This window comes from Taurulus bubalis, assembly GCF_910589615.1.
Source record: "Taurulus bubalis genome assembly, chromosome: 4".
NCBI lineage: Eukaryota > Metazoa > Chordata > Actinopteri > Perciformes > Cottidae > Taurulus > Taurulus bubalis.
Window position 1 is genome coordinate 25,222,430 of NC_136592.1, and position 123,183 is coordinate 25,345,612.

The 123,183-nt window shown below is 41.1% G+C and overlaps 3 protein-coding genes across 4 annotated transcripts in view; 2 read left to right on the forward strand and 1 right to left on the reverse strand.

Moving 5' to 3' along the window:
• Nucleotides 1-614, reverse strand: part of cln6a (CLN6 transmembrane ER protein a) — a gene marked incomplete at its 5' end in the record, with an annotated part of 8,994 nt that extends 8,380 nt beyond the window's left edge. Inside the window, 3 exons of the mRNA XM_079216799.1 lie at nucleotides 41-139; nucleotides 272-386; nucleotides 601-614. Coding sequence (XP_079072925.1) covers nucleotides 41-139; nucleotides 272-386; nucleotides 601-614 — 228 coding nt within the window. The remainder of the gene's footprint in view (nucleotides 1-40; nucleotides 140-271; nucleotides 387-600) is intronic.
• A 6,235-nt stretch (nucleotides 615-6,849) lies between these two features.
• LOC306735026 (neuronal acetylcholine receptor subunit alpha-7-like) lies at nucleotides 6,850-26,609 on the forward strand. The gene is made up of 10 exons (XM_079216453.1): nucleotides 6,850-6,914; nucleotides 10,157-10,296; nucleotides 10,728-10,772; nucleotides 14,152-14,261; nucleotides 17,570-17,649; nucleotides 20,411-20,578; nucleotides 20,695-20,889; nucleotides 24,391-24,477; nucleotides 24,888-24,997; nucleotides 25,636-26,609. Exons 1-10 carry the CDS (start codon nucleotides 6,860-6,862, stop codon nucleotides 26,116-26,118), a joined length of 1,473 nt encoding a protein of 490 aa, XP_079072579.1. The 5' UTR covers nucleotides 6,850-6,859; the 3' UTR covers nucleotides 26,119-26,609.
• A 1,793-nt stretch (nucleotides 26,610-28,402) lies between these two features.
• Nucleotides 28,403-102,099, forward strand: trip4 (thyroid hormone receptor interactor 4). 2 transcript variants are annotated; one of them, XM_079217021.1, is made up of 13 exons: nucleotides 28,403-28,502; nucleotides 29,393-29,574; nucleotides 29,762-29,892; nucleotides 30,098-30,316; nucleotides 30,419-30,497; nucleotides 30,588-30,693; nucleotides 30,839-31,054; nucleotides 31,144-31,273; nucleotides 31,389-31,582; nucleotides 31,720-31,844; nucleotides 31,989-32,080; nucleotides 55,118-55,220; nucleotides 101,722-102,099. In XM_079217021.1, the coding sequence occupies exons 1-13, from the start codon at nucleotides 28,423-28,425 to the stop codon at nucleotides 101,784-101,786; spliced, it is 1,722 nt and encodes a 573-aa protein (XP_079073147.1). In that variant the 5' UTR covers nucleotides 28,403-28,422; the 3' UTR covers nucleotides 101,787-102,099. The 2 variants fall into 2 exon arrangements, with proteins under 2 accessions (XP_079073147.1, XP_079073148.1); XM_079217022.1 differs by lacking the exon at nucleotides 101,722-102,099 and adding an exon at nucleotides 101,607-101,681.
• Nucleotides 102,100-123,183: the final 21,084 nt, after the last annotated feature.

Consider the following 123,183-nt stretch of genomic DNA (forward strand, 5'->3'; position numbering starts at 1 on the left):
GACATACATCTCCAAAGCGCTTCTGTGTGTTGACACTTACCTTGAGCATGAAGAACGGTGTTATGACGTTGTAGGCCATGTGGAAATAGTCTCCAGCACTGGGCTTGTTCAGGGGAAACCACTCCAGAGGAAGGATTATCTAACACAATATGATACCAAAAAAACATTTGGTGTTCATTGCTCCATGAAATGTGGGGTAACCATCAATTTTTTTTTATCATGTCATTATTTTAAATTGCCTGTAAGCGAAAGGTGCATTGATCTTCCTTACCATGACAATAGGTCTTCCAAAGTCCAGTATCCAGTTCTGCAGAGTCAGACAGAACCACAGGTCACAGTGGAAATGCGGCCCCTTCTGCTGTGGCACATTTTCCTTGCTGTCAACACTACAAAAGCAAAGAGCAGAAAGGAGGTTGAGCGTTTAATAGACATGTTGGGAATACTGCAAGTGAGGTTTACTACCGGTATATAGTATTTACTACTGCAGTAAATTCAGGGTAAAAGATATGGTGGCCTTTGCTGCTTTTTAAGAATCTACTTAATTACCATTATAAATGTTTGGCCAAGTGATCCTTCATATAAAATGCAACAGCACTTTGCCTAGCAATAGTCATCCGCATACAAGATGGTATGTACATATCTAATGGAAAAAAAAAAACCTTTCTGGAAGTATTTGCACATAGGAGTTGAACTTTGAATATTCTAGCTGCTGGAAATACCATCATAAGATTTTACATTTATGTTGAATTACAGTATGTTTTCCCTTCTAACAAATATATGTTTTTTTTAATTTATTTATTCCTGCACTCTAAAATCACCGTCAGATGATGTTTGCATCAGCGGCTGTGGATTTGCTGACCTATTCAATGTACGCTATGTTATGTGCAGCTGTGCAATTTGCAATTTACTGGTGCACGCTGAACGCAGATACTATGGTTCATTACGTTTACCGGGACAACAACAGGATTAGTGTGGCTGAACACGCTGTGAGTTCTTCAGTTTATGCAAAAGTGACCTTTTGCTGCTCGTCGACACCAGCCACATAGATATGGATTACTAATGGAGCTGTCAACTTCTGTGTCGACTGGAAAGCCTCACACCTGTCAGTCACACATTCAATCCAATTATGTTCATACTAAAAGTTTGGTCAAATTACTAATTTGATAACTAGATGCTATACTTTTGTGAATGTGGTTTCCCTTGTTATTGTAGGTTTACTAACTAACCAATTTATGCTCCAATTTCCAGGAATAGCTCATATTTTTCCTGATCTGTAACCAGCATCAATTAAATTTTTGACCGCTGTCATTTTCACAGTTTCACAACTACTTCCAGTTAAAATCTCTTTCTGGAAGTATGTTTTTTGCTCGCTGCATACACATATGACCAGAGGTGTCAAAAGTATTCACATTCATTACTCAAGGAAGTATAGATACTAGGGTTTAAAAATACTTCTGTAAAAGTTGAAGTATCAACTCAAGCTTTTTACTTAAGTAAAAGTACTGGTTTCAAAACTACTTAAAAGCATAAAAGTAATGTAAGGGGAATGTTTTTTTTCCATTAAGGACAAACTCTTAAGCCGCGCCTCAGGGGCCTATAGTGCACTACCCCACCTCCCCACAAAACAATCATTTTTATAAAGGCCATAATGACTATAATGTTTTAAAATGTTATGTTGAAAAATGTGGGATGCACTAGGCTACCCGTTTCAGCTGCATATATGCCCATTTAAAATGATCACATTTTATTACAATGCAAATACATTAAAGTACCATATGTGTACTACTGATCATTAACATGCGTTTCATGGAGCAGAAGACATGATAACTAGTTGCCTATAAGTATTGTAATAGTGCAAAATAGGCAGAGACTCCGACACAAACACTTAAAGCTGTGGTTCTCAAAGTTTTTCTGTAAATAACATAATTGTGTGACTCATCTGTGCTTTTATAAATAACAGAATAAAGAAAAGTAAATCAGATTGCCCCATCAGACAATGTTTTGTGTAAGTTCTATCTGTGCAAAAAATTACTCATATTTAGTTACTACTAAATAGCTCATTGTGGTAAACAATAAGCTTTTAATTTTTTTTGCCAAACAAAACAGAATGAGTGCAGTTATGTGAGCCATCAGGTTGTATCAGTATTAGTGGCTGCAGTGAACTGCTTTCCTCAACACATGTTATAAACGGGGTTGTAGATTTGATACGGACTCTCTCAATTCATGCTCAATATTGAGCTTAGATCTGTTTTTTATTTTGAGAAACGCAACAGCAGGAAAAGACGAGCTCACGGCGTCGCGTCAAATCGCGCACGTATCTGTGCGCGCGCACGTATCTGTGCGCGCGCACGTATCTGTGCGCGCGCACGTATCTGTGCGCGCGCACGTATCTGTGCGCGCGCACGTATCTGTGCGCGCGCACGTATCTGTGCGCGCGCACGTATCTGTGCGCGCGCACGTATCTGTGCGCAACGGGGCGGAGAGGTTTTTTGTGTGTGTGTTTTTGAACGATGACAAGCCGGAATGAAAACAAACCAAAATGAAATAGTAACAAGGCTATTTTTTAAATGTAGGGAGTAGAAAGTACAGATATTTGCGTGAAAATGTAAGGAGTAGAAGTAAAAAGTCGTCTGAAAAATAAATACTCCAGTAAAGTATAGATACCCAAAATTTCTACTTAAGTTAAGTAACGAAGTATTTGTACTTCGTTACTTGACACCTCTGCATATGACCATACTGAGGCCAGGAAAAAAAGACCCAGAAAGGGACTACAGATATTTACAGCTTCTGTGGACCCACAATTTAACACCCCAACTAACTTTTACAGCGTTAATTTGCCAAATAAAAAAAAATAAAGTGATGTGACTTTCAACATCAGTTACAAAAGTTCTTGACCCCCTGTCATCCAGCAGCAGCTGTGTTTATCCAGTCATGTGATTAGGACCAGCAGAAGGAAACGAAAACGGCCAAAGACTGACTGCAGACAAGAGGAAGGTCACCAAAACCTCCTGCATCGTATCTCTGATGTATGCAACCGAGTATTTATGCTGTCAGTCCTTGTTTATAACCTCAAACAGCTACAAGACACGAGATGAGGGAGAAATAACGTTATTAAACACTAATTAGTGACTTATAAAAAGTTAATTTATTAATGTCCCACCGTTTGTGTGGTCTCTGAACCGACTCTGTCTTCATTCCCTAACAAACGGCTAAAAAGGTAACAATAACCTCAGTGTAAAGTGTACCGACCTCCTTTGAGTTGTCGGATCGCTGCCTCGACGTTTTCGCACAGTTCGCATCCTCGCTCCCGTATACAGTTGGTCTAAAAACTAATGGTAGTCCAGTTAACGGCGTTAAACTACAGTAAACATCCCTGTGTCAAACGACTCATGTTCACTTCCCGGTTTCCGCCTTGTTCCCGCCCTTTCCACTCATCCACCAATCAGACTGCAGCAGAGGAGATAGGACCAAGGAAACCCTGAGTAGGGATTTGTAGGCGATTGTGCAGCTTCTGTTTCCACAACCATGACTTCAAAATGTATAATAATAAAACAGGCAGATCAGGCATAATAAGAGAAAACACCTGCGTGAATCAACAGTGAGTGTGTCGGGCCGTTTCCCATTTAATAATGAATTGATTAATATGATTTTTAAACATTTTCATATTATAAATTGGTAGTAATTACCCTTCAATATTTATTTGTATTCCAGTGGTTTATAGCTACATAGTAGCCGTGTAGGCTGGGGTAGACAGCTCATTGTATTACACAGTAAATTTGTCAAAGTGAATTTTACTCAAATTGAGAAATAACATTTACTCTAAATTTGGTCCCAGTTTAAATAGAGTCGAATCTGCTCTTGCCTCTGAGTTAATAATTCAAAGTATTTTTTACTCTATTCAGTGTTCATATTTAATTTCATATGATGCTAATTTACTAGAATTGGATTCAATTCGATATAGAATAGGATTCAATTTGATATAGAATTCTATATAGACTTGGATTCAACTCCCTTCAGCTCTCTTCTGTCCCATAAACCTCAGCTCGTTCCAGTGTGAGAGGTTTCAAGGCGGCGGAAACGGATCTGAAGGAACCGTAGTGGACGTGGTCACACTGTTTTACTCCAATAGATTTTATTCTGAATATTTGCTCCTACTCTACTGGCTACGGTACTTACACCTGTGCTTTTCTTTCTGTGGCATGTCAGAAGGCTCCTCTGTCTGTCTACCAACCCTTGGCCCAAACACATTGCAGTGGAATATTGTTTAATATATATATATATATATATATATATATATATATATATATATATATATATATATATATATATATATATATATATATAGGACTCACACCCTGCAAACTCTTTAGTCAGTATTTTGCCTTCAGGATAAAGACCATGAACATCTCACTTCCTCAAAAGCACTTATCCTGAAGCAATCTGTATCCTAAAATCTTCACTGGCTGTGTAAACAAGCACACGTACTTGTCACTTTACGGACATGAGCCATCTGGTTGCACTATTGTATTCATGGTTACTGCATACTCATTTTTAGCAGTGTGTTTTTGTTGTATGTGCTATGTGAGTGTATGTTTTGTTGTTGAGCGCACCAGAACAAACAGCGGTTAATTCAGTATTAAATTATTGAATCTTGGGCTTTTCAAAAAATGCATTATTTAGGGAAGGTAAAAAAAAAACACAAGAAAAACTTGAAATATGTATTGAACATTTGCGGTGAGGATGTGATTAGTCCAGCGAGACTTTGCCTCCTGTTGTGGGGACCGCTATCAATAATGATTCAACATCTGTTGTGAGCAGCTCAGTTGAAAGCAATTGTATAGAATTATATGTGTTTTCTGAGGAGCTATAAAAGCACCAAAAGCTGGTCTTCCAGTTTCCGCTCATGTGCACAAACAGCCCTTAATTCATGCCAACATGTATGCAGGCTGCATCAATTAATTATTCAGAGAATGGGGACTCAATTTGTACTTGTGAGGTAACAACGTCCCACTTGGCCTCTGTGGCCTGTAAACATTACGCTTCAGCAGATATTTGGTCTCCTACATGAACGTCATGTGGAGATATAACAACAGGACGTAATGTTGACACATACCAATGGTGTTAAAAATGTGTATCTTTAGCAGCTATGATGAAACAATATCACTGTTATTGCCTTGACTCCTAAATCGTACTTGCCTCACGTTGTTTCTTATTTGATTTAAACAGACGCTGGGATGGAGGGTCAGACTGAGTGGAGGTTCAACTGAAGCTCAGAGTCAAATGGGTTCTTATTTCACAATCCCTTGACCTTTCTGACCTCACCTGCCAATAACATGTATGTTTATTTAATAAATCTACTCTGTTGGGTTTTTCCCAAGTCCATTAATTATGGTGTTAACCTAACCATAGGGGTCATGTTGCGTTTGCAGAAACACTATTGGCCGATGTGAGAGATTAAAGCACCAAAAGACCGTATTAAATGTATAAAACTCCATTAACATTAGAAAAAGAGATGAATCCGTAAACATCGGGCTGAGGATGTATGTCATTTGACATGAAGCACAAATACAGGAAGTCGTTTAATCAGCTCTTTTCAACCTGTCAAAATGGCTGAATGTATAGCAGCATTTAATTAGATGCCACGTCTCAAAGCAAACATGTCAGGGAGAAAAGAACATTTATGTTTGTGTTAATCTCCAGGCGCAGCCTGTTGATGCAGATATCAGCTCGTGCACGAGCAGTGGACCCCTAAACTCAGAGTTTTCATAAAATGCATCAAATTAATGTAATTTTACTCTTTTAGTTGTCTAAAGAAAATACACATTTACTTATGTGTATATATGAGCTCCTTTGGGGTCCCTTAATTGAATAATTTTGGGGTTTTTTCCCCTGTGATATTCTTAGGTTATAGTGATGCTTTATTGTATCATAAACTGAGCATTTCACATTATTACCCCACATTATTAGTACTGTAGACCTACTACCGCATGTCCCCAGGCGTCTGATTGGGACAATTCAAACCAAACATAGGCAAATTGAGACCTGTTTTTGACATATTCTTGTTGTGTAATTGTATTGCCATGCTCTTATTCTGGGATTGGTTGTGTGGCCATACTGTGATACATACATACAGGTGCTGTATAGGGTTAGGTGATGCAACCCATGGATCTCCCAATCACCCAGGGGGAATTGCTCCTTGCATCATGTTTTTTTTATTGTTGATATGATTGTTTTGTTTTTTTAAGAACTTTGGTCAAAAATTAGATCCAAGAGTTTGAGCTGCTGAGCTGCAACACACAGTTGTACTTCTGCTCAGTGACCAGCAGGTGGCACCTTGTTTTGCAAAAAGTTCCTGTATTGTGTCTCAGTTTGATGCTGTCCAACTTTTTCAGCCTCCCTGTGCATCACATTTCAAACTATTTGAGCTCTTTTTGAAAAGTATCGGGACAACGACGCAGTGCACAAGCAGATATGGCAGCTTTAGTTCAAACAAAGCATGCCTGTACCAATATTAGACATATAGAGATGAAATCGACATGTTTGAACGCCTTTTCAAACACAGGCTGATCTATGTAGTAAATATACTGTCATCCTCTATCAATAGTCGCATTGCCAATCAGTGGGACAACTAGCCTACTGTCAGGCAGAGTCTTGATGCAGCTACTCATAAGTAGGAGGAGTTATTTAATGCACACACACACACACACACACACACACACACACACACACACACACACACACACACACACACACACACACACACACACACACACACACACACACACACACACACACACACGCCCGATAGCCTCATCCCCGCACCCCATCAGGTTCAGATGAAACTCACACTCGGCTCAACATGGACTCGCTGAATTTTCTGCTCTTTCTCGCAGTCACCGCCTTCACGGTGAAAGGTAGGCAGTCCGCACGCGCTTTAATTGCTTTAATTAACTCCCGAAAACCTGGATCATCTTTATTAGGAGGATGAGCTTCATGTGAGGCTTTTACCTGCTCCGCTGCGGGCGGGTTTGCAAAGGGATCACATCGTACCTGTTGTGCCAAACACAGAGTTTTGGTAACAGTATCGTTATGTAATGCTATTTTGAATCAATAGTACATAATAATCTCACTGGTAGATGTGAATATGAACTGATATAAAGTATAATGTTGTGGGGGAGTTGTCTATTTTTGTTCTTCCTTTTAACCTTTTCATTGCTGCCCTGCTATTATGAATCAAAGTCAAATCGACTAGTCGTTTAGTAGTGTGTATCAAAGTAAACCTGAATGTGGACTAACTGTGTGAAAGTTGATGTGCTGGTGCAGCGATTGGCTAGGTGTCTGTATTATATATCATGGTATTTCAGAAAGGGGGGCTCCACTGAATTTTTTTTTGCCAATTTGTACTCTGTACAATCTAAGTCAACATGACTTAAAGACTAAAAATATTCTAAAAAAACAGATGAGTTCATTGGCTTCGAATGAAAATTAGGAGTAGACACACATGTGTGTTGGGGGGATTATTATGTAAATGTACTGTGATTCATTCAGAGTAACAGGGGGTGTATTGCTGAGCAATTTGTATCTCAATTTTAAGGAATATTAAATATTTAAAAAAATATTTCACCACAGCCAAAATGGGAATTACACTTAAAATCATTTACATAATTGAAGAAAGCAAAAGCTGACATAATTTTTTACTTCTTCACCCGCACAAAGAAAGAGTTTGTCTATACAGTGTAGATGTGGTTTGAGGGATGCTGAACAAAACACACATTATTATTATCGCGTTAAACACGGTGCAAAATCCACACACATGTGAAACCGGTATACCGCCCAGCGCTGAACTTCTTGCAGCTTTTAATGATGCTATGTAAGGTTTCATAATAAACTTCCAGGGAGACTCGCAAGCTGTGTTTTAAAACTAAAATGTGGAACGTAACATGGCATTATTGTTTTCCTGCACTGAGGCAAACAATTAAAAGAGATTTTGATGATAATTTGATTAATTGGCAAAACATTGTCTTTGAAACTTTCATGCCAATAAAGCCCATTGTAATTTTAATTGGAGAGAGACGGAGTTAGATCAACATAAACAGACTGAGAGGCACCGGAAATGTCACACAAGTTCATCATTCAAAGACCTTCACTGTAACAAAAGTATCTTTATTAAAACTAGAGTGAGGGTGTTCTTGTTTTGCCGTATGCACTGCTGCCCAACTCAGGCAGCAGTGCATACTCAAGGACACGCATCACAAGTCAAGAAACCTTCGAGACATGCTGTGTCTCATCAATTTTCCTCTGATCTGCTCTGAATTTTGAATATTTTTGATTGAGGCAGTTAAATTAATGGTAATCACTGACTAAGACTCTTCAGTCTGCACTTTAGAGGCACTAATAGTTTGCAGCTTCCCCGAAAGTGAATTATAAAGAGGCAGGTGGAGAGAAGTGGTGGTGCATACATGCACGTCTAAATGTCTGAACACATGTTTGGGGCACTTCAAGTCCTTGTCCATCTCTCTGACATTATTAAGTCTGTTCAATTTGATTAAGAGGCAGAAAGGCTATGCTTCTCGTTTTTTTATTTATTTATTATTTTATGGCTCCCAGCTCACATTCAGCTTATATTGGCAACATATCAGCAATGTATGTTATGTGGGTTGATAGATAGCCAGTAATGTACTAGGATGTATTACCAACAAAAAAAAGTGTTTCACAATACCACACATTGTTGTCATCTTGCCGATCTTCATGGTGAAATTTGATTATGGGGAGATTTTTTAGGGGGGCAGATCTCCAGGGGATCGAGCTCTGGACAAAGATAAGCTTTCAGCAAATAGTTCTGTCTTTTTTGTGAAAGAACTGGATGCAACAGAGAGCAGGGTAATGGAGAAACGTCTCCAGACAACAAGATGTTTGCCAAATCATCGGGATAATGCGTTTCTCATAGGTTGTTTTGGATAATTGGGCTGTGGTCATTAGCGAAGGGAATACATGCTGCCAAAAATGCTCCATAACTCAAGGAAGGGATACGAGGCATGTGTTACAATGAGGTCTGATTTGACTGTGAGATGAATCCAGTCTAGGTATTTCTATTTGGATCTTCTTTCACCACCCTGGACTTTGTGAGAACATTCTACTCTGAATTTGATTTCACACACAAAAAAGAACTTGCCAAACATTAATTGAAATGCTAAATTATTCCAGATTGAGAGGTTTCTTGAGTCACCTGTGTAAGCAAGATTATAAATGGAAAGAGGTGTGATAATGAGCCAGAAATTCAGGCAGGTATTGAATGATGTGAGAGTGTGGGGAAGGTAGCTTTGGGTCAGTCTCATCCTTGAACCTAAATGAACCTTCAAGTCATTTCAAGCCAATCTAGTGTTGTGGCTTTATTATTGCACAATGTCAGTCAGTCACTTTGGTCCAGAACGGAATATCAATAACTTTTGAAAAGATTGCCACACAATTTTGTCATCCATGTTCCCTTAAAGTGCCAACACCAGATTTATATTATGCTCCAGAGTGTAATATATCTATTATTGGATGGATTACAGTGCGTCGTATTTGGCGATATCTAGTGGTGAGCTTTCAGATCGCAACCAACTCCCACACCGGACCACAGTGTGGTAGCAACCTATCAATCCTAATTTAGCCACGCCCTAATGTATAGCCTGCTTTATCGTCTATTTGACTCTAAATGGGACCATTATTTACTAAATGAACATCATGGTTGTTTGAGGAAGGCTTGAAACTGCCAATTGAGACCATGAACTCATGTTTACAATGTTTACTGAGAAGATAAATCAAGTGAGAAGTAGAGTCACTTTGCAACCAGCCCCCTGCTGGTTTTTAGAAATAATGCAAGTTCATGGCCCTTCGGCATTGGCTTCACTTTTCAGGCATGGAGGTTGCCGCCTGATTGTCCCTCTAGATATGCTAATATCAATATCTCTATAGACAGAAACTGAGCTGAAAGCAGCCATAGACAGTCAAACAAATGTTGTTTGTGCCCCAGGATGTCTGTGTTAATGGAAGTTTGGCAATGTAATTGAAAAGGAATTGGCAATAGATGTGACTAACGGTGTTTGAAGAGCTCACATTCTGTCTGAAGGCATTCTGAAAGAATTTACTGTCTAGGTTTCTCTGTCTTCTGTAGTTTCTCTTCAAGGACCAGACCAGCGCAGACTGTACAAGGACCTGATGATGGACTACAACCCGCTGGTGAGACCGGTCTCCAACGACTCTCAGATTCTCACTGTCCGATTCGGCCTCACCCTCAGGCAGATCATGGATGTGGTACGTAAACAATGACCGTCCTCACATTACTGAGCATGCATATGCACAAGGTGTCGTTATGATAACTCAATATAAAGACTGCGACTGTCTTCTCACTTCATAGCCAAAATCAATTTCCATGTAGAAATATTCACTTTTCCAATATATGTCAAGTCAAAGCTAGCAGCTATTTTCTTAATAAGTTAGTTAGTTCCACTTATAGTTCATCCACATTGATACATTTCTGGATAAACAACATCTTGTTTTGGATGTCTTTAAGTCTTCAATTCAAAGTGTAATAGCAGCCAATGCTTGACATTACATTATGTTTTAGCTAATGTGGACGTTTATATATATATCTCTTCTTTTATGAAACTTAAACTGAGAAAATACCTGTCAAAAAATATCTGAATGATAACATTACTAAATATCACTTCATCATTGTTTAACAGGACGAGAAGAACCAGGTTTTAACAACCAACATTTGGCTGCAACTGGTAAGATCTTTCCCTGTACAAAGTCTGTAAAATAAGATAAAATAAGATAATCCACATTGTTGTTTTTTACACTTCCATTTATACAAACAATATATAGCATGTTATTAAGCTTAAGAGGAGCTTGGAGGTGGATTTTAATTGTCAAACTATACCTCAAACTTAAGTCTCTATCCTGGCATTTGGTTGTGCATCTAATCATAATAAATGTGGAGTTCTTGTCTTACATTCTTGTTTATCACATCTACTCGAACCCAGGTTTTCCCCTTTCACCTTCCATAGGGGCGGTACACCCGTTCCTGCTCCTTGCAGTGAGATAAAGTGTCTGAATATGCATGTTTTTATCGCAGCCTGTCCAATGTGTGACACTGGTTCCTTGCTGCTGCACCGTCAAGCTGTATCGAGGCTGTTTGGTCCGTTTTAAATCACCTTGAGGACTCACAGGAGCAACCTCACTCAATCTCTCACTCCACACCCTCTGCACCGTCGACTTCGGCTCTTCAACACGAGATAGCGCAGGCAGCATTCACAGTATCTACCGTCTGTGAGTGACGATCCAGCCATATGTGTTGGCTTAGCCGACTTGTGCGAACTCTCTGACTTTTAGAGTTTAAAATCTCTAAAAGTCACTTTGAGACATGGAAGATGGTTCTGTATGATTACACACACACTCAGTTGTGCCATAGAGTAATTATTATACAAATACAGGATGGTGTTGGAATGAACAAATAATAAATACTCTGATAATTGTAGCATTTAGAGCACAATGCCATAGTCAGGTGTCTTGTGTTTTGTTTCTAAACGTCATGTTTGCGCTTTGTTCAGGAAAGCTGAGTGATTGTTTTTTTACTCATATCTGTCTGTTAAATATAAGGCTAAAGCCAGCACCGGTTAGCTTAGCTTAGCATAAAAACTAGAAACAGAGGAAAAGCGCTAGCCTGTTTCTGGTTACCTAAAGATCACCAGTTAACACAGAAAACATGTTTCTTCCTGTTTCCAGTCTTTATGCTAAGCTAAGCTAACTGGCGGTTGATTGTAGCTTCCCATTTATGTCATTTATGTTCCCATACCGATAGAAAGAATGTCAAATTGAAAGCAGTTGGAAATATTGAAGTTAGTGATTGTGATCAGTGTTTCTTTTGAAAAGAGCAGCAAGTTGGTGAGGACGACATTCCTCTATGGCAATGCTCTTTATTCTGAATCACTCCCCTACATGTGTTTCACTTGCCTTTATTAGTGACTGACCTTTATATTTCTAATCATGCTGATCAGAGCCATTATTTGAACACCATGATTAATATAGAACATGTATTATGAGTGCACAAATTCTTATGAAAAGCCATTTTATCAAGATGTAAAAATCCAGGCCCACAGCCTGTAGCATCCAGGCTGTGGGCGCTCCTCTGTCTCTGATTGGCTCGTACTTTACCTTTGTTGGTTTGATTGGTTGGGTTTAGGCATGAGGAGTGAGATGGGTGAGGGTAAGAATATCAGGGTTATCCAATCAATTTCGGGGAGGAGAATCCTAATTAGACAATCCTAATAATTATTTTCATATCTATGAAATTGCTTCATGTCTGCATGTATTGGCACAAAATAATGCGAAGATGCATTGAGAAGATGTATCCTTCTGACTTTGGTTACCGCTGGTGCCAACAGCAGGTTGACAGTTAGTTCAAAGGGATATTTCTCAATCGCTTTTTTCTCCGGTGCACATGACAAACTGCCATCAACCCCTGCTGTTCTTTGTGATTCGTGCTAATTAGCAAATGTAAACATGAGGCTGTCGACTCTTCTACAGTCTTGTTTGATGACACAATGTGTATATATAAAGCCTTTTATCACAACGTCTGCATTAATATTACACATATGACAGTGACATTTTCTTTTCTTTTTTTTTGATCAAAGTGCTATGAATGCCTCTTTACTCCACTGATATCTGCCAAAAGGAAAGACACGATTGCTTATTTATCTTCTGTGTCCAACCTTAAAAATGACAGTGAAGCTATAGCAGATTTGTACATCTGACACATTTTAATTATAATACAAGCTGTATACCTCATACTGCAAAAACAACAATGTGGTTCCTTGGAAATCTACAACGCACATTCCTCCCCAGATGTCATGGAAACCTGGCACAGGGATTGAACTTAATTCTTGGAGCATGTCACTGCATGATGATACCCACAGCTGCTGTCACATGCATTTACTTTGCCCGAAACAGAAGCTGTATGTAATTGGAATTCTGTCCTCTGTTTTGTTCAGTGTGTCTATGGCTGACCTATTGAAACAGTTGAATGTGTGTAACACAGGCTGCCTTGTTAGAAACTCTGATATCAATCATCTCATGTGTGCTGATGACCTGGTAGTCCATGTACTGCTGGCCTGCAGCAATGTGTACAGTATAATGAGATGTTTTCTAAAGCGACTCTGGACCTCGGAAGCACTACCACCTTCATCCACAGGGGGCGCCAAAATCAATTCCAAATGAAAGTTCCTCATAGTAACTTTAACTCAAATCAGATGTGTAAGTTACGTAACAAAGGTACTTATTTTACATAACAAACACACTTATTTCAACCCCATAGCTTTTCGAAAGAAACCGTTGTATGAGGAGTCGGACGAGTTGCGTAATATGCTCACGCCCATATGTTGATTCATAAGTTTATTATGTGTTCTGTCAATTCCTCTGTTGTTCGATTGTTGTTGTTTTTCTTTACACATAAAAATATTCAAAATCGTCACAGACTTGTTTTGGGAAACACCTGATGTTCACAGCTAAACTTAGATAAGCAACAATGTAAAGATGTCTTCCACATTTTATTTTACACAAACCATGTAACTAAACCTGATATTCTACCTCCAGAGTCGGAAAGAGAATGAATAAAGGAAGTCAATTTGTGAAAGTTATTTATAATGTGATGAAAAATGTATGATGATGTCTGGAGCACACAGTTATAGTTTTAGGAAAGTGGTAAGAAATACAAAGTCCCGAATCAATTGTGGTAACACTTATAGCTTTCTGCACACCTACAGTATGGAGCTCATCTCCGATTTAACTCCATGAAAAGTAGTACATAAAGGCTCATCGTGGCTCAAAGTTGTTGCTTCAGTTTCCCAGATGTTGTAGTGCCAGTCAGCTGTTTGTGTCCCTCCATGTGAGTCATTTCTAAGACATCGGAATGTTATGTGTTGCTTGGATGAGTCAGTGAACGTCATCATAGAGGCTTTAACCCTGCATCTCGTATGTCCTATTTCTCTTTTATTGCTATGGAGCTTCTTGTGAATCTAAAATAGGCTCACCAAACTTACAGGTTTAAAGGGTGTGTTCAAGATGCCCATGTGAAATGTGAAAAATGCATTATGTTTCTGCATCCCACAGTTCTGGGATGATAATTACCTCCAGTGGGATGCATCAGCCTATCCAGGTGTGACCAATGTAAGATTTCCTGACCATCTTATTTGGAAGCCAGATATTCTGCTGTATAACAGGTAGGCATTGTAACGACAGATCCGCCGGGCGCTGCGCTGTAATTGGATATGCATGATGTCAGACTCAGCATGCATGCATTGTCCTCTGCACAATATAATGGGGGGGGGTTCTCAGAGGGATGTTGCATTTTTGGATTTTGTCTTGCAGAGCTGAAAACGAGATTGCTACAATGGCACCCCGACTGTGATACATTAGACAAAGCAGAAAAGAAAACACACAGGAATTATTTGTTTTGGCTCTGTTATCTCTAGTGTTGAAAATATGTTGACATCAGAAATTAATTGGGCCTCGTGCAAGAACCACATCCCTACGAACAGATTGATTCTCAGATGGCTTGTTAGAGAGAATTTGCATTTACAAAATTATTTGGATTAAGAATTTGGTCTTTTGTACAACAGTAGTGCCAACCAGAGCTATGTGCAGATACCTGGGATTTCTTTTTTCTTTCTTCTTCAACAACAACAAAAAGTATCCTAAAGTCTTCATGAGCGCCTCGTGGGTTTCAGCACCATGTGGTCTGAAATATGACCTTTGGCCACTAACTTCATGTCTTTATTTGGTCCCCTAATTCTACCACCACTGAAGCTCTGTGGTGTGAAGATCTTCTATTTGCTGTTAGGTTCCATGCTTTGTGATAGAAACTCTACAAATGGAGCAAAACAGGAAGCCTTAGATTTAGGAAAGGATCAATTCTCACAAAGGTGGACCGACTCGTGAGCAGGTGGCATTCATGCATTCATCAAGTTGAAACAAGCGATTAATGACAAGCGCGGGCCGTCAAGAGGTTTTGCCGAATCTGATGGAACACTTGTGCGATCTTGTACGAGGAAGATTTGCCTCGAGCTAACGGAACATGAAAGCCATCTGAATTAAATAGATATCTTCAGCCAGATTATGCTGAAATATTCAGCCTCATGCTCTTGTTTCATGAAGTTTGCAAAGTAACAGACCCCATGTTGTCACTGGACTTGTTCAGAACATCCTGCAGAGAGAGAGACCACACAAGCAGAAAATAAAAGATAAACAAGTCCCACTGTTGTACAAAACAAACCGAAACCTCATTATTTTTTGGAACAAAAAACATTTGTGTTTATGTCTGGTACAAGCATGGTCAATGTGCAAGGGAGTGAATATACTTATTGACCTGGTTACGCTTCAAGGTTAGTGGTGCTCTGCAGTTAAAATATATTCAGTGCAGTCTAGACGAGAGCTTTGGTGCAATAAATTATTGAGACAAATTAATGAACTTCTAATAATGGTTGAAAGAGCATTTTATTATATGTCCCAAATGGAAAATGCTGTACAGATCACCGTTAATCAATCTTTGAAAGAAAGATCTGAACAAATCCCATTAGAGGCACTCTACTCTCCCATCGGCTAATGACGGGGAACAGCATTGTACTTCATTTGTCATTGGCCCTGTGAGCAATGCCTTGATTCGGGACTCTTTGAATTAGACTGCTGCAAGTTAATTCCCTCCCCCCTTTCAACTTCAGCTCAACCATGCCTAAACCTCTGGGGAGTTTATAAAGAGGGGATGAATTGTGGGGAGCAGAGGAGAATGAGGGTAACTTCTGAATAACCATCTCCAGGGGAATTGGGACATCCCGTGTGTTGTGTACCTGCTTTCTCTAACTCATTATAGTCCAGGTGATGAAACGATGCTCACTTGGAACTTGTACAGTTTCGGGCCCTGAACAATTTTCAGAAATGGAGCATCATTACACTCTCTGCTTTAACCAAATTTGGTATTTTGCATCAAACTTCCTGTACCGACAATCCCGTGTTTTGATGCTCATGGGTTACAACATCATAAACTGTTTAGATGAATAGTTAATGGTGAATTCAGTCACGTTGTGATCAGGACATCCCGGTATGAACCAAGGCCAGACTTTATTATATCATGTCTCATGCAAGTTGTGTAGAGTTTTAGAAGCTTAATCATTTCGTTCATTGACAACGCTAACAATACAGTGACTATTAAGAGTGGAAGAATATGTCCTATGACCTTAAGAAGTTAGCTTAAAAATAACACAAAGATTGGCTTCAATCTATTATTCCAGAACCTGTTTGTTTGTTAGATTTTGCTGAACCTATTCTTCAGTCTCCTCCACATTTAACACAGATCAGTGCACTTTATTTTTGCAATTAAAATGCCACAAATTCAGAGCCCAAGGATGAAAGGGCTTGTCTATGGAAGAGTTGATCACAATCTCCATCAAGCGCCGGTTTGTTGGAGATGGCATACACGGTGCCATTTCAAGTACTTGTACTCCAAGTAGTGTCCTAATTGTTCAGCTCTACTTGTCAATCTTTTTTTTTATACTACGACAATTCATAACAAAAGTTAGCTCATGACTATATTCACCATGAGCATGCAGTGGCAAACAAATGTCCCATTCCAGTCTGGGTCAAGTCAAATCTGAGATGTGTTTCTAAACACATGACACATGTTGGAAAATCATTGCTAAAAACATCGCGTTAGCATATGCACGTTAACATTCTGAGAGCGGACATGTTGTGTGTACTGTCACTGTACATATGTAATCAACCCTCACCCTCGATTGGCCCTCGCTTCAGAGCCTTCAGTGGACGCTCCCCAAACATTTCAGAGCAGAGAATGATGACTATATTTTCACAACTTTGAAACCTAATTATATAGACTTGGGGATGTCTTTGGGAGAAGGTCGGTGCGATCATAGAGGATAATTGCGAAACTCTCCACAAAGGAAATGACCTCCTCTTAAATGCCTTTGTTAGAGCCATGAAACAGTATTTGGACGTCAATCTCTGGGGCTCTGCTTACTTTTTTTCTCTGGGCAGCTGAACAGATCAGCCTTGTTCCCCCAACAGCATTCCAACAGGAAGGAGGAGTGATGGAGGCCAGGCCGGATTTTTTTTTGTGTTTCATGGCTGTCAAAGGCCCCAAAAAACATTCCAGAGGAGGTCATTCCAGCTGTGAAACTCTTTGCAATTTCCTTTGTGATTACTCCAGTGGCCAACTCCACATCAATCAAGCTCGTCTCGGGTTCTTTACAGAGAAAGGAAGAGCAGCATACCGAGGAGGCAGGGCCGCCATGTGTAGGGGTTGTTATAGGTCAATTCTAGGGGCCTGTGACTGATAGGGGCTCTGAAAAATGAAAAACATAAGAGAAAATTATTGACTTATCATCATTAATAGAGGATTGTTTTTGTTGCATCCTTATTATTTTTGCAAAGGCTGAATTCACTGGATGAATTTGTGAAAAGGTTTTCCACTGAAGCTGTACTTTGGTGAAATACTGATGCAGCTCCATGTTGTCCACAGTGCTGATGAACGATTTGATGCTACTTTCCACACCAACATTCTGGTCAACTCCTCTGGCACCTGTTCCTACATACCTCCAGGTAAGAGTCATGCTCTCATTCAGACAATACTCATATACGCATACATACAAAATAGTTCATAAAACAGGAGACATCTAATTGCAGTATGATGCCAATGGGGTGTCATTATGTTAAAGTCCAATTAAAATGAAATTGAATGTTCTTTGTTCCTGTTTTCTTCTTTGAGGAAAAATATGTATTTGATTTCATCATGAATTGGTGCTATCAAACTGGATTTTGTTAGCAAAGTTTGGCACCTCCAAACTGGATTTATACTTTGAACATACAGTAAATTACCAAAATAAGAAATGAATCTATCTTGTTTTCCATGTCTCTATGATGTTTTCATATTATGTATATATTATATATATTGGCGATATGTAAGCAAAGCCCAGAACCAGTCTGTCCTATTAGAGGCGCAGCCAATTTAAATATCTACACTGCAACATTAGTTTCTGCACTTTATTTAGGGCTCGAACTGTAACTGTGTGCTCCAGATATTGTTTCATTGCTCTCACTGTTGAGATTCCAGTTGTTAGCTTTGAGTTGGCAGTGGTGGGAGCAGTGGGAGGCCACAGCTGAGCCCCCAACAAAAACATCTGGCTCCCCAAAACTTTCATAGTTTGCTTTAAAACTTTGACCCCGTAGCTAATAATTTAAAAGACACCAGATGTCTGGGGGAAAAACAACGATGAGGTATCATTATTTTTATTATGGCTTAGTTATATGCAAATATCATCAAACCACCAGTTAATAGCTGGCAGTCTGTTTATTCATAGATGTGTACAAATTAATTGTATTTCATAAATTAGCTCAAAAAAGGTTTCAGATCCTGCCAAAGGCCCAATTATCAAACAAACGCAATCCTCGTACTGAGGAGCAGGCTCCCCAATAGAATGTTAATCATGTTTAAACAGCACAATAACAGGATTTCCATAAAGGGTTACTGAGAAAAAAAACATCTGCAGCTGTTGTAATGGATGAGAGCTTGGAATCAACTCCTTAAAGCTATCAGCATATTAGTCTTGGCGGAAATCTATCCAAAATGCTGGTTGTTTATGTCTAAGTTATGCAGAGTCCTGCGTCGCAGTACTTTAGAGCCAGGTGTGAGTGTGTGTGTGTGTGTGTGTGTGTGTGTGTGTGTGTGTGTGTGTGTGTGTGTGTGTTCAACATGTGTGCATTCCTTCTAATGTTGTTGCCTTTTTTCAGAGCCAGACTTGCTGCTTCTCCCTCCTTTCTAGTCTTTAGCTATGCTAAGCTAAGCAAACCAACGTCTTCCTGTTTATCCGACAGATATAAGCGTGGTGTTCACCCTCTCACCTAACTCTTAGGTGGGGGAAGCCAATATGTGTATTTGCCCCGAACTGTCTAAGAGTTGTGCGATATTCTCTTTAAAATGTTCTTATCCCAGTAATTTCATGTCAAATGCTCCGAACACGGGGATCCATCACTATGGCACTCAGTGGCGCTTTGTGCCGCGATGCCCTTTCCCTGAACCAGCCCCTTCTGACCCACTGCTGCCAGCCATCAACCCGTATACACCCACATGCACACACGTGCATGAGCAGCCACACATTGCAACAGAAGGCCTTCCTGTCACAGCTGGTGATCGCTGCTCTCCCTGGCAGGCTCTCCCCCCCTTCTTTTTTTCTCTTACCACACAAAGGCGCCGGCCTGCCTCGCCTCGCCTCGCCTCAGCATCTTAATCAATAGGGGCATAAATGGCTCCATCATTGCATTTCTTCTGGATTGATTGCCTCTGTCACAAACAAATTGCCTCTCAACTTTGTTCCAAGTGAACCCTCATTGAATGCCATATTGGCCCAGAACACTCAGTCGCCAATTGAGCTCAGTACAACTGCATTAAACGAGTAACACTGTTCGCAGATGTGACCTCGACAGCCGTTCCAAATCATTTACTAATAACTTGTCTTTGTCACTGAGGTTCATTGCAGTAAATAGCATTCATTCTTCTATTCGCTGCTCCCCGTCTCTGTTCATTCCCTGCTGAGGTGTATCATCTTCATGGCACTAGGAGAGAGGCGAGAGACCTTGTTTACTGCAGATGTCTCATATCTTTCTTTAATGTGGATGCAAATTAGTTTGGTGCCTGCCTCTCCTGAAGGATTTCCGGCCACTTTCTTCTCATTGTCATATAGGATTTTTTACTCTCGTTGGGATGGATGGCACTTGGACTCCATATCTTGTCGGAGTAAAACCCCTTTTGCTGCCTCTCGATCTGTTGAACGATGTTGTTTCTTTCTCCGGTCTCCCTCGGCTTCCTATATTCCAGAGTACCGTAGTTCAATCTCTATTAGAGCTCTGAATAACAAACACTCCATCCGTTTCTGTCTCTCTCTTCAGTAGCCATCTTCAGGTGAAGTATGTATGGTACATCTCAAAGCAAGTCTTTCTTCAATCTTATCGTGTTCCTTTTGTGCCAAAATGCTGTTGCATACACATGTTGCATGCATGTCGACTGAACATGTGACGAAACATCTGTCGACGTCTATTCAACATTGGAATGTTCTTCCGTTGTGACAAAACAATTTACAGTATGATCTGTCTTTGCTATATTGCTCACTTGACAAAACATGTGTCTGTTTCAATTAAACTTTCAACTGTCCCCCTGTCATCGTGTTGCCCTCCCTGTCGTCATGACGTGTCATCCTCGCTGCCGATGAGTTGAATACACATACCGGTAGTTAAAATGTTTTGACACATCTTCAGTTGCTATATGTGCCCACGTGACATCATTTTGGCTCAAATGAAACCCCAACAGGGATCTTCAAGAGCACCTGCCATATCGATGTGCGCTGGTTCCCCTTTGATGTCCAGAGGTGTGAGCTGAAGTTTGGCTCCTGGACATACGGGGGCTGGTCTGTGGACTTGAAGTTGTTGGAGGCTGACATCACAGACTACACCGCCAACGGAGAGTGGGATCTTGTCGGTAAGAGGGAACAGGTGGCCTGTGACGTGCAGGGGAATGATATACAAAATTCAAAATGCTGATAAAGTTTCACTCCATTTTTGCAAGACTATACTGTGTTTTGTCTCGTCTCGCAGAGGTTATCGGACAAAGAAACGAGCACACCTATGAATGCTGCGAAGAGCCGTACTGTGACGTGACCTTCACCCTGGTGATAAGGAGGCGGACCCTCTACTACGGCCTCAACCTCCTCATCCCGTGTGTCCTGATCTCCACTCTGGCGCTGCTCGTCTTCCTCCTGCCTGCCGACTCTGGAGAAAAGATCTCACTGGGTTTGAAACACACACATTGCTGAAAATACTGGACATTTAAAGGGCCAGCTTCGGCAGAAATGAAATGTTATTCATAAATATGATTTAATTTGTGTCTGATATGTTTATATTCATATTTACACCATCAAGCCCTCACAGCCTCTCACACTCAGCCACTTAGCAGGTGAGGTCAGTAAGTCCCTGAAGGTTCAGGGTTTGAGGGTTTAGGGTGGAGATAGAGATTGGGCCCTCCAGTGCTTCTGCAGTGTTATCATGATTTTAGGGAGGCGAACAACGTCACCCAGGTTTTGCACTCAGCAGCTCATGTTAGCTCAGGGGTGTTCAGTTGGTTACAGTCTGCAACCTCACCACAAGATGCCACCTAATCCAACGCACTGTCCGTTTAAAATGTGTATTCAATAGCCTTTTCATTGATTATTGTTTTTATACACATTGAGTGACCAGAAAAAACCCCGAGGCCCTGTAATGCAATCCAAAGCAACTATCCTATAGTAGAATAAATATGAACTTTGTGAAACTTAATGTTTCTGAAATTGTTGTCGACACTTGCTTTTCAAGGGGTTGATTCAACTTGGTGGTCAATTTGACTCTACTTTGTGATTTTGTCGTATTGGATAGCATTATATTTCAAGGTTTGTCTCGTGTTTTTTATACACATAGCGATAGACATCTCTGAATACATGCCCACACATGTGTTATTCAAGTACATGCACCAATTAATGAGAACATTCTGAATACAGTCTGTACACTGTTTTCGAAGCTGCATTCATAAATTGCTTCCTGTCAGGTGGACTGAAGAGTGTTTTTTTCAGATAAAAAATTACAGATGAAAAGAAATGAGATCATAATTAAATCAAATATTTTACAGCCCAAGTGGTTTCGACACTGAGCCAAGTTTTCTATTATTCTCTAAATTTTCTCCATCTGCATTGTGTTTGTCTGCTGGGAATCAGTCATTCTGTGAAAACCAATGTTTTTTTCATTAATCCGCTTCCTCTGTGGCCTTGTGGACTAATCTGATAATCAGCGCTGAGTGACTGATTTAACTGTCAGTGGACCGAGAAAACGGTTTAATCTTATCTCAATTGTCACAGTTGACTTGAATGTTTGAGCCCATTTCATGCATAAATTACACAGGCTTGGTGGAGATAGTATCTGCGGGTTGTTGGTGGTGGTGGTGTGTGTGTGTGTGTGTGTGTACTATATGTGGGAGTGGGGGGTGGGAGGGTTGATTTATGCAGAGTCCTGCATATTGCAGCTGGATTCCTTCATTATCCATACAGTGCTTTAAAGCCAGGTGTGTGTGTGTGTGTGTGTGTGTCCGTGGGTGTGTGTGTGTCCGTGTGTGTGTTCGACTTATGTGCATTCCTTCTGATGTTTTGATAGCTCACAGACAGATAGAGGAAATAAGAATTGCTCAAGCAAAGAATAATATGCTGTTATGTAGAGTTGAATGTTCCTTAAATTTGTTTGTCTTCTATGCTATTGTGTGTGTGTGTGTGTGTGTGTGTGTGTGTGTGTGTGTGTGTGTGTGTGTGTGTGTGTGTTCATGTTAAGTTCATGTGCTCACAGATCTACTGTATATGAAGTCAGTATATCAGCCCCAGCAACACGTTGACATTATTATTTGAGAATGGTGAACACTCATTTAGAAGTGTGCTTTCATGGCAGCATTTATTCCCAGATTTCATTTCAATTAAATTGAGCTGTCATGGGCTGTCATGGACGCACAAATGTATCAAGAGGAATATTATTGTGTGTGGATCTTTACTCTGAGTCCCCTCATTTTGCATCTGCATTTTCATGTCAGTGTTGTGAAGGGTTGTTTATGAGACGGTTCATGAGCATTGCTGTGTTCATTGTATTCATTAATTTAAAGAGTTAGTTCTTTTAAATCACAAAGCAAGAACACATTTTCCCATGTGTGTATTGAGCTATATGTATATCGTATTTAGACATTTTCACCATTGCAACATCTGCCTGCATCACCGTACAATGCAGGAGAATGTAATTAGGTTTGTGTTGCTCAAAGCTTTTTAAAGTAACATACAAAAAAACATTCTCTTAAAATGTAGTGATGTATCCTTCTTCTGGTAGATAGTAGTCCCAAATTATCCAGATGTGGATTATCCAGAATAACTGAAGCAATAGTTCTGTTAAAATAAATGTGTTTTAGTTATTCAGATGTTATTTTTAAATATAAGATCTCACCAATGAAACCAAACTATGTCCATGTCCAAAAACAACTAAACACAAGTAGAAAAATCCTGTGAGGTTTCTTTCTTTATTTTATTTGGATTAACAAAAATCAATTGAGAAAAAAAACACTATGGTAATCCATTTACTAAATCTGATCTAACTTGTTCATGAGTCAGGAACAGGTGGAAAAGGTTTTGTCAGGATCATATTTCTAAGTTACCTTTTTGTGAAAAAACTGTTTGTGAAAGTGTTGTTGTAATACTAATATTGGCTATGAGCTTTAATTTCTCGAAACATACATTTAGGTACATTTATTGGGTGTTAGCTGGTTATGTTCATTGAGACTCACCTGGAAGCAAATGTTCCTGGTAAAAAACAATTTCCCATGTTCTTCATTCATAAACACAGAGAGAGGATTTGTTTTCGATCAGACTGAGAAAATGGACCACCATATATAGAAATATAGAAATATATATATATATATATATATATATGTATATATATATATATATATATATATATATATAAAATAGATCTATATATCTTTAAAATAGAGGATATTTATTCCATTCATAGTCATTTGAAATTAATTCACATGTTCCACAGATATAAGAAAATATAAAGGCAGCTGTTAAGTATTTTTCAGGGGCGTCAAATGTATATCAGCATGCCTGCAGTTAATTAAGATGTGACTCTTAATCCTGCTGAGAAGTTCAGTCCTTCAGTGAGACAGCCAGAGAGCCGGTGGCTTAGCAATGTCAGCTCATTAGGGGAAAACTCTGCTCACAGCTATTTTAAAGATACCTGTGTGTCTATCTGTGCTTGTACCTTCTCGGGTGACATGGCCAGTGACTGTGACACATTATAAGCTTCAAAAGTGCACACACAAAAAACAATTTGGGGGAATTCTCCTTCACATTTGGCGATAGTGCAGCAGCGCATTGTGGAAGGGAAGCATAAAATTGGAAACAAGGCGAAATTAGCATAAGAACACAAGGCAGCACAAATGCATCAGGGTTTATTGAAGAACTTTATGCTAACTAAGGAACAGGTGAGCAACAGAAAAGGACTGAATACAATGCAACTGGAAATACTTGAAATCTGCAAAAATGCACACTTCTTATTTTGCATATTCTTCCTAAATGTTTTTTTAAGGATGGAAAAGTGTGTTTGATTGCATTCATAACATCTAACTTCTGAAGAGAAACATGGGGCCCAGCCAGCAAGTGTCATTTCAATACGTTTCACTCGGCTTAATAGTTTTGTTTTGAAGTGCTTACTGAAATTTGGTGTCCTTCTCAGGCATTACAGTGCTGCTCTCCCTGACTGTCTTCATGCTGCTGGTTGCAGAGATTATGCCCGCCACATCGGACTCGGTGCCATTAATAGGTAAGCGCCAGGCTAAAGTTAAAAGCAGTCGCTACGGGTGTCAACTACTATCAGTGTGAAGACACGGGTGAAAATGTGTGTCGTCGTTTTCCCTCATGTGTTCTCTCACACCACAGGGTAATTAAGTTTAAGCAGCCATCCAATATTTGGATTTTTCTCATAAATAGATCTGAGTCATCCTATTTGAAGCAGTGAAATGAAAAAGGAGCATTTTGCATTTCTCTGAGACACATGAAGTGAGAAGTGGGCTTGAGGCGAGGAGAGAGTTTTGCTCTCTTGTACTGTCTATCTCGCCCTTCTCCTCACACAGCAACCTGTTACTTTATCCTCATGTATTCTCCTCTCAATGTTACCTGCACCTGTTTTATTGTTTCCATTCTTACCGTCTCCTCTATTTCTTCTTCATCCAGCTCAATACTTTGCTACCACCATGGTCATTGTTGGTCTCTCAGTAATTGCTACAGTTCTGGTCTTACAATATCACCACCATGACCCTGATGGAAGCAAGATGCCAAAGTGGGTGAGTGTCGTTTCCTTTTCCACCATTATTTGTGACTGATACTGTGATCCCATTAACACCCATTAACTCCCATTTAGCCACATCCGTCTAGCCCCACCTCAAAACACATTAACTTAATTATGAGACACTGTCATTATGCCGCTTTTTAAAAATGTTTTTATTAGGTTACAGTCCATTTTGCTTCACTTACAGCGGTTCATTAAGATAACGTTGCATTTGCTTGTTTTAGGCGGTTTGTTAACGGGCAGAAATGTACTGAGGTCCTTAAGTGAGTAAAAAAAGTTGGTTATAAATATTCACGAGGATAAATCAGAAGCTGGCTAATGTGTTACTATAAATCTTTCTGGCACAATGAGATCTCCTGATATAATAACATAATGAAAATGTGAGTGGTTACCTGCTATATATCCTCTGCAGTGAAATGGTTGTACTTTTTTTTCTTTTGCTTATACTGTTGATCAAAGATTTTACGGTGTTTATTTCAAAACTGATATTTCCTGGGGCCACGATATAATCAGCTTTTCATTATGATTTGAAAAAAGTAAAAGTGAAATATGCAGCTGATTTGGCTTCTGTGAAAGCAAAACTGATTTTACCTACATGATTAATTTCCTCCATCTTTATTGTTTGACCCAAAGACCCGTGTGATTCTGCTGAACTGGTGCGCCTGGTTCCTGCGCATGAAGCGGCCAGGTGAGGAGCACTTGCACTCGGCGTGTCACAACAAGGCCATGCGGAACAGCATGACCAGCGTGGATCACAGTGCCGGCGCCGCTGCCTCCCAACCCACCAACGGCAACATGCTTTATGTTGACTCCGGTGTCCTCTGTGCGCGGCTGACTGGGCGAGCGGGCGAGGATGAGATGCTCCTCGCCGCAGGTCAGGGGTCCTCAGTGGAACCAGAGATGGCCAAGCTCCTGGAGGAGGTGCGCTATATTGCCAGGCGCTTCCGTGACCAAGACAAGGACAAGTTGATGTGCAACGAGTGGAAATTTGCTGCGTCTGTTATCGACAGGCTTTGTCTCATTGTGTTCTCCCTTGTCACTATCCTCTGCACCATTGGGATCCTCATGTCAGCACCCAACTTTGGAGAGGCCATTTCCAAGGACTTTTCCAATTAAGGACTTCATCGGGAAACAAAAATGAAAGCCTTCACTATATGTCAACTCTATATTATATAGACTATATTTAACCATACAAAGTCCAATTGAGGATTTCAGGCAAATTGTATGTAAGGCATAACTAGTTACATGTATGCCTTACATGCTAGGGAAATCAACCAGTCTTTGCCTTTTTATATTACACAGCCTAATAGCATATTAAAAAAAAACATAAACATTGTATCCTCTCGTGCTGTTTAACAATTACTGAAAGTATTGATCCTTCAAAGCATTGTTTAAATTGTATAATTTTCTAATCTACAGTGGATACAATTGTGGTTTGTCATGTGATGTTGTTTGTGTATTATTGACAATTAACAATATTCTCACTAAGATCTTGTCCTTATACAAAATATTACAGCTACAGTATCTTGTATAGAAATGTGTTTGTTTATCCATCTATGTGATGTTGTAAGTTGCCTTTTTAATAAATACAAATTATATTGTCAGCGGCATAACCATGTTCGTCTCAGTTATTGCTTCTCGCTGATTTTTAATATAACATTTTATTAAAATGCAAGCCTTACTGTGAGGTCAAAATAGTCAGATAATTCAGATGTATGATGTTCTGTTGCTCGAGTGCTTAGGCAGTGGTTACAGAGCATGCAACACAAGCGCATCGTCTGGGTTTTGATTCCAGCTATGAGACCTTTGTTGCATGTCGCACCCCTCTCTCACTCCCCGTTTTCTACACTCTCCTCTGTCGAATAAAGGATGCTAGAAGAATGCCAAAGAAATCATCTTCAAAAAACCTTGACCTTTCCGCTGTGAAATTGAAACAGACAACAGAGGACTGATTAGACAGGTTGTTTGACATCCAGCCAGATAGACTCAAAAACTATACTTTGGGTACAAAAGTACTCCAATGCAGCTCCTGTAATATTATTTAGAGGGAAATGAGATTGCCTACATATAATTTTGCAAGACTGAAGGAAAAATTGCACTGAGCAAGAAAGTTATTCCAACCAGTTACAGAAAATAGCCTTGAGACAAGAAATCCATATTTAAATAAATTAGAGCTCATATCACGTTCCCCATTCAATAAAATACATATTTGCTGTCTTTAAAGTAAATAGAATCTTATGATTGACTCACTCAAGACATCTCTGAAGAACATTTGCTGCTTTTTATGAATTGCCTGTGTGTGTCTGTGTGTGTATGTGTGTATATATATATATATATATATATATATATATATATATATATATATATATATATATATATATATATATATGACAATCATGGTTACTGTCTTTGTATTGCATGCTCTCAGTTTTTTTATTTACCATTGTATATATGATTCTTGCTTTTTTGGATATATATATATATATATATATATATATATATATATATATATATATATATATATATATATATATATATATATATACACAAGTACATACTGTATACAACAAAATACACCTAGAGTACTACTAGTAAAAATAATCATTATGCAGAATGACCTGTAGCTGTGTATTATATTATTGCATTATGATTATTGATACATTAAAGTGTCCATGACAGCTGGCAAATGTGGAGCTATTTTTAATTAATTTATAGACCGTTGAATAGCTTATATCATCATGATATATCCTAATATATTAGTTGATTTATATTTTGTATTAACAAAATGAGTATAATAATCAGAATCTGCAAAGTAACTAAAGCGGTCAAATAAATGTAGTCAAGTAAAAAGTATAATATTTACCTCCAAAATGTAGTGAAGTAGAAGTACAAAGTGTCTGAGAATGGAAATACTCAAGAAAAGAAGAAACCATAGAAGTTTTCACGAGACATTTTGAATTCTGGTGTAGAAAATACCAAATAATTTAGTACTTCAGCAAATAACGTTACTTTCAGGTCCTATCTGAATGCACCTGTATTTCACTGCATTACAAAACTGACACCTAGTGATTGAATTTAACAAGTACACCCTTCACTGATAAAAAGAAAAGAAAATGTGTACAGTTTCAGTCCGACTGAACTTGAGATATACATGATCGTACTTCCCTGACAAATTGTGTTTTATGTGAAGTCAAAGATGCTCTTTAGTTATTTATTAAACTGATATGATTAGAAGTTGTGGAACCTTTAATCCACAACATCCACAGCGTTTTCCCCCCGGATTGGTTTCTCTGCTGCCGCCCACGCAGCCGTTTTCATTGTGTGCGCATTTGTTATGTCTCCGACTGGAAACACGTACATCCAGTTTTGGTTTGTCTCGCTTACTCGCTACGTTTGATTTGGTCTCTTTAGTCGGTGAACATGTCCGAGGCCCTGTTGCAGTGGTGTGTGGACCAGTTACACCACAAGTTCGGGTTGGAGGCGTGTGAAGACATCGTCCAGTGAGTAACGTTTAAGAAAAATAGCGAAAAGAAACATGAATATGACGTCATTTGAAGTGCTGACAGCCAACAAGCTAACGTGTGCAAGTGAGCGAGTTAAAACATATAAAGCTAGCTAGCTCGTGCTGCAATGTCCTGTGTTCACGTTATCCAGTGTGATTAAATAAAATGTCTTCTATGTATCAATGAAGGTTATACGTGTGTTAAATGTACCGCTTTCCTTTAATACAGCTCAATAAGTTTGGCCTTACAGCAGTAAGAGTAACGGGGAGAAAGACAGGTGTGTTAGATGTTTACTAGCTGACAGTCAACCTGATCTTTCATTTCCTCACTCGCCTGTCACTCTGTTAAATCCACTTTTTTCTAAGTGACACATCGTGGGTGATGTAACTTTGTATCTCTGCTGCTTGTGTCGGATCAGATCAGGTTACGTTTGGTAATTTGCTTTGGTCATGAGCTATAAAGTTAGGACACTAGATTAAAAAACATAAACAAACAAAGCAAAGATTTTAAATAAACAGCCTGGCACATGAAAGACAAAATAATAAATATTGAAAAAAATTGAGGACAATAAAACAGATCTTCAATAGTGCTCTGTTGTACTTTCTACACATCAAAAAGAAACACAAACTAAGTCACTCACTAGTAACCATTTTATCAAAAAGAAAGAGAGGAAAATAAATACCTCACAAATTAGGCCTATTTAGGAATCCTTAAAGGTTTTGGGGAAATCCATAAAGCTATAAGTACCCAAAACTAAAACATAAACTGACCATTAAACACTGCTGGAAGCCACACATATAACAATGTGTATAGTAACACATTTAATGTTTTCTACACCCTTTGACAAAAAAAAACGTTATTGAATTAAATGGTATCGTTCTGTCTAGATACATTCTATCCATCGAAAATGCTGAAGAGATCGAGGAGTATGTGGGAGATCTCCTGCAGGGCACAGATGGGCGGAAAGGACAGTTCATCGATGAGTTCCTCAGCAGGTGGAAGAAGACTCAACGTCAGGCCACAGATACCTCAAGTCTTATCCTTCTCAAGGAATCTTTTTCATCACCAGGTAGGCAATGTCTGCCATTGAATGTATTTTGATTAAAATGTTACATAAAGGTACCTCCCAGCCATTAACAACCTGCCATACAACTACAATGTGAGGTACTTGGAAATGTAATTACCAAGATATCAAAATTGATCTCAAATGCGCTGTACACAGTCTTTGTCTAAAGTAATTTGCGCTCCTTTCCCAGAGTCGCAAGACATGACCAAAGACAGCCAGAAGAAGTCCAAACGCAAGGGCCGTAACAAACAGGAGGTGCTGACTGTGAGCCAAACAGAGCCTGAGCCAGAGGCAGTCAAAACCCCCATTGATCAGATGAGGGTGAGTACACATCAGCCCTAAACTTTTGTTCTACTATCACTTACTTTATGACAGTAGTTATCATGGTTTTAGTACAACAATGACACACCCCATTACGTTTATTTTTAAATGATCCATTTCATTTTGACAGTTGTGCTAGTTTGTTTACCTCATTTATTTATTCCTTCTATTCTTGTTCCCTCTCTTAATTGTTCTACTTGCTCAGGCCCAAGAAAACAGCTCTTCTTCTTCAACAAAGAAGAAGAGTAAGTTTGTCAATCTCTATGCTAAAGAGGGACAAGACAAGATGACCATCTTACTCCCGGGTCGACATGCCTGCGAGTGCCTTGCCCAAAAGCACAACCTTATAAACAACTGCATCACCTGTGGTCGCATCGTATGTGAGCAAGAGGGCTCAGGACCTTGCCTCTTCTGTGGAATCCTGGTACGTATGAGTTTTGAGTCCTTGGATTACTTTATTTTCAATCTACTTTGTGGGCTGGCAATCCATAGTATTCTTTACTCACTGAATGTTTTTCTGATTCAGGTCTGCACAAGAGAGGAACAGGAGATCCTGCAGCGAGACTCCAACAAAAGCCAGAAACTACGAAAGAAGCTGATGGGAGGTGAGGGGCAAAACTAGTCCAAATTATAAAACACAAAAATCTATAATTTTGTGGATCGATGGTATGAATTTGTTTCTATTTTGTTGACAGATGGTGGAGAAAGAGATTATCTCCCACACCAAGAGGCCAAGATGAAGGCTGGCTTGGAGAAGGCTTTGCAGCACAAAGAAAAACTGCTGGAATATGACAAGAATAGGTATCATAAAACATACAGTCCAAATAAAAGCTTCACAGTAGTAGATGCTGTGTATGCGATGTTCACACTTGAACAGGACATTTTGATTACTGCAGAAGGTAAGCGTAACACTTACCAATTTCTTTACCGCCCCCTCAAACTCCAGTGTCAGGAGAACGCAGGTTCTGGATGATGAGTCAGACTACTTTGCCACTGAATCCAATCAGTGGTTGTCACCCAACGAGCGAGAAAAGCTGAGGAAACAGGAAGAGGAGCTGAGAGAACTTCGCTATGCCTCTCGCAAGGACAGGAAGATCACGCTGGACTTTGCTGGCAGACAAGTGCTGGACGAAGGAAACAACCTCAACGAGTACTACAACAAGTGAGATAATCAGACTCCACCTGAATCAGGGTTGTAAGGGCAGTGTTGTGTAGTCGTGCTTAACACCATTTAAAACGCTTGCTATTCAGGTTGGATGAGACCCTCATGGCTATGAACAGTGACTCGACATCCAATTCCTCAATGTATTCTAAAAGACAAGGTGGAAGACAGACCCTTGGAGAGCTAGTCAACCCCAACATAATGCAGTCCGCACCAGAGGTAGGTCATTTCTGACAATTACACTGGGAGTAACAATGGTGTCACACTGTGGTACTTTTACACTCTACATTTGTATTCATTATGAAACTAAATTATGATTGAATGCACTTCCCAGTGGGTGGATGTTGGAGGCAGCAAAAGCAACAAGAGAAACCCGAAGCAGGGAACGAGCTCGGCAGAGGACAAGGGAGGAGCGGAACGTCGCAAGTTGCGGCTCCAAGACAAGGACTTGCAGGAGATGTCTGACGGGGGCTGGTGCCTCAGCATGCACCAACCGTGGGCCACACTGCTGGTCAAAGGCATCAAGAGGTCAGGAGCAAACTAAATCCCAAATGAGCTCTAAAAGATAAACCAAATTGCAGTTTTCACCTAAAGGCGGCAGTTTAAAACTCAGGAGTCGGGCCACTAAAAGCAGAGGTAACATTGCGGTTTGTTTGTGTCTGTAGGGTTGAGGGTCGAACTTGGTACACATCCCATCGGGGTCGTCTTTGGATCGCTGCTGCAGCCAAGACGGCCACTCCTCAGGAGATTGCTGAGGTGGAAGCGATGTACCGCCAAGTGTACAAGAAAGGTACACAACCTGTACACAGAAAATCAGGATATTGCGACTAAATACTTGGACGCCTTGCATGCAGCACTTTAATTAAAGTCATGTTGCTGCCACAAAGTCTGTTTTGACTGTGCAAGTGGATCTTTGCTCTTGTTTTATGTGCAGAGCCCAGGTTTCCGCAAGAATACCCCACCGGCTGCCTATTGGGCTGCGTCAACGTGACCGACTGCCTGCCTCAGGAGCAGTTCAGTGAGCAGGTCGGTAAAACATAATTCTTAGTTTAATGCCAGTACTAAAGTTCATTAAAAATCTACGCTAGTACAACTTGATTGAATTGCCGAACAAATCGGAGGTGTGTGTGGTAATTCAGGTCTGAAACTAGGCTGCGTGTAATCGTATGGTGACGTTATGGACAGAAAGACTTGAGTAAACATGTGAAATGATGCCACACCACCGCTGTGATTTGAAGGATTTTATTTTCTTGAGTTCCGTGTCAGTGTTTGGTTAATTTGTGATCCAAGTAAAAACAACACAAATCTGGCAAATATTTGTTATTTGCTTTCGGCTGACTTGAAGACTGTTGGACAGTGTTGCTGTTATTGTTTAGTGTATTTGACCTATTAGAATTCCCATCATCCTCCTTGTTGGCTTTTCTAGTCCTTGGAGGCAATGCTTAATACCCAATTCATTTTCATCATGTAATAGCATTGGAGTTGCAAGAATTGCATGAGATTCTGACACACAGACCTCTTGGAGAGTGCATTGTGATTTTATAGACATCCAGAGGCTTATGTATTCCAAGACGACGCCGTACGAGACAAAAAAAAACACAGCCAAAACACAGTCAATGTTGTCCACAGATAAGAATAAGAGTTTAAATTATTGATAATTAACCGACAGTTTTATGTGTTCGAGGGATGATCATGCATTTTCCTACAGCATTTCCCTTGTATGTTGGAAGTGTTACTGATTAACACTGTATTTGACTGTGTCAACCAATCATTTTGTGTGTAAAGATTGCAATATCTCCTCTTACCAGCAGAGGTCAGACTGTACTTTTTTTACCAGAGCAGTTTACAGTATTCCCCACTGAAGGCAGTATGCACCATAGCAACGATCACTGAAGCACAAACACAAGCCCTCATTATGCCAGTTACCTCCAACCAAAAGGGTTTATATATAGACATTACATTGGCATCAGCCAACTTTGTTTTTGCAGCATACATTCACAGCAAAAGGGCATATTTTATCTTGTAGTATTTTATAATTATACTCACAACATTGTCTAGCTGCAGGAGACATGAGCAAAGAAGGCCCTCGGAATACTACTAAATCAGCAGACTGCACTGCTACTTTCTATACTTTTCATTTTATGTCTTCCATGAACACTTCTAGTGAAACCCACCCTGAAGCAGAGTGTTACGAGGACTGTGGTTTGGCTCTGAATATGTGATGCGGCAAAGCATGGAGGTGCTCTGTTGGCAGTATTGCCAGTGCTGCCGATTTGTACTCATAAACCGTTAACTTGAGATTTTAACACCCAAATTGATTTAATTATTTGCAGTTGTACCAAGTATAAACTGTAAAATGCACCCCACTCCCCATTAAGCCACCATGTGTATACAGAGTCGCTCCCTCATTTGCCATCAATGGAACACATTTAACTTAATTACATTGCCATCCTCTTGCCTGTTTTGCCTCTGGCTTGGGGAGAGACTGTCTGAGGTCCACTAGTTTCTTTTATTTCTCCTCCCCAGTATAGTTCAGTAAATTATATGTTTGGTTAATCATTCCAGTTCCAATACGAATTGGTCAATTGTTATCAGCCATCAATGATATGATAACTAACTGTGCATATCTATTTTTAGCAAAATCGACAAAATCTCTAATCAAAGACACACCCTTATTTGATACGGTGTCAGTCATTTGTCATTATTTTTGACGTTGTACATAAACATCTACATGCTTTACTTGTCCTATCTCACAGAAACCTGCACATATACATATGAAAGAGTCTACAGTAAAACTGTATAAACAGGGAAATGTGTAAAACACTGAACAAACAGGCGCTAACCCTGCAAAGCTACCCTCATACACATGAACACATACACTTATATGCATTCATGAGATGATGAGATACCGAAACACATCACATTTGGAAACCACAGTTTTCTCTTCCAATTTCTTCCAATAAAAAACCATGGAAAGAGCAATGATCCCCTTTAAGGGCGTAGTTGCGTGTCCGTGAATCTCTGCACACATGTTTTAACATATGTGTCTTCCTACATAAAGACGGATGTCTTATTTGTCAGTGTTTGGGTGAAATCAGCTTTACAAATGTCTATTGCTACATGGTTTGCATTCTGACTGCTGGGACCTGTAAATCTAAGGGCTTTCCCCTTTTGTACTCTGTCCTCATTCTCTCCTCCACCACTCATTCCACCCAGGGCTGTAAAATCATGTTTGCAGGCAGTGTGACTGCCCTTTCATCCTGTGAAAGGGTGTGTGTGTGTGTGTGTGTGTGTGTGTGTGTGTGTGTGTGCGTGTGCGTGTGTGTGTGTGCGTGTGTGTGTCCACTTGCACAGAGCAGCCATAAATAACACCCCCACCCAACACAAGGCCCCTCAGAAAAAAGGAAAAGAAAGGCAGGCAGATGTAGAAAATTGTGAAGCAAGCAGAGAAGAACAACGGTGCCAAAGACATAACGTTGGTGCTGAACAGTTGGTTGGTGCTTATTCCAGTCACCATTTTGGAAAATAAAGCAGAGACTGTTTGCTGCTTTGGCATTTTAAGCTTCCTTCCTTTTATGAAGGCAGAGGAGTGCATGTTGTTTGATTGCATAGTAGCACACAGCTGAGCTGCTGGGCTGGGGGAGTGGGTGAGGTGTAGGATTTACTGCCCTGTGCTGGCAGTTGTGGGTGGTTAAAAGGGGGCGGGTGAATGACAGACAGCCATTATTCTTCAAGCTCTTCTAAATCTGCCCCTAGTGATGTATAAAATAATAGAAAATGGAATGTGGGTGGATCAGGAGAGCGTGTGAGAAACACTATGAATGCAATAAATGCGGTAAATGTAAATATTTGAATATCACCGCTCCAGTGTGATAGCAGTCATTCCCCTGTCGGGGCGCTGTTGGACAAAGCAACATCACAAACCTAATACCCTGTTGACAGACATTGGAGAAAGACCACCCCAGGCTGTGCAGGATTTCCATCTGCTTGACTTGGACCAGTTCTTCCCCTCATTAGAAACTGACTGGTGTATTGATCCCCCCCACCCCCCATAATCTCTCACTCCTCCCCAACTCCCCAGCTCCCGTTCTACTGATAATTGGCCAGCCATTATGATCTGTGCTCTGTCTCTCAACCCCAACCCTCCCCCCACCCCCCCAGTGCTCACTCGGCAATGGGTGAAGATGTACGCCTGACCTGCAGACTGCAGAAGGCAGGGGGACGCTGGGGAGAAAGGCACTTGTGTTGCAGATTTTAGCTGGAGGAGGCAGAGCGAGATAATTAAAAAGGATGAGCACAGAGCCTCGGCCAAGCTAAGCAGGTTTATGGGTGGCGGATAGGCTGCAGATGGTTAACTTTACACATACAAATGGCATGCAGCTGTCCAATGTTTTAAAACTGCACATAAAATGAAACACAAGTATGTTTTGAGAACAACATTTATCTGCACGTGCACATACCCGCTCTCAGTCTACAAAATGGTTCACAGCCCAGGCGAAGGCACATCACACCCCACACAGAGCTTGAATCGCGCCATCAACTCACTCCTGTGGTGGCAAAATTGATTGGATCAATCCACACTCTAAATAAGGGTCTGATTTATTCCTCTGTTGCAAAGACCATATCGCCAGCTGCAGAGCCACACGTCTTGGTGAATACTAGTCAGAGGTCTAGTCTTTTGGACAGGCGTGCCGAGAGCGAGACCAGTCGCTGTTCAGAGCGGTATTGATTCTTATGAAATGACTACGAGGGCAAGAAAGCAAAGGGTGTGTGTGTGCGTGTGCGTGTGCGTGTGCACTATCTAATCCAAGGACGCTATGAATTCCCAGATGATGAAATGTTGACACAGTAATGCAATATTGGAAGTTTCCACATTCACAGAGGTTTTTGAACAGCAATGCGGCCCAGTGTTTCCCAGATAAGCATGTTTTATTAACCTCGGCTCTATTGAAGGCTGACATACAGCAGGTCCCCTGGCACTTATGCATATCTGAGAGACGTGCCTTGTACCAGATTGTTTATAGCCATGGTCTCAAACCGGTCTAAGAGTGGCTGGATTCCATTTATCTGTAAAGCGCTCAGATCTGGGTCGAATATCCCCTTAATCGTGTTTAAATACTCAAGATTCTTCCATGTTATTTGCAGTGAAGGCAAAATACTTGTTTTATCCATTCAAGCCTTCTCCTGCATTGTTTGGGCATTAATACGGCATGTATCAACTTTGTCTGCATATATGTAACACAATATCATCTGTATAGTATACGTATGTAATCTTCCGCATACAATATGTGTATGTAACTGCATCATCTGCGTATTATAAGTAGACCCAGGCTTCCAATTGTTTAGCAACCATGTGAGTTGGTTCTTACTGCATTAAGTTAATGCATATTTTCATATCATTTTTGAGTTTTGCAACGTCTTCATGTTCCCTTTTAAGCTTGTTAACCAAACCAGAACTGAGGGACTGTTTTCTTTGCTGGTTGTTTGGCACCTGGAGAGCGTGTTTGCTTACTTTGTACTACTATTTTAAGTAAGTGGACATTCTCTATGAGAGTTTGTTTTTTCGGCTTTCTTAAGATTAAAAAAACTGTCCTTTTAATCTTGGGTACCGGGTGCAGATTCCCGTATATCTGTGTCTGAGATCTTCTCAAATATTCACTTTAAGTTGACGTTTTAGGTTGCTGTCACTTTCCTAAACTGTCAAAGTAGAGAATATCTTTCAACTTCGTGACAGGGCCGAGCAGAGAGTGCAGTTTTTCACCACGAAAGGCTTCAAGGGTTCAATACCTCTTTTTACACCCTCGGTGACTATGATGTCTGTATCTTTAGGCACGAGGTGCCAATTCTTCTGATCATCAGCTAGAACTGAAAAGACGACGTGCCGCTGTTCCTCAAATCTCTCGACGATTTCATACGCTGAGTCCCAGCGTGTGGGCTAATTACGGATCACTTTGTGTTCGGGCAGTTGCTAATTTTGTGGTTTCTTCCTCAGCTGTCGGACCGTCATTGGTGGACTGCTGAAAGCAGATACTGTCGTTCTCCACCTCGACAGCGCTCCAGACACATGATCTATATACTCGGGCCCCAGTTAATGACTCGGTGCATGTTGCGCCCAAAGCAAAGGACCCATGTGGAGTTCTTCTGAAAGGCTTTCTTGTTTGCTGAGGCATTATCAGTGGTAATACCAGCCATATTTGGCATGTCCAGCTTTCATGTTGCGTTTGCTATGGTTGTCTGAACCCAGGTTTCTCAACAGTACGCACAGGGGCCACATTCCATTCATATGTATTCTGCTGCAACCCGGGAACGTTTCTTAGCCTCATTTGAGTTTGCATCATACAGCTGGTAGGGCGGTTGGTGAGTTGGTCTTTTTTTGTATGTTGATTTTCCTCCGCTTCTCTCTGGAACTATAAGAGAAATATCACACTTTTTTTTTTTGGAAAACATTTGCTTTTTTATCTTTAGATTAGGACCTTTTAAAAATAAATAATGATATGAAGTTAAGCAGCGTTTAAGTAAATTTACTTTTGACCAAAGTCAACGTATTTTCCTGTCAACTGAAACGCCTAAATGACCTGACATCAATACCAACGCAAACATTTCACCAGAACGAATGAGACGAGTGACTCATTCACACAGCAGCGCTGGGAGTCGAGTTATTGAGTTATAAGAAGTGAGAAAGCGCAGCTGGTACGGATGTATCTATACTGTGGGAAATGAGTAATGAAACCATTTCAAATATTCAGAATGAATATATTTGTTATTCCATACAGTGTATATCACAGTATCATTTGTTTACAGTATGTAACGTTAATCTTAATACGGTTTCATCTGCATACAGTTTATGAACATAAGTGTCATCTGTTCTGCTAGATACGGGAACATTTAAAACTTTAAATGCAACCAATGAAATGGAGCTTGCAATGTCTTTTCTAATAGAGTATATTTGGCTTCACATATATTTTGATGATGCAATCATTGTCTTGTCAGGATTGGATATGACATTTGAAATAAGAAGTTGCTAATTCAGTTAAATATTTCTTGACCAAGCCAAACTGCACTGATTGGAGCATCGTTTTCATTTAAATCATAAATCAGTGTCACTGTTTCTATTATCTCAGTCATTGCATCATTGCTCAGATGCCTATATTGTACTTTTTTCTTTTTAAGCTCCAGTTAATTCTTCGTTTTTTTTCTTTCCGCTTCTTCGTGAGTTCATATTGAACCCCATTGTTGCAGAATATACTGTACATCCGATACTATACTGCAGCTCCGTAGATGTATGCACACCAGCACATGTCAGATAACAGTAACCATAGGCTTGTGACACATCACATAGCTGCAAGCTTAGCCACTTATCTGTTAAAATAAGTGCTGCTTTCTGTGGAATTCCATCTGTGCAAGCTCTCCCTCTGACCTCCAGAGTGGAGCTCCCAGTCTTGTTAGGCCGGCTGGAAGCCCGGACTGATGCCTGCGTTTCCTTGTGTGGTAATGTGATATTTATATGCTGAAAGCCTTCCTGCGAGCATGCCACACACACACACACACACACACACTCACACTCACACTCTCAGGATATATTGGAGGCAATCCAAAGAAAGGTGAATTGGTCGATGCTATTTATTCTTCCCCGTTTTCCTCTGTAACGTTGCTCAAATCCATAGCAGTGGCTGCTCCCCTCTCTTCTTCCTCTCTTCCCCCTACATCATTCCATCTTCATATTCCCCCCACACACACTTTCTCTCTCACAGTATGTCTTACAAGTCCGGCCTGTGAAATTCGACGTGTTCGTGGAGAAGCCAGATTATGCCCGGTGAACATATGTGCACATTTGCACGCAACTATAGATCGTTCTCTCTGCTATCTCTTTCTGTGCAACCCTCTTTGACACACACACACACACACACACACACACACACACACTCTCGCATTCCTTCTCTTCCTCCCTTTTTTCTTGCTGGGCAGTTTGCCATGACAGAGAGGTCAGACATCATGTGATTCTGCAGTGGTGTGGAGAATGCATTCAGCCCAGAGTCCCCAGGCACCAGATGACAACCAACCAAACCTCAGTCACAGGTTTTCAACAGCATGAAAAATACATAGAACCATCTGCCAGACTTGAAATGGTCTGCTACACTGTTAAGAATTTCACTGCTGTCCTTAAACCACTTCTTTGAACGGCACACAGTTCCTGCGGTTGAGGGAACTGTCAGTGAAGCCCCCGATATTATCTCACTTCCATTTGGTTCTGCTCATTTAATAGGACTTGTTCCTCTCGCTGTACGCTGATCACAGGGACTTGAAACAAAGATAAAGGCAATACAAGTTATTTCAGGCAGCTTCCCTTTGATGGTCTGAAGGACAGCATTGTTGATGAAAATAGGTTAGATTCAAAGAGAGGTAACTGAATACCACACTGTATGGAGCGTTAGACTGAATGCTAAACAGGTTCAAAATCTTTGTTCTTTATCCTGGAAAAAAAAAAGATAAATAATGCTCTTTTAAGTCAGACCTCTTCCACAAATTACTTGTGTTCTTTTCTGAACTGGAAAAAAATATTGCTCAAGTCATAGTCATTACTCCAGGACAGTCCTTTAGAGCATACACATAAACATAAACCTGCAGATGCTCATAATGTCACAGAGTTGACTTACATTATTGAATATTCCAGAAGACGAGCTATGGAAGCTTCAGAGTTAACCAGAAGATCTCATGTCAAGACATTACCAGACATTACATTTCGTTAGCAGGTTTAGTTAGAATGCATTCAAGATTTTTTTTGGCAATTCCCAAATAGGACCTGTTATGCAGCTACAATTGCAGCAACAACATATTTTAAAATACTCATATCAGTATTAGATTGATAAACGTCCAAAGGACTTCATTCTACCATAATGTATTATGGATGCATATGTGTAATGTACCACATATAAAATAAATAGAACAGATCTACAAGAGAAGTACCTCCATCACAATTATTACTTTCATGTTTGTTTACCCGGTTTTTTTTTTTAGCTTCCCTGCTACCATTTGATTCTTGTGATTGCTGGCTCATTTGAATGATGGATATAACATGTACAGAAGAAATGGGGAAGGATAAAGTATGTCTAGCTGTTGCTGTTTTTTAAATAGGTATATTTGCAATTCTTTTATGTCCCAGCAGATGAAACTGGAACATCCTTTTCTTTATTTTTAGCTTATGGAACAGTCGTCTGTTTCACAGTTTGTGCTCTCTTTGAAATAATGGCCTCGGCTGTGTTAAACAATGTTTGCATAAAAAAAAAGGAAAAATGAGACCTCTGCAGATTTTATTGTTGTGATCTATTTAGTGCCTTGCCACAGGCAAACTTCAACCCCCCACAATGAGCTTTAATGAAGCATAGAATCAATATGTTTGACATTTATCTCCCTTCTCCACATCTGGTGTTTGTTGTTGATGCCCCAAGATGGCTCCTCATGAGGCTAGTGCCTGTGCCAGTTCTCTGTTTTTGGAATGAGGAAAAGAATGAAGGTTGCGTGGCGGCAGTCGGTAAGTATACTTCATACGCAGAGTCAGTGTGCGACCGCGTTTCCCTGCCACGGTGTACTCTGGAATTGGAAGAGCTCTCAATTTAATCATCATTCTTAACGCCTGCTCCCATCCAAATGTGAGGACAGACATTACTTCACTCATTACCTCAAGCTGATTTTGAGTGGTTTTGCCAGCATTCCCCAGGCATGCCTAAGCAATTGCTTTATGTCACACAAGCCTCTGTGTGTGTGCGTGCACGTGTGTGTGTGCGCGTGTGTGTTCATTTGAGGAAAGATCTTTATCCAGCCAGGCCCCGACCCAGCAGCAGTATAACCACAAGTATCTCTCCTAGAGAGGGAGAACCGGAGAGACAGAGAGCGAGAGACTCTCTGCCACTGCAGGGTCAGAGATTACAAACTCAATTGTACTCTGCTGGATGACATGTCTGCTCAGCAACTTCCTGCTGGCGACATCAGAGGGAAGGAAAGTATGGAGGAAGAGGGGGAGGTGAGGAAGACATTCCTCGCTTCCAGTGCCATTAATCTTTCTTTCTTTGAGTGCAGCAAAGTAAGAAAAAAGGCCCATCAAGCCAGTGATTTATTCCCACATTTTAATCACTGGAAAAACTAAAGAAAACTTTAAAATGAATAACATAATACAACCCGTGAATAGATTGGAAATTATTCTCTTGAATCTGAATTTCTTGTTACTCTTTCATCTGTATATGCCCTTCTGATATTTCATTTTTAAATTTGATTTATTTGAGATGGGACAATCATGCTCATTAACAGTAATATTGCTGATTACTGATGTTTATCACTGTGTCATTCCAGTTGGCCGATACCATTCACCGTTTGTTTCCTTATTTAAAAAAAGCTTTACAGATTTCCCCAACATAACAGAGTCTGTCAAGTCTTTTCCACATCCGTCTGTTACACAGGTTGTTATCAGGGTTCGAGGTAATTGATTGCATTATGACTTGCTGTGCACTAGTATGATAAGCCACCACATCAAGCCTTCAAAAGTTTGGATCAGCTTTTGGATCATGGAGCAGCTTGAATATATATTTTTTTATGTTCCCAGTTTTTTTTAAGCCTGTTGCAATTATTACATTAGTGTCTGATCGTGATTATTTTAGGCTGAACAGCTTTGTTTTCCATAATCGTTGGATTTTATGACCAAGGGAATTTTAAGAAATTCCGCAAAGAAAATTAATTTGGTGCATTTTCATTCGCTGAGCAAGTAAAGTGTTGACAAGGTTCTGATGTCAGGAAAAAAAAAAAAAAACTTGGCTGTCTAGATCTCACTGCTGTTGGACAGGTTCTTCTGTTGCATCTCATGGGACCATTTTTCTTGTTTTCCGAAGCAAGATGATGACAGAGAGGTGCTGATAACGGCTCTTTATATTTATAGCAGAGTCATTGCAGCAGTGCGTTTGTCAGCTCTGTTCAAAGTTATGGTGGAGATCACTTACAGACACGTGATCCCAGAAGGTTTTCACCTTCACAAGAGAACGAGAGCAGAACCAACATTGAAGTGTTCGCCGCGGTCATTCGACTGGTTCAAAAGAACATTGTGCTTGTTCTACGTCGTTGTGGTGACTTCTATGCCACGTAGCTACTGAAAGTATGCACATTCTGCTTTTTGCGTATTAATGTTTGTAACGGTGTTGTTCCTTAATTTCATGGTCTTCTGTCTCGTCCACCAGATGATGGCACAAGCTCTAGTGCTTGTATGTTACCACAATATATAGAACAAGAACAACTTAAATAAGTGATACAGAAGTAGCTTGGTATATATTGTTGATTTTATTAAATTAAATCAATGGAAATGTACATTATGCTTATTATGCATGAACATTATCCAGTATAACAAACACCAGGTGGCTTTTTATTTGATAAAATATGATAATGGACTTATACTCATACTAAATTTCAGCCTCACCTGATAATAAGTAACCACCAGTGGAATGGAGAAAAATGGAGAAATCCATGCGACTGGCAACATGTTCCTCCGTTCATCTGTTTGGAGAAACGCATTAATGGGATCTTTCAAGAGGTTGAGTCCACAAGCTGCTCGCTAGGTGCTGCCAGCTGTTGTCGTGGGCATCAAGTGTTTTTTTTTTTGAAGATCACTATTGCCTTTTATAAATGGTCTGACTTGTTTTGTTACCGATTTACGAGCAGAGACTTCCAGATTGAATCAAATTCTACAGCCAAAATAAAGTTTTCCCTCTGATGTTTGATCTTGTTATTCAAAGCACCAGATGTGTGTACTGTAAACCACTGTTTCACCTGTTGTATTTATTAGAACGTCACATTGTTCTTGGCTCACCGTCCGTGACAGATGTGTTCACACGGCGTATCTTGAGTTCGGGATCTTTTGTCCGTTAAAACGGTGGCTGGGTGTCACACTCACCGTTCAGCTGAATGTTGTTGTTTGTCTTCAGTGTATGAGCCCCATTAGTCCCACTCAGTAAATGTCTTAATTAGGGGAGTGTGCCTTGCTATGAGTTGCTGTCGATTTTAATGGCAGGAGGAGTGTGATCATTATTTTCAATGAGGCTCCAGTGATACGCGCTGAGGGAAGCCGTTAATTCACAGTCTTCCCCGTGTACGCCAGGTACCTGCTTGTGATTAAGCAGAATAAACATCACATCTGATCCGCTTTTTCTTCCTTTTGTGTCGTGAAGTCTCGATGCCGTGTCTGTGCCTTCAACTCGTTTTGGAGCTGAAGGGCGGTAACATGAAGTTAGAGCTGATTATTTGCTAAGGGCATAATAACATTTTTATAAACAGCTAGAAATACAATGTACTAGGGCTGTGCGGTATACCGGTTTCAGTTTTCCGTACGGTATGAATTTTTCATATACCGTCAGGTCGCCGCTGTTTGGCATGCAACAACGTTTAATGTTCACTGAAGAATGACAATAGTCGTTACGGCCGCGCATGCGCCACTAGTATCAAGGGATTCCCCTGGGTCCTAAATCCCTCCCTATTTAGCTCCCTATGTACCAATCAAAACAGCTGCTGGCCAGTTGCGAGCGAGTGGTGAATAACGATGGCGGTGACGGTCCTTTTCGGCGTCAATAAATACCGTGATATACCGTGAAACCGCCAGAATCTTACAAAATACCGTGATATGAATTATATGATATGATATGAATGGCCATACCACCCAGCCCTACAATGTACTATACACGTACATATGTGTATGCGTATGTGTACGTGTGTGTGTACATTTAACATAATATGCTATTGAGTCATTAAAAAAAATATTGGCATCATTAAAATGGATAACAAGAATCAATAAGGAATTTGCAGTCTTACTCCATTCGCTGCCAGCTGCCACTATTTCATCCCTTTGCTGTATTTAGTCAAATTTCTTGACGCACACAGTGCACGGACTCTTTCGCCATGGTCCACTGGGCAAGCTTCCATCAAATGCTTTGGCAGGCTGTGCGTGTGTGTGAAGTAGAGTATTGATTTGCATGCAACATCATTTTCTTTCCCTCTCAAATTTCTGGCGGTCAGTGTACCAGAATAAGATTCAGCATAATTAGTTGAATAATGCTGGCACTTCACATATCTTTTAACTAAGCGTTGCCTGCGCCGGCCGGGTGTTTAAGACACATCGGCACGTTATCGCAGATGAACTGCGTCCTTGGTCGTGCTGTGGAAGAACACATATTTATTTTCTCTCTGAAGCTTGACCCGTCTCATCAATCACTTTGGGTCCAGACATCACTGTATTACTATTAGAGTAGTCCTCTCCTCGCAAACACCAGTTCAGAAAGCCATGTGAGAGGCTATTTGGTGTTTATAAGATAGATATAGATAGATGTATAATTGATTCATCCCATGGGGGAAATTTGTTTGTGGCAGCAGTAAGCAAAGTTACATAGACGACACAAACGTATTAGACAGTTGGGTAAGACAAAATAATTATATTTAGGCACATATTTGTGCTTTATACAAGGAGAAAAGAATATGTTGTGTTTTAGAACGCATAACTAGTATTCGTGCTTGTGTCGCAACTGACCGCTGTCCAATCGTGTTAGCAATTAAAACATTTCATCTCATGCCGAAGCGGTGTGAATTGAACTGTACTTAAAGAGATACTTGGCATTTGAAGAGTTCAGAGGACGCTTCACTGAATCCCTTTCTGCGTCTGATCAGATTTCACTCAGAGCTGCTTCTTCCTTCTTCTTTTTTTTTCTGCCTCTGTTTGGAATCAAGTACCCGTTTACTTTGATTTTCAAGATGTTAATTGAGGAGCAGTTGTCGTACTTCATTTCCTGAAGGTCTTCATTGTTCGGAGATCATTCAGGACTGTATTAGTGTGAGGAAATATCCATGAAATCCGAAAAATATTTGACAAGTATAAAATTGAAAAGGAAGTGTAAAGAGCTTTTATCCAACACCTTCTGTTGAACAGTTCACTGTGTTCTCCCTTGGAACGTATCAGTCGGATCATCTTATCTATTGTAAGCTGGAGCACTAACCCATGGGCTTAGAGAAACCTAAAACCTGCCTTTGATAATAATCAAGGGACAGCCTTCCTTCTGTGCTCCTTTCTCAAGCCGTCTCGGGAGAAGGAGGGAAGAGACGCTTGTTTCCCACAGAGGCTGAGTGAACACAGATGGGGGGGTTGGGCTGTACCCCAGGATATCAAAGCAAATATTCACCTTAAGAGACAGACATGTTCATAAACTCCCCCGTCCTTCTCCAGTTCCACATTATGAAATCAAATGCCCACCGTGAAGTGGTTTGTTACCCGACTTAAAATACGAGCCTCTCTGCTGACAGCACCGGCGTTAAGGAGAGCTGGATTTGTGGCATCGATAAAAGCAGATTGTGGTGGAAAATAAGTAGTTTTAATGCCTCAGATTCCCTGGAACTTTTTCTTTGAAGTTGAGGTTTGAAAGCAGACATGGTAATTGTCTCGTGTGTGTGTGTGTGTGTGTGTGTGTGTGTGTGTGTGTGTGTGTGTGTGTGTGTGTGTGTGTGTGTGTGTGTGTGTGTGTGTACTAAGTGGAAGGGTTTGACTGTGTGTGATTTTCTATAATTTGCAGTGTGGTTGTCTGATACTTCCACACGAGTATAAAAATAACATCTACTTATTTTTGCTATTTGTAACTTCCGAACCAGTTTATTAAACATCACATCATATTTTCTCACCATCTCTGTGTTTTTGAAATTGTTGCAAAATGACGCCGCCCATTAGAAACCCGTGTTTTTAGATTTTAAGAGTCCAGAACTCGTCAAACAGAAGCTTAACTGTGAGTACAAGAGGAAACCCTGCGCCTTGGAAAGTTCCAGCAGTTCGCTTGTTGAGTCTTAACAAAATACTGTCTGACTGTTGTGAGGCAGGCTTGTTTTCTTCTTGCCTGAGGGCCACTGCAGGAGGTGAAGTCATAAACATGGCTGTGAAAGTGGAACTGAGCTAAGCAAGGAAGTCTGTGTGAATCTCCCTGCAAAAACATATGACTTCACTACACCTGTCAGCACTAGTGCTGGCTAAAGGGCTCATGTGTGGCTTGCTTTTTAACTAGTTTTTTTCTTTTTCTGAATTGGTATGCTTATGAAGCAGCGGAGTAGCGGAATTAATTTAGTACCTCTGTCTCACAAGGAATTTTAATAGTGGAATGGTTGGCTGGTGGCTGGCTTGTAGTCATTTACATGAAGACAATAATTGCTCAATTGCTGACACACAGTTGGTTCTTGAACTAAACACCACGGTACAAATACACCAAGGTATCATAGTTAATATCAGTTATTCCTGTCGAGATTCCTCACTTGGTAGTTAACGTTATTGTCACATTGGAGTGATGGTTTGAAGAAAGAAAAAAAAGACTAATTTATCTCAAAGTACGAACTTACATTGTTTTTTTTTTAGGTACAAGCGACCTATGTAGGCTTGTACTTTGAGAGTAATTATAAACTTACACATGTTTTTAAATTGGGGTTTTACTTTTGTCAGTGCAAAATATGTGACTTGACCTTTTTTAGTTGTACCGAAACAGGGAGCAATTTCTCTGCAGAGGAAATGTGTGTTTTTTTTCTTCTTTTCTTTCTTCCAGTTGAGCTGACTCTGTGGCAGTAATTGGGAAATCGTGGCCCCGGATGCTGAGCTTCTAATAATGAGACATGTCTCTCGTTGGGTTGAGGGTATTAATAATGTACGGAATTCAGGAGCCAGCGTTGGACACTCCTAGATAATTAATGTTCACTCTCCAAACTTGACACCAGTTGATTCTGTAGGTGAAGGAGTGTGCTCAATTTTTAATCATCACCGTGCAACCCAGTCTGTCTGAGCTCTAAAGGAAGAGACAAAGTGGGCTTCACTAGCTGCCTGTTTAGAAGGATAAGATTAGCGCTGCTTTGGGTTCATGGCACCAGTGTGATCCAAAGCCTCTGTCCATACAGGCTGAGGGCACATATGTTTGCACCTTTTGCCTCCAGTTTTAAAGGGGTTGTTAAAGGTGTCTGACAAAACGTCGGCCATGTGGACGTCCCTGCAGCTAAAGATACAAATTGCAATTAATAATAAAAGGTTACTTGTAACATGTAAAAGCAACGGATGTGTATAACTCTTCCCTATATTTTCATGATTCGTTATTCTTCCAGTTATGTTCTTAATTAATCATATCAGACAATTGTGGCCATCATGCTTTACTAAAGCCCAGAGTAACTTCTTAGGATCTCATGTATGGTCCAACCAATAAAATAAAAATTTCCGATATTTGATTTACTATCACATCAGACAAATACAAAGCAGCAAATTCTCCCACATGAGAAGCTCAGACTAAGGAAGGATTGGGCATTGTAAATGGAATTTATGCTTGAAAAACGACTTTAAAATGATCAATCAATTATTAAAATAGTTGTTGATTAAATGTTCGGCTTATCGGCTAATTGATCTAATGTTCTGGCCAGATTTACACGCATGATGTAGTTTTCCTGTTTGCCAGAGATGCTGTTTACTGTTTATTCTCTTTGTTACCATAAAAAAACAGTCGCCTAAATTATTCTATCCACCTGAGCTGCTCTTTGAATATCTATCGAGTTACCTTGACCATTTCTGACTTAGCAATCAGTCTAGAATCTCTGATACACAGATAAACAATGATGAGCACAGTGGTTTTATTAAATATTATGCAAATGAAACTGTGCAAGTTTAAGTAAGGTTGGAAAGATCTGAAACCAAAATGGGCTTTAAACTAAGTGATATTGCATTGATGAATACAGTAAATTACAACATGAGTGCTTGGACTACATGCGCTGGCGTGGCAGGTATGATAAATTCTTCCAATTTAGCTTTTAACGCCACGTCTGCCATCAGCACAACACCATAGAGAGATATTCACTTACGGCTGCTGCTCGTTTTCCCGTTTGAATGGAAAACGCTGTTCTCACTGTTTCATTCATTCTGATCAACCCTTCTTTGCCGCCTTTCATGACGATGAGCCGCTCTTAATGAAACTCAACACTTCCTGCAGATGTTTCAAAGTAAATGTGACGTGAAAAGATTATTTCTCGTGAACTGCTGGAAGGCCTTTGATGTGAAACAGATGGAGGAACGAGTTTGCATTGCAGTGTTAAACAGCAGATGGGAGGAAATCAAGAAATCAAGCCCATCTTTCATAATAGCCATTCCCAAATAAATGAACAATCTGTGCTGTAACAATACGTTTCCTCACCGAGATAGAGACTTAAAATTCGTAAAAAATGTACGGTGCTGGCTTTAAGTATTAAGTCGTCACAACTTTGCCATGAGACGTAACCTGAATGTGAAATGATACATGAGACACATTTGTCTTAACACAGCCATTCAAGACATGTGCATTAACACTGTTACAACTTACACAATGATGGGTTTAAACAAGTAAATATCAATGTATGGGATCAGTAAACAAGACTAATCGACTCTTAATGAGAGGATGTCGGCTGCAGTTCAATTTGTGATGTAGATTGTGTTGTTTTGAAGCCATCAAATCTAAAACATACATGATACATACATACATGGACAATATGCTCGCTGGCCACCTGTGCTGTCTGCGTGCGCTCTCGCCCTGTGCAGCGATGGAAAAACTAATTGTACACTTACAGCGGAGCGTGCAAAAAGGCTGAGAGGCAGCTCCAGTGCCGTATTTCCTGAGGGCAGCTGCATTTGTTTGAGGGCTGATGAATGCCAGAAACCGGCTTGTGTTGTTTGGTGACCACAGTACATTACAGAACGATTGGCGAACGCTTGCCTTTGCATACGGTTCCCAACAACACCCTTTCACCTCCCACATGTAACCCCTAGCTCGGAGACAACCCATCTGTTTCTCCATTCCCAGGGTGAAACCAGCCCTGACAGATCTGGCTAAGCAGTGTTTCTCAAGTGTCCTTTCTGGGAAGACACCGTTGGCTTTGTGCAGTTCCCTATCGATCAGAATCTCTGCCTCTTGTGGTTTCTCCCTCACCTTCTACTCTTATTATCCGTCTTTCCTACCGAATCATACCCCTCATTTTTACTTGCTGGTGCTCCCCCTCTCCTCCTCTTCCTCCCCCTTATTCCACCCTCCTCATTTTTAAAAGCCACATGCTCCCAGCCCGTCTGGCTCAGTTGCACCCTGCCAATGAAGGGCTTTTTATTGGGCTGAGATTGAGTGCAGCCAAGCAGGGCCTGGCTAGAGCTGAGGCTGGGGCCAGGCTCGCCGTCCCCCAACCCCCCACCCGGCCGACTGCACAGCCCACTCCACATGCCTGTTCTGGTCTGGCCCTGTCGCCCAGAAGGAGATTACTTGTCTCTGCTGCCCTTAATTGCCGACAGCAGCTGAAAAGAGCCAGAGAGAGAGAGAGAGAGAGAGAGACTGTATAGAGGAGAGGGAACAGTGTTGGCTTGTCGAGCTGTTACTTGACAAGCTTGGACTCAAAGGTTTGTGTTCCTGCTGTCAAACCCTGGCTCTGTATTAGTTTGGTTTTTATTAAGATGGATGTTGTTTTCATCAAATGTTGGTCGGAACGCGTAGTATTTTGGGACGCACTAAAAATGAAAAAGACAGTATGTGGATGGCAGATGACGTGTTGGAGAAAGGGAAGCTGATGAAAGACTCATGAAGTCAGAACCTCAGCGCGTTACTTTATTAAAAGGATGTGTGGCGAGAGCAATAGGACCACTGTGCCCTCTTACTGCCCTCTATGCCACTGTTATTTTTCTTAGCCAATGGCGTACTTCCAGCAGCCTCTGCCCAGCCACCCCCTTTTCACTTTTTCCAATGAACTTGTTAATTTCATGTTATTACAGTTGGTTTTATGTTGAATCCCCTCTGGCTTGAACCCAGCAAATTAAATCGTGGGCAGTTTATTGAATTGACGGTCTCTGAAGAAGCTGTGAAGCTGTATGAATTTCTTCGCCTCTTTCCTTTTTTTTTTGCTGTTTTAGTATTTTGTCAGGTCTTTCATTCAGCCTGGCTGTCATCGTAACATGTTGAGTATTACTTATTTACAGCACGTTGCCTCCTTTACTCGTCTCAGGACGTAGTAATCAAAGTGTTGCAGCATGTCTAGCCTGTAAATAAAATGACGCGTGGTGTAAATTCTTTGTGCACATAACGCTTTTCTATTCTCTGGCCGGAAGAAGTGATGAAACACAAAATATTTGTCCAGTCTGCAAGCAGAAAATGAATGACTAAATTCAGTTTTATGTTGCTACAATATTTTAAAGAGCTTACACATGTGAAATACTCGTATTCCCGTTCTTGATGGTGAGATGAGATGATTGACGCTACTGACAGCAGACGGTTAGCCTGGCTCTGTCCAAAGGTTTAGGAGACAAAACTGCAAGCTATTGTTTTATGGAAAGAGGTTGTTCTTTGTATTAAAAAAACTAAACAAGATATAACATGTTAGCATAACATAAGCAAGCTTCATAGGCGCTAGGGCTAGCTGTTTCCCCCGTTTCCAGGCTAAGCTAACTGAATGCTGGTGGGAGCTTCAAATTTACCATTCAGACCCTCTTCTTTAATTTCCCTGTGATGTCACCCCCCTCCTCTGAGTGAGCCAACCAGGTGGCTGAATTATGCCCACACAAATTGATTAAAAACTAAAGCGTAAATGCCCTTTTGTTGAAAACACATGACTGATAACTAGATTCATCGTGAGTTGGCGCGCCGGCACGGTTGAGATGCTTTTGTATCTATTTCCTGAAAAACAGTTTGAAAGCCAGCCATGCAGTGGCTGCATTTCTGTGTTGAACACTAGCCAATTGTGTGTGTGCGTCTTTCAAGAGCAAAGAGAAGCGCTTGTCTCACAATTGTCTGACTGACCAAGTGAATTGGCCCGAAGCAACCAACCAGCGACACTCTATTCACACCAAGGCATTTTAATGCACCTGTCACACCATACCCTCAGATCTCCCCCTTGTCAAACACATCGGTCCCTCTACCCAGAATGCCCCAGGGCTGCAACCCAAACCTTGGATGCTCTCTAACGACTCAGATCACCTTCAACTGAATTCAGCGCGCCGGTCATTCTCACCTGTGGTGTTTCGACGCAATTCCACTCAGCATTTTCTTAATTCCCCACCTGCGTTTCTCAAGGAGCTCAACTTTAATTGCATTTGTAAGCAGGTCCACTCCGACTCCATTAGATCCTTCCTGATGAATGTGGAGGGCTGTAGCAAACCTGCTTGTCACACAAGCACAATGTTTCATGCCCTTTTGATTAACATGGAATGGAAACAATTAGGTGGGGGAAGGTAGCGAGGCAAAGCAGCACATTCAACAGCTTTAAATGCTAATTAGCTAATGGCGGGATGAAAGAGGCGTGCGGCGTTTCACGTGAACACCCTCAAACCCCGGCTGCAGCTCGTTTCATCTGAATTTAGCAAGACCACCACCATTTTGTTTCTTTGAGTACTCCGACGTTACAGCCATCTTGTGCACCGTGAGGTTTTATGTAATGATCTCGGATGAGGCTAGAAGGGCCTCATGTTACTTTCCACTTTTTTAATCATCTCTTATTCATTATCTTATATGATTACTACTACCTCCATAGAAACATTCACACGGTATTCAAAAGTTCACCGTATTTTTGTATGTGCTTTTTAGCTTGGGTGCAGGCGAACCACTTAGACACAAACACAAGCCCTTTTCAGACGTGATTTCTTAACATTGCTGTTGAAGTGATGGCTTTTTGCCATTCAGACGGGCTTGTCTTTCACATAAATGTTCCTTTCACATCAGTTTCACCAACTACTCAGAATTCTTCCTGCCTGCGTTCATGAAGTCGAACATGAACAAGCACTGAATGACAGGGAGTTAAGTTGGGGTGTTCTTTATATGCTCACATGCTGCATTAATCATTTTGATGGATATTCATTTTATTCAACATTTACAAGGTTTCAATGTTATTTTATTGTCAATGGTTGCACAACGAAATATCTTTATAGATTGAAACATGAGAAAAGATGGATCTCTGCAACAGCTTAGCTTCTTAGATTTATTAAAGAGACCTTTAAAGGCAGAACAAGACGATCCCTTCTCGTGTTGAACTTGTGTTCAGCCTTTAATCTGACAGCATTCCATTTGGACTTGTGTCGCGTTGAAAGTGACACGAGAAGTAACATTACCGCTGTGACTTTTACGTCAAAGTGACACGGGTGCTTCTTCACACTTAAGACTGACACCTTTAATGTAACGTTAAAAATAATGTGCATGTGTTCAACAAATACTCGATCCAATGGCACTGCTGTTACATTTAGTCTCTGGGCATTTACATGCACACAAGACCCGCATCTGTAATTTTTGTTCCAAATCATTTACTGGTAAATCATAGAAATGTATCCAATTTTGTATAACAAATTTTAAACCTATTCTGCATTCACATGCATCTGTACCTGAATGTGATTTTGGTCTTGGAAGCTTTCTGGTTTCTGTTTGTAGTCGGAGTGGCATTAAGTAATCACGTTTAATGGCTTTGGTTGAACGCAGCTCAATAATTTGTGTGGAAAGCCAAAGAGGAGAACGCATCGGCCCAAATCCAATCTTAGAACTCCCCGGCTATCGTCCAGCTATGATCTAGCTTTTTATTGGTTTTAAATTGGGTTGTAAACTGTCCGCTTGTGAAACAATCAGGAAACAAACAAAAACTAAAAGGAAGTCTTGGTCCGACTATCAGCTGGTTACACTGAAGCCCAGAAATATAGCTCCTCTCCCCCAGTGGCTTATCGCCTTCAGACCGATAGCCGAGGGGTTCTGAGATTGATATAAATCTAACAATGAATGACGTTGAGAAATAGCTCATTAAAAGTAAACGCACACAATGCTAAATCACTCCGGATTAAAGTGCCATTCTAACTGTCTAACATGGACATTTAAAACAAAGACTCAATTAGCCGGCTCACCTTAGCAAGCAATGTGAGAAGAACTGCACCAGTTCACAGGATCGATCCTCACATAGTCGGTCAAATGCATGTGCCCTCTGGCTAGTTGATTTAAAAAAAAAAAAAAAAAAAAAGTTATTCTTCCTTTTTACGTTAATTGGAGTAAATTTCTTCAGTTTGACAATAGTTCCTCAGTGGTTGTTAGCTGAAAAGTGTTGCGTATAGACAATCAGTCTAGCTAATTTGATATTTTTCTCACTGTCAACAAAAAACAAAACCAACTGAGCCCTGTCTGTCTTAGATGTGTGTCAATGAGTGTGAGAAAGAGATTATTTATTGAAAAAAGGCTAAATATCTTTGTACAGAGCAAAGAATAAATTCTTGGACTATTTTCAGATGCGAATGAATAGACTTTTGGTGCACCACTGAATATTTGTGGCACAAGATTCATAACGTTTTGTGTAGGATTGACTTGAAAATGGACCACGACGACAATGTTCATCACCATGAGATAATAAAATCATGAAATAATGTGATGTGTCATCCAGTGCAACGGTGTGTGGCTTCATTTATGTGTTGCTCTTGGGAACAGTTGAGGCCTATGTTGCAAATAAAATGGGCTATATAGACCTGCAACTGATGATTGTTTTCATTGTTTATTAATCTGACAATTGAAAAATTGCCAATGAGAAATTAGTATTGGACCAACAGTTTAAAACACACATACAGTATGTTAAAGTATAACAGAGAAAAGTAACTTGATAAATGGCTCCAAAAATGATTCAAAAATCAGTTTAACACAATGTTGAATATAAACAGAACCTTTGTTTGTTTACAACAAATCTTTTAAAGTTTTCATAGGGTCTGATGACGATAATAAAAATCTATAACATTGCCAGCGTTATCCCACGACGCTACATTCCTGGACCCGTAACCTTCATCTCGTTTAACCCCTATTAAACCTCACATAGTTTTTGGCCGTCGGGGGAATTTTCTATCTTGGAGACGGCGCACTTGACTGGGAGACGTAATTTAATTGGAATCGCTGTGTTGTTTGTTAGGAGGAATCAAGGGGCTCTTTTCAGGTCCTCATCAATGTCTAACAACGTTGAGTGTTTACATATTTTATCACTCACCGCTATATTGCACTCAAGTCGACACGGACTGTAATCTGAAATAAACATCTCTGTCATCTCTCCCCAGTTTGTCAGGCACCCTACAGATGGGTTGCAGACTTTGTTGATTTCCCTTAAAAGCCCCAAATTTGTCACAACCTTCAGTGCTCCTTTTGAGGGAGATAGGGAGAGTGTGAGTAAGAGACCAGGGGGACAGCCGGAGAGGAAAAAGCATGCTGTCACGAAGAGAGCCGCTTCCTGGCCGGCTAGATGCAATCACAGGCACTATCTGATAGCGCCGGAGGAAATTGGATGAGCTGAGAGCCGCTGGCTGCCAGTGATGGGAAAGATGACTCCTTTGTCACTGTGTTCAGTCAATTCCATACTCTCACCTGAGAGACCAATCAATAACACAGGGAGAGAGAGGGAGAGGTATGCCTTGGGCTGCTGTCAATTATGTGCTGTAAAACATCCCCTCCGTCACAGCGCTGAGGTATGGCTTGTCGCGTGGTATGCATAAATATGTCATGGGTATGGTTAAATGTGATGCCCTTCTATGGATTTAGAAGTATGCTTTTCATAAATTTCCAACATGTTGGAAGTCCGCAATTCTTTGTGTAATTACTAGATGAACATGTGAATATTGTACACATGTTTTTTTATCATTTTAATTGTGTGAGTCTTGTCCGTGTGACACCTCCCTGAAAAAATGATTTTTTGGATTTTGGTGTCGGTTGTGATAGATTTTGTCTCTTTTTTTGCTGCTCGCAAGTGGTGTAACGGCTCTCATTAGCAACTGCATCATTAGTTGTGCAATTACAGTGCAGAAAACCCAGAGAGACTCATAACTATCAGTTGCTGTCAGGGCATGTGGTATTACATCAGGCGTGCACGGAGGACATCTCGCGCCTTGATGCCGGTGTATAAACAGACACTCACTGAATGATTCATAATCGTGATAACGCTCAAGAGATTTACCATATTCTGTGCCCAATCTGGCCGTGGTAGTTCTGTGTAAGATGATGCTAAATTGTTCTTCTCTCTCCCTCTCGCTCCCCCCTGCAGTTCCCTGATACCTGCGAGGAATCTGCTTCACCATTTGTCTTCATCTGCACCAACCCCCAGGAGCTGCTGGTAAAATTCCCCATGAAAGGGAAGCACAAGATCTGTAAGTCCTACTTCTTTCATGTAAGGGGAAGTGGAGTGGATGAAATTAGCCTGTGCCAACTGGATTTCTTTTACAACTGTCTTTATTATTATATTATATTAATTTTTATTTTATTTCATCAGCTTTCTCCTCTGCTTTTTGTATGCACACACCTGCAAATAAGTGATAACCCCAGACATCGGGCCTGATTACGATCTGTCCATTAATAGAAACAAAATTAAAACGCACAAATCGTTCTCCCACACACGCGTCGCTCCGATCCTCTCTGAGAGCCATCTGTAAAGACGGGGTTTTGCTGTCAGGTTGCCTGGGGGACGATCCAGGCCTGGATGTGCGGTGCTGTTGCTGTATTGTGTGATTTATAATGGGACTCAAACACATTTTCCCTCCGCTGCCATAGACGCTGCTGCAAAATGATGTACCTGCAAGCTCTTTTGTTAATATTTCAAAACCCCCTGAAGACTTTGAGAGCTTTGTTTATGCAGCTGTGCCTCTTTCAGATCTTTCTAGATTGATAGAGAAGATTTTTATTTAATTTTTTGAGAGAGAGAGAGAGGCTAAAGGTAAAATGTAGCAGGAGCTGTGTCTTAATAACATGGATGTGATGACCGTGTCTACCATTTTAGTGGTTTAGCACAGACATGACCAGTAGAAATTAAATGAAGCGCTTGTTGTGTAAGATTTTAGCCGAATACTATTAATATTGTTAAAGTCTTCCTCTCTGTCTTCATAATTGTTCCTACATTTCATTCTAACTGTGATTAACATGGTGCTGAATAAAAGGCTGAAGCTGGTGAAACATGCTGACACATTGTTACAGGCAGCTTGCTGTCGGAGGCACAGATCGCTGGAGGGAAATCTGGACTTGCATTATTTAGAGCTGCAGTAGCTTGTGGTTTTATGAATCAGCATCTTTCTCTCTATCGGCGGTGAAATAAATATGGCTTCGTTGACCTTGCCGGTTGTTAATCATCAATAGTCTTTATTATTACTTTTTACAGTAACTGCAGCCTGTTTTCTTTTTCAGTTCAGTTGTGACGACTCATATTTTCTGCAACGGTACAAATATTGAACTTTGCGCATTTTGTTTTCTGCAGAAAGATTAAATGTTGCGTCAGAAAAAAGAGAAACACTTGGCTAACCCTTTACTCGTTGCATTTGCTTTGTTGTCCTTGCATTTATAACATACCAGCAGTATCTTTAAGGCGGTTCCCTTTTTATTCTATTTATACCAGTGGCATTTTGCACGTCATAACCTGCAAAGAAATGTAATGCTACTCCTCAGTCTTCCAGCTTTGTTCCCGCTCACACGTCACACGACTGTTTAGTAGTGCCGCCGTCTGACTGCTGTTCTTAATATCCGGACATTAACAACACAAAAGCTCACATAATGTAACACATTCACAAGTTAGAGCGTTAATATACCCTAAAACATGGACACAGACGCCAGCTGATAATTCTGTACATTGGGTGCACTACGACATGTAATTCAAGAACCTGTGAAATTCTTTTGCGTAATGGGGTCCCATCACATAAATGAAATATAAACAAATATGCAATGTTGTTAACCATCATTGTGCATCAAAGTTACTTCCCCACCTTTTTAGTTAAAACGTCATACCTTCCATACCATACCTGTCCTCATGCTGTGCATCATGTGTGCAGTTTTGCGTGCATACGTTGTCGTCATGTCGTGCGCATTGATCACAACACACTCCCAGCTGTCCACATTATCTCTGGTATTTGGAGCGGTTATCCTGACCCACTGGACCCACACAGTCCGGTCTGTCTTATTCTTCTGTCACCAGCTAGCTTTTCTCTATCTCACTCTCTTGCTCTCTCGCCCCGGCTCTTCCACCTCAATTCCCACTGCATCTCACGGGTCAAGGCATTGCCGCTCATTTTACTCAGGGGGGTTTAGCACGAGTATTTTTTTTGCTCCCCCAGCAGCTTACATCGACAAGATCCTCTTGTCACTGGCATCGCCAGCCGCCTCATGCATCATCAGAATGAGCAAGGAAAAAAAGGCTGCAGTCCCTCTGCCTTTTCCGTGCCTTTCAGCCGACTCAGTGCTTTATTACATAATGTGCACAATTGTTGTGTTTTTTTTCCATTATTGTGTTCAACATTAATTTGGTGGATGGTGTAAAAAAAAAATAAAAAAAAACACATGTAGAAATTACATTGTGCGGCTGCTGAGATTGATTCTGTCATTAAGCAAATTCTACAGTCATGTTGTGGAAAAGTGGGAACCTTGATGAATATGAGCTGGTGACGAACTAACTAGCCTTGACGTTACAGAATATCATGTTAAACATGTTAGCGGGGATTTTATTCCTGGGCTTTTATTTATTTATTAACTTCCCCATTAGCTGTTACCTTGGCAACAACTACTCTTCCCTGGGTCAATTTAAGATACTGGTGAAATGCTCAAAACCTAACTGCTACAATCTACATCCATTAATGTCCGTATTACTGAAATTGTATTTATTATTCATCTGTTTGCCATCAGTGCCGAAAAATATTTTTGGCAGTAAGTGCTTTGGTAGAGGTTTGTTTTTAGTTTTCTTCACTCTTTTATTTTACTTTTACTCTCCTGCATATTGCGCTTCATGATTTGCAGCTGCTTGCATTTTGTTTGTGATATGAATGGGAATTGTTTTTGATTTGTCTGACTGGCAAGCCAAACAAATGAGCTGAGAGCTGCATGATGCTGCAGTCTACCTCGCGTGTTTGTTTCTTGTGGGGTCGGCAGTTCTAGGAGACACTCTGCTTTACTGGCGGTGGAGCAATATTGCATATTACAGCGTGGAAGCTGGAACACCCACATATGGATGAACGTTATTGGAAGCACTTGGCAATTATCAAATAAAGTGTCTCTCTCTCTCTCTCTCTCCCTACACACAGACAGTTTTACAGTTGGCTTCGTACTGTAGATGATATGTTAGGCGATGCTCGACGCAGGTTGATCAGTAATTACCCTGTGGAGGAGTCTGTGACATTTAAAATGGCATGCAGCCAAGGCTCACTCCCTGTAATAAGGGATATGCATTATAGTTTATGGCCACATCCTGTGAACATTTGTATCGATGTGTGTGTGCGCGCGCTTCTGTGTGAGCTGAAGGTCAGTGTGCATGCGTTGAAAGCTATTTGGCTCTCTGACACGGATCCGCATTTCCCTTTTTCTCCTCCTTATAGCCGGCCTTCGCTCGCCATAGGTGTTTAATAGCCTGACATCCTGCGTATGATGTGGCTGTGTGCACACAGCGAGTGTGGACACAGCCACGTAGTAAAAGTGAAACGCAAATCATATATCACTAAAAACGCTTTCTCCGTTCAGTGTTCGTAATATCTAATGCAAAATGCCAACCCAAACTTGCTCTCCACCCAAAAACAACATTGCATTTTTTATTTTCAACCAATAGTTTTACGATTCTAGTACAAGGGCCAAGATGACTGAACCTTTTCAGCTGATCTCAAAGACACAAAGCGCATACAATTATGTAAACTATAATTACCCTCCTCAGGCCATAACTGATTCTCAACCAACATTAGTTTGCCATGGTTACAGTGGGATGTTCATTATCTTGAGTCAAATCTCTTGGCCTCATCCTGAACCTCAAGCCAGTTGGAGGCATCACAATTAGCAGCCAAACATGTTTGATTTTAATGACTGGAGTCTGAACAAGATCCAATAGTCTGCCGGAGATCAGAGCTCGGACGACATTGTAATTAATTCAATGCGTGACGGCAACTCCTTTTGGCGAGGTGGAGAGTTTCATACATAAGCCATGCCTGTTCTATCTCCTTTTGTTATTTTAAAGTGAGTTTATTTCAGCTTAACTTTCACTTCTGCCAAGCATTTTAGAGAACTCTTAATCACCGTCCATCTCCACTTAAATTGGTCTCCATCACGCTTCGACTGTCGCTGCCGAGCCTGAAGCTGCTCTCTCTGCTGTTCCGCAGAGCAAAGCATTAGGTAACCTGAGAATTATGTTTGACCTTCCTCCTATGATGCCTCCAAAGAATTAAAATCCTATTGCTCCCAAGCATGAAGGGTGGATACCCAGAGTAATGTTCCGTGAGTGAATCAGATGGCTTTAAGCCTTGTTTAAAGAGTGCTCGACCAGCAAGAAAGAAAGAAAAGAAAAACTACAAATCTCTTGTACAAGTACTCTCCCTATTCAAGCACTGAATTAGTCAATGAAGAGCAATGGTTCAAGTATTCAAAATGTGGTTGATAGGCTCAAGGCATCTGATGTCTTTTGTTCTATCTTGGGATAATTTAGCAGGCTTCAAAGTAATACCAGTAGATACGGATGAAAATGTTATCGCAATTTTTTTATTTTTTATTTTTTTTTAAATAAGAAGAAATTCTGCCAATGTAGTGTGCATTTGTTCTATAAAGATTCATCCATTATAGAAACAAAACGGAATGTCCTTTAACAGCTTTTAAAGCAGAAAAGGTCATTCGGAGCTCTTCACTCCACTCGCTGCCGAGCGTATAACTCTTGTGATATTACATGTGAATTCAGTGAGTGCTTTGTGAGTACTGGCTTATCTTTTTTCTATAAAGATTAGTCACTCTGATGGCTCTGCAGCAGATACAAAAGAGCTCCTTTTTTTGCCGAGGTTTGATCCAACTACAGGGAAGAAAGTCATGGGTATAATTACTAAGATGAGAAATTCCACTCCAGCTTCAGGTCATGATGAGATCTTTTTATCTCTACTAGCGTAAGTCATTGACATACAGATAATCTCAGAATCACCAGAGACCACAGTCATTTCAAAAGGACCTCAAGGTCGACAAAGTCTTCACGCCCAGGGCGCCAACATCGTTTTCTTCCATTTCTTCTGATTATATGTTCTCTTGTACAGCAGAATATAGTTATGTTTAAAACGGTTATCAACAGCAAACACTTTTGGGAATATTCCTACACTTTAACAGTTCTACAAGTATACAAATATAATGCTGTGTGTAGTCGTTGATCATGGAAGTAAATGTGTACTCTTGATGTGTTGGATAGTTTCCTTTACTATTACAGATAGACAGCCTGAACAGGCAACTCTGTATTGTTTATATATGTTATCATTTCAACAATATAAGGAGGTTCTCCAAATGAAGGTGAGTTGTTTCTTTTTGTGAGTTGGATGTTGCTGTCACGGGCAAAAACAAATTGCTTAAAGTGCGCGGTGTTCGTAGTATATTGTAGAGCTCAGTGAAAACAATGGAATGGGTAATTATAGACCAATTGCTCCAATTTACCTCCGTCAAACGAGGGCACATTATCTATTTCTCTTCTCTCCTTCGTTATCTCTTTTATTTTGGAAGAAACCACAACAAAATTAAGCCATAATTGCTCATGTCTCGCGAGCCGAGTCGGTTTACAATCTGGTCTGTGTTTATTATCGGGACACGGTTGTGGACGTGAAATGTTGTCGCCGTCTCTAATAGCCATCAATGGCCTTGAAGTGATGACGCTCAAGACTTCCCGGTTGATTTAGTGATCCCGGTGGTTACTGGTGGTCACAGCGAGTGCAGTTATCCACTGGTGTATCTGCTTACATAGCAGCCGAACTAACTAAAACCAAATGTTGTTTTAATAAGGAAGTCGGTCAATAATTGGCCTTTTTCCCCCCCAACCATGATGTTATTCCCAACACACTAGCAGATGGCCTTGATGCCACCAACATTACGTTTACTTTAACAGCTTCACAATAAAAGCCTCGTCTTTCACAAGTTGAACGCTTTTATTGTGAAGCAACAGCAGTAGGTAGAAAATGTCAGGTTTGCATGAGCAGTGATTTACTGCGGCTCTGACACATCATTTAAAAATAATTAATACAATAATGCGAGATCACATGCACGCCTCACGTCCCTCGTGCATGCGAAGACAACTTGGACTTGGAATGGCGGACTCCGACTCTAACAATTTAAAAATGCCTTATAGAGCGGTAATTAGAGATTGGCTGCTATAAATTATAAAAAAAATATTAAAAAGGGTCTGATTTATTAACTACTATTCTACGGCTGTAATTTAGTAAAAATATAATTAACTTGACTCCTCACGCTCATGATTAGTGCACGGCAATGGGGCTGTGATTTCCAGCATTTGTATGTAACACTAACCCACGCAAACGCATGTAATACAGCAACAACACTCGTAGCTACTGCATCATAATTTGTCTCCATGTGTTCTGGTAAAAATAAATTTAGGCCACTAAATTCCTGTACAATACATATTCACCACCCTTATGGGAATTGCTTGAAGCAAAAATAATCTATATTTAGTTATTCCTGCATATGAGCCAAGGGACTAGTGAGAATATCACATATAACTGGTTGTCTGTATTAGTTTGTTATGCATTTAACATCACATTGCCTTTCCAGCTCTCTTTTCAATATCATTTGCATCTTCAACGCATACATTATGGAGCTGTTACAATATGTATGGATTGTATCCCTCAGGTGGCACCACATATGGAAATAAAACAATATATTCATAGTGGAAATATTGCAGTTGAATTTTGCTCCACTAACCATCGGCTGCACTGTTACCTTGTGATTACCTCTTTGTTTTATGTGTGAAATCGCAGCACCATAGGATTGCAAATAGAGAGAGCCAATTACCTAACAAACGTCCACCTTCTCTCCTGAGGTGGTCATGTATTTTTTTTTCCTCCCCTGCACTCTTCCTCTGTCATCCACTGCTGGGAGAAAGAAAGAGGTTAGAGCGGCGGAAGTCCTTTTTTGATTATTTATTCATGACTTTCCATTTAATATTCATGCCTTTTTTTTCCAGGACTATCTGGGTGCAGAGGAGAATTTTCTGCCTCGGAGGCGGCTGGGGCCAAAAATCAGGTTTCAGCTCCAATGAGCTCAGTGGATGAAGGGAAGAGAGAGGCAAAGAGAGGGAGAGAGAGAGAGAGCGAGAGAGAGGGAACAAGAGAGCGGGGTTTCATGTGTTCTCTAGTAAATGAGAGGCAGGCCTTGAAGGTGACAGGCTGTGTTTATTACTGATCTGTCAGCCGGTTAATGGGGAGAGGAGAGGAGAAGAGAGGAGAGAGCTGAGCTGTCGAGACCAGAGCACACAGGCATGGGAGCAAGAGCGGAGCCCCAAGCAATAAACTTTGCCATACTAGATGTGCTTGTCCTTACAGATTCACTGACAACACTCCTGCATGCTGAATTGCATTCACTGGAAACTAAATTAGTCTGTAACAAAGAGTATTGTGCCGTATATGAATGAAAATTGTATGTATTTACTTTCAAAACAAAGGATGCACCGTCGCCTTTTTTTGACTGCTGTACTTTGTAAAGCCCAAGTTATACATTCAGCCTGCGTCTGTGCTGACCTACAATGTATGGCTATGACAGAATAACGTGCGAGCGTAAACCGCACATGCAGACGGCTGAAACACGCTTCTCCGGGCTGCACGTGGGAGAAATGTGCACATAGGGGCATTGTGAGCGGTTTTCTTGTCATTTTCTTTTTACACTCGTACATACGATCAGCCCGCTTGGCGCTATGGGCGTTGTCGGGATCTGGGAGGCGTGCACATTCTTGGTGAGCCTTTTGCGACCTGCAGTTACGCAGAACACCCGTCGGTCTATGTTTAGGTGCACAGGGACGTTCGCGTACATCTTCTGAAATGTATCAATTCAATTCAATTAAAAATCATGTCTATTTTTGGACTAAATCCGGTCATCAACATGTCAAAACAACAGTCCCCCACTTTCACCTCAACGACAGCTTTAGTAGAAAACAACTTGCACAGAATAATCACAGAAAAGGCTTTTATAAGAGAATTAATGGTTCCCTTTGTCATGGAGGTTGTGGTGTTATCAGGCCATCTTAACAGCGTAACAGATTACAATAAAAGAGTATTAGGTTTTCTTTGTGCAGATAAGACTCCAGGTGCATATCTAAGATTTTGTTCAAGGATCTGTTAATGTTGCAAGATGCACTAAATTGAACATATTTTACTTAATTCATTTACTTGAATAAGACAAATCTGGCATAAGTACTGTATCCTGTGATTATCTTTGTGCATTGCAGATGTAGATCAGAGGCAGATTTTGTTTATATCATTGAAATAACACTGTTTTATTTTAGTACCGTGTAGCTCTGACAGAGACATGCTTGGCCCGAGAGCTCTGTGCAGTATTTGATTGCACTTGAGCCCAGAGGTTTTATCGGCTGCCCTCGGTAATGAAACCTCTTGGCTTCCCGTCTCAGCAAATGGTGAAAAGACTGTGTAAAGATATTGCTCTTTGTTGTAGCAATAGATTTGTCTTTTCTTATCTCAGCGAAGCATTGTTGCCTTTATCAGTCACCATTACAAAATCCATATCAATCAGCATTTGACATGCCAGTGCTTTTCTTCAGTGTCACGTTTACCGCATGTGTGGCAATGCTTTCCGCAGATTCTGTTGAGTTGTTATTTAAAGTAATGCAATTATCGTGCGTTACAGAGCTTCATATGTACGTGTCTCCGTGCTGCTCTGGTCTGAACAGATATCTGTCTGTGTGTGTTGAATGCATTCAGTGATACTGTAGATGTGTGAGGAGCTTACTGGGTCCTTTGTTAGGGATATAGATGTTACTGCATTGTTGCACAAGCCAGTTTTTCTGATGATGCCTGTGAGGGTTGTACTCCTGAGGTTAAAATTGATTTAGTCTTCAGGAATATACCATGGATGAAAGTGTAGCAAGGAGAGTAATGCCTGTTTCATGCAGTCTGCGGAGTGGATTTAAAATAAACATGGGCTTTGGAACCAAATTATTTCCACGGAACAACTGATCTTTTTTTTCTTTTTTTTTTTTACTGTAAGGAGAAAATAAACCTCAACCCCTTTATTCTCGTGCAGGTTTGTGCCCATCATAAGTAGCTGTTTTCATTCTTACCTCAGGCTTATAAAGTGCACAGCATTCATTCTCCGTCCATCCGGATCCGGGGTTTGAATGCTGCTCATCTCCTGTCAAAGCAGCGAACGCATCGCAGTTTTTATTTCACACACTCGCATTATGTGGGTCAGTGTTCAGGAAGTGAGACTCACAAGACGCCACTTCCACTGGCTTCACTCCATCTCCGTGCCTCTGGGTGTAAATAAGTAGCCCACCAACACAGATTACAAATGTGTAAATACAGAAAAACAGATTTTACACATCTGTGTCCGTCCCTTTTGTGACTGAACCCATATGTTGGTTAGTGTTCTGTTTTCACTCCCAGGTTTTCTTTTGTTTTCCCGGTTTTGTCCATCTTTTCTCCCTCTCTGGCTTTGTCTCCGTCCTGAGCCTGTCGGAGTAATCAATCTGGATCGGCCCTGAGAAGGGGGATGCAGTCAGATGTGCTTTGCAATGTGATCGATGTTCTTGATTTGTGAGAGATTACTCGTGTGTGCGTGTGCGTGTGTGTGCGTGTGGGTGTGTGTGTGTGTGTGTGCGTGTGTGTGTGTGTGCGTGTGTGTGTGTGTGTGGCTGAATGGGGGAGGTCTGCTAGCGAGCATGGTTGCAGTTGCCGTGCTCCCTTGCCTTTGTTAATTTGTCAGGTTAAGAATTGAGGATCAATAGGTGGATTATTTGCAAAGTTCAAGAAGCTGATGGAGGTTCGGATGTTGAACTAGACACGGCCAATGAGTCACTTAATGTGGTTAAAAAGACTCACTGGAGGTTTTACTGGTTTTTTTTTGGCCCAAATACAAAGTGAATTTCACACTAAAGTCTGAAATGTAACATAAAAGTGAGTTCCTTGTGTAACTCTATGGAATGGGAATTTATTGCATCAATACTTTTACAAAAAATCGTATAAGTAATTTTTGTTGTTGTTTGTGAGTGACACCTAACATTTTAAAAACTAAACGTATGTAATTTATATCAAGTTATTACAGACTGTGTGACCTCAGTGTTCCTGACATTTCTATATTCATGGTTGCTTATCAGCCAACATGTGCAGAAATAATAATTAGAAGTGAAACAATTAGTCAATTAATCGATTAGACGATCCACAGAAAAGGAATCAACAACTATCATTTTTCAAGCAAAATAACTGAAGATTCGGTTGTGGGAACTTTTTAAATATGAGGAATGAGGTCCAAGTTGGCAGTACATTTGAGATGTCTTTGTTTTGAACTGTTGGACAAACAAAACAAGACATCTGAAGATGTCACCTTGAACTTAAGGAAAATGTAAAAGAAATTCAATTTTTTTTGACATTTTACAGAGTAAATGATTCGTCAGTTAAAGTAATAATCTCGTAGAGATCAAAGTGCAGGCGCACGGCACATAATCTGTTTGTGTACACAAAGAGGGAGTTTGCCCTGAAGTTAGCCACATCTACGGCCCAGGCTCACTTAAGATGATGGAGCAGGCTCTAATTTCTTGTATTTATTTATTTTTAGATTTTAGTCGTCATTCAAGAATGTATTTGTGTTTACTAATATTGCCCATATTTCAAAATGAAAACAGTGGGGTGGACAAAATGATCGCAGCATTATATGGATTTTGGTAATTCAGTTGTCCAGTGTATATGCATTTACTGTGTGTGTGTGTGTGTGTGTGTGTGTGTGTGTGTGTGTGTGTGTGTGTGTGTGTGTGTGTGTGTGTGTGTGCGCGTGTGTGTGTTCGTTCGTATGTGTTATTTATTGGCTTTTTTTTCGCCAATAAATAATTAACCCAAGGACCGTTGGTTGGACAGAGAGAGGGGTGCGGCATGCAACAAAGGTCCCACAGTATATGGCATGCGCTGTAACCACTTGGCTACCAGGGCGCTCCAATACATCATATTTGTAATCAATAAACTATATATGTTTTTAGAGATTTCACATACAATACACGTATACAACATGCTTCAGTGTGCTCTGCAGCAGTTTATAGCTGTGAAAAGTAATTTAGTTGAAAATGATGTACACGTTGGGCACGCTTTAGAAAAATAAGACGTTGGCTACTAGTGGGAAGAGTGACCTGTGAAAAGCATAAACATTGACACGCTGCTGCCACAAGGCCATCAACGTTTCTTTCAAAAGACGACCTCACCAATGTCATCACCTGGCTGCACTTGGCAAGACTCCTCGGTGGAGGCTGTCGGCTCTCCGTCAGCTGTAGGTGTTTTCACTTTGCCTGTTTTCAAAAGAACATTTGATTCTCGTAGTTTTCCTCTCCCTCTGAAGGGAAGCAGACAGATGTAATAGCCATTAGCCTCGGGGAGAGACAGCACAGATGTGTCAACAAGGCTTGACTTTTACAGTCCAAGTGAAGTCTGAGCAAACATTGGCTGTGTAGAACCCTGTGTGGTTGAGCAGTGATCCAGGGACACGGTCGCACGGCGTTGCCCCGGGACTCCAAACAGACCGTGACTCTAGTTCTCATTACAAGAGTGGGTCAGACCACCCCAATACGGAAAATAAATAATGCAGGGGGAAAAACCTGAGTGCTGCCACCTCACTGACAACATCCACACAACCCTTTTCTACATGAATAAGTGGTCCAGCATTTTATATGCTCCCACTGTTAGCTGTATTTCTTACATGCTTGGTATGCCGGTGGTTTGGAAGAAAATATGACGTCAGTTGGGGCTGCAACGTTTATTTTAATAATCGGTTCGTATGCTGACTATTTCGTTCAATTGGTCTATAAAATGTCAAAACAATATTCTCATCACAATTTTCTAAAGCCTAGTTGAAGGTCTCAAATTGCTGGTTTGTGTCAGACCTCAAGCCCTAATATCACGTGACTAGTATTGTTTAGGGTCCTCTAATAATTTGTAATAATTGTGGAGGTCGTCTGTGAGCTTAATCCCGTGCGAATCTTCCATGTCCGTAATTTGTCAAGTAAAATGTCCCGTGCAAATTACTGTATTTTGCCAAACATAGGGATTTTAACATTTATTTTTACAATCACTTGAAATGTTGAAGGCACTATCTCTATGATTTGGTGTCGTATTTTTTTGGTTTTCGCCACTCATTCTTTTTCCCTGCCTTTTACGTGGTCCAGAATTCTGGTGGCTGCATTGGCAATTATAAATTAAAAACATTTTTACAGCATTTTGTGTGAAAATTCAGGAGGCTCATCTCGCTACACAGCATGGAGAGACCCATTCTCACCGGAGCAAGAGGTCTTTGTGAGTATTATACCCATACATGAATAGGCCTATATGAGAAGATGATATTTATAATGAAATACTTTTGATAGAAGCGGATATTACGTAGGGCCTTTCCATCATACCTGGGGGATAATGCCAGTAAATATGAGTAAAATACAGACCACTAAGACGCTGCACAAAACAGAAGTGGGGGGTTCTTTCTAAATAACATGAGGTCCCCTGGTAATAAAAGTCCTGTGGGAATAGGGCTTAAAATATACATTTTAATGTCAAATAAGACAAAGAAAGGAGCAAATATCCACAACTGGAGCCAGTGAATTATTGGCATTTTTGCCAAATTACAATCACTTGTTTTAAGCTCAGTCTCTGTCTGCCACTTGACTTGCTAAGCATCTACCTCTTCTAATCTGAACCCAGCCATTCTTCCCTTTCCTTATATTCCCGTGGCTTCCAAAAAAGAAACTCAAAAAATCCAATTATTTATCTTAATTTGATCTCAATTTCCTGTTGCAATGGAAAGTCCAGGATGAAAGAGTTGAAATTCTAATTAAGCTGTAACGGTGGCAGCAAGTTGATATTTTTTTCGTCTCAGTGCATTTCTCCCTCGTCAGCCCTCTTCCCTCGCTGTATGTTCAGCTTGATCTCTTCAAATTTATTTCCTACTTTGTAACCAGAGGCAAGAGCCCTTGACTTGCTGCCCCCACAGCCGCAGCCAAGGCAGCCATTTAAGTTGTGATTAAAAATTAATGGTTGAGTGAGGATCATCGGGAGAGGGAGCAGGGGAGGAGGAGGGCAGCGAAAAGAAAGAGACAATGCCTGAGCAAGAGGGATAGGCTGTGGAGAAGGGGAGCAGGCCCAAGCAGCAGCAGCTGCTCCCTGATAGAGGGTTGGAAGGTCTTCTTAACAACTCTGCTGTGTTTAACTGCGCCGCTCACACCCCACCATGAATATTGCATTGCCGCTCTACCGGGCTCCTTGTGTTACCCTACTGCGTGTTGAGCAGAGCTGCATTCGCGGCGTCCAAGTTTGAGCCGGCCCCCGCCGGGGGAGGGGGAGGCGTTCACATTAAAGCACTCGCCACACAAACCAGACCAGCATACACACCACATAATTGCCAAACTGATTCAGAGAGGACCCCAGTTTCACTGCATGTCACAAGCAATTAAGTTCAGCCACACCAAAAAAAAATCGCCAGCATTTCCAACCATTGTTACTTTTTTATTTTTCATACTATGTTTTGAAATGATTTCCAGTTACTGAGCAGAGAAGAGGACCGGGGTGGTTTTCATTAACGCACACATGCACGGGCCGTAGAGTTGTTGTAAATGGTTGCGTTTTAATACGTTTTAGCTTTCTGAAGAAGGTCAGTGGAATAAAGGGCAATCAGTTTGAGTCTGGCCGAGCCGACATCAAGCCGACTCTGCGGCCATTTCTTTTAAAAAGCGGAGCAGAAAGACCATGAGACCACACAAGGTCCTGACCTTGACTTCACCAGATGATGAGTAGTGGCACTTACATCCCGGCCTGCCCTTTTCTTCCTTCTGGCCTCTTTCTCTGTACTGTTTCATTACAGCATTTCTCAGAGTCCATTACCCACTGATACGTGCACTCATTCAGTTCTGCCAGCATTGTTCCCCATGTAGTAAAGCTCTTTTGGGATTGCAACTCAAAGTGCTCTGATTGGAATAGCCAGCTATTTAAAAACAGAAAATAAGGGAGAATGGTTTGTTTTTATTCCCAAACAAGGTCAGATTTTTGTAGATTTGGCCATCGTTCTTATCCATTATGGTGATAATTTAGTCGCCAATTAGGGCTGGGCAATAATTCAATATGATAATCCATCTTTCAACGGATTCATATCCTGACGAAATCATATCATGATAGCAAGACACACAATTATGTTGTTTAAATTGATAATAGCACACAAGCATATGAACCAGTGGTGGGCCGTCAGGGCCAGCAAGGCCTTCTCTGCTGGCCTAACATAACCAGAAATCATGATCATAATTATGATAAAGGTTAATTTAATTTTTTATTTACTTTCTCTAAATATAAGTATTCATATTCTCTTCATGTCATATTATGCTCCTTCCAGTGCTGTTGTTTTTAGGTTAGAGTTTTTATCCAATCAGAATTCAGCTATCTTATGTTGCCAGGCTGTATGAAATCTGCCCGGGCCTTCAGAATCAACATTGCGGGCGTCTGTGCACTGTAAGTGAACGGGCAAATACAGTTGATAGATAGTTGCGATAGCCAATCAGATCACGAGTTGTGTCAGTAAGGCCTTCTAGCTGGCCTCACGTTGAACATGACATTTACGCGTCCTGTGATTGGATACTTACTAGTTTGAGCCACGTCAGTGCTATGCAGATCAGCAGAGCCACACCCGGGATTGTTAACGGTTAAAAACCTTTTTTAACCCACAATGGCCGAAGGAGAGCTACGCGTTGATTTGGTTGCTGATATACTGGCAAGGCCATTTTCAAGAAGAACTTTTCAAGAGAAGCTAGATCTCGTGAGAGGAGGACGGCCGACCCCTGAGCTAGCTAACCTGTCCCAGCCGGCCATTTCCAGGCAAGCAATTACGAGCGGTACCCCTGGCTTACGGCTTCTGATGGACGCTGCAAATTGTTCTGCTGGGAATGCCTTTTGTTTGCAAAGGACAAATTTAGTGTGTGGAGCTACACTGGATTTGCAAACTTAAATTGTTTAACCAAGGCAGCAACGAGACACCAAAGCACGGCTGGACACTTGCAAGCTACGGTGCTTTTAAAAACTTTCGAGGACACCAGAGTGGACTCACAGCTCAACGAACAGGTGCGCAGGGAAAGAGAGCTGCACAACGAAATGGTGAAGAAAAACAGGGAGATATTGAAAAGACTGATTGATTGTGTCGTGTTCCTGGGTAAACAAGAGCTTTCATTTAGGGGACACGATGAAAGCAGTCACTCCTCAAACAGAGGTAACTACATGGAACTTCTTTCTTTTATGGCTGAGCATGACACAGACTTGCATTACCACCTGTCCACCAACAGAGTGTTTACTGGAGCATCTGGCAAAATACAAAATGACCTAATTTATGCTATTGCTGAAGTGATGGGAGAAGAGATCAAAACAGAGATAAAAAATGCACCGTTCGTTGCTGTAATGGTGGATGAGACAACAGATGTTGGTAATGCTGCACAGCTCGCACTTGTCCTGCGCTATGTAACGACATCAGGTGTCAAGGAGCGTTTTATCAAATATGAGGATGTAACTAGTGGCAAGCGAGCTGATGACATTGCTGACATTGACATTCACGTTTAATGTTTTTATAATTTATTTCGTTCATATCAAATCCATAATAACGAACTAAAATGACAAATATACTGAAAATGGAACAAAAAAATCTTGCCCTTCTGCAATGTATGTGAATCATCTGGCGCATTGGCGCAGCTGTGTGGTTGTACTGCCGTCTCGTTCGTGTTTTTCTGATATTAAACTGCGATTTTGCAATTTATTGCACAATCTTGTTAAAGCTTGTATATTCTTTGTGGACTCGTTTGATAAAACTTTTTGGAAAGATAATTTTAAAGACCCTTTTATTTTTAAGTTTTGACAGTAGCATACCAGATATGTTTTAATTGCTGATGCGGGTTTGTTGATTTTAAAATGCGCCGGAAAATAGCCCATTTTGTACACAATTGAGGTGATGCAATGCCCAGTAGTGCTTAAGTGTGTTTCTAACTACTCTCTCCAGTCCTGGTGTTATAAATGATGGCATAATGAAAGGTATTTATTGACTAAGTAGGACATCACTGAAGGCCTAAGTGTGAAATGCACCGCCCGCCACTGATATGAACACATTTCCCAGAAAATCTGAATTGATAAATAGTCTCCTTATGGGAATAGCCCAGTGTAGTTACATCTAACTATTGTCTTAATTAAATTACTCTGTATTTGTGTGCATGCATGGTTACATAGTCAGTGTATGTCTGGAAATTATAATTAATTTTTCTCCTCTATAATTTATCTTGAAATGGTTATATTCGTTTTGCACTAAAGTTCTTAATTACATGCAAAAATTCTCGTTTTTGGCCATATTGCCCCTATCGTTACTTAATTAGGATTCAATTAGCTCAAAGACTGTGAAGCGTGATGCAACAGCCAGACTCCCTAGAATCTGTTCTAAAGCTCACTTATTTAAAATATTGTATCTAGTTTTTTGAATCTGTGGATACAACAAAGTTTGAAAACCGCCAGGCTAGCTGTTTCCCTCTGCTTCCAGTGTTTATGCTAAGCTAAGCTAGTAGATTCCCGGCTTGAGGTCCATAGTTAATTAATACACAGACATGTGAATCTGAACATACAACTTTCTGCAAAAATGTAAAATTAGTCTTTTAACAACCACGAAATGTTCTGTGCTCACAAGATGCCGTAGTGTGGTAAGAACCGTTTGGGTTTTTCTTCATTTTCCTTTTCAAATAAAAGTTGTCTTATTGCCCTGTTCACTCTATTTCAAAGCTGTCTGTGTAATCAAGTTAATAGAGATTGCCCTGTCTTTAAAAGTACCTGACAACAGGCAAGCCTGAAAAGTGCAGTTTACAGTAGTTAAATATCCTTCGCTATTAAACAAAATACTTCTTTAAGTAATGATGCTGAGCAGCACTTTGAGTACAGAAAAGGAATGACATGACTGAACAGGAAGGTTTATAAAGTGGCCAACAAAACCACATCTTAATGACCGTTTTCCAGTGAAAAGCTTTCAAAACACATTAAACTTGTCAACAATTCGGCTTGATATAAGAACTGGTAATTAATCAAATGGTTTCTGGTCTGACTGTTGCTCACCAGAGAACTTTGACTGCCATAACTTCCTAAATGATACATAATATAGGAATTCCTCATGTGTTTTGGGAAAATATAGATGTTTTCATATTCATTCGTTTTTTCCGTCAACAGTAACGTTTTAGCTTTAAGGAGAACCAACTGTTCAATACCTTATGTACACATTACAATCGAATAGAAAACACAGAGGGCATTGTACAGAAATCTCCTGATGAGGAAGGTATGGAACCAATAGAAATGGATGCTGTCTAAGAATGTCAGGTTTAAGGTATAATCAGATTTGTAATGTGGCTTTGACACCTCCTCCTCATCACCCACCTCCTTGTTGCGACACTCTGTTCCTTCCATTCTTTCCACGCCTCTTACATAATTTGTTAATTCTGTCCTATTTCCTCTGCTGCTGCTGCCATCCCTGTTCTTGCTTTAGGTCTTATTTGCAATGCTAATGAGGCGAGGCAGCGCGTAATGGTTTGTAGGGGGAAAGAAGCTGCCTGTAAAGATGGAGATATGGTAATATGCCCACTGTGGCATAGGGACAATTCTCTTGGAGAGTGGCTACATCATTGCACATTGCGGTGTCATTGTGTAAATGTTGTGAGATCTCATGAGCAGAAAATAAATCAACATAACTAGAACCATGTGGCTTCTGTTTAAAATAGTCACAATTTAAAGAAAAAAAACAGTATTTACTCTCCAGGTTTCTTAAAAAAAGTTAAAAATAGAAATATTATGGAGTTATTGTCAAATGCACCATTAATGATTTCTTAATTATAGAAATCGGTTGAGGATTTCTCACTCAAAATCAAGATTGGCTGATAATTTATTCAGGAAGATATATTGTGTATTCCGAACAAAAATAAGATATGTGCTGTCAGCGTATCTCTGGTCAAACATATTGGAGAGAAATGCTCTGGTAGTACCAGGTTTGATCAGTCCATAATTTAATTTGGGAGCTCTGTGTTTCCATTTGACATTTTCTAGGATTTTCTTTTTTTAAATGGGAGCTTTTAGCTTTAAGCGTGCCCTCAACTGTCCTTCTGCCATCATTGTAGAAACCCGGATGACTCTTGATTAAGGCAACAAGTAAAAAAACATTACTTGATTCCAAGCCTTGTCCCCATCAGGCAGCTTTCAGTTCGCAGCTCCATACTTATCTGTCTACCGCCCATGTGATTTAAATTTCAGTCACGCCAATAGCGAGTAAATGGATTATTGAGCAACTGTAAGCGGCTCGCTCGACAGAGCTGCCTGTGTGTGCTCGCTGAACAGACACAGAACATCCAGCTATAGCAATACACTGCACATTCCATGTGTAGAAGGGGTATTTCTTTTATTGTTTTACAGATGTATTTTTTTTTCTCCCTGGGAAGCCTTTCAAACCGCTTTGTTTACAGTTGGTTTGATGCCAGCCTCGTCTCTTTGAACATTAAATACATGCATACATATGGGCTTAACTATACTCTTTGAACCATTGTTCCTACTTAGAATTGTGATTTGCCGATGAAATCTTGCCAACTTGGTAAATATTTTCCATCCCTCTTGTATTAACCTCCTACAAATAGCTGATTAGACACGAACCACTGGGAAAAATGTATAAGCACACTTAATGAATCACTGAAGCGCCACACTAAACCTACACCCACAATATAATAATAAGTATCCGTTTAACTTGGGCTCTTCAGCATCGTTTTCAGAATGATATCGCATGACTATACGTCCACTGGGCATCCGGGTGTAAACAGGAAGTAGATTGTTTGCTTATTTTCAGAAAATACGACGAGTATTATAGTACTCTTCAATAATAAAAGGTCGGGCTCGATACTTAAGTACCTCCTCGATAATCTTCCTCTATATAATTAAACGGCCACATTTAGTGGGGGGAAAACAAAATATTGGAGTTGCTCTTAAACTCCGGAGGTAATGGTAAATGGACCTGTACTTGTATAGCGCTTAATCTTGTGCTTTAACGGTGCATGACATCATTCACCCATTCATCCACTGGTGGGAGGAGCCATCTGCCCATCAGGACTAACTAACATTCACACACATTCACACACCGTAGGAACAGCTATGGGAGTAATTTTGGGGTTAAGTGTCTTGCCCAAGGACACATGGACTAGCAGAGCCGGGGATCGAACCGCTGATCCTCTGATTGCCCCAGTCGAGGAGTGTGAGCTATGCGTTTCAAAAATAAAATGTAGTCTTGTGGATGTAGCCCAACTTTTGGTAAAATTTAAAAATATACATTCATGCTTTCTTAAAAAAACTTTCTCAGATAAGAATTTAAAAGAGGCTTTCACAAGCTACTATACTTTAGATAAGAAATGCCGTAGTTGTGATCGGTGTCTAATCTTCACTAATAACTCTGGTCCGTGCTTGTCTTTCCCAAATATTGTATCTTTACTTCAACAATGCATCAAATGATCTGACCGTGGGACACTGAGGTGAATGGGCTGAAAGCAACACCAATCTTAACTGGGATCATCGCTCTTTTTCGGCAAATGTACGGTGTCGAAACAATTTGAGATAAATATGATTGATTTACTTTGATAAAAATGGAATCCATACAATTCAAACTATGTAGGAACTGTAAGGTAAGAGAAATGAGAGGTTTTGTGTGCTACATTTCAGATAATGCAGATGTTTTGTCGCAAACATGTAATATTATATCAACAGGATACAGTGGAAGGTTTATGTGTACGATGGCTCATACTTCCTTACTTGCATTTTCTCCTGTATGACTAAAGTTCTATATAAAGTGCTGGTTATCACTTATTGGTGAATCTTTCAAAAATATGAATTTATTTTTGTTCTGGCAGTATTGGCTAGGTATATCCTTATATATGCTTTTAATCTAGTTTTCAGGAAATTCAAACAATGAAGTCAAAAGCTTTCCAAACTAGTAAATAGAGGATTTTATTTAGTAGTCCTAAATATGAAGATGTGAAAAGCAATTTGGCATCCCCATACAATGATCTTCATGAATTAGGTCTCAATTTAGGTAAGTTAGAGTAAATGAATTAAGTCTTCAGACATAATAGATGTCCACCATTTATCTTGGTTTAGAATGTGATGTATTCTACATTTTCTGCCCTCCATTAAACTGGAAAATACGTTTTCTCAAGTGTCCAATTAAAGAAATGGAAGAGTACCGTGATCAGATCATCTCTGAAGACCTTATTGCGCTCAGCCGGCAGACCATCCCTGGTGTTTAGTTATTTTTTAATGTATTCAGAGCAATGTCTAGATTGTCTTTGTTACTTCTTAATATCTATTTTGATTTTGAGCAATTGATTTGTATCAATTAGTGGAGAGACAGTCTGACACGCTCCCTCTCGGCAGACTGGAAAGTCTTTGTTCGTTGTCCAGGGCTGAAAGGGAAAGATGGAGGGCATGGGTTACTTGATGAACTAGAACATGCATATCTTTGTTTTAGCAGCGAGTAGATTGTGTTTGTGTACGTGCATGACTTGTGTGCATGAGAGGGATTATGCTTATCCTTTCGTTAAAAAGTAAAAATCAGAATCAGCTTTATTGGCCATGTGTGTTTACACATGCATGGAATTTGACAACCGAGACAAAAAAGACAACAGAGTAGTGAAATATGTATTTTTAAACATATTGATTCATCTGGCATATGATTATACTTGACTACAAGCCTCTTTTGGACTCGCTCAGCTTGATCTAAATCAGTTTGGCTGTTTCCTGTGGTGTGTCCGCAACACACCATTCATTACCCTTCCAATGTATGGAGTGAAAGCAGCGGCACTTTAGCTTTATCTTTATCTGTCAGACACATGTTTGTTTTTTTCAACATAATGGTATGGAATTCTATGTTTTGGTGATTTGTAGGTGCTCACATACATGAAGAGCTCAAAGTGTTGTGTAGAGTCTTCCAGCCTGTGGCTGTCACCATTGTGCACCATGGATAGTGTGTCCCTGAGCTCTTTACAGAAGCCTGCTGCTCCTAAATGCTTAGGATGGGTTCAATGAAGAGGTCAGGCTTCATATATGTGCCTGTATGTATACGGCCATTGAAATAGTGTTTCAGTGTTCATGAACGCTACGAGGTCTTAAGTGCCGAGGTGGCCCCCCGTGTGTCATGTGCCGCACCGTCTGAGTAAACAACACACAAACCTGTCAGATGTGAAATGTAGATTACGAGAGTATGCTTTACTACGTACGTGTAGTTGCCGGATAAATGATGAAGAATGCCCAACACTGTGTGCAGAGAACATTTCTTTTTCATTCTCATGGTCCAAGACATAATTCCTCTTGGGCGATGCTCAAGAATGTTACGAGGCATGAAGAAACGGCTCTAGGAAGTGTAGAAGGCAGCAAAGTGTATGGACGCAACGAGTCTCCAAAGAAAATCACTTTCTGTCTTCTGAACCCGACATGTTTCACACCCATGGATGTTAATAACTGTCTTAAATTGGATTGCAACAGGTCAATGCTGGGAATTCATTTATTTACTGCGAAAAAAATTCCACTTGGTTATTTATTGGACAGCGTGTTTGCCCTTAATTAAGTATGTGCTGCTTTGGCATTTATACATGTCTTTTCTTTCTGTTCTTGCAACATTTTTCCCACGGTAGAATTACAAGAAAATGAATGCCGTATATTCCCTGTGCATTGTGTTTTCTTAACTAGAGCTGCAACAATTCGTTGATTGATTGATCAGCTGATCTAGAGCTGGTTCCAGAGGCTCAAATGTAAGAATGAACTACTTTGCTTGGTCTTACTTTACAGTTAATTGAATACTTTTTGGGAGTTTTGGACTGTTGGTTGGACAAAATAAGACATTAGATGATTTCGCATTGGGCGCTCATCAGTTTTCTGATGCTTTATAGACCAAATGATAAACAAGTGATCAATAATAAGTCTGGTAATCATTATTTATTATTGTCTTTCGATTTTTTCCTTCATTTTTCAAGACTGATTTAGAATATGTACAAAACATTGCTCCTGTTGAGATATATTTTGTATTCAGTGTTGTATTTAAATCAGGTTTAAAAAAAACATTCATGTTGTATTCATGTTTTCTCTGCCTGTTTTGTTTCCCGGGAGCATGACACCACAATTATATCCAAAACACGGCCAAAAGCACATGAGACGATTGTTGCAAAGGTCAAAGGCAGTTTGGCTCGGCCGGGATTCCAACCACAACCGGTCCAAAACAGCTGATCAGACTCCGAAAATCTGTCTGACCCTCAGGTCAGTTTCATTAAGCAGGCTTACAGAGTTAGCCAGCTGTCAAACATATTCTCAATTTTTTGAAACGCCAAGCAAGAGAAAAACACCAGCAGTGATAACTCCAGCATGATAAAGACAGCATTCATCCAGCTCTTTCTAGCAGCCACTGGCCACTTATTATTACTCCTTTTTTTTCTCTCTCTCTCTCTTCGGCGCCGATTTAATTGGGAAATCTGTGTGCTGAATAGCAAACCACTTGAAAAGGATTTCCTGCTCCCCTGGGCTTCGCTACTGGAGCTTCGGCAAACACACACAGAAAATTAAAAGATAGGATACCGTCTATTCCAGTCTTTACATCAATGTTTCTAATATGATGAAAGATCTTGCACTCGCACACTGAAATACAATTAAACAAAGCTATATGCTTGAACTTTTATCAACGGTTAGTCTCTAATTTATATTAAATACTTAATCTGCAGACTGTTTTCTGGATTAATAGTTTGTTATTTAAAGCATTAGAAGACATACAAAAATGCCCATCACAATATCCTAGAGCCGACTGGACTTCATCAAATCTTTTTTTTTTGTCCACAAACACAAAGGTATTCCACTATTGGCATTGGGCGATTAATCAATTAAAAAAAATAGTTGCCAAATAATTTCTATCGACCAAGTAATGGCTTCGTCAGCCAATCGCTGCAGCACTAATGCACGCTTTCGGCGTTTAGTTAGTCACTGTACATACTTCTATTTCACTGTATATACTTTATATACACTGTATATACTTTGCATTTTTGCATTTTCTTTATTACTTAATTTTCTTAAATGTAATACCCTCTACTATTTTATTGTATTGTATATATTGAGTATTTTTCATACCTATGTAACTTTGCTTGCTGCTGCCACAAACAAATTTCCCCCTGGGGATGGATGAATAAAGTATCTATCTGTCTTTATATCTATCTATCTTTCTATCTCACATGTACGATGGTTGGTTGGAATCTGTAGCAAACCGATAATCTATTCTATACAATGCTCAATGATGGTGAAGACGAATAAACCCCCCAGGAAACCGTAAAGATGGAGTGTGTGACACTTGAGTTGACGGAGGCAGTGTGGTCTCTTAAGCTCAAACAAGAACAGTGACTTCCTCCTCTCGCTTCAGCTCGCTCTGCAGATATTTACTGTGTGAGCTCTTAAGTCTCTCTCCCTCCCTCTCGCCCTCACAGCCTCACATAACCCTCTTCACACTTTGCCTGAGAACACCTGAGCTCCCAGGAAAGGACACACACGTACCTATCTATCTGTATAGATAGGTATACACACGCGCACACACTCACACAAAAAGACACATACACACATATCAACTCCAGCTGAGCCCCCCCCCTGCTTACAGTGGTGTTAGGACTGCTTCTTTCTCCCTCAGCTTTGGAAATATCCAGATTACTGATGGCTGGGAATGGATACACCCCAACAACACCACGAGACCTCACAACCGAAAGGAAATCGGTCCATGTAATGTTTGTCAACTCGACTTTTATCTCTGTTTTCTTTCAGTGAGTGAGGAGAAAGCTTTTCATTTGCACAAATGTTTTTGCTGTTGGTTGGACTCCCGTAAAACACAGTCTTCATATTAGTGTTGCTTTTCTCTTTATTGTGGAGTATTTTTTTTGGCCGCTAGCATCCAGCCAAACCTGAAATACATTCTAATTATAATCATTCATCTTAATTAAAGTCTTGGATCTTGTTTTTAAACCAAGAGTGTGTCATCTGCTGTTGACTGTGAGCCAAGAAATGAAGAGGAAACCAGCCAATTTAGATGAAGGAATAGACCTCAGTTTAGAGACTAAAAAGAGAATTACCATAGCAAACATGAAAAAGATTGCCTCTCAAACCATTTTCCTGCTCAGACGGGACTCACATCAAACAGCTGCGCTGTCTGAAAAGGTCAAAATCAGCTAGAATCACTTTGCATCTGTGAAATCTTCCACCTTCATCTCGTGGCCTAATTATTTCAAAACAAATGTGAAACAATGGCACGTTCACCACACAGTGGTAGGAAATTACTACACAGTTTTACAACTCTGGAGAAATGACAGTGAGGCCAAGACCTGAACAGTCGCAGAAGGACATTCAATTTTATGATGCCTGAAGGGATACTAAGGTTTACGCAAGAAACTAAATGAATAGAGTCTCACGGGGAAGCATAGAATATAATATGAACACACAAATACAAACCAAACAAGAGCTTTGAGACAATAGGGAAGCAGATTGCACAGAGCACAACATTGAAACTGTCTAATATTCAAATACCTGTGTGACAATACCGGTTTAATCTTGCTAGTCCGGTCGCATCACACCCACAAAGTCTCCTGTCTGCACTCCACCTCTTCCTGCAACCCCCCTCTCCCTCAAACATGCCTTCATCCTCCTGCTAATTACCAAGTGTTCTGCCTTCTTCCTCCAGCAGCTTGTTAAGCTCTCCAGGAGCATAGTTGACCCACTTTACAAGCAGATCTGTAGGCCAGAACCCTGCTGATGCTCCTTTCTCTCTTTCCAGCGAACTCCACTTAATACACTCATTACATTACGTTACAGATGGAGTCGCATAGAAAAAGCAACAGTGACTGTTGCTGTAATGTTTTTTTGCAACAGAGAGCAGATCCTCTTGGGAAGAGACAAAATACAGGCGTGAACAGTAGCAAGAGGTTTAGTGTTTTGTACAATAGATTGATTATAACATGAGCTGGTGCATGTTTTATTTGTATATGTATGTATGGAAGTTAAATATTCCATAATAGAGTGGCAATTTGAACATTTGATTAGTAAAATCTGTGTCATAAATCATAGCTAGTCTTGCTTTGGTTTACGATTTCGCTTGACTGAAGGTCCTGGTGCGTCGTAACTTGTTTAATGTCAGCGGCTTTCTAAACACAAAAGGAAGCTATTGGTAAAGCTCCATTGCATACAGTACTTAGTGTAAAACCCCAATATCAGTATTTAAGCTCACAATGGCATTGATGGACGGACTTATGTCTGTCATGCAAGTATGCTACTCTATGTTAGCATTTATATCAACGTATGACTGCCGCTGATGGAAACTTGGTCTAGGTTTGAGAAGTAAAGGGATGTCCAATAGTTGTTGGTGATACAAATGTTTTTTAGTACGACAGCATTCTAAGGCCGTGGGGAAAAGAAAAATAATTACGGAACTGGGGGAGGGGGAGTAATGTTCAGAGAAAAAACTCAGAGGGAGTGAAATTGTATGTTTACAAGAAAAACTTGAATATTCCCTCAAATTGGTCACAAATGTAGCCAGCGTCTGAATATTGTTGTGCCTAAAGTCGTGATCTTATGGATAGGATCCATAAGTGGCCTATGAGTGATGCATACACGTGTTTTCTTTCATGTGGTTCCTTAAAAAAAAAAAAAAGTACGCCCCTCCCTCTCCTGTAATTTAGTTATGTTTTAACTGCAATGACCCTAATTTGCTGTCGCTAATGTGGGTTAAAAGAAAATCTTTATTATCAAATCAATTTTCAAATTTTCCGTCCAGTCTAGCGGAAATCATTCTGTGCCACACATGAACTTGAATGATATTTACTTAGGCATTCAAGTGAGCCAAATCACCGATGTGACATTTTTATGATTGCAGCCACACCTCTCATCCTAAACACAGTTGTGGCCTCATTGACGTCTCTTGAGGCTGCACTTAAATATCAAATTGCATCCCTTTGTCTCCGTCTTTGTCCCGATCGCCATCAGCAGCAGCTGTTAAAGCAATCTTCATTTTGCTTCTACTATTACACATGTATCATATAGTACTCCACTGAATACAATAATGTCACGGCATCTCAAAAGAAAAGAAAATACTATGTTTTTGTGAACCACATGGAGCCCTTCTGAATTTGGGCTAATCGCTCGTATCCCCGTCTCTTAACTACATGAATATTTACACATTAAAGCAAACAGAGACAACAGTACATCCTATTAGCACTGTGAAGTAAATATCAGTGCCCCCGTCATGCTCGGCTCAGACGCAGACGCGATTGGAATATGCGGCTCCAATTATGAGCCTGTTTGTGCATCCAGCTCATCACTGCTGATGCTGCCTGAAGCCTCGTCCCGACGCCTTCGCTCCTCTGAAGGTTGCACCGGCGTCCAAGCCGTCGCACCGTAGCCGCCATTAACACAGCTCCCTGAAAAGCATGGAGTCATTCTGAGAATTTCCATCATTAGCCGTTCCTCCTCTGTGCCTCCCCACCCCCACTCTTTAAAAAAAAAAAAAAAAAATCAATAGCATCTGCTGCCACACAGCTAAGCCTGCTTCATTGCTGATGGAGACAAACAGCGGGTGAGCTAAATTGATTAAGTATCCAGCTATTTTTGGAGATTGATGATTTGTATGTTTGTCCACATTGATGAAACGGTGAAGTTGAAGCCGAGCATTGGATGCTTTCATGTTCTGATGGTTTGCACAAAGAAACAAAGACATCATCTGCTCTCAACTTTGTGATAAATAGAAAAACAACAAGAACAACAAACGGGAGCATGTCACCCATGTCTGCCACAGCTTCTTTCTTTTTTTTGTAATAATGATGAAAGGGCTTCAGCGCGCTTTGGGGCGTCTGCGCGGCGAACATTTGTCACATGCCTCCAGTGGTTGTGTGTAATTAACGTGCGACAAAGATCGCTTCGGAGCTCGCAAACAATGCATAGGAGAGAGCTGATTACATGTTGTGGCATATTTGCAGTAATTATCAACCCCGCCCACCTCCACAGCCACCCACGAAATGTTAGCCTCTTTAAGTATTATCATAACACACGTGACAGCAAAACGGTTAATCAGGAAAGGGCTTTACTTCCCCTTCACCCTACCCCACACACACACACACACACACACACACACACACACACACACACACACACACACACACACACACACACACACACACACACACACTTCCCCCAGCTGCCTTGGTTTATTTGCCCTGCATCTGTTTAAAGTGTTTCTTTGCCTTGAACAACAGAGGGTTACCATGGTGGAGGAGGTGTCACCCGACCACCATCGGTTTCAACGAATGGCCGCCACATTATTCATGATGTATCAATAACGATCGTGCACGTGTGGTGCACAAGCTTCTTCGTCAAGCTGCACACCTTTATTTCCTGTACACGGGTACATTTATTTTTTTGGGGGGGGATGAATTAATTCTGTGTGCCGATTGTCTGCCTGCGCGCATGAGAATAATGTAGCTCAATTTCCATTTTTATGAACAATCCAGTTACCTCTGTCAGGGAGACTGATGGAGAGCGGTCTCCTGGATCAATGTCATTGTGCCTCTGGCATGCCAAGGAGCTTGTCCACTACTGCCAACCCCCCCCCCCGCGCCCCCACCCCCCCCCACACACACACACACACACTGCCCTACATACTCACACACACACACACATCCTCTGTAACAAGTACATACACTTAAACTGTGTCACACGTGCACCGTTTCTCACAGATTCACATTCTCCCCCCTCACCATTTCTCAACCATCCGTTGACAGGATGTATTCTGACAGTTGACAGGCCCATCAGCATTGTTCCTCCTCTCACTCCACAGACAACCGGCCTGCAGAGACCCAAACGTAACCTTGAGCTAACTTAACCTTGAGCTGAAGGAGCTACTTATCCAGACCCGAGGGGTTCCTCAGATAGTTTGCTGGTCATGTTTTGGCGCTCGAGACCCTAAAAAAAAAAAAGTAGAACAAACCCGCCACCAAAGCATTTGTTGGCAGAGAATGTGACGAGCAGGATTGGTCACTTTTAAAGCCGCAGCTGTTATTATTATTTTTTCGTCATGACCGCTTCGCTCGGCCACACGGAAACACACACCATTTGGCACAGGCTTTTAGCCAAAGTAGTAAGAATGATGTGCAGTGGGGGTGGAAGCAGTAACCCTGGCAGTGTTTGTGCTGCTCTCTCCCCATTGAGCTGTTCGGCGCCACATGGAGCACACAGATAGATAAATCCTCAAGCAGGGTAAGATTAATCAAAAAGGATGGTGGCTATTAGACAATGTCAGGCAAATAAAATGTGTTCCACGGATTCTTGTTGATGTCAGTGTAAGAACACAACTTGCCAAATTAAACCCCCTCTGGGCTTTCATGATAAACAGCATGAAGATAGTCTGGCAAAGTGCAACGTCTTTGGATTTGACTGTCAAACGGAAGAATCCATCCCCGCCATGTGCTTCTCTAAGACATGTGAAGTAGAGGTTTTGTTCTATCTATCTACGTATCTATCTATATATCTAAAAGCTCAATGCTTTTTTGTTGTTTTCCTTACTAAATTTAAGCTGCATGAAGGCAGCATCAGTAACACCTGAGAATGAAATGTAATGTAAAGTCCATGATGTCTCACAAAATTGTCTTCTAAAACAGCCTTGTTAAAATACCATGTACGATTCACTAAACATTTTCTCATTTTATATATATGTGTATATATATTACATTACATATATTTATATATTAAGCCTCGGTACTGTACATTTGTGCATAATCCCAAAAAGAAATTATCAATGTTTAACAAATTATTTAGCAAGCTACATTTACATATATGTTGCTTCTTTAGAAGTGCTGCACAATCAATACTGAGAATCTATTTGTGTTGTTCTCTCTGTTTGTCGGTGTTGTTCTCGGTCAGATAAATCACAATCAGTCAGAAAAGAGATCGGAGATCCATAAACGTTCCAGTGTTCCATCCCTCCGTCGCTATTGTACTGTGAACAGAGGGAGTTTCCGAATGTTCAGCCAAGCCACTGATCACTAGTATGTTGTTTCTACAGATACTAGTATGTCTTCGGCTCACTAATTAACAGGTTATTGTTTGTCTAATCTGTATGAATACCTGAGACGTAACTACGATAATTTGTGGTTTTACAGGGTGTTGCATGCTGGGACACTTTCTCTTTGTCTCTGTGATTTCCTGGAGTTGTGTGTTCATGGTGAGGCTGTATGGAAACGTGTTGTGACTCAAATAGTACACGATAATATAAAGATATAACATGATGAACAGGAGGCTCAGGCTGGTCGGCCGAGTTGGACCCTTGGACAACGCTATGCTAACCGTCCCCCCCTTTAGTCTTTATTCTAAGCTGAGCTACCTTGCTGCTGGCTTAAGCGATATATATATTCACAACCACGGCTTTTCAAGCTTCTCATTTAACTCTCGCCAAGCGAGCAATTTATTTATCTCTCTGAATGTCAAAACTCTGGTGACTTGGTTATTATTGTGTACTGTTTCGACAGAGTGCCAAGCCCCAAACATGTAGCTTTACCCAACGTTGGAATATTTATGTTCTTTGTCTTTTATTTTAAAATGGGGGGAAATCCCCACTGCACATTGCTGCACATGCATTCCTAAATTAGATTTGATTTCATATTTACACCGAATATTCAAAGTTACAGTCGGTGCTTGGTTTTCCTGAGGAGATTGTCTTTTTGCCTCTTATTTCCGCACATTACTCTGAAAACAAGAGAATGTTGTCGCACTTGAACTAAATTGGTTTTCGGTTTACCTCCCACCACTAGGATGTAGTCTGGGTTTCAGATGGCTCGGTGCCCAGTGTTTGTGCAAATGTGAGGGTATCTGCTGAGTCCAAAAGGAACGTTATAAAGTATTAACGAATCAAACTACTACATGCGCGAAGGTATACATTTGGATAATCTGCACATAAGTGTTGTTTTCTTTCTTAATATCTCCTGCACACTATATATATATATATATATATATATATATATATATATATATATATATATATATATATATATATATTCAACATGGGGTCCTTTCCTCAGAGGTATTGTACTTGAGCTAACTGTTAAACAACACTACTGTACATCACTATGCAGAAGCAAAGCAATGCACAAAGCTTCTCATCTCCTGACCTTAAGTCGTGTGTGTGTGTGTGAGTGTGAGAGAGCGAGGTTCTGTGAGTGCGTTCCTTCCACCGTGTATCGGTGTATGCGAGGAGAGAGTGCCTGCAGGGGTGTCAGCGGAGGTTTAAGATATTCAGCTTGCTGTCAGCACCGACACATTTCTCCCTCTGCACCGCTGCACAGATATGCAAATCCAGCTTCCTCAGAATGCAGAGCGCCAGATCAGCTTCAATTTATTCCATTCTGCTCTCTCCCTCTTTCTGCACTCCCTCTCTGTTCTTCCTCCCCCCGCCCCTCTCCTTCCATCTCCACTGTCTCCATTCTGTCTTTGGTTTTTCTGTTTGGTCTTAGCTGCTCTGTTCATGGCATATGCCCCCAGTGAGGAATTGTGTGGAGGTGAGAGGATTTCTACTGAGTCTAGGCTTAGTGCGAAGAAGCGCTTCATTCTATCAATCTAGTACAAGGTACAAGAGGTGCAAGATTGCCTGTGTGCGTGTGTGCGCGTGTGTGTTTTTATTCTTGGCGTTGTCGAGGATTGTTTGTATTGTGCACACGCAACAATGTACCTCTCCCTTCCCTCTTGTTAATTACCAGCGATAGAACAGCGACGGCCTACATTGCGAGTGGTGAAACACAATTAGTCGGTTGCCAAGCTGCTCTCAAAAAGGCTATCTCACCAACACACAGTGCCATCAGTAATCTAGTCTCAGCATAATCTAAATGCCAATGTCTATCCTCTGTGATCCATCCCCAGCCCACACTACATTTACATTCTAATTAGATGTGGCCACGGACGCTTTATAAGGACCCTTTTTAATAACACGGCTGTGCTCACCTTTTCAGAGTCCCATCGCGGCTGTAAAAAAAAGGGCTGCACTTTATATTTTGTCCCTTTGACATTGTGGCTACTGAGGATTTAAGTAGCTTTCTAAAGCCCTCGGCTCCCGAGTGTGTGTTGCCTGACAAGAGATTTTCTTGTCTCTCGAGGATGAATTGCAAATGGAATTGAAAGAAATGGAGATGTGGTGTCAAAGCAAGGATAAAACACCAAAATTATACACATCACACCATAATGTGATCAAAATTACGCATTAAAGGATGTGTCATTGTTGTCCTAGTAGGATTGTTTTTAACGTGTTGAATAAATAAGTGTTTAGATATCTTTTTTTTGTCTGACCAACAGCGCAAATCCAAAGATATTCTAATAAATAATAAAAAAGTAAGAGATCCTACAAATATTCTAATTTGAAATGTTTAAAAAAAAGAAAAAAATAATTAAAATAGATTCATATTTAATTATTCAACTAATGTTTTCAGATTCATTTGTAAAAATAAATTCAGAAAAACCCTAAACCGTAAATCCTGTCTGTCCTGGTTTCACTCTGTTGGATAAACATTGTTATCTGGCTGTAATTAGCAGTCTTTTAGATTTTTTATAATTCTGTTACCTACCTTTTCTAATTTGCTGAGATTTGACAGTTGTTTGAACAACATGACGTCACCAGGCTTTCACGGCGTTTGGAGTACCTGGAACAACACGTTGTTTCAACAAGAAGATGTTCTAGAAGCTGATGCGAAAGCAATACAACATCTTCTGGTCATTCATTCATTCATTCTCACTCTTGTGAGTGCGTCCTTGAGGCTGGTGAGAAGTCTTGATTAGGATACTAGAAATCCTCATCACCACCGTTTCCGTTGCTGGCTGACAATAGCAGGTTTTGCCAGCTGAGAAGATTAAGGGGAGGTCACATCTATGGTCTGCTCATTTTCCATAACAAGTCTTGTTCTCTCTTTTCTGTGGACTTGAAATTAAGCCATCAGCACATTGCAAAATCTGGGGAATCAATGTTAATGACGGATTATCTGGTGATAGCGATGTGCTTTCCTGCGCTGTGACAAGAGTGTGTGAATGAAGCGTTAAGCTGTTTAATTTTACAATTAGCAATATATGAGTATGCTAGAAATTAGCAATATACAGTATATGTGTATGCTAGCAATTAGAAATATGAGTATGCTAGCAATGAGCACTATATATGAGTAATCTAGCAATGAGCACTAAATATATATGTATGCTAACAATTGGCACTATATATATATATATGTGTGTGTATGCTAGAAAGTATCATTTTATTAGTTGGTCAATTCTGAACACAGAGCTTTTATTTAACTGTGAATACTATGTTTTAATTAATTGTATATGCTACTCATTAATCAATATCTGCATTGGTTCTTTGCTTTCCTAGTTATTTTCAAATTACAAAACGTGTAGCTCTCTAAAGAAGTGCACTGCGCAAAGTCTCAATTAAAGAAATAAACATTCACACTCGCCCCTTAGCTTTGCGTGTGTGTGCGCGTGTGCGTGTGTGTGTCAGATTTCAGTCAGGTTTCTCATTATGTTCAAGTTGGTCAGAACTGCCGTTTTGAGAGTCTAATACGGCTTCTGAATTCTTCTGTGTGGTCTAATGAGCTTTGAGCCCTCATGGATAATACATGACGGAGTGTCGTGATATAGGGAAAATGGAAATTCAAAACAGAGTTATCTTCACTGAATCCATTTCTGGGGACATCTCTGAGTTTATTATTGCGCATGGCCACTTACAAAAATGACCTCTTTTAGCCAATAGTGCATTCTTGGTTAAACTCACTTTACAACTAGATGGAGAAATGTACATCAAATACAAAAATATAGCTTTTATGATACTTCAGAAATATTGCTTTCTGCAGTCTGTGCAAACTGAAGTGCCGTAAGCTTTGTCTGTGTTGCACTGACACTACACTAACTGTGACAATCTCTAGCAGAGCATAAAGAAAGCCAGAATAGTGCATGGTGGGAATACGCTGTAGTTGGATCCAGCAATTGAATTAGCAATTAAATCTTTTAAAGCAACATCCCAGAGTCTTCATATTCACTGGGATCTCGGTCAAGACAAAGGAAAACACAGAAGGTTCTGGCCCAGGATCTGACAATATATTCGTACTTGAAACGAGAAGTGTTACAGCACCAATCAATGTATTTCATTGTAATCTGCAGCGCTCATGTTGTCTCCGTCCCCTCGTCTTTCCTGTTTGGCTATGAATGAAAATCAGAACCGGGTGACCATGACAACTCAATGAACTTGAAAGGAACCAAAAATAAAAACACATATTGTATAATTCGAACCACATACAGCATGTATGCAATTCGCTCCAAAAGGCAACATGATGTGAATAAAAAAAATCTGAATTGCCCTGTCGTTAAACGTGGAGCTTTATTAGCAAACTGTCTGTGGCTGATTAGAGGAAATGTGTTACAATATGTGAAGTATTTCCCATGATGCTTTGCAAAGACTGCTGAGCTCCAGTCCTCTCAATAAGGGAACTGTTCTGCAGCACCAGCTTATTGTCAAGGAGAAGTGATTGATAAGCTGCGAGGCACTGGTCCTATTTTCTCAAATCACTCGAGGCTGCAGGGGAAACCTGCTCTCTCTGTTCGAGATCATCAGCTCGGGCAACTCCCAGTAAGCAATGCGCCTTCCTGCTCAGCCATTACAGGTTTCCCCAGTCATTGTGCTTGTAAATCCAGAGTCAGTGTTTCTTTAAAACTGGTGATGTTTAACTAACAGCACTCTTCAAAAGAAAGGGTCAGGCATCAACGGAGCTATGACAGAGTAGGACATGTAACACATGGCTTCCAGAAGGACGATCCATCTGCACTTTAATTTATATTCAACGGGAACTGATTTATGAGCAAACTCCCAAAAACATAAAAAGAAACATTTCCTTTTCTGCGCCACAATTTTTTAGTCGTTTGGTGTGTCCATTACCTCCTGCCAAAAGAGGCTTGAATACAAAAATTACATGATTTTCAATAATAAGCTGTAATAACAGATGTTAGTTCTGCAAGATTCCCTCGCAGTCAACATTTTGTGCCAGAAAATGAAGGAAAGCGCGCTCACCAGACCATGAAGCCGGACTCGGCTTCAACTTTTAGTTTATTTGCAATGCAACATCACCCAAAGCGTCTGTAGCCTTTACAGGTTAAACAAATAAACACACAATTATGTAACCGTAGACTTTGTAGCTTTTGATGAACAGCGGCCACGAGTGGTCATGACGGGATAATGTTTTTAATTTAGTGGTAAACAGTGTAACAAGAGCTTAAAGTGAGTAAACTGCCAGTGTTTCCCCTACTGTAATAATAGGGGGGCGCCCACCTGAAAAAAACCGCCGCACCCCTGTAATTTTATTGTCACGCCAGATATCAGAAGTAATTTAAGGTTCTCTTTCCTATAGAACAGGTCTACATCTTGTTCTGTTATTAAACAAACTAAACGGCCGTATGTTATTGATCGTATCGAGCTTGTAGATACATGGTCGCATGTCTACTTCTCTGCTTAGTGTCGCGCACAGCGGAGTTCCGCCCCCGCTGCACACAGGAGAGAGAGAGAGAGAGAGAGAGAGAGAGAGAGAGAGAGAGAGAGAGAGAGAGAGAGAGAGAGAGAGAGAGAGAGAGAGAGAGAGAGAGAGAGAGAGAGAGAGAGAGAGAGAGAGAGAGAGAGAGAAATGTCGCGTGCTTTTCACAACGGGATTTGCTGCTTTAAGCTATCACTATTTTAAGCTATCAGCGCCAGCAACACCAGATGCGACTTTTAAAAGTGCAGCCGCTTAAAAAAACGCTTTGGCAAAAACGCGCCGGGCAAAACAGCCCGGTGCTCCTGTGGAGCGGGCCTGCGTGCGCAACCGCAGTGACACGGCTCGTTCGTTAGAGGCTGTTTGTTAGAGCTGCGCCTCGCCTGGAATCCAGAGAGAGCAGGCGGCCGCAGCAGGAGGCGTTGTCAATAAACTTTTTGATTAACTTTATTTAAATTTTTCTAACACAGTGATAGCACTTTTCATATTTTTTGTCTGATGGAGCGATCTGGTTTACTTGAAAGGGATTGCAATGCTCTTTATTCTATTGTTTATAAAAGCACAGATGGAGTCACTAGTACTGTGAGGTATTACTTTGTCGTACTGTGAGGTACCACTATGTAGTATGTCTGTCCGTGTCCCCCCCTCCATCCTGAAGCTGTAAACCTAGGGGAAACACTGACTGCCATTGTTGTTCACCAACATCAGCCACCCAAAGCGACCGGTCCCACCAGAGCCAAAATGTCTGTAACCCCCAAGTGAGCTGGATTGAACGAGGATGTGTTGTATTGCTTACGAGTTCAAGTTTTCATTTGCATAGAATAAAAGTGACGTTTGTCAGCAATCCACATTTAGTCTGTGAGCAACTTTCTCTTCGCAATAGCAATACTTGTGTCTTCAATGTTCTTCAACGCGGACAGAGCTTGAAACATTTGAATAATGTATTTTTACAGCTTTAGCGTCGAGGTTCGCGGGACCTCGGGGCATAAACGGTCCATGAACGTAAAAACGGCTCCAACCTGTTTACTCCGTGTTTCCAGAGGGCTGAATAGATGCAATCAACCTTCAGTTTGCACTCGCCAGGTTATCTGATTGGCTGTCGACAGTCAACGACTCCTAAAGGTTTTAGTCGTGTCCAAGGTTCTTTGGCTGACGGACTCTAAATCATTCACATATCAGCTGAGCTTTCCTTCTTGTTCAGCTGGTCAGGGAAATTAGGCCGCTACTGGGAGGTTGTTCATCACGTATATGTTTGCCGTGTGAATGTCGGATAGGGGGAAGGAAAGACGATGGATGGAGCCAAGTGACTCCAGATGGGAGCCATGACATCAGGGTTGAGGGGAGATTCGTTACGTTCAGCATTGAGTTTGTTATTGGGGCCCGGTAATATAACGTGACCATAAAGTTTTAAAATGATAGCACTGTCAACAGAAAGCTAGGGTGCTGATCATGAAGTCCTCGAACATGTTAGAACCTCCAGCGTCTAGCTCACACCGCACATTTGGATTGATTTCCACCAACAAGCTTCTTTCCAACAAAATAATCACAACCTGTGTGTTGTTTTGCTCTGCAGTGTAGGAACCGATCCATTGAACAACACATTTATACACTGAACTCTTTGCTTCTGCCTCAATTTGCCTTTTAGTTTGGCTCATATTTTCGTGGGACATTTGGAAGTCGGTTAGAAACAATCAAAGTCTTATGTGAACGATCAATGGGCGGTTGAGGTTTGTGCCTCACCGAGAAGCCCTTAAACATTGAATTTGTTCAGATTTTAACAGCTTTTTAGGGTGTTTAAACCGCTAACGCTCTCAATATAAGCTTCACTTTATACCCTGCAAGGCCCATGTATGCATACAGCTGGAGGTGGTCTTTGTAAGGTTCTGAAACTGACAATCTGACATTCACGCTCGCTCTCTGCTGAGCAAGCCAAGCACGATTGAAAAGAAAATGGGCAGACCTCCAAACACTTAACTTTTGTTTCTTCTTTTTTCTTCCCCAAATTCCTCACATTGCTACGAGTTCCTCAGTGCTTGTACGGTGATCGAGTCCTTGTGCTTTCAGAGAAGAGGCTGGAGAAGTGAGAATGAAATTAGATTCCGATTCCAAAAAAAGATATACCCTTCACCTTCGCCCCGCGCTTTTGAATGCGAGTTGCACAGCTGGAACTAAACACACACGAGGGAATACAGCAACCTTTGTGCTGCCTGTACATGCAAATTCTTTGTGTTTTTAGTATTCTGGTTGTTGAAGTCTTGTACCAGAAGTTCCCCCGTACAATAACAACCAGCTTCACACGTAACCTACAAATTTAGCAGCTTTAAAAAAAGAACGTACGTATGTTAGCCACCTGACATGATGGCAGTCCAAACTCTTTGATATGCCAATGATGCAGTTTGACTGTAGTTGACTAAGAATAAAGGCTCAAGCAATGATCTGGTAACACTTTATGTCCTCTCATTTAGCATTTGAAAGCAGTATACATCATTAATAATTGGGTTAAAACGCTGTAATGTATTTAACTATAGTCTGTTTCTACACCAGCCTCCATTTATGGGTGTGCACAGGAGGAGTTATAGTCGTTGAAACATGAGTAAAAGACTACATTATGTTTTTATACTGCTTCTGAATGTTTAATAGGGGGTCAATAAACTTCATAGCAAATTGTAATGTAATTGTAGTCCTTTTTTTAAAATCTGTTAAATCAGGTAATCCTCATTTGGAGGTGTTGGCAGATTATAATGCAGAATGTTGCACATGCGTAGTGCATTACACAAAGTACAGTTGACAGAGAAATTGCTAATAATGATAAAATAATGAATTGATTCTAAGATCACATGCTTACTCAAAGTGTTTATACTTATTCTCTCTCTCTCTCTCTCTCTCTCTCTCTATATATATATATAGATATATATATATATATATATATATATATATATACATATACATACATACACATACACATACATATAAAACCAACAAACACCTAAATGCATTCAGAAAAGAAAAAAGCTAAGTGAAAGCAGGTGAGCTGTAAGGAAAGCTGGAAAGCTGTAGTTTGCAGGAGGAGCACTTTGGGAGCACTGATATAAACCAGCTATCACCATGTCCTCACTGCTGGACATCCACCCACCAACCAGCTCCACCTTTGCTGTCTCCGACTTGTCAGACACTGGTTCTCTAGCGAGTTGTGACGAACTGTCATGTGCGTGACTAAACCGGCTCAACACTGCGCTGCTGGTTGGAGAAATCACTCAGCCATTACAGCCCCTCAGTGTCTGTGAAAACAGCTTCAGGCAGGGAGGGTTTGGACCAAGACACGGGGAGAGACTGTTTTCTCTGCAGTGGGAAGCACGGTTCATGCTTCTCCCTCACCCCTCGCAAACAGCATGCCAACGCAAGTCTCAAACAGCACCTTCTCTATCCACTTGTAAATTCACCAGCTCGGCAGCGCAGGAAGGGAATGTAAATTAGGTGTGACTAACAGCGAGATGGGAATCCATGCCGTTCTCTCTCTCCCCTCCCCCACCGCCTCTCTCGCAGTTCTCCCCTGGCTACCGAGGGTTTTGTACACATTCGCTTTCCTGCGGTGCTTAAGGCTGTCGGCTTGGTTTCTCGTACAGAATGACTTCAGCTGGAGGTGTACTAAGCTGAGGCCAGATAAGGAAAGAAAGATGGGAGCGTAGTGTTGCTGAGCTCAAGTCAGAATGAAGCTTTTTTAAAAAACCTATTTGATTTTTTTTTTTATGAACTGGGAGCCCTTTCGCTTCATCTTAAAAAACCATTGGACCAGTCATGCTTGCTGATATATGGGAAATACAACTGCCACATGTGATTTCTCACAAGCATTTTAGCTGTATTGACTGCTGCAAGCTTTGTAGACGTAGCTCCATGGAATTATGTGTACCTGTTAGAGGATAAGGGTGGTGATATGTTCTTTTCATTTCAAATAAATGCCGCGAAAAGACCAAAGTGAACAATAACAGCGAGTACAGCCAAAGCCTGATACCGATTATTCCTCTGTGCCATAAAGCTCCATGTCCCAAACTATTAAAAACACATCAATGAGCCACACATTGTATTCATTACTGCGAACATAGGCTTGTTTCAGTCCCACGTACACCAACCTAGTGCACCTAATGTATATAAATCCAGATAATCCCCAAGAAATGCCCTATTTCTTATGACTCCACACACAAAACACTACAGGAACTAGTAGAATGAATTATCCGTAAAACTATTGGTTGGATTGCAATTAAATCTTGTACATACATTCGTAGTGCACAGTATGAATCCTAAAGATTTTGCTCAGTGCCTGACTTTTGCTTTTAGCGCCACCAGCTGGTCATCATTTTCACTTATCCATTGAAATAACACGATGTTTCCCACTTTGGTGATCACCTGACTTCCTGCAAAACTTATAAAGTTCCCGTCGACTTTCGGCTGTACTTTGTGTTTACTGCTGATCAGCGATTGTTGTCATACTTGATGGTGAACATTAAACCTAAAAATCTGCATGTTAGCATTGTCGTTGGCCTTGTTTAAAAAGTGAAACTTTACAGTTGTGAGCAGTTTTTAAAGATGTCTTTTGTTGTGAATAAAGGGACTTGGGGTCGAGTGTGGTGGCCATTTTTGGGAAGTTAGAAAGTGCAAAGAAAGGGGAAAGTGTGTGGTCAGTACGTGGGACTTGTTCGACAAAAAAAATAGACCAGCATTATCTATCAGATCCCCAAAATAGGTGTGTGAACTAGGGCTGCAACAACGAATCGATAAAAATCGATTAGCAAAAGTGTTGGCAACGAATTTCATTATCGATTCGTTGTGTTGCGCGATTATTACGGCAGTCATAAAGTCGCGGAGAAAAAAAAAAGAGCGGAGCAGAGCAACTGGCCGCCAGCGTGTCTGAGATTGAAGTGAGAGACTGAGAAACGCTGAAGTCGTGATCTTTGCAAAAATAGAACATCTTGGAGGTGACATATCGAGTCTTGGCCAATCAGCGTTAAGATGTCTACAGCGGCTTCATTTCCCTCAAACTTGTTGTTAATGGAAGCTAGTCAGCTTGCTATCACGTTAGCTAACATGTTTGTGTTGTGTATTGTCGTTAAAGTTCCGTTATGTTCCGTTACAGTTCAGTCTTGCTTGTAAAAAACCGTAACGTGATGAAACATGCCGTCACCCCCCGGTCTGGTTCAGTTCACGCTGTCACTCGTTAACGTTAAACCGGCACACCGGAGGATCTGGCTGCAGGTTTTTTTTTACTCAAAGTAGACTGAATCAAATCACGTAGTTGGGCTTAGCCAACAACGTCATTCCGTGGTCGTAAGAGACCCAGAATTAAAGAGTTTAAGGAAGAGGACGCTATATGCAGCGCAGCTTGATGCAGAGCTGAGAGGAGGTGGAGCTGGGCCTGGAGGTTGAGGTCCAAACAGACGTGAGAGGAGCAGTACAGCTTCCCTCTGTCCCAGTGTTTCATACATATTGATAAAGCAGGGCATGCTAAAGCAGCCTCTGCTCCAAGGAGATCAATTACAGTAAAAAAAAAAGGGCTCACATTTGGCAGATGTAAAGCATACATGTGTATGTTTTTAGTGTTAGTCCATTTTAATTTAATTGTTTTAATTAACAGCTCAGGGATGTTCAAGGAGCTTTGCACTCTGAATTTGCACTGTCACTTCTGTTTTTGAATAAAGGGTTGGAAATTAATGCTTTTTTGCTTTTTTATCCGATTCATCGATTAATCGAAAAAATAATCAACCGATTAATCGATTATTAAAATAATCGTTAGTTGCAGCCCTAGTGTGAACTGAAGATTTGTCAGTCCACATGAGCTTTTCTTTAAACTTCAGATGTGAAGGAAAAAAAATAATCCTCCGGTGGAATATATGCCTTCCCGTCTGTTCCTCTACGCCGATGTTTGAATTCAAACCGTTAAATCCTGCCATTTAGTTTCTTTTGCACTCAAAACTTCTTTTTACTCTCCAGGTGGCATAATTGTGATAGATGCAGCATTGGGAGCGCAGTGGAGATCAATGTAACACATACCGTTGACGGTGTTACATTCAGTCACGGAGCTGCTGGTGCTCCACTTTTAACTTCTCCCTCCCCCCCTTTTCTGTGTCATCATTTGAAGGCATGAAGTAATTACCTGATGTCAAAGTGTGTCAGCGGAGAGTGTATCAACATGTGGGTAAAGTGTATATGCAGAGCTCTGCTTGGTTTATTATCCAGGTGCTTTGGGACCGCCGTGTAATAAAAGGATAGAATACAGAATTCAGCCTTTTTATTCTTCAGCGCGTAGGCAGTCGCTCTCACTGAAAGAGAAACAGCAACCGGACAATTATTCTTGTGATTATTACTGCAAGGAAGCTGATGGGCTTGCATGTTATTGATGTCAGGGAGGATGTCAATGGACCTCTATTTCAGACTAATAAATACTCTTTGCACTACTGCCCCTGGCTTTTCAAGGGATTACGCGAGTGCGCTCTCCGTCAGCGACGAGCTGTGTTCTCCTGCGATGTGCAATGGGAATAATATGCATCCAGTCGTATGAATATGTAGGCTGAGTATCCGAGTGCAGTGTGTACACATGTGTGTGTGTGTGTGTGTGTGTGTGTGTGTGTGTGTGTGTGTTTTTTACAGCCTTGATGATGGAGCGCCAGCCCTCTGCAGACAACCTGTGCTTATTTTATGGCCTCCTCCCCAGCTGCAGCATGTGGGCAATAAACCTTTCTCCTGCAATCTCCAAACAGTGCAGCAATCAATGGGAAATTATCTCAGCCAATCGATGGGCCAGCCTTTCTGCTTCTCTCTCTCTCTTTCTCGCTCTCTTCCTCGCTACCCTCTCCTGCCTGTCCTATCTGTATCCCTTTCTCCCACCTCCCTCTCTCTATATTCTCATCCCTTCTGTCTCATTTCTGCTGTCTCCCTGTTTTTTCCACCCACTCCTTCACTCCCCTCCCCCACTCGTACTTGCCTCCCCTCCAGTTCTCTCGGCTCCGCAGCACCTACACTGAAATGCGACAGCTCAGCAGCTCCGGAGCCATTAACAAAAGTCTCCTTCACCCGAGGAATATGGGTACATTGCCGGATTGACTTTCCGGGGCGAATATAATGAGTCTGACTTGTTCATACAACCTCTGACAGACGTGACAACAGGGGGCCACTTACTGCACTCTGTTGTTGTTATTGTTCTTTGCTTGTTCGTGGCCAGTTGTTACAAAAACCTCGTTATTTGTCCAAGTTTCACTCAAGGATGTATTTTAATAAGTTGAGGAAATTGCCTAAGGGACACTTACTCCTCACACGGTTTCCCGGCATTAGAGAGAAACACTTCAGTGGAACATTCAGTCGAAGCGGAGTTAATACTCGGAGGTTGCCATGGTGATGGAGCTGACACGACAATTAACTGTTACTCTGGCTTCATTCGCACAGCGAAACGCCAAGGAAGTGGACGAACTCCAAGGTATTAACCCTTCTTTTTTATAAACAGAGATCAGAATGAGGAAAGCGCCGATACGGAACACGAATGAACACACGTTGTCGTTCTCGATACACTTAGACAGACATGAGAGCTCAGAACAAGGACAACAACACAAGGGTCAAACGTAAGCATTTAACTACGATTGAAAACACATGGAAAATGAGAGAGTCCTGGAAAATCTTACGTTGCTCTGGAAAATGATTTCAACATTCAACTTTTTGTTCTTTTCGCTGTGAGTGAACAACTGGGCGAGCAGCTCCCCCAAAAACGGATGACTTTGCTATCTGAAGGGCTCAGTAATGTTGTGGAACCCCCCCCCCCAGGTTATGTCACATGGTAGCACATGCAAGCAGGGTGACATTACAAACCGGGTCATGGCGTTAAATTGGTTCGCATGTTTGGTTCAGTTGAAACTGGAATGCTCGCTATAGCCTACATCTTCAGTTGGGTTGGAAATTTTATTATGTGACCAATGTGTCATCATTTCCATGCATATAGAGGTGACTTCATGGGTAAGTTATAGCCACGGAGAGGAACATATGAGTGTATGATCCCTGCTTTTCATACAACTTAAATATGCCCTGGAAAAGTTCTGGAGAGTGATCCCCAGAAAAGAGTAGAATCACTGAAAACAGCAATGGCACAATTTAAAACCATTACATATTGTTGTTCCCATCAGCTCTATGGAGCTTTATACCGTTTTTCTGCATGTGGTTTTTAGTTTAGTTTTTGGGCCCAACTGTTTTTGGTTCTCTCTCCCCGCACCCACGGCACACTTTGAGCTCCAGCAGTCAGCTGTTTCCAGTGAAAAGGCTCTAAAAAGCCAACTGTAAGCCACCTGCCCAACACTTAATAGCAAACAGACACATTTAGAAAATAGCTGGTGAACACAGTGGAGCATTTAGCGGCCGAGAAGCCAAATATTTCCCTCAGGAGTTGTAGACAAAGTAAAACAGTGAATATTGAACGTGCATGTGCCAGGTGGCGTTGACGTTGAATAATTGCTAATGTCGCTCCTTGTCCACTGGAGGTGTAAATAGGCAACTATTTAACAACTTAGTAAGGTGATAATATATCAGTTTGCAGCTCGTTGCGTTGCTTCCAGGTGGCACAAAAATGAGTAAATGGATCCTTCCTTGGTAAATGTATTTCTTAATGCATATTTCAGATGTATTTTATATATGGTTGTATTACTTATTGCGACTCTTGCAGCCAGCCGGCAGCATGATTAAGGTCGAATTCAAGCCACCAAATCAAGCATTGCGTCAAGCATTGCAAAGATTTCATCATTTGTTTAGTGTAGCTGTTTATTTAGTTGTGTGGCTTAGAATGTCTTTGCTCCTGTTTATCTTAGTTTAGCGAGGCACCGGCTGGCCTGGAGATCCTTAATTATAGGAGTTGTATAGAATGTCAATAAATCTGATCTATGACTTTAATACGCTTCACTTGGAAAATGTAACACTTTTTTTTGTTTTGTTTTCTTCGTGCGTCCTTCACTGTCCTTGAATCTGACGCATATTTCATTATGCTCTGATGCACATCGGGCTAACTGTGCTGACATCGGCTAAATGAGTAACTCATTTAACAACACAGTGCAGCTGATAAATACTCCTTCTGCGAGAGCTCATTTTAACTTATATAATCAGCTTGTTTTCATATATATATATATATATACACATACACATACATACACATACATACACACACACATACTCAAACATTTCACAGAAATGTCATGAGGGTGGAAAACTGCCAGAAGCAATTTTCCACAATATTGACTCAAGCTCTCACTGGAACAACACCCAAAAAGAATTAAGAATTATGCATTTCTGTTACGGTGGATTTATCGTTCAGGCAATCTTGGATAACCGCTTGGCAGCGTTCACCCAAAAGAAAATTCCAGAGGTGTTTCCACGCCTAAGCAGCGCTAGCTCCTGGCAGAACAGACAGACACTGACAGCCATTCAGACAGACTTGGAAATGGTGAGCAAACAGCACTTCTCCTAAACACCTTGTTTATGCTGCTACTACCCACAGAGTTCAGCCATAACGTGACAACATGAAAAGAAAGCACAAGTGACAACCACCACCCCTGCCTGTCACACTTTTATCACCTCCCCCCCACACACACACACACACACACACACACACACACACACACACACACACACACACACCCTGCCTCAGCCATGGGGAAAATAGCCAGCTAATGCTGTGGTTTGACAAGCAGGAGGCTTGTGACGGGCTTATTCTCTGCCGTGCAGTTATGGACGGGGTCAACGCCGGTTGTCAAAGCCGGTTGTCAAAGCCCAGCTGAGGTTGTTCTGCACTAAAAAAGACAAAGCGGGAGCCCCGAGTTTCTGAGTATGAGCACTATTGGAAGAAGTTGATATGTTGATTGATGTTGTGAGGGCTGTTTTGGGGAGGAGAGGTGTCGGTTACAGTCCGTTAAGGAGGTCAGCTCCAGTCAGCGGCTGAAGGGGTTTTGTTTACACACCGTAGCTACAAGCCTTTATATAAATAGCAACTTGACCAAATCCCTCTTCAAGTTCTCAGCTGTTTTCATCTTCGCAAAGCTTCTCATCTGAGCCCCACATGAATCCGTGGGCAATAAATTATAACCATGGAGATTTTCACAACAATGGAGGCTACTGTTCTGTGGCTCTGAAATGGCGGTCTGCTAATCGGCAAGTCTGTGCAGGACAGGTGCTGTTAACTGGCTCGGCTACAAAATCCAAACAAAAGAGATAGATGTAGGAATCCTTGACTGTTACATTCTTGGCAAAGCACGAAACATGCACAGACATTAACATTCCTTGGACGCATTAATTTGGTACAAAGAAAAACGATTGTGTAGTGTAATGTTTATTAGTTGCCATTGACAGCGCTTCCTTCTTTTGGTTTGGTGTCAACTCCTCCGGGTCCCCAACACCAAGCTCCGCACCATGGGCGACCGGGCCTTTTGCTAGGCAGCGCCTATGCGCTTATGGAACGGTCTCCTTGACCACCTAAGGGCAACACAGACACTGAACTCTTTTAAGACTGGCCTATAAACCTTTTTATTCAGGAAGGCATTTTTTTTTCCTTTGTGTTAATTCATTGTCAGCTATTCATTTTGTAGTATGGTTTGCTTTAACTATGTTTGTATTTGTTTTACTATATATTGGCTCCGTGGCACTCTGAGATTCTTTTGAAAGAAAAGTGCGTTAGAAATTAAATGCATTATTATTATTATTATCCATTCTGTTTACACCTGGTGCAGATCGTGTTTCTGCTCGAGTTCAGGCTGTCGTTGCTGCAGATGGCTTCAAATCAAGTTGGTCGACAAAGGTGTCCCACAAGGGTCATTATTAGCCCCCCTTATATACATTTTCCACATGTCCATTTTTGGTGCTGATACCATTTTCTATGCCATCGTCTCTCACTCAAATCAGGCCTCCACAGCTCTTTTATTAATTTGAAGCATGTTCCAGGCTAAAACAAAATAAGATCAAATGTATGCACTTCACAAGACCACAGTGCTTTAATATTCCACTCCATTCTCCCACTGGAAATATAACAAATACAGTACCGCATTCTAGGGATTTGTTTGGATTGCAGAAAAACTCCAAATCCAAACTGACCTTTTACACCGGTACTGAAGCTGTTGTCTCCTTTCAAAACAAAACAAAATCCACCCAATCCACTGTACTATCAAGAGATGCTATTTACTAGAGTGATATTCAATCATGTACTCCAGACAGCTACCGCACTCAACACTGTGACTCATACGAGAGGAGCTTAATGGTCATCGCTGACATCCAGGAGGCATCAGCATACCTGTGTTTTCACTTCTACGGCCTTGCTGTCGGCCGTAAATTGCTGAGATACTTCACATCCTTAGTTGAGTTCAAAGAGAACAGCTATGACACCAGATCAGAGAATTGGTCAGCTTTAAAAGCTCCTCGTGCCACCTCTGACCCGGGGCGATGTTCCCGTGGCTGGAGGCGTTCTGTTCTCTGGTGGTCCCGTACGTACGTAGGAGCTCCTTGAGCGAATTTCATCAAATTTGGCATAGATGCCCACTTTGGACTCGTGGGCAAACTGATTCGAATTTGGCTTTCAAAGATCGCTGTAACCTTACAAAGTGTGATTTTGGCCGTGACTCAAGAATTCACTAGTTATTTATGAGAATTTTGCAAAAATGTCTAATGTGCTAAAAAAAAATAATGAATGAAGTGAATTTAAACTGCAACTCGACCGAGGCTTACAACCGCAAGGCTGTAAATTTAGTTTTCACTAACAGCAAATACTGTCGTCCTTTATACGTGTGGTATGTGTGACCATTAGATTATACTGAATGTACATCTATATAACTGATTTGAAATACACCACAGTTGTGGTCTAATCACTCATTGCTCTGGAATACAAGGTCCTCTCTCTCGCTCTGTGTGTGTGTCTCTATCCCTGGCCGCCTCTAATCAGCTGGCCTTGAGCTCTCAGAGAGGTCACTGTCCCTTTGATGGTGTTTTGATTCATCCCTTCCTCTCTCTCTCTCTCTCCCCCACTCCCCTTTCCTTTCACCTCCTTTCTCTCACAGGGAAGCTGGAGAGTCACTACCACCAGGGTGCCAAGAAGGGGCTGGTTCCATCCGCTGCAAAGTGACGTCAGGAGGAGGAAAAACAGTCAGATCTCATGGGAACATGGCAAATTATGTTTTCAAACAAATGGCTTCATTCTCCACTGGGTTGTGCTGACATTTAAACCAGGAGTTATCAACGCTGACATGTTATCAATATGGGATTGCATTTGCATTTTGCATTAGGAATATTGCTGAAAAGTAGGCAGTACGGAGACATGTAATCATTTTGACAGACTTCTACATTCTGCTTTGTCTCCATTTGATTGTTTGCACAAAACAACAAAAGATCCTTTACGTTCAAATTTGTGCATCTCTTATTCCAATTAAAAATGGGATTTGTCAAAAAGAAAAAAGCTTGTTTTGTTGTGATATACAGATGGCATCTTTTAGAAAATGTTCTCCCATCATCTCCTTGTTTCTCAAAGCACAAGGTATAAACTAGAAATTGTTTAACTGTGTTTTATTTTGCTCATCGGGTTTTATGAGACGAAAACGTTTCAGCTTTGTCATTAGTCAAGATCCTCTCTGTTCCTGCTCCTCTCTGCTCATCAGAGGCCGGCCTGTCGTTACTCTTCTCCCACCGAAGACCATTTAGACCAACAATAGCGCTGCTTTATAAAAACACAGCCCTGTCATTCATCTCAATGAGCCCATTTCAGTGGCACAGCAGGGGGGCGGGATGACACAGAGGACTCCGGCAAAAAACAATGCGGGGCCGTCAAGTGAAAATGTTGATCCTGGCTCATCGGCCTAATCCAACGTCACCCAGCAACCCACTGTTTGGAATAATATAATACAGTACATGCATGTGCACATTCCTTCTAGCATTACATACCGTGTAAAGTTAAGCATTGTAGTAATTATGTTGTTTACCTCACGAGCATTGAGCGGAAGGAGAAAATTATTGCTGCCGCAATAACTTTCCGGGGTTGTAAAAATCCTGCCTCAAAGGGGTATGAACCGCATCCTGATAAGCCCTCCGGCTCATGGACTAATTATTCAACCTGGACTTCTTGGATGGCGTTTTATCTTCTCTCCTGGACCTGAAGGCATCGGGCACTGAGGAAAACACTTGGATCTCATTGGACGCAAAGATGTTTACAGTCTCCACAGTCTTCCGTTTTCTTTGAATGGCCTTTGCACGTTATTTGAATGGAATGGCCGACCCCATGCAAACTATAATTATAGAGAGGGACTTAATGAGTGTATACACATTTAATGACTATAGCAGAATAGATGCCAACCATGAATGTTATAAATATTGGTTTACTATGATAAAAAGGATTACAACTTTAAGTGGAATCTGATGTATTACCCCTCACGTGTTGCCATGCTGAGGGCGATGCAAAGTCTTCGTTTTCCCATCAGTCTGATCCGTGGCCTCGGCCATTAATCGCACTCTTGTTGATCACAAAGATGCTTCAACATGATTGCACATCACAAGTGTTGTGTATTAACTTAAGTTACCATGTTAAGATCTGAAATCCTTCAGGATTACTGCAGATTTTTCGCACTGTTGAATCCTCGGCATAAAAGCATTCCTGCGTTCACTTTTCATGCTGCTGAAACCCAAACAATTGGGCTTTTACAGAACTGCACTTGAGTCTTGAATGAACTATTTACTCGCGAATAGGAGTTTGGTTTCACTCGTGAGTCCTGCGTTAAGCCCTCTATTTACAAGGGTTATCATGGTGGAGTCGTTCATCCGGCCTGCATCTTCACTTCCTTTTAAAATAACGAGCCAAATATTCAGTGAGACATAAATCTCTTCGGGAACATGCACAGACTGCGACCCTCAATCTATTTAGGTCTCCTTTTGCTTATTTTCACGTTCGCACAGATTTCTGGCATCTGTTTTGGGAAGTCTTCCTCTGGTTCAAATGCTGTTGTGACAAGCTCTGCTTCATCATCTGCCAATGTAATGTCATTTTGTGTTTCCACATTTCACCTGTTCTTGCGTTGCTGCTGTGTGTTTATTTCCTTCCAAACCGCCTTAGTCAAAGAGCCACTCAACATATTTCCTTCCAAATGTGTTGAGTGGCTCTTTGACTAAGACGGTTCTTGCCCGAGGGCGTATTTCAAAAGTATAGCATGAATCACCAGCACACACCCATCCCGAGTTGTTATGTTTTTGCCTGTGCCTGGCATTGTAATTTGCCGTTGATTAGCTAAGATTTACTCTTGTTTGAGTTGCAGATTAGCTACAACTCTCTGCTCCACTCAATTCAGCATGAGAACGCATAATTGCACCAGCCCTCCCAGTAATCTCCCTCCCAGAGAATGTAAGAGGTCTCTTTTGTAGAGTTTCTCCATAGAAGGTGGGTTCTCTTCACAGAGGCTGCTTAAGAATTTACTAAATTCAGCCCCCAGTGAATCAACGATGACAGCTACTTGCCCTGTGGGTGGCCCCTTCTTCTGTCTTCCAGATCAGGGACATTTCATCCCAAGTTCACATAAACAAGGGCTCTGTGCCGTCATGCTGAACAATTAAGCACATGCAGTTTTGACTAAGCCTCTTTAGATAAACCATAAGATCATGTGTTGTTGGTTTTTTTCACTTACAAAAGATGTGATTTACTTGTGTAGGAGGAATGCTGTAGGTGACCTATTTAAGTATGAAAACTGCCATGTTGTCTGAGCCGCAGTGATCTGCAGCAGTTATCTGCAAATCGTCCTGTTTAGACATTTTTTGGAAATAGGTTTATTCGCTTCCTGGGAGAGAGTTAGCTTAGCGTAGAATAAAGACTGGAAATGGGAACAGCTAGCCTGGTTCTGTCCGACAGCATCCCTAAAGCTCATTAATGAAGCTCTGCTGTTTAATTTCTCAGAGATAAAAAATACAAAAATAATATAGTCTGGCACAACCATAAATGTTGCTTTTACAGTTTTTAACAAGCATTAAACAGACAAGCTGTAGCGCCTTTTACCAAAGAGTTGCTGTGTAATCGCTAAAGGTCCGGTTCCACACACTATATCAATATATCAATATTTCTGAAAACCAATCACGATCATCTTGGGGCGGCTTGGTGCCCTTGCAAAATAGATAGCCAGGCTAGCCGACTCCCCCTGATTCCAGGCTTTGTGCTAAGCTAACAGGCCGCTAACTGTATGTGAGTGGTATCAATCTTCCAATTAAATGTTTCCACCAAAAAGCAAATAAGCCTATTTCCCAAAATATCAATCCATTTCTTGAAATGACAGCATCTTGCCATCATCAGTGGTGTTTCTATGTTCCATCAGTCTGCCTGAGGCGTCTTCTGCTACACCAGAAACCAGCCAGCCGGCTGTTAATGACGCTGGTGGAGAGGGGAGGGAGACGAACCAGAGTGGATGGAGGAATGTAACACGCGGGGCGACATCTAATTCTGAGCACCAATAAGAACGCCATCTAAAATCCATCCGACTTTCATCCAGTTAGCCAAGGTTTTAAATTAAATTAGACGTGAAAATGGTAATGTATTTATTCATCATTTGGGCTGAAGAAGATGCCCAGCTGAATCTCCTGATTGAAATTAAATGCATTTGACTCCAGTCCAGCAGTATGCCTTCCTCGCCATCAAGCCAAGTTTCCAGTTGTAGAAGCAGCAGGACCTTTGTGTGCTTGCTGAGAGACTGATTGGACTGAGGGCGCAGGGTCCCATCCCCCCAGCCCCACAGGCCTGGAAGAGGAATTAGGCTTTGGAGCACTTTGGAAGAGGTGGCGGCAGGCTGGGGAACAATACAACCTGGGAGCAGCTTGTGGCTCATCCATCTCGTAACGTGTCACGGAGCGCTGCCTGCCGAGCCCGGGTGGATGTACAAAGGAAAAAGGATATTGCCAGTGTGTGGCTCATTGAAGACAATTTGACAGCAGGATTTGATGCATTGACATCATTGCCATGGTCACTCATGACCTCAACAGCTCAGCTACATCCCTTCACGCATACAGCACCTCTGCTTTTCTCCAACAGGAAGTAATCTCAGCACTTTGGGGAACTATAGATCGATTAAAGGAACAGTCTGGGGAAACACTGCAGAGACCAAGATAAGAAGATTGATACCGCTCTCTCGTTGGGAGGGTAATTATGGAGCTGGATCCAGATAGCTTAGCTTAGCACCAAGACTGGAAACGGGGCAGCGCTGGCTGTATAGCTTCGTATCTGGGCGAGAAAGCGGATAAGCGCATTTGACGACATGTCGAACTATAGCTCACACAAACTGCTCACAGCCCTGCGTGACTCATATGACTTGATAGGATACCTTTATACAGGTACTAGTCTTTTATAGAGGAGCTAAATAGAGCAGAATGCCTTTGTTCCGTCTCCAGAGTGTCATGGTTTGTCGACTTTGGTTAGTCCAGAGGTACACGGTGGGCCCCATCTGAGGACAGGAAGCACATGAACGTTTGAAAGCTTGCACCCTTCGAGGCATTTGAGTGAAATGCAGGGAGAGAGATCTAAGACGTGAATGTCTGTATGTGTTCTCTCTCCACGAGGAGCTGCGACCTGTTTGCCCTTGAGGTGTGGGCGACAGTAAATGTTAATGTCTGTTCCATAAATTACCTTTTTTCCCCCACAAATGACTGATCAAAGGGGATCTTTGTTGTGCAAATATCCGTAAAGGCCGCACACGAACCAAGAGCCCAACCGACTCTACTAAATGCTTCTGGCTTGACAAGAAAATGATTGTGAGTCCTCAAAGGGGAGAGCAGATGCATACATTCAATTAAAAATGGATTTCCCATCACAAATGGCTTTTACTCGCTGCCATTTCTAAAGATCCACTGATAAGTGATCAATTTAGTCCATGACCTTTTGACCTTGCTGAGTGAGTTGGTACCTGTATCAACACAAACGTAGCAGGGTAAATTTAAAATGATGGCCACATTGATTTTCCAAAGAGAGTATCACAGAAACACCCAGTGAAATAATAGAAACTCCAAACTAAAGAGACTCCTGTGTGTTCATATTAATGCCCCCCCCACCAAGACGTCTTCACAGCTTCTTAGAGATTTTGAACACACATGACGCCCCACAGAAGACAGCTCAGATGATAGTCTGTCTTCAAGGCCTCTCCTGTCACGAGGGCTAAATCTCTGAACACAGTGATTTGTCAAGCTTTAGTCTCTTGAATATGTAAAATAGTCCCTTCCAGGCCTCTGTTTTCTTAGGAGCAGGCACTGTAACAGATACATAACATGATTACTCTGGATTAACTATTAGCATATCACTATATGATCGACAATACATACAAACCCAGTTTTGCCGCAGGCTTACACAATGTGTTCTTATTCTCGTGATGGTTCAAATGCAATGTTATGACAGATGTAGATATTTGACAAAATATACATTTGGAGAGATGACAAAAGGAAATGTTCAGAAAGAATACCATGTATTCACCAGACTAAGTTAAATATCTCTTTCTAGATGAGTGACGTGCAAAGATGCAATGCTTCATGACGGTGGTACGATTTCTGTTTGACTAATTGGGTCAAATCATCAGTTTGTCCCAAATAAGATGGAGTAAAAAAGATGCATTGCTTTCACACTTGATCCCAGAGGGACAGATCATGTTGAAAGACAAATATAATATGTTTTTTATAATCTGCGATTCCCAATTTTTTCTGCGATATTCAAGTCACATATTTGACCCAAGAGTCGTCTAGGAACCAGATCTGTCTTGCAACTTGGCTTTGAAATAATCTCCCCAGCAAAACATACCCAGTATTACTTTAGTGACATTACTGTTCATTGTTGATTAATTCTCTGACCTCGGTCGATCTCATGTCCACATAGACTTATTTCTGCAATGCTTAATGCATGTTGCTGTCTGCATGACTCCCATCCATTAGCCACTAATGGCAGATGCACCTTCGCTGGTGTTTGCATGGCTATAACCATAGAATAAAAAACCCACAGGGGGAAGAAACCAACATACGACTCCTCTCCCTCACCATTTCAATATCCTGTAACGAGACCTTGGCTGTCACTCCCTCGTTCACGCATTCTCTTTCAGGATAATATACACTCAATAGTGCCACAGATGACTTTTTACTTGCAATGTGGAAATTTAAATACAGACACTCAAATACAAATGTTGGAGGGTGTTAATAAGGGACAGTGTTTACCAAGTTCACCATCTTAAGTCAGCACTTTAGCATGCTATCATTTGCTAATTGGCAGTACACAAACAGTACAGCTGAAGCACATGGGAACGTCATTTGTTTTGCAAGTATTTCGTCATAAGTTTATACACTAACCCTATAGTATTGAACAAATACAAAAAAGTACCTGATGATGCTAGATGTGAAGATAAGTTAATACAATTTACTCTTGAGTGGGGCATGAATGTTTGCACCAAATTTCATGGCCATCCATCCAATATTCGTTACATTTCACACAAAGAACAAACAAATGGGTCAACATCCTGGTGTAGAGGGAAAAGTCTGGGGATGATCAAAGTAATTGAGGTTAATCAGCTGGGGACAAAGAATGGTTGTACTAAAGTTCACGGAAATCTATTTGATGGTTGTTGAGATATTTTACTAAAAAAACAAAAAGGTGAAGCTTTTGGTGGCGCTAGAGGACACGTCGGTGGATCGGGGATTATCCTCTGGGGACCATGCACGACCGCACAAAATGGCATGGCAACCCATCCAAAGACATTTTAAGTCTGGACCAAAGTGGCGAACCAACCTTAATCATCTCTGAAGACATGCCTCGAGAAAACACCAGCAGATGTAACGCAGAAGAAAAAAATGTGTGCTTTGTGCCATATGAGCCTGGAGAATGTAAATTAATTAGGTCATGGTAAAAAATAAAAATTGAATCTGTAAAATCTGTTAATACTGCTTCAATACTCCAGCATATTCTATGATTGGTTTCTCCTTGAATTTGTTTATGTTATAATGTAACTATTCGACTGTACGTGTTACTGGCGTCCATGAACGTGCTGCGGTGCTGTCGTTGGACACAGATCTTTAATCCGAGCATGTGCTGAGGAGCAAGTCTCGTTCACATGGGTTTCAGGGCTTTACAGCTTCTTTTATAGAGTAATGGAAAGATGATCACACAAATCAAGCCAGCCCCTCTGTGATTCCACATGGCTGGCTGATTAGCCTCTTTTTTTTTCACTGATGGAAAACACATGGCGTCCACACAGCGTATTCATTTCAGTTTTTTTTTTGTTTTTTTTCTTCTAAGTTGGTGCGACGCTCGGCAATGAGAGCACTTTGGGTTTTGGAGCCTCGGCATTGAAGGGCAGTCATCATCAGAAATCTGTCCATTCCAGTGCCCCACTTGCCTCTGACTGTTATTTAGCTTTCCAATGGAGGCTGGCGGTTCCCTGGGGGAAGGCACGAGTGTGCCTGCCAGCAGGAATGCATTGGAGGCAATAGAGGAAGATGGAGGATGGATGGAGGATGGTGAGTAGCTGCTGCTGCTTTTCCCCCTCTGTGTGAAAATGAGTCCATTAATTCAGCCCCCCTCCCCCTGCAGCCCTCCCTGTGCCTGTTGTCTCTGTTTGCTAGCGAGATGATTCCTTCTGTCATGTCAAAGGCAACATTATCATATTCTTGTTGCCTGGGAAACCAGCGCTGAGAGAGACAACGACTTAAAGCCTTCATGGTGTTTGAAGCTCGTAAACATGAAAGGTTATCCGTGGAGCGGTGAGAGTCGGAATCCTAACATAAATGAAAGAGTCTCGTTGTTGGTAGCGTCTTTTTTTATATATATATTCATTTTTCATTATTTTTCCGGCTCACTGTTCTCAGAGATATTCCCTCTCAGTTCAGTGAAATTAGAACACGGCTCATATAGTCACAGAGCTAACATGTTCAATTTGCCCCCGAAGTGTGAAGATCAAGTTTTAACCTCGGCATTGTTTTCTTTTTGTGGAGTCGGGAGTTTTAAAAGTGTTGACATTCAACAAGATGCACATTTGATGTGGTTGGAAGGAAGCGAAACCAGCAATTATTTACAGATGATATCAACAAAGAATGTTTCCTTCAGTGTGTTTATGATTACAATCGCTCTCTTAACAAAATGCATTTTCAGCGTGTAGCAGATTATGTTTCATTAAGTATTTGTAATAGACTGCTTCAGCCATATCACTGTCTAATAACACACCATTTATGTGTGGGTTTCTAAGCTGTAAGTGACACCTTTATTAATGTCTATTAATGATCTATTAGGGATTTTTTGATCAGTTACATTAATGGATATTATTATGAACAATGCTTGGGTTGCCAGGTTTACTGGTGTTTATGCTCTTTGCTCTATTTTACTTTATTACTTTACATATTCCTGATTGTACTCATATACTTTTTCATGTGTGACATTTTCAATGCAGGACTTTTACTCTAACAGAGTATTTTTACTGTGTGGTATTAGTAATTTTACCAAGTGAATAATAGATCCAACACTGTTTGTACTCATGGAATTAATTGCATTTACTCAAGTACACTCCATACATTTTCCATACTTACCATTTCCATTTTATGCTATATTTCTCCATACATTTCAGTGGTAAGTGTTGCACTCCGCTTCATGTATTTGACATTTATGGTTACTTTGATCATAATGATGATATGCTTCTATGACATGCAGTGCTACAACCGAGTATACACAATGCCTGTAAAACTGTTCAACATTAACAAACCATAACATTACAATGATCTTTCACATATTCGTTTGTTATTGAAACAGAATAATATAATATTCTAAAATAACAAAGCGGTGAAAGGAGCCATTCTGCATAACGAGTAGGGTACTTTTGATACTTTAAGTCCATTTTGTGGAAATTACTTTAGTAGGCTACTTTTACTGAAGTGACATTTTGACTACAATACTTTAGTATTTTGTAGCCTATGGAATTTTTACTTTTACTCGAATAAAGGATCTGGGTAGTACTTCTTCCACCTCTACCACCTTTTTGACAACACACAAATTAGAATCACAGTCCATTCAGAGGCTACTCCAGTTCCACGTCTTTAAACCTGGTGCTGCGTGGAGCGCGGTGGCAGTTCAATCCGACCTGGAACGCCTCCTCCTGGATTTCCCGCGCGCTCCCGCTGCCGCTGGTTGGCTACATTGTATCAGTTCCCACACGAAGAACCAGCACGGCACTCATCCAGAAACGGTGAATACGGAGGAATTAACCTGGATGGTAAACCGTTCGCTGTGGGATTAATTTGCCAGAAGGTCGCGGGAGAAGACTGGACTTGTAATCGGTTCTTGAGACGGCACCGATAATAATAATAATAATAATATAAAGAGAGAAGAGAAAGAAGAAAAAAAGAAAAGAAAATGCCCTCCGGACTCGGGTTGTTTTCGATGAGGACGGTATCTCGAAGTGTGATGGCAGAAGTCCAGTGAATCGCTGGCCTCCCCTCCTCCTCTTGTGTTGGATGTCTCGGGGAGAGCGCCGCCGCTGGTTTCTGCTGCTTCACATTCATATAGAGGTTTTATTCAAATTCACACTCTGATTTGTTCTCTTTTTTTAATTTGTATTTTTGTATGGAGTGCACGCCACCATGGACAGACCTGGGTTTGGAATAGGAGTGGCTAGCTAAGTCGGTAAGTTACTCTCTCTCATTGTTGATAGTGCTGCGAGTCGCCATTTAACGTTAGCCCGTTGCGTGCAGAGCGAGGCTCGGCTAGCTCTCCAACGACACACACACACACACACACACACAGCATGCAGGGAAGCTAGCCGAGCCCGACTGCACTCTGAGCTCATTGTCTCACTCCTGCCAGCTAACGTACGAGTCACGTTAGCTCGTCACGCGCAGCTAAAGTAAAATAAAAAAACTAACGTATAAACGCGTATAATTAGCCGGATGCTACGTAACTTTTGAGCGCCTTGCGTTATTAGCGCTCCAGCTAATGCGATTTAACTCGCGCGAGTAGTAACGTTTAGTAACGGTCGGCTCGTGGGGAGGGAGGGAGGAGTAACGTCTGTTAATCACTACAAAGCACTTGCCTGTCTCCGTTTAGCGGCTATAATAAAACAAAAGAAAAGTTAAATGTTTGTCCCAACTGATGTTTCTTTTCACAACATTTGGGTTGACAGAGTTGAAGGTGCGGATTCCAGCAGTGTTTGTGTCTACAGCGTTCCCAAGCTAGGGGGGGCAGGCAGGCAGGCAGGGACCCCAGGGCACCCGTTGGGGTTTGATCTCAAGATAAACAGTAAATTAAACGTGTCCCCACCCCCATCACACTTCATGTTCACACAATGTGAGAATATAAATATATGTGTGTGAAACTGATTATGTGCTACTTGGTGCCACTGTAACAACAGCTCCTTCCACAAGTTTCTCTTTTCCAAGGTGGCACAGATCTCATTAAAATGGTGGATTTGTGGTCTTAATACATTTGGTACCCGTCTCTCCAGATTACTCAGATTCTTAATTTTTTTGTTGTTGGCTGGTGTTATTGGTGCTGTCCCTTCTCCATGACGTGAGTCATTCAATTAAAGCACAATTATATATATTTTTTACAAGATCACTAAGGGCTCACCCTGTGGTCTGTGCTACTCCAGAGAGTATGACAGTACCACAATAAAGCATGGCAAAGTGCTCCGCAGCCCAATATTCTCATCCAATGGCTCCAACGTGCAGGATTTCATAATTACTCTCTATGGTTCTCACTACAAAACAGGAAGGAGACGTTTCTTCAAAACAAATCAGTATCCACTAACGTTGTATGAGCCGTATTTGCATACATGCAAAAAGACAGGTTGGGTTTTAATTGCAAGTTAGATTTGTCATTGTTCCCAATGCGCCAGCACATCAAATATGCGTATGTTATTTATGTTTCCACCTAGTGCAACAATGCAACTCCTAAAGCTGGGGATGGCAACACTGGAGAACATTTTAAAACTCAACCAATTTAACAATCCATCCCTGTGTCACTAACTCTTCCTCGATGAAAGTAGCTAGCAGCACTAGCTCCGAAAGTCGCTGATTCTGGCGCGAAAGTCTCCACGTCGGCAAAACTGACAGCCCGCCACAACGGACATTGTCGTTATTGGTACTCGCAGCTTGTTGAAGGCTAGGGCCAAATGAAGTGATTGGACCGGTTTAATGCAGGAATCCAGTACCCACCCTATTCTTAAGGTCCTCGAGCTGGCATGACTGAATGAATGGATCTAGTGTTTAGAAAAAAACATTACGATATGTTCTTTTCTTTTTTTAAAGAATTCCTAATATTATCCACCTCAAAAATCCAGCATTAGTCGGGTGTACTACCCAACTAAGGAGTGGCATGTTTTGTCCACAAATGAAAACAAGAGCTGCCATAAGATGTGTGTTCAATGTAATGGGTGGTTTGTTTGTTCTGAAATGTCTAATCACCTACTTTCAGTGCTGTTTGTTGATAAATGAGCTTGATAAATGCATCAATCTTACTCCTAAAGGGCCTTAAACATTTCTGGCTAACGCTGCCGTTAATTTTAAACATCAGGTTGGCAGCTTAGTTGTCGGGATGTAGTAATATCTCTGAGCTGGTGGTGCTGATAAAGGAAAAGCCTGAACATACTGTAAATGTGAGATAGTAACCCTCCTACACACAATTGCAGCAATCATTCAACTCTTAATCCCCCTTGTCACGCAATAAACACGGCTGATTCAGTACTTTGAATGTTCTTAGTTTAGCATCCAGTTCGCGAGCAGCAGACTGGTAGTTTTGTAGTACTTGACGCTTTAGAGCAGAGGTATAGCCTTGTTACGCTGTAGCAGACATGGTGGTTGTTAATGATTTCAGGTGTCATACAGGAAGCAATGTCAACACAGTAGACAAAATGACCACACACACCACCTCAATAACACTACATTAATTGTGTTTCAGTATTTAGGATATTTCACCATTTCATTCCACCAGCCACAAAAGGCTATTTTGTTCCAGGGAACATGGAGAAGATCACCTTTACTAGAGCTACTGTAATGGCTCAGCTGCGCCTATAAATGATTCAAGGCTTTCACTTACCCTGTGAGAGTGTTTGGTCTACTGATTCATTACTGACTCTTTTTGTATTGATTTTATACATTTTAAGGGTGTTTTTTTTTTGCGCCGAGGCCTATAATTACATGTCCTTCTTGTGTCCTCGTCACAAGGAAATCAATATAAGCGATAGTAATAAAACGCTGTCAAGCCCAGAGAATTTCACGTTGGATTTATTTTTTTTTTTTACTGAAATTGTGTAGCTGGCAAACTAATAATTGGCAGACCGGTGTTCCTGCTCATAATTGTAGCACTTCTTTAGAGCAAATATTTGTTTAGATATTATTTCTGGCGAGGAAGCTTGAGTAGCAGTTCACTGTGAGACCGAGCTGTTCACTTTCCAGTTGACTGCCTTTTCAAAAGCAGTTCTTGTCCATTCGATCACCTTGTTTTTTTTGCAGTAATTTGTTCTAATCCTTCTAAAGGATGTTGAGAGCCTTGTCGTAGCACGGCAAACACGTTTTATACAATCTGACGGAGCCATTAATTGTGAAGTGGAGAGGAAATTTAAGACTCTTAAGCTCCACACAATAACATGGCGTTTTATAGTTGTCAGAGATGTGTAAATTCGCCCCATCGCTTGGCTGAACATCAGAGCAATGCCACTTGAGGAAACTACTATTTCCTCATTTGCCAGTTCGATTTTTGTGATAGCTGAGCTGCTTGTGTTTACTCAACGGACATATTAAGTCTCACGGATCTGCAAAAACAGTGAAAGTTCAGTGTTGGTTTTGACCAGTCTTCTCCCCCCCCCCCCCCCCCTTTTTGAAAAATCTGTTCCACATCAGGGTGCGCATCAAAAAAACGGTGTGGAAGAAGAGAATTTAACAGTGTTTGTTTAGAGGTCCAGGGCATCAGATTAGTCCAGGACAAGGGGATTATGTTGGCTTTGTAAGGCTCCCGTCATCTCATGGCCTCACACCAGCTGATGGCACAGTACGAAAGGATTTAGCCCATATCCTTAAAGGTAGCTGGTACTTACTTTGAAGGCTTTCAGGCACCGTAAAAGCAACTGAGTGAAGCCATTTACTTTGGTTGAATGTATACCCCCATATGCACTGAAAAGCAAATGCATTCCTTAATGCCCTTTAGTGCAGCGGTGAGTCCATATTAAGCCTCATAATGTCGTTAGTGTCATTACGTACTGTGGCACTTTTTTCCTCAGTAAAATCATTATACAGCGTTTCCCCAAGGTCGAGATTTATTTGGGGATGGTCTCCCTAAGGGATGGGGGTTGTGCTGGTTTCTCCAACATCCAACTCTTGAATCTGCAGAACATCTTTCCATGGCCTGACTTCCAGATGGTAGTCATTAATTGTAAATTTCTTATTAATGCAATTCTACACAGCAGACTTAAAAAAAAAGAAGGTGTTTTACTGCGTTCAACATAAGGACATTCAGAAGAAGAATTAATGCACAAAACGTATATAAAAAAATCTTGTGGGGTAGTCAATTTATTTTTTTCTTAATCAGATTTTAGCCTTTAGATATCTGTCAATACACAATATAGCTGCCACAATTAGTCAATCAAAATCAAATTAATCTGTAACTACTTTGATAATCTATACTTTTTGTTAAAAAAAAAGAAATCCAATGTGCTACTTTTACGACGGTAGCCATTAATAGAGAATCCAAAGCAATATTCAAAATGTCCCACATTTGCATATGACACAATGTCGGAACACATTAAAATCTGTTAAGCACTGTAAATACACATTTTAACAGTTGACAGCTTTCCTGTCACGGGTTAAGTGTTTTGTATTGTGCTCTACGGTGTTTCATATACAAGTAGTTGTGAGAGGAGGGTTTGAGAAGTGTTGGAGGCTCTTTTCAGCTCCAACCGCAGCACAATCCTGAGGTTCACGGCCGACGGCAGTGCTTACAGACACCTGAGAAAGATTTAAATGGTGGCAAAACAACAGCCCACTTCACCCACAGACCTGCGGCGTCTCTTTCAATGTCATTAATTATAACGGCTTGTTGCTGGTTTTTTTTAACTATTTTTCTAATGTCAAAGTACAGTGAAGCTCGCGGTTTCCTTGAGATTGCGATGTGTTAGCGTAAACAAAGGGTCTGAAATGGATTTGTGTTTCTATCGTCAATATTGATCCACCCATCGCGTGAACCGCTGCGTTCGGTGAGAACCTAACCTCCTTCATTCCCCTGGGGCTGCTATTTGTAAAGTCGGCTAAATGTAACATTTGTCCGTTGAACTGTAGAGTCGTATCATGGGTCAAAGAATATGCAACTCCGCTTTAGTTTTTATTGCACCGAGTGGATTTCTCACTAGCGAATCGCCAATTACAGCAGAAAAGAGCACACACTGAATGCTTGTTGCACAGTGGCTGCTTTGCCAAAGACTGGTGATCCATCTTTTCCTGGGACGTGAGCCCAGGTTACACTCAACTCTTCCCCCACACAAGCTATAAAGATATTGTCAGCTTTTGTGTCGCAGCCCAGCCTTGAGTGCTGCAGATATGCTGTCTCATTTGCCTTCGGTTTGAAGTATCGTCCTCGCTGTTCTTGGAAAGAACAGCCAGAGAAACGCACGAGTCAATTCAAACTCACTCCGATAGGTTTGTTTTTTATTCTTGCGCCGTTGTAACAGAGCCCTGTCAGCTTGCATTAGTATGTTTAACACACAGTTGCTTTCAGTACCGTTTTCATTCAGCCACTCATAAGCGACATGACCTCATTAATCACTCTCGCCTCACTTGTTCCCGACAGTGGTGATCTTTTCTCTTGAAGCTACACGCTGCAATTTTCCATCTACAAATGGCTGATTAGTATACCGCTGTATTTAAAAAAAACATAATTGTTTGACAGAAAGCAGTCAAGTCTGGCGTCCTCCCAGCTGCTTTAAGCTCGATTATTAACCGTCTTTTATGAAGATACCATTTTGAGTTGGGAATTCCTCAGAGCGACATCAATAGCGCGGTGCGCGGTGGCAGTGGGTGGTTCTGAGACGCCGTCCCCATTGCCCTAATCAGGCTGCAGAACCCGCCATCATCTGTAGAATCAAAAGAGAAAGCGGCACCTCCCTCGGATGACACGCGTACATGTTGACTGGTAAACGAGGGAACATCCACTAAGAACAAAATTGCGGCAGTCTAAAGTGGAAACAGACGATCAAGTGGGACTTGAATACAAATGTCGATATTTTTTTTTTTACGAAAAAGCAGAATTTTTTTTCCTTTCCACAACTGTGTTATCACTAGCATAGTTGCACTATCCTGTTTCACCTCCCTGCCTAAGCACACATGATAACAGACATGGTATATCCATTTTAGTTGGAAACGCATTCCCATCAAAGTCGCTTCAGTTTATAGAGCACTGAAGTGTTGTAATTTCAGGCTCACAGTGATCATGGCCAGTTTCTTTTTTACGGAGCATGGATAAGAAATTTACTCGGATTACAGGCTTCAGTTGTTTGATTCTCCAGAACATATAAATATCAGAGGCATAGTTTATTAGGCAATATATATTTCAGTTGTTTAATTGTAAAAACATTACGAAAGAAACTAGTGCTGCATGTGTTTTCAGCGCTACAGTTTTATAGGTCGAGTAAACTGGTCCGAGTCTGCGTTTCAGCTTTAAAGAAATCCCCATTAAATCCCTACATTTTGTGCAAAATGCAGAGTTTTGGCGTGTAGTTACAAGCAATCATATGAGGGCCCTCAGGGTTTGACTGTCATGGTGGGCCGGTTGCCATCGTCAACCACATTTTGGACCAGTGTCAACAATTTTGTGTTGTCCGGTTGCTGTTTTGGTAACCAACACACTGATTCCTCTGATTTGCATGGAATCCTTTCACCTCGGCAAACCAGAGTGCCGCTGTTGTGCTATGTTGGCTAGATCTGTTTAAGGTCACGCTAAAAAAAACATGACAAACCCAGAAATATATTTTCCGGACTTTGAGAGAGTTGAACCCCAACAAAAGATGAGTTGTAACGATTTGTCTATCAAGTCAGACACAAGTTATAAACTACAGGTCCGATCAGGCTGCAGGAAATCGTTATTATCTGCCTCTGTTCATTTTCCAATTAATCTGACACGGTGATGGTACCAAATTCCCCTTTTTGGACATAAATTGTGTCATCCTCTGAAGGAAAATCAATAGAAGCATCACACTTCAACATGTCAATCTCAAGAGTAGAGATCCCTAAAAAAAAAAATCAACGCACAGACACCGGCGATGGCCAGCCGGTGGAGCCGCCCCACAAGAGGATCCTCCCACCCTGAGTGGTCGCCCCGAGTTGAATTCCCCTGGTCAAACTGCTTTTCTGCTCTTTGTATGTTCAACACAACGTTCAATTATTTCGTCTTAAAAAAAAACGCAACCTATTTTTCTGCATTATGTCTGCGACACAGTTTGCCAACTGGCCGCATACGACTTCCATGGGCCGCTTCAAGCCTTCGCCGTCGATCTGTTTTCGATTTATTCCTGTCACCCCTCAATAGATGTGGAACGGCTGATTTGTGAGGTTGAACACCAAAAAGTCTCTTCAACGGTCTCTTTTCCAGTAGATAACACAATATGCAATCTTTTTGTTTTTCAAAGGCGTCGGAAGATGGCGAGCGCCACTCTCCCATCATTTTGCATGTTCACGTCTCCAGTCTGATCTGACTGCTGAGCACACAGCTGAAAGGTTCACTTGCTTTTAGGACGCACCGCTGGCTCTTCCATCGTCACGGTTATTGTGGGGAAAAGACAGACGGCGACGCTATCGCCGCAGAGTGAATTAAAGTGAAAATGCGAGAAAGCAGGCAAATGAGTAGTGAGAACGTTTCTGTTCAGAATCAATGCCTCATCCGATCTGCCTTTTATGGAGACCACCAATTGAACCGTTTTTAAAGCGATCAGTGGTCGATTGATCGGAGCACCCTTACTGTTTATCCGCAGGCACTTGGCACTTGACTGTTTTCTTCTGGTTTCAGTGCCTTGATTTAAAAAAATGTTTGCAGTGTGGATGTTTGTCTAAACATCGAGAGAAGCAATCTTGTGGCTTTAACATAAGTGGATTGTATCGTCCTGACTGGTTTTGAAAAAAAATATGTGTGGGAACCGTTTCGCTCAACAGCTTAAGGCAGATGTAGGCCTCTGTGTTGAGTTGTTGTGGTGTCTCCGTGCTTCACGTAGACCACATGAATTGTAATTGGACAGCTTTGTCTGCTTTGCGTTTTCCCCTACATGTTTCCATCCCTTGCTAGTATTTGTTCATAGGCAAGACAACATGGAGCGGGCGAAAGAAAAGCAGCAATGTTGGACTAATGTGTGCCCTTGTGATCTTGGATAGTCATTTCCAGAAGGCCTTTTCTAACCGCGACCAGCTCTTTTTTTTTTTTTTGACCAAGGGAATAAATTAAGGTAAACTCCAATTACTTTGAGTGTATAATAAATGCGCGACACGGCCCGAGAAGGTGCAACACATCTATCTCGTGAGGTGGCGGTGCCACGGCAATCAGCGGGTTACATCCCCGCGCTCAACTATAAATCAGTTCCCACGCCGTAGGAATCTACTGCAGGAGCAGTGAAACAAGTCGCCAGAGAAGCATAAATTCAGTTTTAGTGTTATTAGTAGTAAAGAGAAATATTCAGATCCTCCGAGCTGGGAATATATCAGACTTAATATGAATATGTAAGTATGGCACTGCTGAGAAAGAGCACTTGTGCCGTTGCGAATGCTCGTCTTGGGTTTTTACATGTCACGTACTGTTATCTGCCAAAGAACATAGATTACACGCCAACATAAAAGGGAGAGTATGAGGTCTGACGGTCTACCTCTTTTGTTTGCTTTAATTCGGCAGGCATAGGGCTGCAACTAATGATTATTTTAATAATCGATTAATCGGTTGCTTATTTTTTCGATTAATCCATGAATCGGATAAAAACATGTTTTTATCAAAAAAGCGTCATTTCCAACCCTTTATTCAAAAACAGAAGTGACAGTGCAAAACATCTTCAGAAAGTGCACAAACAGGTTGCTCCTTGAACATCCCTGAGCTGTTAATTAAAACAACAAAATGGACTAACACTAAAAACATACACATGTATGCTTTACATCTGCCAAATGTGAGCCCTTTTTACTGTAATTGATCCCTCCAGAGGCTGCATTTACATACCCTGCTTTATCTATGTATGAAATACTGGGACAGAGGGAAGCTGTACTGCTACATATAGAGCGTCCTCTTCCTTAAACTCTTTTATTCTGGGTCTCTTATGACCACGACGTCACGTTGTTTTCTAAGCCCAACTATGTGATTTGTTTCATTCTACTTTGAGTAAAAAAAAAAAAAACCTGCAGCCAGATCCTCCGGTGTGCTGGTTTAACGTTAACGAGTGACAGCGTGAACTGAACCAGACCGGGGGGGGTGACGGCATGTTTCATCACGTTACGTTTTTTTTACAAGCAAGACTGAACTGTAACGGAACATAACGTAACTTTAACGACAATATACAACCCAAACACGTTAGCTATCGCGATAGCAAGCTGACTAGTAGCTTCCATTAAAAACAAGTTTGAGGAACATGAAGATGCTGATTGGCCAAGACTCGACTTGTCAAAGATCTTCTATTTTTGAGAACATCACAACCTCAGCTTTTCTCGTGTCTCACTACAATCTCAGAAACGCTGGCCGGCCAGTTGCTCTGCTCCGCTCTTTTTTTTTTTTTCTTCTCCGCGACTTATTGCCCGGCGTAATAATCGCGCGACACAACGAATCGATAATGAAATTCGTTGCCAACACTTTTGATAATCGATTTTTATCGATTCGTTGTTGCAGCCCTAGGCAGGCACCATAAAAAAAGATTGACGATATTGGAGCGACGGAAAGCAGACAGGCATGTAGAACAGGAGAGGTAAATGGATAACTGAAGGAAGTGGAGATTATTTACAATCTGAGGAAAAAGCAAGCAAACGTGTGCTCTTTTTCTATTTAGTTTGTTAGTTTTCAGGTTGAGTGAGCTCCGACCTAGCTGACTTGCATTTTCGGAGGTGGATACACATGTGACCTTGTCGTTAAATGGATGACCCATGAATTGATCGTGTGGAAGCAAATATGTAAACGGGGCCGCCGGATGCCAGAATAAGACAAACTCATTTAAACATAACATTAGGTGGGGTTTTTCTTATTTTTTTTAGCATGATTACTTTGTGAAATATAACACCAAAAAATTGTCTTTCTCCTCCTTAAAAGCTCATTTAGCTATTTTGCAAAGTGGAATCTGTGGATGTTTACAACAGCAGTGTAGTTCCAGGAGTTTAAGACTAGTTTGCTCTGTGTCTAAAAATAATTTGGAATAATGTGATCTGAAATAGGATGAAGCAAACTGCACCAACAAGCAATTATACAATAACGGAGTATGAAAAAAAAAAAGCCTCATAATACACTGGTCTGGTTGTATCTCCATACTGGGTACGACCTCCTAACATCAGTGAAATGTCACACACCGCTCCTCCCCTGCCTCGCAAACTTTCCCCAGCATTTTGAGAAGCCGGCCGTGATTGAGTGCGTACGCAAGTGTCAGCACTCACTGTCAGATGTTACTGCCCACTTTTGCGGTTTTATGAGCCAGGCGTCAGCGGAAAGATGAAGCTACATGAGGCCGAGGGAAGAAGGCCCATTTAATGCGACGCTATGTGCATAAAAAGATAAGCCGTAATAATAATAAAAAAATATAAATAATTGGTGCGGGAATTGATTCCGCACTGTCAAAAACTCGCAGCAATTCGGATCAATCGTGAATCGAGGGCGCCCCAAATCGGTGCTCGTTCCATGATACCTGTCGATGTTTGAATGCGACACCTGTGCCTGCCTCTCGGGGACGGATCACTGTTGGATTGATTCTACAAAGCTACCGTGTTGAAGAGTGACGACGCTGTTTGAAGCCCTGCTTGTTGACTGCGGTGCTGTTAAGCAGCTGCTGGAGGAGAGACAGGCAGTTATGGGAGGTTAATGGCTGTCCGTGCTCTCTCTCTCTCTCTCTCTCTCGCGTTAGACATTCACATGGCAACACCTCAACTGTCCACGCTACAAACAGTAGTGCAGTATATTAGTCACTCAGCAGTGGCCCGTTGTCCTCTCATAGTGTGGCCAGTGTTCTCTGTGGTGCTGTTCCGTTGCTTTATTCCAGATCTTTTGCAGATCATTCGGTGGGTAAGTGGAAGATTCAGTCTGGATTAAACTGGTTTATATATTCCATGTTTATAAGTCATATGTAGATACCATACATAAGGCTGACTGTCTTGTGTGCAGATGGTTATTTCCGCAAGAATTTGCTGGAATCCGGCCTGGCAGGCTGTCTGTGCAGGAATGCATGTTATAAACAATACTTTATCTTATTCTATCACACACACACGCCCATAAAGACACACACACACACACACACCCACACACCCAGCACTGTTATACAAGGGACGGTCTGCTCTTTAGCCTCAGGCCTTGTCCTCTCACTCCTCTTTTTCTCATTTGTCAGTCAGTATTTCAACAGAAAAACAAACTTACTTTAGCCGACCCATTTATTTAACTCCTTTTGTGTTTACGTTTTGTAACGAGGAGACAAACCTCAATATGATGTTGATGGAAGGGGGAAACGATCCACATGGACACTCAAGACTGTAACAACAAACAGTTAGTATAGTTTGTCGATTCTGTCATCAGTATGTTCATGCCCGACTTGAAGTTATCGGCTGCTTGAAATTTGGTTGTATCCACAATGAAATACGGACAAAATCGAGTTAACCTTTCTTTCCCTCTCTACAAAGTTGCCCACCATATTTTCAACCAGGAAGCAAATGGGAAAATGTTACATTACTTCATGCCGGCACTCCCAAACTACATTTCGTAATATGCTAACTTGTTGTCTGTAACTGTCTTTAAATGGCGATGCTCTTATCGCATCAGGGTGTAAATTATGTTCAGTTAATGCGACCGCTTTAGACAAAGAAATCTTTATGGCGGGTGTTTGGCATATGGCTGCGAAGTGCTGCACTGTAAATTGCCTGTTGTGACGATGCATTACACGTTCTTGTTTCGTGTCGACCTTAGTTTATATCGGGAAGAAAATATGGCACAACCTCCATCTCTCCGTCTTAAAATCAAGTGTTTGTCCCGTTTTTATTTTTCAAATGTGCTTCTTATGTTACTTGTGTAGTGGTCTTTTGCTTTGTCTTTGGAAGCTCCCCACTGCGGTCAAATTACCATGCAAGTGCCTTTTGTGTTTGTGTTGGCTGATGCAAAATGCGGCACATAGTGACTTTCTGCTGGATCGGAAGAGTGAAAAGGGAAACGTGCATCGTTGGTTAAGCTGTGCGGCGTATTCACATTAGTTAATAATCGGGATTTGAAGCCTGGCTTCAATCGGGCTAACTGGATGCAGTCGGGCGTTACCGCCACGCTGATTATCCTCTAATGAGAAAGAGCTTGAGCCCGTCGCGCTGAC

Coding starts and splice junctions, on each gene's coding strand:
- LOC306735026 (XM_079216453.1), top strand. CDS start 6,860: ATGGACTCGCTGAATTTTCTGCTCTTTCTCGCAGTCACCGCCTTCACG. Junction 24,478..24,887: donor GGACTCGGTGCCATTAATAG/GTAAGCGCCAGG, acceptor TTCTTCATCCAG/CTCAATACTTTGCTACCACC. Junction 24,998..25,635: donor GAAGCAAGATGCCAAAGTGG/GTGAGTGTCGTT, acceptor TTTGACCCAAAG/ACCCGTGTGATTCTGCTGAA.
- trip4 (XM_079217021.1), top strand. CDS start 28,423: ATGTCCGAGGCCCTGTTGCAGTGGTGTGTGGACCAGTTACACCACAAG. Junction 31,274..31,388: donor TAATGCAGTCCGCACCAGAG/GTAGGTCATTTC, acceptor TGCACTTCCCAG/TGGGTGGATGTTGGAGGCAG. Junction 55,221..101,721: donor GAAAGGGAAGCACAAGATCT/GTAAGTCCTACT, acceptor TTTCTCTCACAG/GGAAGCTGGAGAGTCACTAC.